This window comes from Natrix helvetica (genome assembly GCF_964273705.1).
Source record: "Natrix helvetica genome assembly, chromosome: 5".
Taxonomy (NCBI): Eukaryota; Metazoa; Chordata; class Lepidosauria; order Squamata; family Natricidae; genus Natrix; species Natrix helvetica.
This window is the reverse complement of record NC_138551.1, coordinates 25,887,879-26,032,057: the sequence shown is the minus strand read 5'-3', so window position 1 is coordinate 26,032,057 and position 144,179 is coordinate 25,887,879. Positions and strand designations below refer to the sequence as shown.

At 38.4% G+C, this 144,179-nt stretch overlaps 5 protein-coding genes across 13 annotated transcripts in view; 3 read left to right on the top strand and 2 right to left on the bottom strand.

Moving 5' to 3' along the window:
• RSRC1 (arginine and serine rich coiled-coil 1) overlaps positions 1-27,702 on the top strand; it is a 164,618-nt gene extending 136,916 nt beyond the window's left edge. For both annotated transcript variants that reach the window (XM_081955300.1, XM_081955299.1), the window contains 3 exons: positions 19,930-20,036; positions 20,830-20,976; positions 24,457-27,702. In XM_081955300.1, coding sequence (XP_081811426.1) covers positions 19,930-20,036; positions 20,830-20,976; positions 24,457-24,549 — 347 coding nt within the window. In that variant the 3' untranslated portion in view covers positions 24,550-27,702. The remainder of the gene's footprint in view (positions 1-19,929; positions 20,037-20,829; positions 20,977-24,456) is intronic.
• Positions 27,703-42,305: 14,603 nt separating this feature from the next.
• Positions 42,306-64,900, top strand: MLF1 (myeloid leukemia factor 1). 8 transcript variants are annotated; one of them, XM_081955597.1, is made up of 10 exons: positions 42,306-42,491; positions 48,458-48,608; positions 54,920-54,964; positions 55,093-55,137; positions 56,119-56,163; positions 59,191-59,277; positions 60,674-60,802; positions 61,732-61,891; positions 62,131-62,263; positions 63,246-64,900. In XM_081955597.1, exons 1-10 carry the CDS (start codon positions 42,448-42,450, stop codon positions 63,355-63,357), a joined length of 951 nt encoding a protein of 316 aa, XP_081811723.1. In that variant the 5' UTR covers positions 42,306-42,447; the 3' UTR covers positions 63,358-64,900. The 8 variants fall into 8 exon arrangements, with proteins under 8 accessions (XP_081811723.1, XP_081811722.1, XP_081811727.1 ...); XM_081955596.1 differs by having other exon boundaries at positions 59,188-59,277; XM_081955601.1 differs by lacking the exon at positions 54,920-54,964.
• A 4,545-nt stretch (positions 64,901-69,445) lies between these two features.
• On the top strand, positions 69,446-113,425 carry GFM1 (G elongation factor mitochondrial 1). The gene is made up of 18 exons (XM_081954245.1): positions 69,446-69,565; positions 71,888-72,040; positions 73,836-73,968; positions 75,368-75,572; positions 76,715-76,831; positions 77,552-77,702; positions 83,840-83,994; positions 85,843-85,927; positions 86,108-86,245; positions 87,852-87,953; positions 91,920-91,976; positions 93,027-93,161; positions 93,603-93,685; positions 107,767-107,929; positions 108,503-108,647; positions 110,085-110,245; positions 112,004-112,057; positions 113,087-113,425. Exons 1-18 carry the CDS (start codon positions 69,518-69,520, stop codon positions 113,216-113,218), a joined length of 2,217 nt encoding a protein of 738 aa, XP_081810371.1. The 5' UTR covers positions 69,446-69,517; the 3' UTR covers positions 113,219-113,425.
• LXN (latexin) lies at positions 93,809-105,099 on the bottom strand. Its single transcript, XM_081954246.1, has 6 exons — positions 104,415-105,099; positions 102,974-103,036; positions 101,040-101,217; positions 98,432-98,568; positions 97,288-97,350; positions 93,809-93,924 (listed from the first exon to the last, which is right to left on the bottom strand). Exons 1-6 carry the CDS (start codon positions 104,709-104,711, stop codon positions 93,841-93,843), a joined length of 822 nt encoding a protein of 273 aa, XP_081810372.1. The 5' UTR covers positions 104,712-105,099; the 3' UTR covers positions 93,809-93,840.
• Positions 113,426-117,898: 4,473 nt separating the features above from the next.
• Positions 117,899-134,740, bottom strand: LOC309393490 (ovocalyxin-32-like). The gene is made up of 6 exons (XM_081955773.1): positions 134,436-134,740; positions 125,840-125,902; positions 122,886-123,024; positions 120,267-120,388; positions 118,802-118,861; positions 117,899-118,455 (listed from the first exon to the last, which is right to left on the bottom strand). Exons 1-6 carry the CDS (start codon positions 134,655-134,657, stop codon positions 118,303-118,305), a joined length of 759 nt encoding a protein of 252 aa, XP_081811899.1. The 5' UTR covers positions 134,658-134,740; the 3' UTR covers positions 117,899-118,302.
• Between the last annotated feature and the right edge of the window lie 9,439 nt (positions 134,741-144,179).

Here is a 144,179-nt window from a genome sequence, read left to right as displayed (position 1 = left end):
AAAAGGTGAAGATGCAAGTTTCCATTTTGCTCTGGCTTCCGCCTGCCATTTTTTGAGTCATAACAGCCGTCGAGTGGACACGGAACAGGCTATGGCCTTGGAGGCGAAACGTGCTGCATCTAAAGAGGCATCCACAGAATTTCATCGCGGCCTTGAGTTTGTTTAGATCCTTGTGGGATCTTGTGTCAAAAGGAGGAAGTCTCTCTTGAAGTTGCTTCAGCCAACGCAAGGCTGCCCTGTTAAAGAAAGAAGCAGGAGAAGAAGCCCGCACCGCCCATGCAGAGGCCTGGTGCCCCTTGACCAAGGTCTGATGAAACCTTTTGTCCTCCGGGTAGAGGGCATCTTCAGCAGCCGCAGTGGCAGCGTTGGGAGCAGAAAAGGCCACCACTGGAGGGTCGATGGAAGGGACCTCCAGCAACTTGGATAACTCGGGACTCACGTTGTAAAGTTGTTTATCCAAGGCGGAAGGAAGAGCCCAGACCCTGGCGAACCACATTGATTCTGGACTAGCTCCAGAAAAAGCTTAGGTGAAGGGACCACCTCTTTTTCTACCGTAGGCCTGGAAAAAAGAGGATCAGTCGTGTCAGTCTTGTCCTGCTCTGTCGTGGAAGATGGCTTAAAGGCAGGGATGCCAGATACTTTCTTTGCCTTAAAAAGAAGGGAATGAAATAAGACCGGTTTAAACAGTCCTATCAAAGAGGAAGGGGCAGGTGTAAGATCCTCATCATCAGAGAGGTCAGAATCCCTGGATACTGGTTCATCAACTTCTAAAACAGAGGCCTGAGAAAGAGAATAAGTAGGCACCCCCTCTGCACTGGAAGGTTTTGCCTTCTTGTAGGATTTAAATGCCTTGGAGGTAGAAGCCACATCAGCGCAATGTTGTAGGCCAGCAGTAATGCCCCTTTCTATGGCAGCCGCTATAATGTCTGCCATGTCAGAAGGATAGCAAGGAACCCCCCTGGGCTAGGGGAATCAACACCTATGTCAGGGGTTAGATTTCTTTCCCCTTCAGACCCATCTTCCTCAGGGACAATCACCCCATCCTCAGGCTGCAATGGGGAGGCAGATGGGGAATTTTCCCCATTCTTCTTGGTGGATAGTTCCTCAGGAGGGCTTAGAGGCCTGGGTGCCGGAATCAATTGAACCTGTGTAGGCCCCTCACAATGGTGTGACTTGGCCTTGGCTTTACGTGGCCTGGAGGCCGGAGGACCTTCCTGTCCTTTGGGGGAACCTTCTCCTGAGCCGGAACTTTGGCAGGCTTGGGGGCAACGTCCCTTACAGTACCCACCCTTTTCCTGGATGTTGACTCCCTGGGCCCCGTAGATGGTATAGAGGGAGGTGGAGAATCCCGAGGCGAATCAGAAACCACAGTATCTGAGCCAATGGAAGCCATGCTACTCACGACCTCATGCGATGCTGTCAAAATGGCAGACGGATTTTTTTTTATGCCTCAAAATGGCCACCAGAACTTTTTCCTGCCAAAATTCTCATCCAAGATGGCCGCCTAGAACCTTCAACTCCTCTGAGGGACTGGAAATACGAACTGGCAATGCCGGCTAGTTCGCCACAACCTCCTGGTCATTTCAAGTCTGCAAATGGCTAATACGACAAACCAAGCAGCCCGAGCATGAAAGGATGATAAGGGAAGCAGCGGTTCCAAATAGTTATTCTGGTGTGATTCGGGCGGCCGCAAGGTGGAGGCAGCGGCAGTTGTCTGTAGGCGAAGGCTGCTGACAGGCAATTTTTCGGCTAAGAGCCCAGAAGCCACAAACGAGGCAGAAGCCCCGGCAATAGTAACGAAGCGCCCGAGGAACGGCGCGAGGCACACGAGCGGCAAGGAAGCGCCAGAGGGAAGAACCCGTGGGCCAAATCTCCTCAGAAAGCCACTAAGACCAGGGAAGAAATCCTGTCCTGCAAACCTCCGCACCAAACAGCAAATTTCACAATTTAGAATTTAGCCAATATATCAAATTAAGACAAATTTACCAATTTATCCAGCTTGCAATTAAAAAACTGCTGGAGAGATCACCAGACACAGCCAGTCCAAAGGAAACGAACTGAGTCTAAGCTGGGGAGGATAGCACGGAGGGCGGGACTTATCAATTGGTAGACCCAGTCCTATTGGACACTGGCTGGAATAACCCATGTCTGGATGATGTCTCCACCTACTGGGAGAATTGGAGGTTGTTCAATTTTAAATGTTTTTAATTACCATAGTCTCTCTAATCAGTAGAAGGATTCTCATTCTCCTTTCTCTTTTTGTATGTTGTTGGTTTGTAGCAGCTCTAATATAAGTTTGATAGAGTAATTGTATTTTCATTTTTACTGATCTAATTTAATTTGCTGCATGAAATCTATCGGTAAAAATGCAATATTTACAAAAATAGCTTCTATGATACAAATTATTTTAATTTATATCTAGCTGAAAACAGCATTAAGCTCTTATGCGATAGTATCAGATTTTATGACAGTTTTATTGGAAGTCCTGATTTTTTTTATAAAAAAAAACCTCAGATAGGTTAGTCAAATTCAAACTATATAATCATGATAGCAGTAATATAAGTAAGGTATGATATAAACACTGCTGAGGAGAACAATTTGTTTTTTGCATTCAGATTAAGTATTTTTGATTACTATTATGATATAAGTAAGCATTTTTAGTGTATGCTTCATAATGCAATTAAATGATATCTTGATTAAAACTGAATTGATCATGAAAAAATTCTGTTGAACTAGAAGATAATTAAAATACTTGACAGTTCTTTTTTGGTACCTGAAATGAATAGGTATATGAAAGTTATATAAGAATTTGGAATATAGAGTAAATGTACTTGTTAAAGTAATCTCACATCTCAAATATAAATAAATGACTTGTTCTTTTAAATTTAACAAAATAATACTTAAACGTATTTCCCAATGTTTTAATTTTTGAGCTTGCATTTTTGTTTTTCATATGTTGAATTGATTAGTTATGCTAGTTAGTAAGATGTAGAATATTTTATATACACTGGGGAAATAAATTTGGCAGAAAATCAGCATGAGTAAATTTAATTATTGCTCAGAGACCTTTTCCTTTCCTAGCTTAGTGATCCAAAAACTCCCCTTGTTTCACTGAAATCTGTGTGGATGCTAAGCTTCACTTCCCAATTTGTTTCTCCACACAATGATAAGCCAAGTAATTACTGCTTTATTGATTTTTCATCATGGCAAGTTTAAAGTTGATTTTGTTATGAAAAGGCAGGGGTGAGTAAATGTCTCCCCTCAGTTTAGTAGAAGAGAACTATCTGGCAAAATCTAATATTCTGAGGTCAACCTCTGAAAGGGATAATATGGTGTCTTGGCCACAAATTAAGAGAAGAAATCAAGGCTACAAATGTGATTGAGTACATATGAAGGCAGCTTAATTTATGCCATTTATATGAACAATTCACATAGCACATAGTTGGAGAACATTATATTGTATCAGCTTAAAATGAACCCCACATAAATGAGGGTGCGCAATGAGGATGAATTACCGGTAACTAAATTGTTCCTCAGAGGTGACAGTAGTTTTGTATTATTCTTTCACACTTGAAATAAAAATGTTTACTATAGAAACTTGAATATTAATATAAACATTATGAATTGTAATATATTTATCTTTTGTCTGGAGCATGTGGTGTTTCTAATAAATATCAGTATTCATGAACTTAGTATTTTATTTTTTTCTAAATTTTCTTCATGAAGTAGAATATTTTAGGTTCATTTTACAAATAAGATTTGGAGTTTAATTTGACTTGAATATAAAAGTGCAAGTTAGGATTCATAAACAATCTCATTCATAATACATAAATATTATTATTTTTTAAATCTCACAAGATTTTTGTATACTTACCAAGAAGAATAGTTCTAGCATAGTCTTCTTCCTGGTTTTCTATGCATACAGATTTAGATTAATGGATCTAATATGAAAATAAAGATCAAAAGAATTTCATCTTAAACAGAATAATTATTATTTCATTTAGTTATTTCTTTAAATGTAACTAAAACTATAAATCAAAAATCAGGTAATAGGAAATCAAATAGGAAATTATTATTTTTTAAACAAATTTTTTTATTGGTTTTACAAAATTTTTAGAAAGGGTAATGGGTAAAGGTACAAATTATGACAGCTACATTGTGCAGGAAATGGCACTCCCCCCGATTCTCATAACTTTCACTTGTTAATACATTAAGTATTCACTACTTAGCAATATTTTGACACCATATTTTTACCTTATATCTTCCAATATTTTCAATCTATTTTATATCCAACAGAAAAAAGTTCCCTGTATCAGCAATTGCATTATTTTTCTAACTCACTTTTGTGATCTAAGTTTTCTTGATGTTGCCTCTCCCCCCCCCCCCCCAGCAAGGCTCCGGCACCTCCCGTGTCTTGTGTAGTGTCATCAACTTTATCTAGGAGAGCTTTGTTTTTTTCCATGAAGGCCTCCACCTACATTGTTGTATTAATTCTGATTATATTGCCCTCCCAGAATACCAGCATGCCTTCTGGCAGCAGCCACCGGAACCAAACCCCTTTCTCGAATAGTTTCTTCACTAAACGAATATTTTTTTCTTTTATCTCTAACTTTCTTTGGGATTTGTTTCAGGATGACTATCTCTCTATCCTTGTATTTTAACATTTACCCCCTTTGTGCACTCAGAATCTCATCTCTTGTAGTCTTTCTAAGAAATTTAATATGAACCTCTCTTGGAACATTGTGTGTTCTAGCATAAGCTGAATTAACTCTATAGACCAGGTCAATATCCCATCCCAACTGCTGTCTGTCTTTTTTAATGTATTCAGCGAGTAAGTTTGTCATAATCTTCCTCAAATCTTCATCATCAGCCTCAATTACATTTTGAAATCTAAGGAAAAAAGATATCCTTTCAAATTCCATTTTTATCTGATGGTTCTCCAGTTCTTGGTTTCCTCTCTGGACCCCCCTCACCTGCCCCCTCATCTCAGCCGTCCCCTCCTCCAAAAGTTCCAGTCTTTGTGAGTTTTGAGCCGTTCGGCTTTGGATCTCTCTGAGCTGCTCATTCATTTCTTTCAGTTGATTTTTCAATTCCTCCTGCCCCTTTAAGATATTTTGAAGCAACTGCTGGGTTAGGTCGTCCTCAGGGGCTTTTTGTAGTAGAGATGTTAATGTCTGTTGTCCACTGGGGCTGGACGTTGAGGATGTTGGAGCCGAGCCAGCAAAGCCTGGTTTCCCAGGTGGGGGTCTTTTCGGTGCCATTTTAATAAAGAGAAGCTCAGAGGTGTCTGTGTCCATAAGATGAAATGGCAACTATGAACAGGGGATGGCCAAGAGAGATCACGAGGCAGGCAGTCCAGACAATAATAGAGACCTTTTCTATAGTTCAAATCCAGACAATAAAGTCCATTAGTCCAAGTCCAGGGTTCAGTATTTCAAGAGATATTTCTGGGTGTCACGGAGACAAAGACAAAATGCCAGCAATTTCTATAGGTGGGGTCAAATTTCAAAGTGCATAAAGACAACAGAAGTATGCCATCTTGCCTTGCCAGTACGGGATCAGAAGGCAACAAACCAAAATTGAAAACCAAAGTTTTCAAAAAGAAGAGATCATCACTTCTCTTTCACAATTGCAACAGGGTATTCATCTGCTTGCTTGCTATGAGTGTGATTTCATTCTAAAGCTCTCCCCCTTCTCCTCCAAGGGCAGAGAGCAGTCCAAAGCCGCTTATCCAAGGGGGGGGGAAATCCCCCTCCCTCCAATCGCACTTCCCAGGAACCGATTGAAAGTCTTTAAAAAGCTGTCAATCCTTCATTAAACAATCAAAGAGGGAGTCGGGGAGCGTTTCCATCTCACCACATCGCAGCTGCAGCCTTCAGATTGTCAAGTTCGTCCAGCAGCCTTGAAGCGAAAGCGCGCGGGAGCATAGAAGCTCCCCACGCACCCCCTTTCGCCTCCTGGCACCTAGGGCAATGCTAGGAGCCCCCCCTAGGGCCGCCACCGATACAGGGGACCCCCAGCTAGACGCCCCCTTGGCAGGGCGCCCCTACAAGGCTCCCTGTGCCCCCCCCGATCGAGGGGGGGCCACCAAGAACGCACAGGGCGAGCAAAACACGCCTGCCGCTCTCAGCAGCCGGAACCGGAAGTCGGAAATCAAATAGGAAATTCTGATGGATTTTCAAACATTCTAGGTATTAATTGTATAATGCTGGTTCCTGCCTTTAAAATAAATATAATACTTATGTCAAAGATGGGTAATCCTATAACCTGTTCTCTCAGGTTTAGTACTAAAACAGGTGATATCTAAGATAAGATCTTTTTCTGACAATGTCTCTCCTGGAGGAGAGACTGCAATAATGCTGAGACTTAAGTGTCTTTTTTAAGTGTCAGTTGAGAGCTGCTATAAAAGAATACAAAATCATTCATCTAGATTTCAGCTTTAAATACTCCTCCTATCAATCTTGCCTCCTATAAAGTCAAGACCAGAATGGAAAATCTTTAGACTTTGTAAACTACATTGATTTTTTTTCAATGGTATGAAGTGCTAAATCTCCAAGTGGGAAAGAAGCACCTTATGGCATGAGTAAGTCTGTTTTAATGTCAGGAAATTACATCATTCATAATTACTAAAATTAATTTCAGGAAATCATAAATATTTCTTTTCAATCAATCATATATCACTTACCAGAATAATAATGCTACTTCCCTAAAGGTAGAAATATGCCTCAGACCGGGAGATATTCTGCTATGGACTAATACTAATAGCTAATAGGACTATCCAATCATTTGGATTGGAAAGCCATTAGAATACCAAGGCTGTTAGATAGACTGGATGTACAGAAATATCCTATAAGAAAGCAATGACAAAACACTTCTGTACTGATATCAAGAAAACTATATGACAGGTCCTTGTAGCCATCAGAAGTGAACATAATCTGAAGATGACCTTTTAAAACATAATTGTTTGTGAGGTACATGCCAGTGTAAAAACAATTTAGCCTCTTGCATAATGCATACAAAGTTGATGAACTTTGATGGGCAATTAATTCCATCAATTGAGTACCAACAATGAAAAATCCCTCACTGATGTAGGGGTGGAAGACTGAGAAACTATTATTCAGATGTTCTTATAGTAACTAGTTTCCTATTGCTATGAAGAACTTGAAAATTATCTCCTTGAATTGTATATGGAAATAAACTGGCAATTGGTATAGATCTCTTAAAACTGGCAAGCTATCTTCCCACTGAGTCACCTAATTAAAATTTTGAGCGCTATATTTCTGAATACTCTTCCAAGGCAATTTCATATGATATGTTACAATAATCAAATCATAATGTTATTGCATGAAGAATGCTAAGCTACCTCTGTAGAGGAGTAAATGCAATTTGTTTGCTAAATTAGAAATGTTCTCTCCTGTACCTCAGATAACAGAATTAGACAAAGAAACATTGCCAATCTAAGACCCTGATCTTTGAGGAGGACTGCTACTTCTTCAAAACCATTTAATTCCCTTTTCTCCACTGAAGAACTACCCTCTCAGCAATGCATTACCAAGCGAGGTAGCCTCTGCCCTGAACTAATGCATTTGAGTTTTGTTTCCTAACTCTTTATACTTCTTTCTCTTAAATTTAATTATGTTACTTTCAGACCTTTTCACTAAATTATCAAGATGGTTTTGAATTTTTATTTCTGTCTGTCCTAGCTGTCCCACCTAATTTTGTATCGGCTACAAACCAGTTTGTCTTTTCATACAAAGCAGTGATAAAAAGAAGTGATCCTTGCAGGAACCTAGAGTAACTCTCTTTAAATTGATGAGGAAGTATTGCTGAATGCTCATTATGATTTTTGAGCCAACTATGTATCTACTTAATTATCATGACATCTATCTCCTGCTTAACTAACATGGCTTGCTACTGACAATGTCATGGGGTACTTTGTCAGATGTCTGCTGAATTTCCAGCTATATTATTACAGCATTCCAACAATCTGTTAGGGAAGGTATGTAACAAAAAATGAAATAAGGTAGTAGTGCAGTTTTTCAGATAAAGCAATTATATATGATAGAAAGGAAATGTTAGCATTGGTTACGTACCAATGCTACTTAGTAGATATCTATCATATCAACTGAATATACTTTGTTATTCTGATTATTTAATTATTAATTAATGTTTGTGCTTTTTATTTCTGTGGTTTATTATTTAATCAAAATGTTTTGGAAAAAATATAGCTAAGTAAAAATAGAGTGTCAGCCTCTGCTTCGCTTGCTTGCTATCGGCTGCCATAGAAACAGGGAGGGTGGGGGCATGGTATTTGGGATGGAAATTATATGGTACTAGAGGAGATATGGAAAAGGGAGTTTTCTTCTCACCAATTTCTGCGCATGCTGGTGGCCGGTGTTTGGGCTTGGTCAAGGCCAACCGTCTTGCATATCAACCTGATGGTGCCTTTTGCAGATGCAACCCACATGGCACCTTAGGGAGTTGCAGATTGGACACTGGGGTGGGGTTGTTGAAGGGAGGGGGCTGGGTAAACATTTGATATGTACTTGTTTGCGCCTTTCTGGCTCAGATCTTGCTTTTCTTTCGCTGCTATCTTTTCATAACTTTTCATAACAATGGAATTGAGAGTTTTCTTTCTTGGTGACTGATGGAGGTACGCCTGACATAGAGCTTTCTTCTTTTTTTCAGCACAGGTGATAAATATAGGATATAAGTTAGAGTGTATAAACCATGTCAATAAAAACTATTAATTTTACTTGCAATGGGCATGTATATAGCGGAAGGGATCTCTCTCTCTCTCCCTCCCTCCCTCCCCCTCCCTCCCTCCCCCTCCCTCCCTCCCCCTCCCTCCCTCCCCCTCTCTCCCTCCCTCCCTCCCAAAAGAGAGAGAGAGAGAGAGAAAATGAAAGAGAGACTGTGAGCCAGGAGTGATTTGAGTTTTAGCCATTTATCCTTTTGATTTTGCTATGAAGGTGGCACAGTTTGCAGTAGTAACTTCCATTTGTAAAGTGAATTGACGACTTTGACTTTTATACTAATTATGTCCTGCAATTTTATAAGATAAAGGTCATTGTTGGGCTTTATCCCCTTCTTGAAAATGAAGTAATCTTTTATTTTCACCAGAATAATTTCCTTGTTACCTAGAAAGGGCACATTTCTTAGGAAGTTCCAAATGAAGGTTTAAAGAGTTTCCATCTGTCAAATGCAGTATTCATTTATATTGAATAACTTTTAATCAGATGGATATGCTTGATTAAAGAATTCATATTATTTTATGTGCAGGAATTAGAAATGTCTTTATTTGACACAAACAACTTTTAAACTGCTGCCTATTTTAAGGTAATCTAACATTATACTCAAGAAAAGGAATATTGACAAGTCTTAATTTTATATATGTTCAGTTATACTGCAATGCCTAGTTAAATGTCTTATTCAAAATAGACAAGACTCAATTGTTTTACCTATAATCATTTCCTTATTTGTTCTGCCTGATATTTTCATTTCCATGTATTTTTGAAATAGCTTTTTTAAAATTAAAAATGATGATCCTTTATAACAGAATGCCAAAGTTTTAGCAAGGTTAGGTGTCATTTTATTTTACATTGGGTAGTTAAAGTTCACATTGTTTTCTAATTTAATTGACTGAGAGCAAGATAATACGGTACAGCAGAGTTCTAGTATATGAGGTCATGCCCAGATAGCCATAATATCTTAGAGTGCTGTACTCAATGTTAAGAAAATATATTTAAATGCCCTTAAGTTCATTAGGTATTGCAAAAGGTCACGCTTTATGTTCAGTTAGTTTTATTAAAGTTCATTGTTATGACAGTGATCTGAACTCTAACTGTGTGGCCTTTATCATATTAGAGTATATATACTGGGGGGAAAACTCCATTTGAATTTTAGATTCTTCGTGGTTTAATTATTGCTTTATTAAGGAGAATTAATTGTAAACACTGTTGTAAATATTAGTAACTAAAGCGCCTTCATTTTGAATTAAGAAAGCTTACATTTTGAGTAATAAAACATTCAGCAGAAAGTCTTGTAAGAAAGGGTATAAATTGGATGTACATAAAACTCCTTATATAAACTGTAGTATACTCAATTATTTTTTTGCAAATGTTCAAGCAATATTTAAGCATCTCCAACTATATATGCATTTCATGATTCTGGAATGTAAATGTTGTTTTATTAGCCTGAAATAACTACCCAGTGTTGAATTTCCAGACAATAGAGAATTTATAACATCTGGTATATACATTATCATTATGTATATTTTTACCATGATTTTATAATAGAAGTTAATATGATATAAGAGATTTAACATTTATATTATAGAAGTAACATAACAAAAAGCGGAGTATAATTTACTCAGTTTCATCATTGTAAAAATCATTGGTTTTTATATTATTATAAAATTGTAAAATTCATTGATTTTTTTATATTATTATTTATACTATTATTCCTCTTCTTAAATGATCATTTTTATAGCTTAGATGGTTTAAACAATGTCAGAGTTTATTCTTTTCCATTTGTTTCTTTTTCCTACTGTATGATCTTTTCTTACATGGAGAAGTCTAAAGTTATCAGCCAGTAATAATTAAGATTAAAACTGTATGTAGTTATTGCAAAAGCTGATAAAACAAAGCCAAATATTTTAATTTTAAATTACATTTAATAAAATACTAATAGAGCTTTTATAGCAGGGTATTCTGTTTCATCCTCTACCTCCTAATAACAATATTTGTCTTCAATTTTAATTTTAATCATCAAAACCATTCATTTTTCAAATATTTTTTCCAAAGCAAACTTTTAAAATATATACAGTTCAAACCAGCCAATTTCACAAAAACGATAGTGTAAAATATATAGAAATATAAAATAAATTAAAAATCCAGCAACTTAAAAACAGCCTGATTATTGCTTTTAACTAAAAGCAATTCAAAATAGACAAATGCTACAATGCATTTAAACATTTAACAGGAGAACATTAAACATTATCTTGGAATTTAACTAGTGGCCACGGCCAAGTAAACCCAAATTATTGGTCTACACCCAAGTAGATCCAACTATTTCATGCTGTTTCAGGTGCTGCTGGCTTTGAGCTTGTTCAAATCAGATTGCTTAAAACAAGGATTATGGTACGTTTTATTGAGATATTGTGGCCTATGTTAACAGTATATTGCAGCTCTGATTGTGTTTTTCATATTCTTCCCTCTCGTACCTCAGGAGGTCAGGAAGGAGTCAGCCTGAGTGTCATCCTAATATTCCCTTTGTTAAGACATGTTTCTGCACTTTATGTTTTTGTAACATTTCTGGTTATTTTCCCCAAGGTAATTTCCACAATCCTACACGTAGTCCCTGGTCAAATACATTTGATTTGTCATCAGCTTCCTGACCAAGGACAATGTAGGACAACAGCAAATTGTTCATCATTATGGCTGGCTGGTGTCTACTTGTCAATGGCACTCTCTCTCATGTTCTGTAACCTGAACATGAGTAACTAAATCATATCTACCACATCTAAACAATACCATAGTTTGAATTCTTGCATCACCTGAAGGAAAGTACTCCAGTGTGTGTAACAATACTGTGAAACTTAAGTTCATTTTAATGGAATGAATAATATCAGAATGGCAGTTTATTACAAAATTTCTGCTATTTGTTAAATGCTTTTTTCAGTTTAACAGTTATAAAAATGAGATGTGTCTTTAATATTGGGCCCTATTGATCAGAAAAGGTCAAGAGAATGCAGTATACTGCTTGTATGTCCCATTATTAAATAGAAGCTACTTACCAATTTCACTATTGTTCTTTTGCAGTGTATTTTAGAGAATGAATAGTTTTATTACATTTACACACTATTAGAATTTAATGCAAAAATGCTACTGCCGCACAAGAAGACATAATAATAAAGATAAAAATTGTATAGGAATTAAAAGAAAATTCTTATTTAATTGTATTGAAGATAAAAATTAGTTTGCCATCTGTTAGTAGTATGCATAATTTGTTAATCAGAAAAAAATCAAGGACTCCAGTGGCTCCTTCTGGTACACTTCCTTTTTTATAAAAGAAGAAATAATTAGTTATTTGGTTCCCTATATAAATTGAAATATAAAATAACATGGATATCAGATTCCATTTTTTCAATTTCTCAAGGAAAATGTTATTAATTAGATACTGTTAGCAAAGTAAAGGACAGCAGTGTATTAGAAACAGCTTTTGCAAATATAGTAGTTATTGCAAATGAGAAATTCGATTTGTGTTGATTCAAATGACAAAATTGCACATACTTTTTAAATCAAGGTTTATGATTATATAATTTTCAAATTTTGATTGTCAGGTTATATGTTATGGTAATCTTAGTGAGAAGGAAAATAATCATTTTTCTATCACAAAGAATGTAGAAAAATACATATATGTCACTCATTATTCTTAAATAAGTAACTTGTTTTATACTTGCCTGCTTTCCTTCTATTTGATGCTGTCTGTCTCCAAATGACTCTGGGCTTAAATTCGTCTTCCGCATTTAAATGAATAATATGCACAATTTATTACCAGTAATATTCTTTGGGCATTCTTTTATTATTTATTTATTTTATTTATTTTATTTATTATATTTATATGGCACCGATCTCTCAATTAGGCGACTCTGGGAAGCTTATAAAGAGTAAGTCATTATTATCAAAAACAATAATTCATTTCTCAGATAAAATTTATAATTTCCTAGAAATTGATTATTTTTAATAAAATAAAGATAAAGGTCTGGATACTAAGGAGTTTGGCTCATAGAATAGAGCTTCTTCCTATTTACATTTCCTGGCTCCATTTCCTCAGTTTTTGGACCTTAAATAAGCCTGTAAGTTTTTTTAAAAAATAATCTACCTATATCTATGATTATTTCCTAGATACCTGTGTGGAATATTGCATACTACAATCTGTCATAACTCTATATTGGGTTTGAGTTTCTGAGAGCAAGGCTTTAAACTTCCATTTATTTACACCATTTGGTCGATTGGGATTTTTATGTCAAACGTGTTAGCCTTGGGATATTAGTTATACAAATATCAGTGTGTAGCTTTAGCCTGTTAGCTATCAATTGGATTCAGAAAATCAATGATCTTAATAGTTCCTTATTACATAGTTGATGCATTTGCAATAGTGAGTTGACTTACTGTCAGTAAATAATCAATTCAGTTTTTTTTTTAAAAAAAAACCTATTGGCTGATCTTCACCAGAAACTGTTTTCTATAAATTCAGCACTACATTGGGCAAGTGCAACACTCTGTAGCATATTTGAAAGTTAAATAGGTACCCCAAACTAAGTGCAAAATACATTGTTTTTATTAAAAGGCCATCCTACAGTGAATATGCTTATCACTGAAAATAGTAGATTTTTTCTTTTCACCAAAAATAAATATTTCTGCATGGGGTGTAGACTCAATTGCAGGATTAAAATTAAAATAGCATTATACTCTGAAATATATTTAACAGAATAACAGAGTTGGGAGGGACTTGGAGTCTTCTAGTCTAATCCCCTGCACAAGCAGAAGACCTGATATTATTTCAAACAAATGATTGTCCAATCTCTTCTTTAAAACCTCCAGTGCTGGAGCTTAAAAACCTCCACAACTTCTGAAGGCAAGCTGTTCCACTGATTAATTGTTCTAACTGTCAGGAAATTTGTCCTTATTTCTAGGTTGGTTCTCTCCTTGATTAATTTCCATCCACTGCTTATTTGTCTTCTGGGACAACAGTTAGCTAACTTTCTTACATACAGATAGTCCTTAATTCATAACCACCATTGGGACTGGTATTTCATTCATTGAGTGAAGTGGTAGTTAAGTGAGACATCATGTGGCTACCCACATGATTGTTTTGCTCCACAACTGCATTCCCAGTCATTGCAGTCATTAAGTGTTGGTAGAGGTTGTTAAACAGAGTCCCAGGTAAGGAGTGCACTGAGGTGCAGGAAATCCAGGGAGGCTCTGCTCAGGAACTGAAAATCCTCCCTACTGAAATCCAAACAGGATTTTTAGCTCCTGAGCGAAGAAATATTAATGGATACACCCCAGATTTCTAACCTTACCTTCTGACTCTCTGCTCTTTGCTGTCAAAGGAGGTCATCACCCCTCCATGGCATGGAAGGGAACTCATTTGGCAGGACGCAGGAACAGAGCTGAAATCTTCAGTATTTTGGCTTTGTTTCGGTACCCTGCCAAAGGAATTCAGCTCCTCTTTGGGATGCAGCTCTTTCAGCCAACCTCCAGAGATGAGAGGGAGTCCTGTTGGTAGGTGGCAATAATTTCTGACTTTCACTGCTGTCATAGGGAAGTTGGCAAAGATTGCAAATGGTGACCACATGATCATGGGATGCTTGGCAACCTGCTGTATGTGTGAACAGGTTGCAAAGCTACCAGACCATAACATTTGTGGAGGTGCAACATTTTGCAATGCCTAGAAATGTTTTCCGGGCCATAAAGCAGCCTTTCTATCATAATTCTAGACCATCATTAAACAAAGGTTGTATGTGAAGAATTACCCATAGAGGTTGTGTAACTGGCCATCTCCACCATGAAATTTGTGAATATAGCTACCACATAATCTGTTTCAAATATGTGCCCTGTACAGAAAAGTTACTACCCCTGCAGTAGACCAATATTTGTGTTCATTGCCCACATTAACCTTTGAGTAATTTAAATTCTCATGGTAATACTTGGATGTCTGTCACAGCACTGTTTCTGTTTGAGGAAACACATTGGTTCAGTTTACAGGTGATTTGAGAATGAGTAGTCCTGCAGTCAATTACAAAGACAGATAAAGAGTTGGCTGTGTAGTAGCACACACAATCTAGAAATTACAGAGAAGCAATATCATTTTGTAAATGGCAAACAAAACACGACTTCAGGAGAAAATAGTCCACAACAGCCAAATACCAAAGAGGTTTAGTCAGCCAGTCAAGTCAGAGACCAGAGAGCCAAAGAAAAAAGTAGGAAGGGGTTTTTAAAGAAGAGATTAGACAGTCATTTATCTGAAATGGTATAGGATTCCTTCTTGAGCTGAGGGTTGGACTAGAAGACCTCTAAGGTTCCTTCCAACGCTGTTATTCTGTTAAGATCATGGGTTGGTGTGTTGCTTTCAATAGAGGGACTATCATTGGCAGCTGTTTTTAAATAAGCCAGCAACTGTGGTTATGACAAGAGTTGGAGAATGTATTTCTCGAGAAGCTGGGCAGATAGCACAGAAACCAATTAAATCCTTCAAAAACATATTAAGTAAGCCAAAAGACCTACTAGCTCAAGAAAAAGGCCATCTATATGCAGAGTAATGACCATAACAGTCACTATGTAGGACAGACACAGTCTTGCTTGTTTCTGAGAGATTTTTGAAGTATGGTAGTGTTATCCTTTTCATAGCTTGCTAAAAACAACTCACACTAATTAACTTCTTCATTACCAAAGTAAAAATCCCATCTCCACAAGGCAAACTATGTAACAATATTATTCAGATGAGCACCAATGCAGTAACAATAACCCAGAACATCAGAAAAAGGAAACTGACCATCTTTACAGCATCCTCCAACAAAATGGATACCCACACAACTTAACCAAAAAGTGCCTGATCACTCAACACCCCCTTACACAGGACCAACAGTACAAGCTATGAGAAGGATAACACTACATCAATGATAGAATCTGTGTTTGTGCCTGCTGTATATGTTATATTTATAAGCATATCTATGCTAGGTGACCTTACTATATAAAGTTTTTTTATTATATAGATATAAAAGATAGAGGTAGCTAGTAATTGCCTTTAAGAATAGAGCACAAAGCATTACCTTGGATTTTACAAGGCTAGCAAGCAACAAAAGAGCAGTAATTTATGAGCTCAGTGTAAAAGAATAGCATAATTACATTAAAAATTAATGCTAATGAACACTAAAATGGGGAAGGTGGTTATGATGAAAGTTTGTATTCATCTTCTCTGGTTTGAATGATGGCTAGTGGCTTGATTAATGGCTTAATTTCTATCAATTAGTGTGGGGGGGGAAATCTCCTACGAGACGGGTAAATTGAGCATTGAATTACATATCATGCTTTTGTGTGTTGAGAAAAAAACAGCTGAGTATATCTGATATAAGCCACAATGGCAAATGTGATGTGACCCACTATGTCTGCATTAGCTATCCTGGCAGGCTGGTTGTACGTGGTTATGGGGTGTTTGGAGATGGCTGGCAGACAACATTCACTGTCAAGTTCCTGAGAAATCTGCAGCTTTTCTTTCCGTAGAATTTTAATTAACATCAATTAGAACTCAACAATGGAAACCTAGCAGCAGTGGCAGAAGTTGTAAATTGATCATAGTGCTATGTAACTTTAGACTCTTTTTTTGGACAACAAATATCTTGCAATTTTAAGGACTTTATGATTCATAATAAGGATTCCTACTAGAGATGTTTCCTGAAAGGCAATAGGAGAACAAGAAAGGGATTTATCTTTGGCCAAATACTAAAAGTAGCTTTTTCATGCTCCAGAAGTGCCACGTTTCCCCTTTTCTTCCACATCATTTTGTGACCGTGAATAAGCTTGTAATTTGAATAAAGTTAACAAATCCATTACTTCCAATAGAAATGCAAAAGAGTGAGTCCTGAAAGAATACAGTCCTTCAAAATTGAGAAGTCCTTGCCGTTCTCTGAGTTTGGCTGTTTTTTTTCTAGACATTTCATTACCCAAACTGGATAACATCATCAGTGCTACCTAGTTTGGGTAACGAAATATCTGCAAGTGAACAACCAAGAGCAAAGATCTATCATTTCAACCCTGAACGTTCTCGTTTATTGGTACTTAAAATCGAAAGAATTGTGAAAATGTGTAATACAGGATGTCACTAATACTTCAAATGCTGTGATTGCAAAAATGACAACAACGTGATAGAGAATGATGGTGCTCTATATGTATCTGTGTATTCTTGACATTTGAAAGGCTTCAGTATAAAAGGGTGCAAGCAAATTTCTTTGAGATTGCCGCATGTCAAAAATCATTTCCCTTTCTTTGCATAGTAACTGCTTGTATATTACACAGGATCCAAGTCCACATTCTGCCTAAAATACAGATTTCCTTACCAATAGAATAGAATAAGATCTAAATTATATATTATATGATATTGCTCCTGTTATATCAGTTCTTTCTCTTTATGTGCTTCAGCTCCATCATCAGGATCATGCACATCTCTTTATATGTTGCACATATTTTAATGCTTAAGGCATTAGCTATTAACGTGATTTCATTAATAAACCCATAATATCAGCATATTCTGGTATAGAATTTTGTGTAATAGGTGCTAACTAAGAGTGTGTCATAAAATGCTCATTTCTTAGTTTTGTATTACATATAGAATATTGGGGGTTTAAACATATCCTTATACCTTTTATATTTTAATCATTGTTCAACCTCCCTGACGGTTTGAAATTCATTTAATTGCTTATTCCTGCCAAGTAGCCATTCAAAAGCTGAAAACCATGCCCATTAAACATTGTTATGACTTTTAGGTTTATGAAAACAAATCACATCAAGGCAAGTAAGGTGCATTTTTATCCAAAAAACAAGGGCCCTTAATCCCGTAGGATACATGTTCTCATTTAACTGGTTATATAGTGCCATCTGCTGCTTTCAAGAGCTTTCATCTACAGTACAGTAAGTGATGACCTACAGATATAAGCCATGTGGTTTGAAAACAGTGATTGAAATTAAAGACTCGGATCAAGGCATTACCAAAGTCATCACAAAATTATGTTGGATCTTTTTTTGTATATTCATGTTTTCCTATTTTATCCTATTTTTCCTATTTAGAAGCAAGCACAACTGTAATTCTTCTAGAATAAATGATTTATGTATGAAAAAATGGCATCAACACATCAGTCACCAATATAAATAGTTCTATATTTAAAGTCTGCCCAGAATGAAAGGACTTGCTGTCCAATGAGTTAGTATTGATTTTTTTTTCTGTATCCTCTTAGCTTTCTGACTCCATTATTTTTGATTTTACTATGAAATATATATCCTTTCTACTGACATCTGACAAACACTATATGGAAGTCATTTTATCTACCAATAATGTGTTTGTCAACAATATTGTAGACTAATGGATGCAACTTCCTTCCAGTCTGTTTTTATGCAGTTAATGTTGAAGTAATTCAGGAAAACATTCTCTGATTCTATTTCCCTTGAGGAACATGTCCCCAGATTATAATTGTCACTTGCATTAGAGCACAACAAATATCTGAGTCATGCCTTTATCTATTTATGGTTTCCTATTTTGAATTTATATTGTAAAATGTTGATAATATTTGATAGGCATACGAACTGCATAATTTCTTCCTTCACCGATTGTGATAAGTTCATGGGTATCAGAAAATCAACATGCATGAACATGGTTGAGAAAGAGTACTTGCGTATGTATGCTTTATTTTACTATAACTGTGATATGCAAACATATTTAAAAAGAAAGACCAGCATATGTTCTAAAGGACACTTTATTGAACATTGAAGATGATTTTCATGATCTAATGATTTCTTTTACAGTACATCCAACCTAATGAGGACTCTTTCCCAAACCTTTTCCACTGTTTTAGCAAAGGCAGTATTCAATGGGTGAACTTTAACAAATACTTAATGACGCTAAGTCATTTCTGTTGTGTTTCACATCATTTAATAGCTTAGAACTGTAGTGCCAAATATATTTTAGCTTTAGAATATGATAGCATGGGAAGAGGTTTGTTAATATTTCTTCCATTATTTGACAAAGTGCAGCTTTAAACTTTATATTCTGAAAAATTCAATCTACTTATCAACAAATTAGCATACATTGTTCACTCGAATCAATAATGAAATACCCTGGAAGGATTGAGTTGCTTAGCCCCATATCAACTGAACATATTAAGACGTATTTGGTGTTCTGATACTTTTTAACAAAAGTGCTTAAGAGATTACTAGATGATGAAACGTAGTTTCTTTCTCAACAACATGCCCTTTGGCTACGTACTGACCTTTCCTAATTCACCAACTATTTCTCATCCTTGAGTTCCCCTGTCATCTGAAGGAGCTTTCTCTCATAAAATAAGTTCTCTTTGGGATTCTCTATATTAGAGCACATGCTGTAAATGGAATTCCTATACTGTTTGGTGTAGAATTGGACTTGTTGGCCTAAATTGCCCCTTTCAACATTTTGATTCTATGAGTACATTCTAATGCAGCTTATTATTTCATTTCTATCTATACTGAACATATGTATGTCATGTATTCTACCCTGGAATTCTTGAAACGTTTCCTAATTGCAGAAATATTGGGGAAACTCATTTTAAAAGTTGCATAAGAATATTAAAATAATATATAGGAATACAGTATTAATATGGAAACTTTTAGACACAACAGGTAACAGCCAGTGACGGGTTGCCATTTTTTTTATTATTGGTTCGGGCACACTCGTGCGTGTGCTCATGTGTGCCCTCGACACTTTTGCGCATGTGCAGAAGCATCCGAGTGGGTGGGCGGAGCCTCCTGCCGCCGCTACTACAGATTCGCCCGATCCGGTCTGAACCAGGAACAACCCACCTCTAGTAACAGCAGATCCCCTACTTTGGCTTGGAAGATGGGTTTCCTTCCTTTTACAAACCAATTACTTTTGTTAGGAGGGGAGATGGCATTAAAACTATAATGAAATTTAATTGAGGGGGTCAGCAGGTCATCCTGCATGTGTTTTATGTAAAGGGTTGTTTTCTTCGTCACTTACAAATAGAATCTCATTGGTAGCACCATTTCTTATGTTCGACTTTTCTGTTTTCTTAGCAGAAGAAATACGTTAGGAATATATTACACAATGCTATATTCAAAGTAATGGTGAAAAATATTGACATTGTACCTTTTTCCATAGATCAAGCCAGTCTTGTCGAGCAAGTGAAACGAGTCAAAGAAATTGAAGCAATTGAAAGTGACTCTTTTATTCAACAGACATTCAGATCGAGCAAAGAAGTCAAAAAGGTAACTTTTCAATATTTTTTTCTTTGCATAGGATCCTTGTGAGTCCTGTGGTGAAATTATATATTCATGCAACTACCACTGACATTGACTCTTTATACCAGTATTACTAGTACTGTAGTAATCCTAATCCATGCACAGTTTAGGTCAAGTACAGATTCCATTTATTACATGACACTGTATTTAAATGTGAGAAACATACTTTATATTTTGCAATAAAATGTATTTTTCAGACAAACACAAGGTTAATTTTTGTGCAGAAGAGGGGGGTTTGATTTTCCTTTTCCAGCTGTGAAATATTCCAGGATTTTCCCCCAGTTCAGAACTATCTTAAGAGTAGAATTTCATATTAACCAAGTTAAAAGGGAAAAAAATCCTACTTTTTTTCACACATTATTTAGCACAGTTTTTTCAGATATAATGCAGTCCCTTTCTTTCTCACATCCTTTATTGAATTGTTTGGGTAAAACTCTAGATACATATATATATATGCTTGAAGTACTCCTATATATTATTTACTTTTATTTCAATTCTGGCAATCAACGGGATGACAGATAGCCAGATCCCCTTCACATCCACTGAACATCTTCAACTGTTAATCAATTATATTAAAAAAACAATATAAAGCCTTCCTGAGGGACAAAAACATCAAAGTCACAAAAGAGAAATGGCAACTGATGATTCAGCAGGTTAATTTTTTGAAAGTTCAGCAGGTCTGCTACAAATCAGAGGTATTCTCAAATGATTCAAAGCAGAATTAGTTTGCCTGTAAATATTGTTTTGTGAATACATTTAGGTCACAGAATCTGCTGATATCAAAAGTGAACTGGGAATTACAGAAGTGACAAACGTTGGTGTCACTGTTACTGAAAAAGAAGTAAAGTCTGGAATTATTCCTACTACTATCAAATACCAAGATGAAAACTCACTTGCCCATCCCAATGTAAGTTTGCTGATTATGGCAGTCTTTGATTAAAATAGTTTATAAGAAATGTAGGAGATGAGGTTATGTAATCTGTGTATCCATATGTGTATTTGTTTTCTTTTTTAAAAAAAAATACGCAAGAACTTCCAGAAAATACTGACTAAATTCGTAGCACGAGCAATACTATGAAGTTCAACTGCTATGTTCAGATATAAAGAAGATTATTTTTCAAAACTTTTTTAACTTTTTATTTTCAGATTAAATAACAGTATAGTCAATTTGATAAAACGCATTTAAATTCTGTCTGGATACTATAGGTAGACTCAAACATAGCTGCAAAATCACCAACGCTAAAACAATGATTTCAGACATTGCAATTTTAATATAATACTGACTATGAATGTTGACTGTATCTCCAGACTCAGTTTATAGAAGCTTAAACCTTGAAAGCTTTAAGTGATCTAAGATCAGATTCTTCTGGATTTATCTTCCCCCATGTGAATGTGCTGAAATTTGAAATTGATTACTGTATTTTTCAGAGTATAAGATGCACCTTTTTTCCTCAAAAAAGAGGCTGAAAATCTGGGTGCGTCTTATACATCGAATACAGCATTATTTTGCCTCCCGAAGCCCTGCCGTGCGTACCCTTATGGAAGCTTTCAGAATACTCCTGGGGGCTGGGGAGGGCAGAAATAAGCAAAAAATGGGCCTCCCCCCCCCCAGCACTCTATAAGCCTCCATAAAGGTATGCATGCAATTTTTTTGACAAAAAACGGGGGCGTTTTTTGCTTTCCCCCCCCCCAGGAGCACTCTGCAAGTCCCCCTCAAAGGCTATTCATGCCTTTTATTTGGAAAAAAAACAGGCCATTTTTCAGAGGTTTGCAGAATGCAAAAACTTTTTTTTTCCTTTTGGAAAGTTCTTTAGCTGATGAGAATTACATTGATCAAGTGCTGTGCCAGCAGAAACAAAGTCTTAAGGTTTGTCAGTGATTTCCTTCTCCAGCACATAGATAAATACACCTGGAAACATCTACCTACCTACCTACTCTCTCCTTACCTACCTACTGTATTTCTCTCTCTCTCTATATATATATATATACCTCTACCTACCTACCTACTCTCGCTCTCTCCCTACCTATCTACTGTATTTCTCTCTCTCTCCCTCTTTCTATTTCTCTCTCTCTATCCCTCTACCTACCTATCTACACACTCTCTCTCCCTACCTACCTACTGTATTTCTCTATTTCTCTCTCTCTCTATCCCTTTTCCTACCTACCTACCTACTCTCTCTACCTACCTACTTACTTTTTTTTAAATTCGCCTCTTCAAAACCTTGGTGCGTCTTATACTCCGAAAAATACAGTATATTTTCTGTCTTGCCATTATTAAAAGCTGGGATACATAATTTTGGGGGAATAAATGACTCACCAGTCTTTGCACATGAACGTTGTTGACTCCTAGTAAGCTTCTAGGTGCAATTCAAGGTTCTGGTTATCACTTTTAAAGTCCTACAGTACATGCCACATGGCCAGGTGACTTGCAGGACTGCCTATTTCCAATATTTTCTATCAATTCCATCAGATCTGCCATAGTAGGCTTGCCCCAGGTCTCTTAACACATGCATCCCACATGAATGAACAAGATGAAACAGTGTCATCTAGTTGACCACACGTGGATGCCTATTGTCTTCTCTATTGTGGTTCCTGTCCACTGTAACAGCAACACTCCCTTCACCTGACAAGTCCTGGCCTGGTTGGCTTTCTAGAAGGCATTGAAGACCTCATCCTTCTGTTCTGTGTTATGATTCAATTTTGCAAGGAATCACCTTTTTCAATTCTATGTTGCCTTATGACTTTTACATTGTGTTATTTATCCATGTGTTATTTTATCCAGACTTGCTGGATAAAATTTATTTATTTACAAAGTTAATAAATAAATTCTATGTCATTGTTCTTTCTACTCTGGAAAGACAAGTGATTGTTTCTAAGACCAAAAAATCCCTATTATTGATTTAATTTGAATTTAATTGAAAAAAGAAGATACGGTTTGTCATATATTTACTATTTGTCCATCAGTCTCGTTGCCTTATTTTAATGGTACTCAGGAGATCCTTTGGAAATTCAGGGATTGAAGTTGTGGATCACCAATTAGATGAAACAGTTGTTTTACAATTAACAATGATCTAAACTTTGTTTATGATAACAGGATCCAGTATGGCCTTATTGCATACTGATTCCCAGTAAGATCATTTGTACTTCTCTTTAATTTAAAAGTCACTGTTCCTGGCATGACATAATAGAGATATAGGTAATTCGTATAGAAAACTTTTTATTAAGGCACATGAAGGTCTCTAAGATTTTTAACAATGTACCTGTTCTCCTGAATAATTTCTCTGCTTAAAGTTCAGCTTCGTAGTCATCCTTTGCTTGTCATAGCAGAGTTATTTACAGCTTTTAGCGATACATGGTATAGATAATAATTGGAAAACAGAAATGTCAAATTTCTCTCAATGTTTAGGCAAAGAATTTGATTATTTAGTGCAGTTCAAGGCATTCTATGAATATATAGTGCATTCAGAAAGTATTCAGACCCCCTTCACTTTTGTCAATTGTGTTATGCTGCAGCCTAATTCTACAATTACAGAAAATCATTTTTTCCTCATTAATCTATACTCAGTACCCCATAATGACAAAGTGAAAACAGAATTTTAGAAATGTCTGTAAATTTATTGAAAAGAAAAATGTCAAAAGTGAAGAGGGTCTGAATACTTTCTGAATGCACTGTATATTCGAGTACTGATTTCTGGCATTAAAAATAGGCCTTGACCTATAGTCTGAGTCAGAAAACATCAGAAATCAATAGAAATTAAAATCACTTAAGTTTGTAATTGCACTGCAATGCATCATACATTCCTTGCTAATAATGCATTATAGGGATGAATTTAAAAGATTATTTCAGATATTCACAAATGTTAATGTTGTTGTTAATTGCGAAGTCATGTCCGACCCATCGTGATCCCATGGACAACGTTCCTTCAGGCCTTCCTGTCCTCTACCATCCTCTGGAGTCCATTGAAGCTCACGCTGACTGCTTCAGTGATTCCATCCAGCCACCTCCTTCTCTGTCATCCCCTTCTTCTTTTGCCCCCCATCGTTCCCAGCATGACGCTCTTCTCCAGGGAGTCCTTCTTCCTTCTCATTATATGGCCAAAGCATTTGAGTTTCCTCTTCAGGATCTGGCCTTCTAAAGAGCAGTCAGGTTTGATCTCCTCTAGGACTGATCGGTTTGATCGCCTTGCAGTCCAATGGACTCGCAGGAGTCTTCTCCAGCACCATAGTCCAAAGGCCTCAATTCTTTGGGGCTCAGCCTTTCTTATGGTCCAACTTTCACAGCCATACATTGCAACTGCATACATTTGCAAATTAATTGCAAAATTAATGTCCTTATTTATCTATTTAACTATACTGTATACTTATTTTCTTCTTCTTTTTCTTACAGTTATTTATTGACAAGGCAGAAGCAGAAGAAAGGTGGTTCCAAAGGCTGATGTCTCTTCGACAAGAGAGGCTCATGGGAAGTCCCGTGGCTTGAGTGAATTAAATAGCCAACATACTTTCGTTGTGTTCCATGGTATAAAATTTCATGACATTTCATGAATGAGTATATAAATATTGCCTAGAATGAAGGTGGGATGAAGGGAAGTATGAGAGGAAGTATATTTCTGGAATCAGCCAACAGGTTTATATCATATTAAAGGCATTAAGTGAAAGAATAATGACTATTATGTTGCAAAATAATTATTTGTAGAAATATTTTATGGTGTTAATTTTCTTAGTGTATTCCTGTTGTGGTTGAGATTCAAACTGCTCTGCATGTTATTTCATACCTGATGGGGCACTTCAGCTTCTTCCAAGGGCAGTTCCTCCCAAGTTCATGTATATTGGCAATTATGCATGAAAGACCTTAGCAATAAGAATGTATGAAGAGAAAGAAAGAAAGAAAAATATTATCTTCCCACCTAATAATGTTTTGTGATTGAAAGCTAGAACAACAACGAGCGGTTGAATGAGAAATCAGATTCTGACCGTATCATTTAATTATACAAATTACAATAGACATGTTTTAAATTAATGTTCAGTGGATATAATATGTAGTACACCACTAGATGTACTAGATTGCAAATGGGAGGAGCTTTAGTTGTTATCAAATTTTGCAAAATCAGTATTCAACTGAGGACATACACAAGAATTATAAATAATGAATTATAAAACAGAAAACAGAATAACAGAGTTGGAAGGGACCTTGGAGGTCTTCTAGTCCAACCTCCTGTTTAGGCAGGAAACCTTACACCACTTCAGACAAATGGTTATCCAATCTCTTCTTAAAGACTTCCAGTGTTGGAGCATTCACAACTTCTGGAGGCAAGTTGTTCCACTGATTAATTGTTCTAACTGTCAGGAAATTTCTCCTTAGTTCTAGGTTGCTTCTCTCCTTGATTAGTTTCCACCCATTGCTTCTTGTCCTACCGTCAGGTGCTTTGGAGAATAGCTTCACTACCTCTTCTTTGTGGCAGCCCCTGAGATATTGGAACACTGCTATTATGTCTCCCCTGGTCCTTCTTTCTCTTAAGCTAGACATACCCAGTTCCTGCAACCGTTCTTCATACGTTTTAGCCTCCAGTCCCCTAATCGTCTTTGTTGCTCTTCTCTGCACTCTTTCTAGAGTCTCCACATCTTTTTTACATTGTGGCGACCAAAACTGGATGCAGTATTCCAAGTGTGGCCTTACCAAGGCATTATAAAGTGGTATTAACACTTCACGTGATCTTGATTCTATCCCTCTGTTGATGCAGCCTAGAACTGTGTTGGCTTTTTTGACAGCTGCTGCACACTTCTGGCTTGTTTTTTTTTATGTCCATTGAACTAAAAATGAGAAAACCTGACTCTTTATCAGAAGATGCTACATGATTTCATGAAATGTTACATAGACATTTGGGGTGGGGTGGGGGGATGAATATATTGAAAACACACTTAGTATGGCAACTATGCTGGGAGCTGGGATCCAGAATGTGCAACTTCATCTTTCTAGACATCTAAATATTTGACTAAATGTGTCTTTTTATTTTCTCATGTATTGGTGAACATAAACTGCACTCATTTTCAAAGTATCACATTGCCACGCTTTATTTCACCACTTCAAGTATCTTCTTTCTTACATTAAACATGAGTAAAAAGCTACAAGAATAAGAAGAAAATTTGTGACACATCAGTGAATCGCCTGAATCATAAGTACTCTGTTTTTATATAGAGAGATATGTTGTTAAAAATACTTATAAGGAGAAGATTGCAGAAAGAAAACCTAGACAAAATTGGAAACAAACCTTCTTCCTCCTGGCCCAAGACTAAAAGGCCATGAGATTTTAACATCTGCAGCTGTCCATGATGGGTACGTGGCTTGGAAACTCTAAAATACCAATCAGTCAGAAAGGTAAGGTGGCTGAACGGTGGCTATAATATCCTCCGAAAAGCCATTGCTGAGAGTGCAGCCAAACACAGGACTAAGAGCGTAGGCCAGTCAAACCTGCCTGTAATAAAGTGAAAAAGAGGGAATGAAGTTTATGAAAACTCATGGAAACTGAAAATAAGATTCCTTGCAAGTAGATACATTGCATATATAGAAATAGGCACATCAGTAAGTCAGTGTCATAGAAGTTCTTTAACAAGAGTTGGAGTTTTTTAAAAAAAGAAGATCTTCCTTGCAAAAAAGACAAAGAATGTATATATAGACATACATACAGACATGCACATACACATACAACACAAATAATCCAGATTTTGTTTTTAAAAAATAATCACATTTTTAAAAAGTATGAAACAAGTAAGCAAGCAAAAGGAGAAAATCTAGAAAAATCTAGAATTTTGGAAGTGAATGTTTTTCTTAGTTTTTTTTTCAATAGAGTACATGACATCTATTTAAAGCAATCCAAGTATTGCTAAACTGAGGAATATATTATATTATGATGCAGCCTAAACAAAGATTGCTTTGGCATTTGAAGTGACTAATAAATTGATTAAATCAATAACAATAAATTTGTGAAGCACAGAGGCATCTTTCATTATTGTTGTATTATTATCAATGTAGATTTCGTAGAATCAGACTTTTGAAAGAAATTACAGTGCTCTCTCACAGTTTTTAACATGTTTAATATGCTTATTAACTTGATACTTAGTATTGTTTTACCTTAAAAATTCTTACAGAAGAAATAATGAATGTTTATTATTCAGCTTTAAGGAGCAACTGAAAAGTTCATGCAAAAATTTGATTCACGTTTATGCAACAGTATAATTTTTTTTCCTGAGAACTACATCATAGACTGCTGACCTCTGACACAATATAATTTGTTGTCATGACTGCAGTATATAAACATTATTTATTTACTGATACATTATTGATGATCTCTAATTCATGTGTGATAAATGGAAATGACTTGCAAATGGAATGTATCAAAAACCTGTAGAAATCAATAATGAGTCTAACTGTAGTTAGTTTCGTCTTATTTTCAGAAGTTGTCACATTTAGAAAAATGAAAGCAGGACAAAATTGATGCCACTCAATTGCATTCAGTTCACATCATTTCTGTAAAAGGTCAAACCTGTGGTAAAAAGAGAAATGTGGTTGTATCAATTTTAATAAAACACTGGTGGGTTTCAAAGATTAATAAAGAAGCTATGTGTATAAAGTCTGCACATGAATCATAATGCCTTTGTTAATAGGTAAATATGTATATTGGTAAAACCTTAATTTTCAGACTACCAATTTGCAAAATGACAAGCTTACCGCAACTATCACAAGAAACTGTGAAATTGGAATACAACAGGCAAAAGGTAGTGAAATTTGGGGATTCCTCTAGTTTTCAGTCTTTAATAAATCATAATCAGTTTTTGTTGAAAGCTTTATGAGGTTTCATACTGAATTTCTTGTCATTGTGTGGGGAAAGTAGATACATATCAACTTCTTACGCTATAAAAGATTTTTTTGTGATTTTCTCCTCAGATACTAGTAAAGACTGAATATAATTTTTGCATTCATAATATAGAACTCAGTCTTCAGAAACCTAGAAAGTAGTAATCGTTCATAAATATTTTGGTCATGTCATGTGGCGAAATTTACTGGAGAAAGTAATTATGTTTGGAAAAGTTAGCCGTAAAGGAAACCAGGCAGCCAAAGAAAACTATGGCTGGATACCATCAAAGCTGATGTCAAAGCGAGACCATAGAACAACTCAAAGAAGTAGTGCAAGATTGGAAGATGTGGAGAGATCTGACCCATAGATACACCAAGAGTCAGACACAATTGAATGGATAACATCAATTGTCTAGAACAAGTAAAGGTGTAAAAAAAAAAGTTATCTTCTAGGTAGCACTTGATTTTCCAAGAAAAAATGGTCCAGAGGGCAGGCATATTTTTGTTTCCCTCTTTTCAAGCTTTCTATTATGCATATAGTATAGTTGAATTCCACCTCCTGCTTGATTATTTTAATGCTTGCTAAGATAATTAACAAAATACATGTCACAATTCCTTGAAAAAAACAAGAGTATTTACTCTATCTTGGAGGAAGAGAGGAACTACTTTCTGTATTGTTTTAAACTCTGAGTATGTTGGGGCAATATTATGTCTTCTTTTTCCTTGTAGTAAAATAAGAATAGAGAAGATAAACTTGTTTAGTGATACGGGCTTTTGATACCATCACACTCACTTATTTATTTACCTGTCTTCTAGCAGGGTCCTAACATCATTCAGTATTCCATTCTCAGTGCGAAGGAGTTTGCATTTGGATTAAGAATGTCATTATTTCTTCTTGCAGAACTCTGTTATTTTTACAGAGTTAAAAATTACTCTTTGGAAATGTTTCTTACTTGCAATTTCTTTAGAAGTTTTGTTATCCTACATCAATTCCCAAAGTGAATGATTTTTTTTCTTTTGTTTTCTATATGCATTCTATCACCAATGCACAGCATTTACTTCTTAATAATAGCACAAGTGTGGCTTCATCTTTTTCTGTGCCCATTTAATTAAAAAAAACTTTGAACACTGTTAGCAGAATTGTTCATGTTTGATCACTTCACCTCAATTTATTATATGTTTTCCTCTCTGGCTATTCATATTCTCTCTCTGTCTCCCTCCCTCCCCCCCCCTCTCTCTCTTTCTCTCTGTCTTTCTGTCTCTCTCTCTCTCTCTCTCTCTCTCTCTCTCTCTCTCTCTCTCTCTCTCTCTCTCTCTCACACACACACACACACACACACACACACACACACACAAAATACTCTCAGGTGGCAGTAGGAAATAATTTATTATGGAGAAACCAAATACATTTAAGACAATTTCTTTTATGAAGGGTATTGTGAAACCAAATCATATAAACAGCTTAGACAATTTTATTGTAGATCTAAAACAAGACCTACAAGGAGCACAATGTATTGTTTGAATATTCCACAAACAAAAGACATTTTAAAATGCTCTATGCAAATATTTATTGCTAAAATGCTATAAATTCTAGAGGAGTCAAGCAATTATATTTTTCAAAGGCTAGGAGGTGTGAAGGGAATTAGAGTCTTGCACCCAAATGGGGCAAGAATAAGAACCAGAAAGTTACCCAGATCTTATATAAAACATTGATCAAAGACAACTTGACCATGCATATGCATACCTTAAAAGGAGACACCAAGATAATGTTGCTTTGCAGCTGATAAGGAAACAAGATACCCACAAAGAGACAAGTATTCTTCATGGTATTACTGACAAATAATTTGAAATGCAGCATAGCAGCTTTGATATATTAGAGGTGTCAAGATTTTAATTGTTATTCTAATAATCTCACCCTGTACTGTGGAAGGAGGGAGACAGATAAGGAAGCACCCATTACACAATGTTGAACTGATGTGTCTGCTAAAGCATACATTCTATAGGCATTTAATCACCTGGAAAGAAATCCATGTTTGTAGTATATTGTTGGTGGTTACAATTTCTTGGCATTATGATATCCTATAAGCAAATTAAATCTATTCAGAGCATCCTAGGCAAGCTCATATACCCAACAACAAAGATCACAAAAGAGGAATAATTTGTAACACAAGGAAAGGACAGTGAAAACCACTGTGTAGGACAAACTGATAGACAGGACACAACCAAGAACATCAATTGGCAGCTTAAAAAGGCATGATGAGAACTTTTAAATTTAACAACATCTTGGCAAGTTCAAACAAACTCACCTGGAAAAACAGTAGACATGGTCTAGTAATTGGGTTTCCATACTAGAAACTAGGAGCCCAACTTCTAGATCTGCACTAGACATGAAAGCTGGCTGGTGATTCTAGGCCAGTCAATATCTTTCAGCCCAAACTACCTCACAGGATTATTGTGAAGAAAATAGGAGGAGAAAAGTGTATTAGGTATGTATACTATCTTGAGTTATTTATAAAAATAATAAAGACAGGAGATAAATAATATGTGTATAATATGAATCATAAATCAAAATGAAGATTATAACAATTTCTGACTGATTAGGAATAGGGCCCTTATGCAAAGCAAGCAAAAACATAGATATTATATTAAGAAAAGCCTAAGTTTAGATATGGTAAGATAAAGGTTCCCCTCACACATATGTGCTAATTGTTCCCGACTCTAGGGGGCAGTCTTCATATCCGTTTCAAAGCCAAAGAGCCAAACGCCTCCGTGGTCATGTGGCTGCAATGACTAAATGCCAAAGCCACACAGAACACTGTTACCTTCCCACCAAAGGTGGTCCCTATTTTTCTGCTTGCATTTTTATGTGCTTTCAAACTGCTAGGTCGGCAGAAGTTGAGACAAGTAACAGGAGCTTACTCCATTACGTGGCGCTAGGGATTCAAACTGCTGACCTTTCTGATTGACAAGCCCAGTGTCTTAGCCACTGAGCCATCATGTCCCTTCAGATTTTTTTTTTTTAGATATGGTACAGGGCCACAAAAAATTATAATATATGGATAGTTTCCAAATTGGATTGAATACTGTATCTGATTTGTTTTCAAATATCAGATTTTTTAAAATCAGGACATATTCCTACAACTCTTCCTGCCATTCATGCTCTGAAAATCCAAATTTATTTGAATTCTTAGACTTTTGGACTCGACTGCCTATGTATAGCTCATTTCTAACCAATTAACTTTTTTTGGGATGTGGAACTAGGGAAACTTTATTATATCTTAAAGATCTTAAAGGCCTCAAAGGTCATTTGCCCAATTTGGTATAGCTATCAGACAGCTATTTCTGATGTTGGTATGAGTCCTGCTTGCTCTGTTAATTCTATCTTAAACCAGAAGATGGCATCCAGAAATACAATTTTAGAGTGTTTGCTTTTAACTCCTCAGAATGCATTAGACTATAATATGACATTGCTGGTATTTATTAATTATCTGCAGGATTTATCCTTGAAAAACAAAAACATCTAAAATCAATTCATAAGCAGTTACATCAGTGAAAACAGACATTAAGTTGTAAAAAGCATTTATAAAATAGCCTTGATTTCTAATTGGTAGTTTTCATAGTATATATGGAACTTTGCCTACTGAAACAGGTTTATGTGCATTCATTTTCTGTAAAAGAAAATCCTCTAAATCTTCAGAACTAATGAAACATCCTCCTTTCACAGAAATACAAAAAACACATAGTTTGTTGTTCTACAATGGATAGGTAGTGTTTTCTATGCTGCCTGGGAGAGTTTGGTTCATAAGGTAAAGGTTCCCCTTGCACATATGTGCTAGTCAATCCCAACTCTAGGGAGTGGTGCTCATCTCTGTTTCAAAGCCGAAGAGCCAGCGCTGTCTGAAGATGTCTCCATGGTCATGTGGCCGGCATGACTAAATGCCAAAGCCACACAGAACACTGTTACCTTCCCATCAAGGTGATTGACAAGCTCAGCATCTTAACCACTGAGCCACCGCATCCCAATTTGGTTCATATGTATGAAATAAATATTAGAAATGAATACATGAATGTAATTTAGTAAATATTAATGATTGATTATGTACCATCAAGTCAGTTAGTAACCAGAGGATGATTTTTTCACAACTTGGTTCTTCAGGTCTTCCAACTGAGTCTATCCATCTGGCATGCAAATATTAATTTATGGTAAATCATGTGGATTTTCTACTTCTAAAACCATCCCTTTGATTAAATTGGTATGAGCTACTTTTTTATGATTTCATCGTATTTGAATTAATTAGTGAATAGATTCAAAAATAAAACTAAGCCAAAACTGAATATACTATATACCTTAGCAAAATGCACAGAACTAACCAGTGTCTTTCATTTACTTTAGTGAAGTCAAGATTATTCATGCACTTTTAGGATTAAAAACATTTATATTATGGATATAAATATATGGATAAGACAGACAGTTGGCTAGTCCTATAATTATTTTTTAGGAGTGTTTGCTTACATCAATCCGATCTGAAGTGAATCAGTTGTGCTATGGCACATCCTATTAACTTAAAGACAGTTTGCACTAGAAATATTCCTAATGCATTTAACTTTTTGTTTTGAATTAAAAATGCATAATGATGATAGCCTCTAGATAATGCTTATGGAACTGAGCAATATTAAAGTAATGCAAACAATACATCAATACTGTAACATGTGTTTTTGTTCTTGATGAATGTGCTTAATGAGGCTGCCATATCTGAATCAGATTTAAATAGCCATATCATGGAAATGAATAAGAATTAAGAAGGTAAATTAATTCCTAAGGGGAATCATAGCAGAACTCATTAGTTCAGGAATAAAAATATCTCAAAACTTTTAATTAAAGATATTTACTGTGAATGAATACCATTTGGCAGGTTTCTTCAGACTATAATCTCATTTATAAAGAAGTATTCATCTATTACTGGCAACAACATTAATCTAATTTGAAATGCCCTCCAGACTGACAATCCTGTAACAGTATGGTGATTTCCTCCAAAATCCTTTTTATCTTTATAAAAAAAAACTCTAACTCAATCAGACAACAATCATAAAAAGGACAGAGCAATTAGAGACATCACTCTCCGAAATGAGCTTCTGACATTAGTATGCTAGTGAGCAGCTCATAATGAGCTGCTTTCTAAGCAGAGCTGTTCTTGCTATTAACATCTGCACAAATTAAGAGTTCCTAAACCTCTTCTTTCTTTATGCAACAGTAAATTTCCATATACTTTAATGAATTATGAAGGAGATTCAATTTTAATAGTTTGGTATTTTTTAAAGATGAAAAGTGTGGATAGTAATCTTATTTATAAATAAAGTTCCTAGTGAAAATATATTGAATGGCCTTCTGATGTCCACATATGCCCCGTGTTTCCTTGGCCATAGAGGACACCACAGTTTTTTAAGTAGACACGCATCCTTGCCTAAGAACAGTAAAATATACACACAGGGATGGATGGATGGATGGATGGATGGATGGATGGATGGATGGATGACATAACATTATATTGCATTGATACATATTCAAATACATTCTGTGTGATGCTTTGCCAGTCCAATGGGCTTGTACATATGCATATATGAAAATATATTTATGAACAATGAGCCATCCATATATGTTCTGTAACCTTTACATTAAAATAAAGTAAATTAATTTGCTGAGCTCAAAACTGGGTAGCTAGTTTTTCAAGAACTTGTATTGGCTCAACATATATTAGTTTTGAAGTTCAAGACAATTTATCATTTCTCGTGGATCAATTCATTTAGCTGTTGATGGGCTCCAAGAACATCACTACTTGGAACTTATAACAGTTTGGTTAATACTGGGATTTCACCCTCCCACCCTTATTTTGAGTGAACCCTGGAGCCACCACCACCACCCCAGCACTTTCAGGGCTGCCAACAATGGGATGAAAAAGTACTGTTTCATCCACCAATCTTGTGCCATCCTTAATATTCTTAGTGATATCCATAGCCACATTCAGGAAAGAAAAAGATTGCACTCTGGGGGAACTGAGTTGTAATGAAGGTTAGGATGCCTTTGGGTGGAAAAGAAAGGTAGACAATTGTCAAGAATTGTGAAGAAAATGGAAGGAATAGGGAAAGAATACATTTGGAAAGGAGAGTGGTGAGAACAAACATTAGGGTACAGAAAAAGTGACTATAGGAATCATTCAAAACATTAGAGGCAAGAAGAAGGCAAGTAGGAGAATACAGCATAGTTGGAGGAATTGCAAGAGGCTGTGTGGAGAAAGTTATATATGCAGATGAGGTTCAAATGGACAATATATGAGAGAATGGTAAATAAGATCAAAGAAGTAGAGAAAGCAAAACATGGATGAAAGAGATAAAGGGATAAGTGAAAAACAAACTTCTGCATCATCACCACTATTGAGAAAAGAAGGAGTGGTGCAACAGAAGGAAAGAAGGAGCTGTTATCCTTAATGGGGAGACAAAATAGATTTGTCACTGAATGGAAAGTACATTTGGCCTCTTCAAGAAGATCAAAGAGCAGTGCTGAGGAAAAATTCTCATTGAGGACAAGGGATATCGTGTTCTATTATGTTGGCTAGCAGAGCAACATTAAATGTATAGTTTATACCTACTTAACTATGGGTAAATGGATAGGGAATGCTAGGCTGGGGATATTTTTGACAAATGGAAGTGAAATAGTTATTGGAAAGTTATGAGAGTGGGAACACGAGAAGGGAGGATTATTCTCTAGGATACATTAACTGTTTCCAGAGAGCTCTGTTCTACAATTGATTTAAGTAGATGTAAGTGTTGATACCTGAGGCTGGAGGAACAAGTTACAAATTTTTCTGGTGTATCACCCATCATCTGTTCAGCAGCTTCTCCACCTCAGCATGTTGAGCTCATCTTCGAGCTGGTATTTGTCCACATGGCTATTGTTATATGAAACTTCAGTCTCCTTGAGATTAAAGTTGGCTAAAGTTGCTGGATTTCATAACAACCATAATAACTTTATCCATCTGATACTGGCTCTATGTGGGAATATGCCTGAATCTGATTTTCATCTTGTAACATTTAGAGTGAAGGCAGAAAACTTAACTATAATACAGAACAGGTTACCTACTGTTCAGCTTGAGGTTAGCCACTACCCTTGTTATCTGTAGGAGCGATACCTTTAGGATCTACTTTCCCAGTGTTATTTTCTACAATTGTTCCATTACACTGGTTAACCTCCAGAAAAGAAAGCTGCCTAGGATAAGGTATGGGATTATACATATGCAGTTTCTTCCTATCTTTCAGACCCACAACTTACTGAGATGGGGCAAGGCAGGGCAGGGAACAGAACTTCCTTTGGCAAGATAACAGATATACAAAAGATGTTGCTCATATAGTTGCTTACATTTCTCCAGAACTGGACACAACAGCCAAAATATCAAGAGATCACCAGAGGCAACATCTTGCTGGGATTCTTTTAGTCCTGTGGACCATTACGGATGCAAATAAAGTCCTTGACAGTTTGAATTGGATTCCTGTCTTCTTTCGGTGGTGAATGTGGGGTAATGAACAAAAAATTCACACCAGAATTTTTTCCTTGTGGCAAGTTCCCTTGGTAAAGAAATTACAGGGACTGTGGCTCTCAGTTCCAACCCTTTGCTGGATTTCCCTCCAGGCTTATATGACTACTAGCTGGATACCCATGCTCTGCTACAAAACTATGTGATTGGGCTTGATAAATCGACACAGCTTGAAAATTAATGAGTAGTTATGAGTCTCTCCTCTCCCCTTCTCTCCCTCAGACTTGCCCCACAGAAGCCTTTCCACTCCTCTCTCCCCTTCTCTCCTTGAGGTTGGCCCCATCGATCCTCTTCTATCCCCTTACCTCCCTCAGACGTGCCCCACAGAGACCTCTCCTATCTTATCCTCTTCTCTCCCTCAGGCTGGTCCCATTGATCCTCTCCTATCCCCTTATCTTCCTCAGGCTTGCCCCACAGAGGCCTCTCCTATCTTATTCCCTTGTCTCCCTCAGTCTAACTCCTTAGCATCAGAGCATTTTTTTCAGGTGGAGGGAGGAGTAAAATGTCTAAACTGCCACCCCACAGGCCAGATGAGTCACGCACTGGCCACGCCCACACAGCAGTTGGAATAGAGTTCTGTTTAGGTTGGGAGGGGGAGTAGAATGTCTAACTCCTTAGCATCAGAGTGTGTATAAGACTGTATAAGAAATACTGATGATCTGGTGATCATTTTGAAAAATCCTTTCTTAAGGACCACATAGAAGCCAAAAGGAACAAAAATGGCAAATTTTAAGTTTGTAGACTTTACAGTTCTGTAGATTTTGTGATGCTGCATGAGTGGTATTTCGCTTTTATATAGTTAGATAGATTAATCATTTATTCCCAAAATGAATTTATCACCTTCCCATATAGCCAAGAGTTCTGCAAAACTTTCATATACCATAAGAAAGAAAGGCTTAGATTAGATATGGGAAATGCTCTACATTTCCACTTTGATTTTATGATTTTCTAGTCTGCAACTGAGGAAAACATATAAAACAGTCATCTGAAATCAAACAATCCCTCTTTTTCAGATATGCCTTAATTTAGTCATTCTTGTTTACGTTCTAATTTGCCTCTTACTGAAATATATTTGAATAGTATTGCAAGGGGGAAAGGTGCATGGAATAAATATCTAAATATTAGTATTTATCTAATCAGTAAATAATCACTCCCATAGTAAACCAAAGGCCTCAAGTTCTACAGAGAAGTATGTTTATAGTAAACATCCAAGTGAAGCCCGTTTGTTCTACCCTGTTTGTTCTACTCTGATTTACTCTAAGTCTCCAGGTACTAAATACAAATGAACCTTCCATGCAATATTTATTCAACTGAGTGTAAGGGTCTATAGAAATGATGTAACTTGGCAGTAGCAAATATTCCACAAAAGCATTCCAACTGCAGGTAGCATATTTCTCAAACTGAACTAATTTGTTTGTTTCAAGAGGGGATGAAGGATAATTAATTAAAGATTACTGTAAATAATGCCATGAGAAGCACCATAAATTTAATTCTAATTAAAGTTTAATTTAATTCTAATATTTCTTTTCAAAGAAAACACTATTATCTCAAAAGCCATTTTTGATCCTCCTCAACTCAATTTAAAGGATGCTTGACATGGATGGATAGTTGACATATACTATTTTGGAAAATAGCATAAAGGAATGTCTATTTTATTAACTAAAAGTTATTATCCTGTCACCCAGGACATGTGGAAAGGTCCATGCTATTTCTGGTAACCCTTTTCTTGCATGGAACAATCTATTTTGCTGCACTCTTTTACAGGAGCTGAACTGCTAACTCTCCATGTTCTCAGTTGCAGGTAGATTCATACAAATGTTGGGAAGAATTTCACAGTTTTGAAGAATGTTGATGTTCCAAAGGTTTCTTTCATTGGAATTTGCTTTTCTAAATATGAATTTCCTTCAAACTGCCAAGGTTGAGACACACTGATCTGGATAATTCAGTTGCAGATCAGCTATCCTTTCTTTAGATTACTTTTGTTCTTTTGTCTGTTTAATCTTTCGGCTTTTTGTTACTCATTGGTCCAATTGTTTTCAATTTTTATGACACACAGATCATTTTTTCGCAACTGCCCTTCAAGTAACCACTTCTTTGATTTCTGCTTATGTCTTCAGTGATAATACTGTGTGCTGCTACCTTGTCTTCTATTGTTTTTTTTTTAAAAAAACCCTGCTTTCCCTTTTTCCAAGCATCAGGGTTTCCTCTAATGAGTGTTGCCCTCACATTGGTATTCAAAATATATAAATTGTAGCTTTATTATGATTGGTTCTAATGAGTAGTTTGCTTTGAGTTCATGTAGTACTGACTTATTGGTTCTCCTTGCTGTTCTCAATTTTTCTATTATTTTCTGGACTCCTGAACAAAATTCTTTTTCTCTACTTATTCTGATTAGAATTAGCATTCTGATTCAAGAGATCCATTTTCCATGTCCATGATTTTCTAACACCATGATTAAAATCAATAAAACAACAGACATTCCCCCACCAACCCATCCCATCTTTCTGCTTGAATACATTACCTTCTTTCCCACAAATGCCTTTAGAGACTGTTGTCGCTAATGGAGTTGAGAAGTGTTTGAACAGTGATGTTATTGCAACAATCTTGGCCAACTCTTCTGTTTACATTTCCAATTGACCTAATTGTGTGGAATAAACTACAAGTAAACATATATGAACCTAAAGAATGTTTCCAGATTTGAAACATACTAAGAGCTGTTTTATAGGCTTTAAACCAGGGACGGTAAATATTTTGGGCTTGGCATGTCAAACATTTGGAAAATGTCTGGTATGTCACCACCTCCAGCCCCCTAAAAAAACAGAAACAATTCTTTACATATTCATTTATTTAAAAAATACAATCCATTCATGTATGTGACCCCCCAGGATCTGCTACACACCACTGACCTTCAGGCGATGTTCAAGTGTTTGAATAAGTGATGAAACAGTGGCTTGTAATAAAATAGAGACTATAGTGAATAACCACATATTAATAAGTAAAAGGTAAAGGTTTCTCCTGTCCAGTTGTGTCTGACTGTAGGGGGCAGTGCTTATCTCAGTTTCTTAGCTGACAGAGCCAGCCTTGTCCAAAGACACTTCCGTGGTCATGTGGCCAGCATGACTGTATACCAAGCCATGTGGAATGCTGTTACCTTCCCACTGAAGTGGTACCTATTTATCTACGTGCATTTGCATGATTTTGAACTGCTAGGTTGGCAGAAACTGGGACAGGAACAGGAGTCACCCCATTGGGCAGTGCTTGGGTCCCAAACTGCCTACCTTCTGTTCAATAAGCCCAGCATCTTAACCACTATGCCATCACGCCCCCCACATAATGGTATCTTTCATTAACTATCACTTAGTTTTTAAACAGAACTGGATATCTAAACATAATTAACCCTGGGGATCACAGTCATAAGTTGTGGCAGTTGTTAAACTGTTTGCCATGTGACAATGCCCAATTTTACAAACTTTTTTGTAGTGGTCATAAAGCGAACATGGCAGGCATAAAGTGAAGGCAGCAGTTTGCAATGGACATTTTTGCCAGAAACTGGAAATAAGCTCTGGTTTCTAGCAAAAAAAATGTGATGAATTGTGGACACATGACCATGGGATGCTGCAAAGGTCCACAAGCAGTTGCCAAGTGCCTAAAATGTGATTATGTGACTGCAGGGGAGTGGGGATTTCCGTTGAAATACAAATCCAGGCCCTAGGTAGCTATGGGGAGGTCACTTAGCAAACAGTTCTAAGTCGAGGACCAGCTGTATCCTTACAATCAGATATCATTGTTATCTCTCCCAGTGCTGAGCCATACTGAATTATTTCTTACAAGACTCAGTTGCCCTGAATAATTAAACACATGAGGAAGGTAGCTTATAATTCTTACATGAAAAAAATTAATAACCATCCTATGCCTCAAAGTGCTTGCTTTTAGCCTAACTAACATATGAGGGAATCCATTAGAGTTTTCAAAATGTGCTTTTGACTTAGGGTAATGTTTATTTCAGTCGTTCTGGCTAATTTAAAAATTGTGGCTTAGCATGATCAGTGAATCCAACAAGCATAAATCAACAAGCATATATTGTCGAATTGAACTGATATCTCAATAGTATGAAATTTCATTTCATTTTTTAAATGATATCACTATTTCTCATGGTTGCCATGAAAAGCTTGGATGGGAAATCCAAAAGTTTCATGCAGAGGCCCAGCAGCTTACTCACTTCAGACAGAGCTACCAGATCTAGGCTCCAGAAATCTGGATGATTGTAAGATGGCAGAAATGAAATACAGAAAACTCTCGCTCTCTGCTGCCATTTATGGACCTCTAGATTTTGCAGCCCAGATCTGATAGCCTACTTCAGCCCCAGAATCTCCATGGAGTGGGCTAAAGTGGACATTTTGCATGAGCTGGGAATTTCAGAATACTCTACACCTAACCCCAAATATGACGGATGCTAAGGAACAATCCTTACATCTTAGCAATGATGAAATAACTTTGTCATTTAAACACTTCCAATGAAACATCAACAGTGCATGTACATGCTCAAACAAATAATGCTAAAAAAATATAACTCTGTCCATTCTTCTCTTATAGTTCAACTGCTTCTACTGTATGTTTCTTGCCCAACTGTTTAAGCTATTTAATAGAAATTAAAAGCTAATAAAATTAACTATTAAAAACAGTAAGGTAGTTCACAATAGAGTGTATTCAGATAGAACAGACTGGTTGCTTTTAAGAAGTCTGCTCTGAGCACGACTAAAACCCAACTAGATTACTGCATGGTGGAATAAAAAAATCATGGTAAACCAAGATATATAAAATCTGAGCTGCAAAATACCAGAGGACCACCAGATGGCCAGACAGAGACAGAAAATTGCAGCTCTGTGCTGCTTTGTAGTAATCCTTTAGCATTTTGTAGCCGAGACATGGCATGCCTAAAACGAACAGAGATACTGGTAGAATAATCATATCAATCACAATTAAATCTTTGAAGTATAGAATTTAAACATACTTGTTTTGCAGAACTTGATTGCATGTTTGTATTTTAATTTATTTAATGTGTATCTTTTGCATGATGGCCAGTTTGTAAATTCAGATCTGCTTTAATAAAAAAGATCTGTTCGGGAAGGTCAAAAAAAATGCCTGCATCAGCTAAGCCCTAAGAATGGACAGTCCTTTATCATGATGTCATTTATAGCAGAATAGCTGAGTTCATCTAATGAATCAGATCATGTTTCTGCTGCTATTATGGGAACTCAATATTTAACTTTCACCAGGTTAAGGGGAGGGGGAATTGTGTAACATGTCTTAGTTACAAAATCTGAGAATAAATAGAAAACTGATAATCAGAACTAGTTCTCTTTTCCAACAAATTTCATTCTACTGCCATATTGTCCAGAAATATAACCTTTAGTATACTATTAGACATTTTGTTCCACTGAAAACAATATGAAGCAATTGAAGAGGGCTGCCAGCTAGGATATGAAGCAGATAGGAACCTGTCCTTTCTCTTAGACACAATTGTCCACTCTTTTGAAGTAAATACATATGTGTTTCAATTATGTAGCTATGCTTAGAATAAATATTTTTTTAAAAAAGTGATACAAGGCAAGAGAAAAATGGAAAAGAACAGCATTCAGAAATTAGAATAGATTTTCTGTAAAGAAGGGGAAATAATTGGTTTTTTTCTGTATATTAACAGCATACTAAGAATACTTTAGACAAAACTGTCTGATGGAGGAATATAATGAAATATGAAGATTTTGATTGTACTTTGGAGTATTAAACTGCCAAAGTGGTATAGCAATACATTGTCAAAATTTAACTTATAAGTTATCAAACAAATTTAAAATGGACATTGAAACAACTTTCACTGATATAATTTATTAAAACTCAGGGTTAAAAACAATAACAACGAAAATCAGAGTGAATAAACTTTACTTTTTCTTCTGTTGGTTCATGTTGACAAGTTCAAAGTTTCTGGACAAGGTTTTTGTTACCAATATTATATGTTACAAATGTTTGATTTTCACTATTGATTTTAAACACCTGAGAATTGCTTTGAGTGCTGTAATTGGAGAGAGAAAAGCCATACAGAAGTCCTTTGAATAAAAATATATAGATTTTTAGGTGGGATCCCCCTAGCACAACTATCAAATCACAGATCATGGTGCTAAAACATGGATTCCAGACACGAATTTGTCTTGATTTTTACATTTTTATTCCAGGATGTCAGCACTATAATTGTTATAACAGACTCTACAGTACACAGCCGAATTGGAGCCCACCTCTCAGTTTCAGATGCTTGTTTTTGTGCCACAGATCATTGCCTTTATATTCACTGCGATTTAGTATCTTAATCATAGTCTTAAATAGAGCTCGCCAAATATCAAAATCAAATTAAAACGTTTCCTGCTTTTCAGAGAGACATGAGCGCCTCAACCACTCCAATGCATTTCATTGCGCATTTGCTGTTTCTAACGCGGCTGAGGATTTTCTAGGCGCAATTGGTATCTTTCTTTAGCGATTGTGCAGTATGGCTTTTTTTGGGCGGGAAATAAAGGATAAAAAAAATAAGGAATAATAAAGGGAGAGCAGTATCGGGAGCAATGCGGTCCCGAAGCAAGTGTCCCCGCGCAAGCCGACCTTCCCCTTGTCAAAAAAGCTCATCCAGGCCGGAGGTATTGCCTTGGAGCCAGTTGCCATGGTAGCAGCAGCTCTGTTCTATTATCGTCCGTCGCCATACTGCTTGCCCCACCGGAGCCAATGGGAAAGGAGAGGCGGGGATTCCAAGGATAAGGGGGCGGGGCCAGAGCGGGCAGGAGGTTTGTTTCCAGAGCCGGTCGTCGGGCGGCCCCAACGGAAAGATCTGGCGTTCAAGCGGCGCTGAAGGCGGAAAGAGGAGGAGGAGAAGGGCAGAGGCATCTCCCGAGCAGAAATCATGTTCGGGCTCTCCAGGGTCTTCGAAGACGATCCCTTCTTTCGGTGAGCAGGCGCTTCTTTCGGTTGAGCTGCGGTGGGGCTGAGCTGGGAAGGTGAGCGGCGGGTTTCAGCGGAGGGGCAGCCGCTGGGTGGACGAAGAGGCCGGGAGGGGGGGAGGGGGCTTCGAAGTCGACCGCGCCTGCCTTCGTGGCTTTTTGAGAGCCAGGCGCATCGACGAGTGTATCCGTGTATACCGAAGATGTGGCGTGCGGAGGATGGGCTTCCAGGGGGCCATGGAGGAGGAGGAGCGACCGCCTTGCTCAATGCGTCGGCGGAGATGCAGCAGCTTTGCCCCCGCTGCCCCATCTCCAGTCCCCCAAAGTTAATAACGCTATGCCTGCATGTTCATGCTAGTAGGATGTGAATGAAGTACAATAAAGCTGGAAGGGACCTTGGAGGTCTTCTAGTCCAGCCCCCTGCAGGAGACCCGATACCATTTCAGACAAGTGACTGTCCAGTCTCTTCTTAAAAGCCTCCAGTGATGAAGCACCCACAACGTCTGAAGGCAAACAGTCCCACTGGTTAATTGTCCTCACTGTCAGGGACTTTCTCCTTAATTCCAGGTTGGTTCTCTCCTTAAGTAGTTTCCAACCATTGTTTCTTATCTTGCCTTCTGGTGCCTTGGAGAATAATTTGATCCGCCTCTTCTTTGTGGCAGTCTCTCAAATACTGGAATACTACTGTCATGTCACCCTTCTTTTACGTCAGTGGTTCCAAACCTTTTTTTGGACATGCCACTTAAGCATCTCTAAAATCCTGATGCCCCCCCCTCCCCCGTGACGTATAATTCTTACTTTATTCAAAAAGTGAATTCTACTCACACAGAGGAAGCCTAAGAGGTCATTAACTGGTTTAAACAAGGTTCAAATTGCTGCCATTAGAAATCGAATTGCCCCCCTGTTGGGTGTGGGCCCACTTTGGGAACCAAAGGTACAATCCCCCCCCCTCCCCGTGTGCACACCCCTTCACTTGGTGGGCCTTTCCTTCACTTGGTGACTTTTGGGGCTTCAGAGTGCATGCCTATGTATTTGTGCATGTGCTTGCATCAGATGAAGGTATACTAGCAAAAGGCAGACTTGGTCTACAGGCCAACTCCCAAAATGGAGAGGATTAGAATTCAAAGTGGTTTTCGTTGTCTTTCCCACCATCGGAACTGACGAAGCTTCTTGGATGAGAAGCAAAACATTATCGTCTTCTTCCTCAAGGAAAAAAAACCACTCTAGTTGCCTTTTGAAAAAAAAAAACACCTTTGAGACAACTATGACCTGAATGACAAAGAATCTCCACAGGCATTTTTGCTCTGTTCTGAAGGGTGCTGGAATTTACATAGGCTGAAATGGGCATTTGAAGCCCCTGTGTTTAAGGTAGACATTTTGAGTCTTAAAAATCCAGCTACTGACCCTCCCAAGGCAAGCAAAACTCTAGGCCAAATTCCTCAGGATCCCACGAGGCTGCAAATTGAATGATGGTAGGCCAAATGCAAACCATACATTTTGCACCTTTGGTGGAAGTCAGAAAGGGCTTTAGGCAATGAAGAGTCTGCTAACTTTTTAAAGGCCTCTTCATGTCTGCTTTAAAGTAAGCGTCTCCGAGGTACATAGTGCTTATTTGCATATAATTTTGTGTAGAATGTAACTGGGTTTGCTCTTCTGCAACCTTCCCAGCATTATGAAACTGCCATTGACCTTCTTCTATGGAATGAGAGAAAGCTGCTCTTGCTGCAGCATTTTGGAGTTCCCTTGCAGATGTTTTACTCTCACGTTTAGGTTTCTAGCTTATATTTTGGTGAGCAATGTTCTGAAACACCACCAAAATAAAAGGTGTTCATGTTCTGAAGGTGAAAATGGCATTTTTATAGACAGGTGCTTACATTTTCTTTCAAGATTTCGGTTTCATTCATGTTAACGCTGTTTGAGAATATTGATAGACAAATACTGATATAAACATATGGGGTTTTTAAAGAAAAACTCCCTGTGGCTTAGATTTTGATTAATACATTCTGAAAATTCAAAGATAAAACTGAATTCTCATATGTTGTGCAAAAAGAGAGGCAAGGTTTTTGTCATATGTTAAGAATAATTGCTTTTAATAAAACATTTCATTAATTTTGCTAAAAGTACCGGTATTTGGAATTCTCAAAGTTTTTGCTGTTTTTTCATCTATGTTGAATTATCTGTTTTTAAAGGTCTGTTTTAGCTCAAGAGCTGTTTTGCCCTGTAACAATCACTGCCTCTTAATAGCCATTGTGAGTGTTTATTAAGTTCTGCAATGTTATATTCTACTAAATTCTCACTATATACAGACATACTGTAAGTATGTATCCTATTAGAAACTTCAGTGAGGCTTTGTTTAGTATCACATTGTAAAAGTAATATTTTAACATCTCAACTGCATTTAAATCTGTTTAAAACTAGATTCCAATAATTTATATTCATGTAAGCTTTCTGCTTCCACAACAAATCATACCGGCAATGAAAATCCATTGTCGTGTTTCTGAGTATGGGTTACTAATTGTTTACAAATATTCTTAAATTGGATATTTATAAACAGTCCTGAAGACTTTTACCATACTTGGAATTGTATGGTGATGAAGCTTTTTATCTATGTGGTCTGCTTTAGCCAAAGATAATTTTCAGATGCCATTTTTGATTTAGCATTTGAGTACTCAGTCAGAAAATAGTTTGTAGTTATTTGAGAAACTGCTTGTCCACTGTAGTTTCCTGCAGTTGTCCTGCTCTGAGTCCCATTGATCAGTGTCATTTGTGGAACTCAAGAATTGGGCCTTCTCGTCCTAATACCTCCTTTTGGGAACAACATTCCCCTGAAATTCTTATTAGCCCCCCCCCCCCCCCGCCTATTCATCATGCCCTCAAGACTAGCTATTCCCCTTGGATTAGAGTTGATGCTGACTTTTAAGTGGTTTGGTTTTAGTTTGACTAGTTTCTCCAGTCTTTTAGGTTTTATACCATTGTATATTTCATTGTTCTTTTGTAAGCTGCCAAAAGTTATGATAAATTTGGTTGTTGTGTATACTGAAGAAGTAATACACACACACACACACACACACACACTAAATTTTGTGGATTAATTTAATATCTATACCCAAATCAGGGTTATATATTAATCTGGTTCATTTCTAACTTTTTCCTAGGAGCAATATGTTTGGCTATTAATTTTGCAGTACTGTAATTTCTCTGCTTAAGGTACAATTGTACGTTAGTTACAGATTATATGTAAGCTACAATTACACAGTAGTTATACAACTTTTGAAATCAGAGGACAGTTTTACTCAATGTCAGCAGCTGTTTTGGTGGCTCTGACAGGGTGTTAAGACTTTATGTCAGTTTTGTTGCCAACTTCTAATGTAATAAAATCAATGGCATTAATCCAGAGACTTGCATGCTCAGACAGGCTGTTTCCTTGGCGTTTAGTCTTCCTTTTAAAACAAAAATTTGTTTAGTCAATGCATAGAAGTCAGAAAGTAACTTGATTCTTTCTTTAAAAAGATTAGTAGACTGAAAATGAGCAAAGGCATATGTGACTCCATATTAAAAAAATGCAGGTTGTTGACTTAATCCACAGTGCTGATCAAATCACTTTTGCAAGTGATATTGAAAAGGAGGACAATTTCCTGTCATTCTTGCTGTTGCCCATGCTCCTTAAAGCTGTGCTCTAAAAGTTGGAGAAGCCACTAAAGTCAGTTCCAAGAGGCCATGGAAAACGTATAAAGGAGAAGAAAGAGAAATTCCACTGGACACAAGGATGTCCTCATACAGAATATTGAATTAAGCCTGGTATTCAGCAGGTTCTGACCAGTTCTGGAGAACCGGTAGCGGAAATTTTGAGTAGTTCGGACAACTGGTAAATACCACCTCTGACTGGCCCCGCCCCCATCTATTCTCTGCCTCCTGCGTCCCAGCTGATTGGGAAGAAATGGGGATTTTGCAGTAACCTTGCCCTGGAGTAGGGTGGGAATGAAGATTTTACAGAATCCTTCCCCTGCCGTGCCCACCAAGCCATGCCATGCCCATCAAGCTAGGTCCACAGAACTGGTAGTAAAAAAAAAAAGAATCCTTCCACTGCTACTAATGTGGATTCATTGTGAATAAGGAGCATGACAACGCTGAGAAGAACCATTCTTATTGGAATTATCATTGTGTGCCTCCTTTAAAAGAAATAGGGACCCCAAACAATGGAGAAGCAAATGTTTTCATAAAGGTTTGAGGTTTGAAATCCTCGGAAACTGATTTGCTATTCAGTTTGGGCTAACTAGGCAGGTCCTTGTCGGTATACTTGGGATGAGTTAAATTGTTACATAAAATGATCTTTCAGAAGAGCAGCATCTCTTGAAGACGAAGGTGAATTCTTAAGGATGGAGCTGGTTGGGTAGCCTATATAATTCCCTTACATAGGCTACCCTGGTGAGGAGACAGGGAAGTTTATCTGGGGGCAGGGAGGTTCAATTTGGGTCTGATGGGATTAGGCAGCAATAAACTGAGTTTGACCCTGATCTCATCTAAAGAACAGGAAGGAAAAGGGCACAACCTTCATTTTGTTTGATAGGTTTATTTTCTCTACCACACTACAATAGCCCTTCTGGATTGTGTCCCCAAAGTTCTAAACCTCTCATTATACTACATCTGGTTTCCTTGTAGTATAATTATCATTCCATTCTTCTCCTTATTTACTTTGAGTTTAAAAATGCATAGCAAGCACTCCCTTGAGCATTTTGGCAAAAATATAAGCATGGCATGGAGAAGCAAAGCAGGTGCTTATGTTCCTATAAATGAATATGCTGGCAATTTGGTTAAATGTAACCAAGATTTAGATATTGTTATAATAGGTAGTAGTGAGTATACTTTTAAAAAAATATATAGTGGGGTTTGCACGACATTAGTCATAAAGACTGTCAGTTTTCTTGCTTTTGAAAGTGGGGGGGCATAGCACCTCGCGGGGGGGTTGGGGGGGCATAGCATCTGTATGAGATTTACATTGTATGGCGGGGGGGTGAAAGGGGGGAAAATTTGTTTGTATAAAACTCTTTTAATAAAAAAAAAGTGTTTAAAGTATAATCTAAATACTTATCCTCATTTTTGAGAAATGCTATTTTGCATTCTGTAGATCATGCAAATTGCTAGCACTACTTCACTGTGGGAGTAACTTCTAAAATGGTAAACTAGTATAAAAGCTTCCTCTGCCTCACAAGGAGAGGATTGGAATTGACAGTCCAGAAATACTGTCTAGGATAAAATTGGTTTTGTAAATGTCTCCCTGATTACACAGCTGTTCCTGGGAAGCTTTACTAGATCTCAGACTGTTTTCTGGTCCTGCCAACTTTTTTCCTGAATAGTATAGACAGGTGCAGAAGCAATTTCCCTTCTGCAAAAGGCTGCCCTGTGAAACTATTTTTGTATAGTTCACTACTGGGACAGTATGTTGTACCAAATCAATGTTCTAATAATTTTTTTAATAGAAATACTATAACATAAAACTAAAATAGCAAAATGGCAGCTTTCTAATATACGTATAAGCACCACCAGTGAAAACAATGTTCTACATCATTTCAATTATATTTAAGTAATGTATTGGAATACACCGGTGTAACTTTTATGGTATTAGTACATTGCAAGGAAAATATACTCAGTTATACCTTTCATTCTGTTGACTTTGAGAATTAAATCAAATCTTCTGTCTTTGTGATTGATTGATTGATTGATTGATTGATTGATTGAACTTCAGTGGATACTCAGATCATGCACAGTCCCTGTTTTACTGATTTTCTTGTTTTAAATGTTCTGTCTTTTAATCTTTCTTGGGTATCATAATGTAAAATGCACCAGTTAACTCTGAAAAACAATGTGATCAGTGAAAACTATGTAAACTCTTTGTAAATAGTGGCTTTTGTTATATGTTTGCATGTTCTCTAATGCAGAGATAGATTTTCTCTAGCTATCCTATTTTATTTTCAGGGATACATTTACTGCCCATAATGAACATGTACGACATTTATTTTCTGAACCTTTTGGGCGAGATCCATTTCTTTCAATTGAAGACCGACAAGGGGGTCTACATCACAGAGGACATCCCAATTCTCAGATGGCCTTGAGAGACAATGACAAGGTATCTCTTTTAGATAATGTCAATTTCAACTTTACAGTTACCGGGGGGGGGGGGGGATCATGTTTTGATGGAGAATATGGAGATTACAAAACTCTTACTTGAGTATTAGATCTGAAGGACTACATTTATTTAAACCATTATTTTAATGCTGATTTTTTTCTTCTTCTAAAGTGGATCTTTTGAATTTATGTCCTAGTTTAATACTACAGGGGTTGAAGGACAGTGCCAAGTTCTGTATTCTATGCACTGGAAACTGATATAGCTTACAGCAGCAGAAACTGTCACTTGCAAGTCAGAAGGGTAACTGCCAGATTTTTTTTTTATTCTTATATTTGTACTCAGGGACATCCTTTGAAATAGAAATAGCCCATCTGCCTTCTAGGCTAGAGTTACTCCTTTTTTTCCTAGATATAGAAAGATCACTCTGCCTTTGGCCTTTTGCTGTTTTGTTCTAATTATAATTATGGGATTGTGTACCTGTAAGAAAAGTACCGGTAAATACAAATACATGTGATCTTTCTCCAACTTTGTTTTTTTTATATTATATTAAATAAATATTTGTTTAATTCCAGAAAACACTATAAAGTGATACATAAATGTATCCAGAACAATACGTGCACTTTGTCTGGCTCTTAATTGTCATTAAATGACAATAACGAAAATCCAAATACGTTTGCTGGCATGCACTTAGATAATATTATTACATGTGCATCACTCTCCAGGGAATGAATGAAACAAATTATTTAGCAGTGAAGTTCACCTTTTCAAAAGGTGTATCAGAAATGTTGGAGCATTCTAATCTGACTAAGTTGGGAAGGACAATACAACAATAACATCCATTTTGAATTGCTCTTAGTATGAATAGATTTAGTAACTCAGTTGCTAGGAGCACATTGCTTCTATGAGTTATTTCTGATTAATCCTTTCTGCTGACAGATTGACTTTGATCAGTTTAGCAGAGAGGCCATTTCACTCCTTCCTGAAACCATGTGCTCATCTTCAAAGGTCTATTCCAGAGGGAAGCCCCAACCTCTGGAGGAGATTTGAGAAATGGACAAAGGGGCAAAGAAACAAGAGGGGTACATTGAGTCAAAGCCCATGATGTGGATGAGTATTAACGCTACCAAATAGGGTTTTTTTTAAAGCATCCAAAAAGAAAAATCTCTCAGATCTTTAATTGAGATAGAATATTGTCAGTACATGTTATCATTGTAACATTTTTTACCTGTCTTTTCAGTTGGAAATTACCCAAATTTACTTTATATGTTTTCAAAGTCAACTCGGTTTCCTCTATAATTAAACTTAATTTGGTAAGGCTTAAAAAAAAGTGTACATCAATTATTATTACATCAGCTCAAAGCAGTGGTGGGATTCAGCCAGTTCGCACCTATTCGGGAGAACCAGTTGTTAATTTTTTAAACAGTTCGGAGAACCGGTTGTTGGAAGAACTCCTTTTGTTTTTTCCCATTTTACAGGGCTAATCCTGTAAGGAAGGCAGGAAGGAAACTCTGGTGTTGTTTCTAGCCTAATCTTTATTGCCCTGCTTACAGAAACTGCCTCTCCGGTTAACCCTTATTACATTGTAACTGCTAAGGCGAAGCGCCCATTGACGTGAGTGACGTTGAGTTGGCCATGCCCATCCAGTCACATGACCACTGAACCACAGCCACCCAGCTGGTCATTAGGGTAGAGAACCGGTTGTTAAATTATTTGAATCCCACCACTGGCTCAAAGCATTTTATAGTCAAAGTCTTGATAACATGTTCCTATAACCTTTATGTTAGTTTAAGATTTGGAGGAATTGGCAAAAAAGGTGAAACTGTCACCAGCATGGAACAGGCAGTTTTGGACAGTCTTGCCGAACATGTAACATACATGTTTTATCTGGACTGAGACCCAAAATATACATGTTCTGGGCACAGGTGTTCCAAGGTGGGAAGAGTAAGAAAAATAATTTAATGCTCCCAGGCAAATGCATTAATTTTTGTGATTGGGCTATTTTGTGTTATGGTAAGGGCACTGAAGAGCATCTCAAACTTTCATAAAATTATGACAGAATTCAAACATGAATGTGGCTATATTAAGAATGCTATTCTTTCTCAGGAACTGGGGGAGGGGGTGCAATCTCCTGTTGTTTGATGTATGTTTACAGCCATTCAGAAGCTGAATGATAGATAGCATTATGCAGCCAAAAAGCTATCTGTTATAGGAAGTAGAATTCTTCTAGTGGTGGTAGGCTCTAAATCTACTGTTCTTCTTAAATTTGCAGTCTTTGTATTACTGCATTCATTTCCCTAGAAAATTACTGTGTTCTAGTTGCTATACAATTAATTCTTTGCTTTCCTTCATTTTTGAACAAAGGAAGCCTGCACCGTTTCCAAGGATTATGGTGCTTTTGTGCATTATTTGGTTTGCTACATTTCTTTTCCTTAAATCAGCTCAACATTTTCACACACCCACACCGCTGCCACCACGCTGGGCTCCGAGCCCAGTGTAGATGCCGATCTGCGCCAGGCTTGAAGCTGCCTCTGATGCTGCTGATCCAAGTGACCATCCATGCCAGGCTCTGAGCCACTGGTGGCATGACAAGAGGTGTGAAAATGGGAAGCCCCCAGCAGCCCTCCCTGACGCACTCTGCACTCTGCCCACCCTCTTGCTTGCCCACCCACTTGGCTCTCCCTCTGGCCAGCCATGGAGCAAGTTGGCCATGTGGATTTGTCCTGTGGCAACTTGGCACCTGTGAGTTGGTACAGGCATTTTGGCGGTAGTGACCTGTCAGTAGTGAGCTAACCACAGTGAGTTATCCTAGACCTAGACCCATGAATAATCCTTTCCTCATATATGTTATAGTAATATTCTCATTGGGCTTAATCACAATAGTGTTTAAAATACCCTTTCATTAAGAAATTAGATATTAATATTCTCCCAAAAAGTATACATTGGAGTTGGCAATTTGAACTAGTCTGGAGTTATGCCTAGGTCTCAGTATATGTACCATGTAAATTCTCCAGTTTGATTGTGTGTAAGGAAAAATTTTCAGTCATATGATTAAAATTCGTATTTGCTTCAGATTTTAATTGTAGAAGTCAGTTATGCTGAGTAAAATGAGATTTTTAAAAAATATGGGATGAGAAGAATATAACATGAAACTAGAAAGGAGTAGAGGTAAGAAATGTAGGCTTTGCAAGGGAATAGGCATAGATAAATGACTCATGAAATCGAAAGAATAAGCTATAAATTAGTAGAATTGTTGAGTAATGCTACTTGTAAACAGTGTTCTGTAAGTGCATTGTATATGAAGTACTGTGAATTTGCTGAAAACATGCAGAATGACTAGTATAAACACATTTTTCATGTGATGCTTTAGTATAACTATATCCTTCACCCATATTTCTGGACATTCTGGTGTACTTCTAATTTATTTTTTTAAGGGCTTGTAGACTTCAGTTGCAAAACTCTTAAGTGGCATACAGCATTCTCCTTACATAATATATGTTGCTTCAAACAAACAGAAGCTTGGCTACCTCTATCCAACTTTCCACAACTCCTACTAATTTCTTCTGAAGCCTCAGGTTCTGTAGTCATTTAGTCTGACTGATAGTTTTTCCATCCAGTCATAGTTTAGATTGTTCTCTGTGTTATGAAAGTACCTGCATTCAGTAGTATTTATAGGCTAATCTTTTTATACCTGTACTGGCAAGTAACTTATTTGTAGTGAATTTATACACTACAATATGCTGTATATTGTAAGAGATTTACTCAATATGTCTTTTCAATGACCTTTGAATCTGCTGACATTGTTAGAATTCCATGACTATTTTTGTATTTTACATGATCTTTGATCTTACAACATAATTTGTTTGCCTGCAGACTATTTCCCATATTTATTTTAATTGTTGTGATCTGCAATTTTTCTCAGCTCGCTATAATTTATTAATTAAAATTTGTGTCTTGAAGAGGAGAAAGTATATTGATATATTCAAAGTTTCTTTTTGAACTGGCTAGTTTCCACTGAATCTACATGGAATTGAATATTTGGAAACATTAGTCATGTTTAAAGTGCTTAACTTAATACTTCAAAGCTAGTTAGAAGTTTTTTTTAAAAGATAGATATAAAAGCTTAAAGTATAATCATTCATTAAGCATGTCTATTTCAGTTTCAAATGAAGCAGAAGCTGCAATGTTTGTTCATACCAGGTGAAAGTGTAGTGCAAGTTGTAACTATAGTTTGAAAAGAAGCACATTGAGAAGAGGTGATAACGTTCCCTTCCTTCACACCTGGCACGTAACAGACTGCCTTCATGAATGCCTCAGGTGTTGTTTTGTCCCAGAGTATCTGAATTCAGATGAAAACAAAAATGAAACTCAGCTCCTGGATTATAAGAAGCCTGGAGATCTGTTTGTTTGTTCAATTTCTATGGCTGCCCATCTTAGTCAATGACTTTACAATTCAAACATATATGTTACTGTTAAAAATATTTAAAAACACTTTAAATAATAAAACCAATTAAAAACACTGAAAAGATCCAAATTAAATACACATAGGAACAAGATACTTGGTCTATTAGCAGTATAGCCAGTAAACAGGGTCCTTGACACATTTCAACGGCCAGACCTGGGAACATAACCAGGTTTTTAGGACCTTACAAAAGAGTAAGAGGGTTGGGACCATTCTGATCTTCAAAGTGAAAATGTTCCATAGAACTTGGGCTACTGCAGAAAAAGCTCATCATCTATCTCCACCAGCCAATATTCTTTGGCTGACAGAATAAGCAGCATATCCATTCTACTCAACTTGGTTGAATGGATAGAGACTCTTGAAAAAAAAGTGATTCCATCAACTGCCCTGGACACAAGCCTTATAGGGCTTCCAGCATCTTGAATTGCATCCAAAAACACATCAATAATCAGTGCAACTCACATAGCAATTGTGTTATGTGTGCCATGTATCTGGCACCATCCACACAGTTGCATTCTGCAGCAGTTGAAGTTTCCAAACGGTCTTCAAGGACAGCCCCATGTAAAGTGTGTTGCTGTAATCTAACTTGGAGGTTACAAGAGCGTGAGTTATTGTAAGTAGGGTCTCCCAGTCCAGGTATGGGCGCAACTGATGCACATGAAGGTGTGCAAAAGCCCTGCTAGCAACTTCTCCATCTGTTCTTCAAGTAGGAGTCACAAGTCCAGGAGGACATCTAGATTGCACACTAGGTCTGTCTGGGATAGCTCAACCCCATCCAGAACCACAGATGGAATAACCTTGTTGCAGTGGTGGGTTCCAGATCCCGTTGCAACCAGTACGGTGCAATGGAGCCAGGCGCTCACCACATGCATGCACACAGCACACACGCAGCACACGCATGCGTACCCACCGCCCGCAACACTCCAGCTGCTCAGCGGAGCATCGCGCAGATGCCATACACACTGTGCACATGCGCAAATGCCCCAATCGGCTCAAATAGCGGTAAGGAGAGTGGGGGTGGGTGGGGGGACCCTCCGGAGCACTGTGCCGGAACGGGGCGTACCGGTGATATCTCACCACTGCCTTGTTGGTGATGGTGTTCCAAATACTCGCAGCCTCTATGTCTTGCTAGGATTGTCCCATCCAGTCCCCCAAAGCCTCCAGACACTGATATAGTATGTCCACAGCATCACTCACAAGGCGTGGGATAGAGATATAAAGTTGGGTGTCATCTGCATACTGATGATATCTCACCTGAAACCAATGGATCACTCACTTAGCAGCCTCATATAAATGTTATATAGAAGAGGAGAAAGAGCTCTGAGGCAACCCACAAAATATGAGCAGTGACTGGAACAGACCCTGGAGAAAGGAGACCCAGCACAGAAATTGCCCACCCTCAATTCCCTAAGATGGCCCAGAAGGATTCCATGATCAATGGTATTGAATGTTACTGAGAGGTTAAGAAGAACCAGGATGGATGCACTGCCTCCATCCCGCTCCCGCCAGAGGTCATCCATGAGCAAAATCAATGCTATCTCAGTCCAAAACCCTGATCTGAACTCCAAGTGAAAAGGGGCCAAATAATTATCCTCATCCAGGGTTCTCTAAAGCTATCATGTGATCCTATACCATGAAACAGTAATAGATTCATGATTTTCCTATCCCAGTTGTTAGACTGTTTCTTATCGCCCCTTTTATTTAGAGAGGTTGCATGGATGATCTATTTGCCCTCGGGTTTTTCATGTTTAAGATTGAGTTGGAGAATTTCTTGATTTTAATCTATGAAATGTGTAGCCTTCTCCAACAAAAATATTGCAGCAATTTACATAAGTTGATGTTTTTCTTACAGGCGATGAGCTGTTCCCTTATGCCTTTTAACAGTTTTGGTGGCATGGTTAGTATACAACTACAACACAAATTTAATCTGAGCATGCCTATGTTCCACTTGAATTTTTGAAGCCATAACTATTTCTAAACCATACTAGTGCAACAATTTTGAATGAACTGGTGCTTCTCTTTCAGGGACCAAGTTTTCCATTTATACCTTTTGGCACTTTTGGTGGCATGGTCAGTATACTAATGACAAAGATTACTAAGATTTGGTGGTATGGGCATTGGGCATTCGTACTCTTGTTACTTTTCATTTTAGTTTTTTTTCTTTTTGTCCATAAATAAGCCTCAAATTTATCATTTTTTTTCTTACTTATGTATTTTCTTCTCTTTGCTGAATGAATCTTTTTTAAAAAAATGCTATATTATTATTATTATTATTATTATTATTATTATTATTATTATTATTTCATTAAACATGGAACTCAGTCAACTGAACATTTAAAAATGAATCACAAATATCATTGTCTGTGATGGTTGATACGGGTTGCTGCCGTATTATTATTATTATTATTATTATTATTATTATTATTATTATTATTATTATTATTATTACTACTACTACTACTACTACTACTACTACTACTACTACTACTACTACTACTACAACTACTACTACAACAACTACTACTACAACAACAACTACTACTACTACTATTATTGCTATTATTAGTATTAAAAATAGGATAGGATTGTTCCAGTTGTAGTATTGTTCTCTTTTTTTCCCAAGGGATTTTAAGAAAACTTTATGGAGTGCATTGGGATTATGAAGTAGTAAACATAATTTAAATTTAGTTTATACTAAAATATATCTGTAGGTGGAAATTTATGAATGTTTGAAGTGAATAGGTTTTTTTAAAAAAGGAGGTGTGAATAGGAACATTAAGGTTTTAGTTAAAAAAAAGATGCAGGAGTATAGAAATGGGAATTGCATGATTCTTAGCTAGCTTAATAATACAAAACTTTTGCTTTTTTATGTGGTGAAAATGTTGAAGGTAATAATAAGAAGTAAACTTGATGATAGAAAATGTGCAGGCTTCTTTCTTATTTTAATAGCAGATTTCAAGAAAGTTGAGTCCAGATGCACTCACATTCAGTCGTATTTAAAGGCCATAATATTAATTCTGCAATTTATATGATCTACAATTTTTCTTTTAGGCCATGAGTTTTCCGCTTATGCCTTTTGGCTGTTTTGGTGGCATGGTTAGTATATTACACATACATACTCAATTTTTGCGGGGGGTGGGGGGGGTGATGTGGACATGTCTATTTCATTTTTTCTAAAACTAAGCATCTTGTATTTTGCTTTATAAGTGCATTTTTGTATGCTTGTTTCATTTTGTGAAACTGTTTTTGTGTCTTTTTTTCTTTTCTTTTTGGGGAAATCATTGTTAAATACCTATTTAGTGTATGTGGAGATTAAAATGATGCTACAATTTCCAAAGGCTTCTATTATCTTTTATTTCCCTTTTATATATAATAAAGCTATGACAGGAATAAAAACTCAACTTCCAATGACTTTCTTCGTATTAATCTATATTATATAGTGAGACTACATATATTATTAATATATTCATAATATACAGTAGTTATTTGTGTCATTCAACCATATCTTCCTAAATCATTTCAACAAATGTAAAACAAACAATATATATACTGAGCAGGTAGCAGTTAAAGCTGGGGTCAGTTAGATATTCAGGTCATGGGCTCTTTGAACATATTTTGGTTATTTTGTCACAGAACAATTCAAGCAAGCATATTTGCTGCAGGGAAAATATGATTTTATTTGTCCTTTTTGAATCAAAGTAAGACCCAGCCTTTTCTTTTCAAGGCCATTATAAGGAATGTGTGACTGATGCTGTACCAGGATGGTATCTGAAATACATTAATTGATGAGAAAGATCTCTTTGCTTCTTTCTTTTGGGCCTGCTCAACGGCTTTTAGCATGGAGTTCAATATAGGAGGACTTATATTGTTTGAAAAAAAGCAGTGAAGATTTTGCAAAGTTCTCTTGCATTTCCTATTACAATACTCTAATTTCTGTGAACATTTCTGGTACATATATTACTGTAGTTTCTTTCTAAAATACTTTCTAAAAATGCAGCACATTAGTCTGTTTTTTCCTCCGTAGCAGAATATCAAAATATTAATTTACTCTTCCATAATCAACTGTATGCAGTGTATATTGGCCTATACTTTTTAATGAAGACTGGAGGAAATCTAACTTAATATGGCCAAGATATCGTTTGAATATCTCTGTAGGCCTTTTGCTTCCATTTTTAATTCTTAAATTCTTTTTCCAATTTCTTCAGTTTCTCTCAATGTTTTTTTCTTGGGCATATTATTCATATATAAATGATTATATGATCTTTATGTAGCATCTTATGAGGCTTGTTAATTGGTAATACAAGAAATATAGCACTTAGCCACAACCAACAGTATGAAAGAATGAATGCCTTGTTCATTAATTGGATTTTCCCTCTAACTGTACTAAAGGTTCTCAAATTTCAGAGCAGGTTTAGGAGAAGGAATCTGTCGTCATCAAAACCATTCTGTCAGAGAAACATTATTAGATGTAATTCCATCAATGGATTCCTAAATATTGCTTGACTTTCATAATTGCAGATGATAATTTAAAAGATAGAGACTTTATTACCTAATGAAAGTTGGGAAGTCAAGTTATAAATCAAAATTACTATTTATGATTTTTGTATTTTTACTGTCAGAGAAAAAGGAGTTAACATTTCTTCCGAGGTCCTGAAAGAATAACTTATATACCTGTATTAGGAATGGGAGACATCATTTTTGTTCTAATCAAAATTTTAAAAAAATGCCACAACTGCTATAGTCCTGTTTTTTATTTTCAACTATTTGTTCCCTTCTCCTATTTCCTCTCATCCAACTTTCCAAATTCTATGACACTCCAGTACTGGAAAATATAGAAAGAGAAAGAGGATGAGAGAAAGAGAGAAAGATTAAGAGTGCACATGCCAGTTATTTCAATGAGTTGGATGCTCTTTGGTTTCATTCAGGTTTCTCCATTCGTGCTTTCTTGCTTGTTTCGTTTTGTATGTGAGCCATACATTTACATGCTAATGTTTTCAGTGAGTTTACTGGGATTCCTATAACATTTTCCCTGCTTTTGCAGCCTTCCCTGTGGTCTGTAAAGGTGTTAATGCTTTGGCTGGACTGTTAGTAACATGTGATAGCAGTGTAAACAGAAGTCATGGTTACCGCATTCCGTTTTAGACGATGGAACTGAGTCAACAGTGTGCCATACAAATGTTGTGCTCTTGTCATTAGTCTGTATCTTCTTTCACGTATAATTGTATTCCTAAATTGCATATGCTAAATCACAGAAGAGAATCTGGTTTATGGAGCTCTTAAATTGATCCAGGTGTAGGCAGCTATTCAAGTAATCTACACAAAAAAAGAATCATTTTTTTTTCCTGCACATGGCTAACTATAGTAAGATTTCATTTTGTGTTCTTTAGTAAGATGCATAATCAGCAGTGATAAAACAGAAACAAGACTTTGGCACTGTATTCTAAATTTTGTTTCTTGTAAGACAGATTACAGTGATATTTCAATTCACCTAATGGTATAAACTTGTTTTTCGTATGTTTGTGAAGTAGTTATTGTTGTCGTAACTTGTTACTTCATTGAGAACTTAATGGCTGGGAAATGAGTTTAAAAATCTATGAAATCGTATTTGGATTCAATTTTACTTAACGTTAATAAGGAAAGCCTTTCTGATACTTCTATTGACATGCATTTGTATGCCTGACCCAACAATTTTCTCTAGGAACATATTTGACTAAGGGCCAAACTAGATATGATGTTGACTGTCCCACAGTTTGAAATTTCACCTACTGACAAAACTTGGAAGTGACACTTTAGAAGATATGGCTTAACATATTCTAGCAGTCTATTCTTACACACTACTTTGTATTAGCTTAGAGAAATTTCCGGCAGTTCGTCTTGTGTGACTACAGTTTGAATTGAGAAGAGTATAATAGCAAAAGCGGAGTGTTTCATAAAAGACCAAGCATCACTCATGTTTTGTTTTATTTTTTTAACCGTTGTTCCTCATAATTGCTATACCTTTGCCCTGTCTTCTGATGTCTGCAAAAGTAAGCTTCTCCCCACCTGTACATGAATGAATTGTAATAAAATATCTGAGTTTTGAAGCATTTTATTGTTTCTATTTCTTCCTCTCTGTTGAAGCAGAACATGAATTTTAGAAATCCATTCTTTGCAATGGACAGAATGATGTCAAACATGAGAACTGGTATGATGGACTTGCAAAGAAATTTTGTAAGTTGTTAAGTTTTTATGTTCACTTTGTCATGAATATTATTCATTAAAATAATAGGAAAAAATAGATTTCCTTAGAGCAGGAGTCCTCAAACCCCGGTCCGTGGCCTGGTGCGGGGCTGTAGCTCATTCTGAACCAGGCGTGGAAGTGGTGAGAGCGCACATGCACAGCACAACCATCCCCTCTCCTCCTCCCTCCTCCCACTGCCACTGGTCTGAAAACACTGCCTTAGAGAAAGAGGTTAGCAGTGCATTATTATCAATCGTTAGTTTTTAATTTCACTCTAGTGTGCTCTCTAATGAAGGAACTGTAGAGCTTATCTATATTTCCTGTTAGAATCATTTTCACAATGCAATGTGGTTCTCTCTTCAGTTTCATCCCCCCCTCCCCCCAATGCTGGCCTTAGATATATCTAATTGATACATTAAAAATGGATAGAAATGCCTATCCAGCCATGCATAGTTGTATTAGTTTTTGACTGTTTGCCAGAAAGAAAGAAATTAGTTCTGAAAAACTTTCTTTCAAACTATACTAGAGTAAACTCATTTCCAGCATCTGACAGTTCCAAAATCAGCTCTATTAAATTAAACTTGTTTGCCAAGTGAATGGGCAGTTTGTATAATACAATACAATACAATAGCAGAGTTGGAAGGGACCTTGGAGGTCTTCTTGTCCAACCCCCTGCCTAGGCAGGAAACCCTATACTGTTTCAGACGAATGGCTATCCAACATCTTCTTAAAGACTTCCAGTGTTGGGGCATTCACAACTTCTGGAGGCAAGCTGTTCCACTGATTAATTGTTCTAACTGTCAGGAAATTTCTCCTCAGTTCTAAGTTGCTTCTCTCCTTGATTAGTTTCCACCAATTGCTTCTTCTCCTGCCCTCAGGTGCCTTGGAGAATAGTTTGACTCCCTCTTCTTTGTGGCAACCCCTGAGATATTGGAACACTGCTATCATGTCTCCCCTAGTCCTTCTATTAAACTAGACATACCCAGTTCCTGCAACCGTTCTTCATATGTTTTAGTCTCCAGTCCCCTAATCATCTTCGTTGCTCTTCAGAACATTTTGCAGGCCTGGGATATTAAGTCAGTTCTGTCGATGTGGGTTGCCACAGTATTCTTACAGGATTTCTCTCCCCCTCCCCTTCAGCCAGAAGTGGTTTGCACCTGTTTCGGGCCGGATCAGGCAAACAGATAGTGGCAATGTTGGGAGGCTCCACCTACCCGCCCGGATGCTTCTGCGCATAAGCAAAAGCGCTGAGCGCACACAAACCGGTAGTAAATCCAATGTGATCTATAGCTTTGTGATAGAGGATTGCAAATATCCATTAAATGTTAGCTTCCATTCTGTACTCTTAATTGTAGTTTTTACTTGTTTTCAAATTACTTTCTTCAGGATAAAATGGCAGTTGATCCAAATGCTCACTCATACAGTTCTTCCTCAGTGATGACCTATTCTAAGAAGGGTGATGAACCGCCAAAAGTTTTCCAAGCTTCAGCCCAGACACGGACTGCTCCAGGAGGGGTACGATAATATTTTGGGAATCCTCTCCTAACTAATAATAGTACTACTCTAATTTGGCATGTGCTTCTAACTCAGTAGGCAGAAATGTATTATTATGCAAGAGGACAAAACATTGGAGAATTAGTATAAAGATTTGAAATGAAAACGGAAGTGATGGTGTCATGTTTAAAAAGCCCCTTCATTGCCTTGCTCGTCGGTGTTGCCATCTAATTTGGCTAAGACATTTGAATTTGAACCTTAACAGTCAAGTTCATGAAATATAGCATGCAAGCAAGATAAAACTGTTGAAAATAGCCCACAGTAAATCTCTTCAGAGCTCAACCAGTACTTCTTTATCAAAAAGCTTCTAATAATATACTTACGGGCATGCTGATAAGTAGTAGCCAAGATTGTCGAGATAGTTAGTGTTCCTTTCATGTGGCAAATAGCAGAACACTCTTTATCTCTGTAGCTGAAAATTTCCATTCACTGGCTATATTTAGGTGAGGTTATGATAGTTTTTGAACCATTCTCATGAAACAATGTTGAAACATTAAAAGACTGGAATTTGTACCTAGTTTCTCTATATGTGAATCAACATGCATGCTAAGGCCATAATTCAGAGACATGATTGTGCATGCAATTGAATTGTTTTACGTGTGGTTTTTGCTGCTGGAGCTGCTCTCTTCCACCTCCACCCTCAAGTATAACTTCCGCAGCATAGTGAGTGAAGTTTTATATATGTGCTCATGGTGTATGTACTTCTGCACTTGACATGTTTATTTTGTGATTAATTTAGGCTTCATAAATTAATTTGTGATTGATTTAGGCTTCCTATATATGTTTCCATGATTTGTAAAAAGTTTACTTGAAATAAGAAATCCAGAAGGCTAATTAGGATGTATTCTTCTTATTACATTTCTTACTTGTTTGTTTCTGCCTTAATTCAGATTAAAGAAATCAGAAAAGCTTGTAGAGATTCTGAAAGTGGGTTGGAAAAAATGGCCATTGGTCATCACATTCACGATCGTGGTCATGTAGTTCAGAAGGCAAAGAACAACAAAACTGGTGATGAAGAATTGAATCAGGAATTCATTAATTTAGATGAAGGTAATTAGCCATGGTGCTGGACTCCTCCTCCCTCCCCTCTCTCTCATACGATCACCTGTCAATGCTGTTTAGAAGGCGCCATAAGCATATACCTGCATAACTATAAAAATGGTGTATTGCGCATTCTGTAGATAATGATGTGTTTCTTATTAGTGCAAAATATTGAGAGATATACATACAAATATATGCACACTTTTGAATGAAGAACTTTATAATTTAAAATTGCAATTGTTTGCCAGGAGAAGCTCATGCATTTGATGAACAATGGCAAAAGGAGATTCTGAAGTTTAAGCCCTCTGGAGGAAGACACAATATAGATTCCCCAAAACATAGAAGTATTCATCACGTAAGCAAGGAGGATGCTCCAAGGAGGTATACAATGTATTCTTTCTTGTTTTGCCTTACACTGTTTTAAGAGAGAGAGTCAGAATTCTTTAAGATGCCATATGTGTATAAGGATTCTGTTAGGTAATTGATATGCTTATTTTGCAGGAACACATTCAACTATTGTGTACCTTAAGCATCCTAATATAAAAATATTGGCACTAATTGTCTCCTGGTTAGTTCAATTAAAACCTACACAAAATATCAAAATAGAAAATCTGTGGGAAAACAGTATTGCCCAATAAGGATAAGGAACATGTCCTACAAACGTTGATTAATTACAGCCCTGGGTATCCCTCACTATTTAATTGCTAAGACATTAGCAGCATCTTGTGTACCACAAATTCTCCACTCCTTTATTAGTGCAGGCCTGGTCCCCTGCATTTTTGTTTCCCCCAGATGTGAATGACTCCATCTTCATTGGATTACAGGTGACACAAATTGAGTTGGAACATTGCAAGCTTTGCAAGCCATCTGAAAATCTGAGAAACTGTGACTAAATACAACAGTTGTTTCTTTAATGCATAATTAAAGATTTTTCTCAATATATTCTTTGCTTAGCTGATGTTAAAAGTAAAGGTAAAGGTTCCCCTTGCACATACATGCTAGTTGTTCCCGACTCTAGGGGGCAGGGCTCATCTCTGTTTCAAAGCCGAACAGCCAGTGCTGTCTGAAGACGTCTCTGTGGTTATGTGGCCGGCATCACTAAATGTCGAAGGCACACGGAATGTTGTTACCTTCCCACCAACGGTGGTTCCTATTTTTCTACTTGCATCTACTTGCATTTTTGAATTGCTAGGTTGGCAGAAGCTGGGACAAGTAATGCGATGCTAAGGATTCAAACCGCCGAACTGCCAACCTTTCTGATTGACAAGCTCAGCGTCTTAGCCACTGAGCCACCATGTCCCTGATGTTACAATGTAAAAAATAAACATCAAGTATTCCCTTTTTGTTATCTTTCTTTTTTCAGGGAGAAGATGTCCCCAAGAACAGCAATAGAGGGACCGAGGAGACCCGTATCTTCTCTTGAAAAACTCAGTGTCAAGGGATCACATGTTCCTCTCAAACCCAGCAAAAAATAATTGTGTTGCTTTTCATGTTAATATTGATGTCTTGGGAGAGGACACAATAATTCTGGATCAACAAATAAGACCAAGCTCTCTGTTCCTAGCATTAGTGACTCTTTTTTTTTTCCTTTTGACTACTGAATGTTTATGTCAGTTGCAGCTCTTTGGTAACACTTGGCTCTGAACAGTAAATGAAAAACACTTGAGACTGAAAAGTACTTCATGACTTTTAAAAAGAAAATGTGAAATGTTACAGCTATTTTCATTAACACCAACTGCTTTAACGAATATGGGGACAAAGTTAGCATTACAAAGATAGTACCAGGTTTCAAGGACTTTAAATAAATGCATTGTTTGTAACTCAAGAAGCAATACTAGTATGCTTTTGGCAAAAGGCCAGTTTTTTGAAGCCTAGACTACTGTTGAACTGCAAAGTCATTAGCCATTACATAATAAACATAATGTCTATTTTCTTACTATCACTGAAGTCTACCCAGAATTAGTTTTCCAATATATTACATAAACAGAATCAGCACCTGAGTTACGTTTTGGGTAGACAAAAATAATATAAAAACAACAACAACCCATCTAAACTAAAGCATTTCACTAAGGGGAATTCTGCCATCTTTGAATAAAATATTTAACCCATTTTGGTTTCTTCAGATTTGTAAAAAGCAAAATATATTTATTCTGCTTTGATTGAAAGTTTTGTTTCAAATTATTGATTTCCACATTCTAATTATTATTTTGATAGGAAAAAGTACTAATTTTTACAAACAATCATTTATAATTAGAAACATTGTATTTTTTTAGGATTGGGTCAGATGAAAAGCAATGTAACAGTCATAGGGCAAACAGGAATTCAGCAGAGAAAGTGGTAACTGAAACTCATTTCCATTTTCATATTCCGTACTACAGCAAAAAGGTGCACAGCTGACATCAGGTGATGGAGAATTTCTGAATTATCAATCCATTTTAAGACTGTTTTTAGTGCCACTCTCCTCCTTTCTCTTGAAGATATTTTCCTCTTGTTCATAATTATTTTGTTCATTTACTGATTAATTAGTTCATTTTCATGATTGAAGCTAGAGATGTAAGTTTTGCAGTAGGAAAAATATAAAAATATAGGATTACTGAATGTAGTTGTCAACATGACGATTTAAGCAATTCAAATTGATAAAGCATCTTTTAATGCAAAGTCATATTAAAACATGAATATTTGGATTCTTTGATTATCAAGGCTTGTTGGTATAGATATTGCTGCTCTGTAGGGATAACTGGGAAACATTATAGTTTTGATATCTAATCTTCTGTGTTAAAAGTTCTAATATTGTGATATCTTATTAAACATTTACTAAGTAAAATATATGTACCTCTGCTCTTTCAAGGTATGTAACTTAGATATGTATATGTATGCCATTCTTCATACTGAATAAACACTATGCTATATTGGATTGACAATTTTATTGTCAAATTTCAAGAAATCAATATTTCAAATTTCAAAGAGAGTTCTTCATTAACATGCACTTTTTTGATAATAAAGAGCTATTCAACAAAATGTGCGTGTGTGTTTTGCAGAAAAACGGAACAATGCAGTACTGAAATTATAGTCTATAGCCTACTTTCTTCACTTAACCAGCATTTATAAGCTTGTTAACCCTTTCTATTCTCAAAGATCTCTGGCCAGAGTACAAAATATAAAAGAACAAAATAGTGTAAACATATTAATAAATTATTTAAGATTCTTTAGCTTTTCAGATTTAATAGCTGTTATTGAAAACATAAGTCTTTTCCATGGTTGGGGAATATTAAATATTGCAGTACAGGTTTATTCACTTCTGGCTTTAAGATTATGTACAAGTAGTCCTTAAAGCCAGTTTGTTTAGTGATGATTCGAAGTTACAACAGCACTAAAGATTTATGACAGTTTTTCAGACTTACAACTGCTGCAGCAGCCCCATGATCACACAATCAAAATTCAGATGCTTGGCAATTGGCTCATATTTATGATGCTTACAGTGTCCTGATGTTGTATGATCGTCACCTGCATTCTTCAAAGTCAGTAGTAAAGCCAGATTCAGTTAACAACGGGATTACTAACTTCAAACAACTTCACTGATTCGCTTAACAACTATGGCAAAAAAGGTAGTAAAATAGAGCAAAACTCACTTAACAGATGGTTTCACTTAGCAACAGAAATTTTGGGCTCAATTGTGGTGGTAAGTCGAGAACTACTTTATATCCTGGGGGGGTGGGTGGGATGTCATGTGGAGCCATTTGTTCAGGACACGCGAGGAGTTGCCCTGTCAGCTGGCCAGCACGCATGAGTGTTCTGGCAAGCTGTCTTTAGGCTTTTTTGAGGCCATTTTTCACCCTCCTCAGGCTCCGGAGGCTGTATAGGAGCCTGGGGAGGGCGAAAACAGCCCCCCCGCCCTCCAAGAGGCCTTCCGGAGGCTTCAGGAGCTTCCTTGAAGCCTCCAGAATGCAAAAAACTGGCCTTATGGGCAAACCGGAAGTTTGGGAGCTGACTTCCAGTTTGCTCGTAGAGCTGGTTTACGCCCTCCGGAGCCTTCAGGGGCCTTCCGGAGGCGTCCCTGAAGGCTCCGGAGGACAAAAAAGGACCCTACAAGCAAACTGGAAGTCACTTCCAGTTTGTCCGTAAGGCCGTTTTTAGTCCTCCGGAGCCTTCAGGGACCTTCTGGAGGCCTTCCAGGGGGCTGTTTTCGCCCTCCCCAGGCTCCTCTAACACCTCTGGAGCCTGGGGAGGGTGAAAAAAGCATACAAAAAATGGGGAGCACCTGTCATGTGCACATGCACGCTGGGGTGGTCGTGCATTGCATTATGGGTGTGGCACACCCGTGCATGATCCCCTTGCGCTCCCCACTCTTGGCACGTGAGCCAAAAAAGGTTCGCCATCACTGCCTTACTCCATACTTCCCCGCTGTTAGTATGGAACTAAGTAAAGCATATTTGTAGAACAGATGTTCTACATTTGTTTCACTTTTGTGATTCTGCATGTCAGAAAAGTACCAATTCATTTTACAAAGTGTATCTTAACTAGTTTCTTTAAAGCGATTAGATGAATAGTACGATACCAATATTAGGAGTGCTTGCCAGATATTTCTACGGTCATTGGAGGGGGAGGGGGGATGTTTCAAATTGTCTGTCTTGAGAAATATTCTAATGTGTAGCAGCGAGTAAACTGTTGGCAAAGTTTTAGATACATTTCTGGTTCTTTGGCAGCAGTTAAATATGAAAGATGCTCAAAAGCTCCAACAGTTATGTGTGTGCTGGTGGCATTCCACTTTCTCAGTTTAGAAGTTCCAAACATAGACTGGTGTCGCTGATGCTTCTCTGCCTGAAAAAAAAATATTTGGCTCCTGTTGCCTAGCTACACTGTTCTGAGTTAAAAAAAAGAATTCAAATATGGACAAAGTCGAAATACAACCCTTTCTTCATTTCGAAGTCAACAGATACAACATAGTCTACATTTACATGGCTCTAAATCACATTGTGTCTTTGTCATTGTAAAGAAGAAGAAAAATCTATCTTGCAATAAAATTAGATTCTTAGTTCAATACAGTATGTTCTCATGATTTCTTTTATGGTGGAGTTCTTGATGGGAAGTCTTTGGAAAATTTCATTAAAAGTTATATGACCTTTCAATTCATCATCAAGTACGACTGCTGAGTCAATCCTATTTTCTGAATCTACAATGTCTCTGACTCATTTGCAGTGTATGGCTAGTTGCACCTGGATGACTAAAGTGGGCTAATCACTCACTTTGAACTTTCATTACATACATATGGCTGTTGGATAGATAAAACAGGATCTTTGGACTTTTAGTAGTGATTTGATATGTAAGTAAGGACTGGCTCAACTCAAATTCAGTTCCTGTGAGTGAGGATGTGGTCTAGTAGTTTTCCTACCAGTGGTATAATTTCCCATCACTTTTTTTTCCAAGACTCACTTGTTTTTATACATACAGGTAGTCCTTGACTTACAACAGTTCATTTAGTGACTGATGTTACAACATCACTGAAAAAAGGGACTTATTACCATTTTTCACACTTAGCATTCCCCATGGCCATATGTTTTATACTGGGTGTTTGACAACTGATTCACATTTATGACAGTTGCAGTGTCCCAGAGTTACGTGATTGCCTTCTGCGACCTGACAAGCAAAGTCAGTGAGGAAACTAGATTCACTTAAGAACCGTGTTACTAGTTTAACAGCTTCAGGGTTCATTAACAAATGTGGCAAGAAAAGTCATAAAATGGGGCAAAACTCATTTAACAAATTTCTCAACATACATTTTGGGCTCAATTGTGGCCGTAAGTTGAGGACTACCTATATTTGCCACCTATCTTAAATATGGGTTTTTCTAAAATGGGCTTTAACCCTGAGATTACTTGGAGGTATCACAATCAGGGTCTAATCAGGTCTGCCCCTGCTCAACTTGTTTCTAGACCAGCCAAAATTACTGGGGCATAAGTCACATCGAGTGGTTACATTTTCCAGCATCTCAAGATTTCGAGTCTATTTATGGCTCTATTCCAAGAGGACCTCTAGTAAGGGAGGCGTGTAAGGAAACTTCCTCAACTCAACCGATGCATCTGTCAGGCAGGATTCTCTGGATACTGAAAACAGATTTTGGGATTAAAACAAGAAAATCAGCCCCATGCTCTCTCTTTTAGAAGCGCTCCCAAGATCACAAATGGTCTTTTCTTCCATGCAACCTGCTGTTGGGAATAGCAGAAATGACCAACCACACCTTTAGAAATCGTGTTTTAGTTCAGTACAGATTCAGTCCTCAACCATTCGTTTAGTGACATCTCTGATTTAGTGACGTCAGTTACAGCGTCACTGAAAAAGGTGTCTTATGACCATTCTCACACTTATGACCGTTGCTCCATGGCCACCTGATCAAAATTCAAACATTTGGCAACTGGCATGTATTTATGACTGTTGCAGTGTCCCGGGGGTCATGTAATCTCCCTTTGGCGATCTTCTGACTGGCGGGAACAATGCAGAAGGCAGATTCATTTAATAACTGTTGCTGGCATGGCAACTGCAGCAATTCACTTGGGGGCTGGGGCAGGAAGGGTCATGGGGTGGGGCAAGACTCACTTAGCTCTCTTGCTTGGCAGTAGAAATTTTGGGCTCAATTGTGATCGTAAGTCAAGGATGGTCACTGGGGGATTTTAAGAAGAGCCTGGACAGCCACTTAGAATAGAATAGAATAAAATTCTTTATTGGCCAAGTGTGATTGGACACACAAGGAATTTGCTTTTGGTGCATATGCTCTCAATGTACATAAAAAGACAAGATACATTCATCAAGAATCATAAGGTACAACATTTAATGATAGTCATTGGGTACAAATAATCAGGAAACCATCAATATAAATTGTAAGAATACAAGCAACAAAGTTACAATCCTGCAATCATAAGTGGGATGAGAATGGGTGATAGGAACGATGAGAAGACTAATAATAATAGTAATGCAGACTTAGTGAATAGTTTAACAGTGGTGAGGGAATCATTTGTTTAGCAGAGTGATGGCGTTCAGGAAAAAACTGTTCTTGTGTCTAGTTGTCTTGGTGTGCAGTGTTCTATAGTGTCATTTTGAGGGTAGGAGTTGAAACTATTTATGTCCAGGATGCGAGGGGTCTCTAAATATTTTCACGGCCCTCTTTTTGACTCGTGCAGTGTACAGGTCCTTAATGGAAGGCAGGTTGGTAGTAATTGTTTTTTCTGCAGTTCTGATTATCCTCTGAAGTCTCTGTCTATCTTGTTGGGTTGCAGAACCAAACCAGACAGTTATAGAGGTGCAGATGATAATTCCTCTGTAAAAGTGTATCAGCAGCTCCTTGGGCAGTTTGAGCTCAAACTTGTCTGAAATGGCATAGTTTCTCCTGCTTGAGCAGGGGGCTAGACTAGAAGACGTCTAAGGTCCCTTACAGCTCGAGTCCGATTCTGATCAGCTCTTCGAAGCGCTTTTTTCCTCCCAGGTGTTTGGGGGCGCTCCAGAAGCTGGCTTCCGGGATGGGGAGGTGACTCTATGATCCCCACCATATGCTCCGGAAGCATTTATCCGGCTCAGACCGGAAATGGAGTTATAAGAGTCGTGCCCGGCGTGACTTCTGGAAGCGGTGGCAGCGGCGCTTTCACGATGTTGAGGTGTCGGCGACTCTTAGGTTTGACGTTACCTCGGCAACAGGTAGGAGCGGCGGCGGGGGGGCGGTCAGTCAGAGCAGCCTCAACCATGCTGCAGGTTGAGTGGGAAGAAGTGCCTACATTTCTGCGCCTGGTTTGGCGGCGGGGGGGAGGGATGTTTAAAAGGCTCCGCGGGGAGACTTGATTTAGTCATTAAATGCAGAATCTCTTTGCTACGAGGAAGCTATTCCATAGATTAAAAACCCGACAGGTGAATAACTCACAGTAATGCTCAGCCTGCTGTACGCCTCTTAGAACCAGAATCAGAATCGAGCTGGAAGGGACCTTGGAGGTCATCTAGTCCAGCCCCCTGGTCAAGCAGGAGAAACTAAACCACTTGAGATGGGTTATTGGAGACAAAGTGAATCAGATTGGATTGATATTAAATCTTTTTCACCTGGGGGGAGGATTAAAATGTGCAAGTGATCCTGCGAGTTGAGTTGAAAGATCTTAGCTTCTAACAAACTTTAGGTAATCTTAAAGAAGGCTACGCTAACTTGTTTCTTTCTGAAAAGAGAGTTATAGATTCTGAATGGTAATGTGAATATTATGTTTAATTTCAAATCCTACGAAGTCCAGCCAACAGTTGTGCAAATTCAGAGTGCTAAAAACTCATGATGAACTTCGGTAAGATAACTGAGCAAATTATAGCTAAGTTCTATCATTTTAGGAATCTTCAAGAAAAAAAAATATTATGAAGGCAAACAAAGAGTAAGCACAAATATTCAGAAACATTCTTTCATAGATTTTGTAACTCTTCTGGCATTTAAGCTGGCATTTATTTGTGGCAAATGAAGTAAATAGCATGAGAATGTTTATGAAATATGCCATTAATTCCTACAAGACTAAATACACTACAGTATAGAAAATATAATTTGTTGCTGAAGCCCAAAATTGCAGTTAATGTTGATGATCATTTCTTACAGTTATCATTCAAAATTATATATTTACTACATTTGATAAGCCATTCCAATCAAGGAGTCTCTCACTGGCTTACACAGCTGATACAAAGAACAGTTAAAATACAATAAAATCTTGTCCCTACAAAAATATATCATAGTATCGAAAGTCTTCCATCTCATCCCTAAATGCTTTTTGGAAGAGCCATGTTTTAAAAGTTCTTTGAAAGCATAATTAAGGAAGAGACCGTTTGAGTATCTGAAGGTAAGATATTCCAGATATATTATTTAAAAGTATTCAAACATGTCAGGAACATTGTTGTATAACAGATAAGACATACTGCCTAATTGAGTGATTAAAACAAGAAAAAACAGGAATGGGACAATATATACAGGTGAAACTCGAAAAATTAGAATATTGTGCAAAAGTTCATTTATTTCAGTAATGCAACTTAAAAGGTGAAACTAATATATGAGATAAGACTCATTACATGCAAAGCAAGATAGTTCAAGCTGTGATTTGTCATAATTGTGATGATTATGGCATACCCCAAATAAAAACCCCAAATCCACCATCTCAGAAAATTAGAATATTTCATGCAATCAATAAAACAAGGATTGTACATAGAACAATATCGGACCTCTGAAAAGTATAAGCATGCATATGTACTTAGTACTTGGTTTGGGCTCCTTTTGCAGCAATTACTGCTTCAATGCGGCGTGGCATGGAAGCTATCAGCCTGTGGCACTGCTGAGGTGTTATGGAAGACCAAGATGCCTTCAGCTCTTCTGCATCGTTCAGTCTCATGTCTCTCATCTTGCTCTTGGCAATGCCCCCTAGATTCTCTATGGGGTTCAGGTCAGGCGAGTTTGCTGGCCAATCAAGCACAGTAATCCCATGGTCATTGAACCAGGTTTTGGTGCTTTTGGCAAAAGTTGCTATCATCAGAAAAGAGGACTTTGGACCACTGAACAATAGGACTTTGGACCACTGTGCTTCATTAAGACCAGGGTCAACACAGCCGTCTACCAGGAGATTTTGGAGCACTTCATGCTTCCTTCCGCAGACGAGATTTATGGGGATGCTGACTTCATTTTCCAGCTGCCCACACTGCCACACTGCTCTTCATTCTTCCTCCATACTCTGAGTCCTTGGTTTCTAAATGAGATACAAAAGTTGATGCAGAGTCATTGACTGAGATGGACAGCTATAGAAATTGATTGATTGATTGAATGAATGAATGATAGAATATTAATTTCTTGCCCAACCCTAGCCCCAATGAAACTATTAGTTTTATTCATTGTAATAGTGGGAGCTGTCATACCAGAACCACTGAATAGACTATTATATTGAAAATGTATATGAATCCTATTTTGTATTTAATATATATTACATTATTGCTCAGGCTCATGCTTTTTTTCCCCAGCTCATGCTATACAGCTGCAGATGGTGTTCTTCAGGAATTTTTCCCAATGAAAAAATTCGGAACATAGGCATTTCTGCGCATATTGATTCAGGAAAGACTACATTAACGGAACGTATTCTATTTTACACAGGAAAGATAGCAGAAATGCATGAGGTATTTATCAATACATTGGTACCAATGGGGAGGATTGGCATTATTCTGTAATTTCATTGTTTCTGTTTTATTGTCAACTTTCAGGAACACTGTGTAAAATGTAAGATGACATGCATGCAGGGGGCATGAAATAAACAGAACATATAGGAATGTTGGAGGCAATAGTTGACTCTATATTGTTAAAAATATAACAAAAGGTGGATAATAATGTCTTAAACTCTGGGACTCTATTAATTGAGTCAGGGCTATAGTCTTAAATGGAGAAGATTATGAACAAGAATGAATCTTTCCAAGCATGGTTGCCTATCGGAATCATTATAGGGATATAATATGAGGCTATCCAAGAAGTCAGAACCCCACAGCAATATCCACGGGTCTTTGTCCCCTTGGCTATAATCAGTATTTATGGCTCCATCTTCTAAAATTCCTGCGTGAAAATAACACCTATGTGAAAATCATTGTTTATGAAGTTTGATGCTTATTATGTGGCTCTCTAGAGTGCTGGAGAACATTTTCTTTGGACAAATGAATCAGAAGTAGAATTTGAGAGAAGAGAAGCTGCATGGGATATGTTTAAATCTGGTAGAAACCAAACATTGCATTCATGATCTCTTTCAAGTGTCAAATATGAAGACAGAGTTAATATGATATTGGGCAGCTGTGCTGCTTCAGTGGGTGACTATTAGCCCATTTGTGGACCAGTTAAAACTGAAGCGTATATGGTACATTTATAGGAAAATGGATGAAAAAATTACAAATTCTATTTTGTTTTTCAAAAGGCCCAGATCATAATTGCATAGATGTGTAGCAGCACTTCAACACATTTTGTATTTTGTGTTAGAAATTTTTTAGTTGCTATTGAATTGAAGCAGTGCAACAAGGGGAACAGACAGTGTTGGGATAGGCTGCTCACTGAATGTAGAGGGGTGATTTGCAGATTACATTTTGGGTGGCTGCTTATGAAATAAATGAAACGGGCATCAAATTTTGATCCTGTGATTCACATAGATTCATTCCATATGTCTGTGGAACCCACATAAAGCTTTGAATTCAATGATAGGCAAACATTCTAAAAATCCAAAGAGTTGTATACTGTAATAGAAAAGTTGTTACTATCTGAAAATACGAGAATGGAGTGCATTTAATTGTCTCTGGGTATTCTTTTTTCATTTAAATTGAAATTGATACCCAACTTCAAGAATGAGCTGAAAAGATTGGCTTTGCAGGAAAAAAAATGTTTTGAGGGCATCTGAACTTCAGGCAAGACTATCCAAGCTGCCTAGAAATTGTAACACTAATGACCTGTTTACTTGCAAGACCAATTCAGTCTATAAAATCTTATGTGGCTTGAGTTATACTTCCATTTCCCATTAATAATCTGGCCATTATGAATAAATGTATGAAAGTTTCAAGCTTAATTGGCTTATTCCCCATTTAGACATAGAGGTATTTTTGGAATGTATCAAAGCTGATATAATCCTTGTACCACAGTTTCTTGTTAGCTGAAAATCAGGCATGAACTCTTCATTAATTTGTGTCATTTTAAATAATCATTTAAAAACTTTTATGATTTTTTTAAAAACCTCCCTCTCTCCCTTTCCCTTGTGTTTAGTATTAGATTTTGATCTGAAAAATAAAAGTAGGGCTAAAGTAAGTGACTTTCAACAGCTTTATTCTATATCAGGGGTGTCCAAACTTGGGAACTTTAAGACTTGTGGACTTCAACTCCCAGAATTCTATATAAAAGGATAGCTGTGTATATGCCGATATATTGATTTGCTTTCTTTCCTATTAGGTAAAGGGGAAAGATGGGGTCGGTGCGGTGATGGATTCCATGGAATTGGAACGACAGAGAGGGATCACTATTCAGTCTGCTGCTACATATACCATGTGGAAAGACACAAATATTAACATAATTGATACCCCAGGTAGCGTTGTCATTTCATACCATATTTAGTTTTCCACGTTTCATTTCTATTTGCTGTAAAAAAGAATACCTATTTGAGAGCTTGCAAATCTAGTTTGTGATCTTTTTTTTTTACAACTGATTAGCAAATAGGATTGGCAGTATGAAACTTCACGCTATACTTGTTTTTAAAGCAGAATTCTTCTAAATATATAAAGTAGAAATTGGATTAGCCATGTTCATATTCATTTCAGTTTTGTATTGCCTGTATTGTCACAGAAAGCCTGATTGTGATAGATTTATATGGCCATCATGTCATCAGCAACCTCTCCCACTCTGATGTCCTCTAAACTGCCGGCTGAGAATTTAAGAGTTGTGGTCTAGGCAATGAGATATAATGATTAAGGCATTGTTTAGGAGCAGACAGGGCCAGGTTCTAGTCCATTCTTAGACCCAGAGGTCACTAGGTGACTTAGGGCCAGTCAGACACTCTCAGTCCAACCACCCACAGAGTTACTGTGGGAAAAATAAGAGGAAAAAATACTATACATGTTTTCTTGGACTCTCAAATGCAAGGTGGAATAGAAGTCTAATAAATACATTCTTATGTTTAAAGCGCATCAGTTTGTAGTAATTGTAGTGTAAGATAATTCTGAAAGGAATTTTGAACGTATTCTTCTTGAGTGAATATGAATGAACACATGCTGGCATGCAATATATGTTTAGATTTGGGTTGTTCTCAGTTTTACTCAGCATATCTATGCTCCCCTTTCCCAGCAACACTAATAAGACAGTTACTACATTGAAAATTAGATATCAGAATTCATTGGTAGCATACACACAATACTTCCTATAGAAATCTATTATTATGGTGGGTTGCATAGCCATCCAGGTGTTTAGATAGGGGTTTGGTATTTTTATATCCACCCATTAAGGACCCGGGATAGGCAGATTTGATGGTGTTGAAGGTGAGGGGTACTTGGTGCTGTCTGAGCTTAGATGCTAGGGCTGATGACGTTGCTTGTCTGGTAAAATGAAACATCTGCAAGAAAACAACCAAGTTCAGAAAGCACCAAAGACCTCTCATTTCCCTCCTGTGGTACAAATATTCTCCATCAGTGTTAAAGGTACAATTGCAGGATATAATCTATTCCAAGAAAAGCTGTCTTGGCATTTGATTGATGGTTTTGTCAATTTGCTGATGGTATTCAAGTCTCTCAGCCAGTTGAGAGATCAAAATCTGCTGTTAAATAAAGTATGTAAGTTTCTGGAGAGTCATTCAGTGACATGCTCAATTAAATGTTGGTTTAGTTGCTTGCCATTTCTGAAAACCATTCAAAAAATCATGTGGCGTGAATTCAGTAACAGCAGTGAATCTTAAGGTGGTTTGAAATTTTTATATACAATTATTTCATTTATAGGGCATGTTGATTTCACAATTGAAGTGGAAAGATCACTCAGAGTTCTTGACGGGGCCATTCTCGTGCTGTGTGCTGTTGGAGGGGTTCAGTGCCAGACAATGACAGTCAACAAACAAATGAAGCGATACAATGTTCCGTTCTTGACCTTTATCAATAAATTGGATCGCATGGGCGCCAATCCAAACAGAGCCATACAACAATTAAGGTAGGAACTTCTCAACTTGTCACCTAACTTGTGAGCTGCCTTCTCAAAACGCTAGTAGATAAAATGATTAGAAATCACTGCCAATTCATATCAAGGCTATTGTAAGTTGATACAGAAATGATTTCCTCGTTATTGTATACAAATAATTTCACTATAAAATATGAAAAGACCCTTAAAGCCAGCTTCTTAATTTCACTCTAAATCTTGTAATTAGATAATCATTCTGAATTAATGATTACCAAATGCAGTCATTTATTCCTTTTATGAAGTCAGCTGGACAAAATTGTGTCTCTGAGACCAGAACTTGCCTATATTCATATTCACATTTATATTTGCCTGAATATAAATATACAATTTCTCTAGTTTTGCCAAGACTGTAAGATTGCTGATGATCGCCTGATATAAATACCATAAAATCATAAGGAAAACATTCTAAATTTCTCAGCCATGATTTGACCTGTGATGGTTGCATTGTTTGAAACTTGTTGAGAATTGGGCAGTGTACAAATTTAATAGTAATAGTAGAATTTGCTCACCTGACTGTTAACAATTCCACTAACAGGCAATTATGTTTTTCTGAATAAAATAGGTAAACATTTAGAATGTTCTATCAGTCAAGAATTTTGCAGATATTTACACTAAAGTATGTAAATTGAAGAATGTAAATATATCTTGTTTCAGTTTTAAAATAAAAGCCTATTATCATTTGTGCATGTCTCTTCCTAGATTTGTGCATGTCTCTTCCTCAACACTGGAAGTCTTTAAGAAGATGTTGGATAGCCATTTGTCTGAAACGGTATAGGGTTTCCTGCCTAGGCAGGGGGTTGGACTAGAAGATCTCCAAGGTCCCTTCCAACTCTGCTATTGTATTGTATTGTATATATCACAGATTCTTAATTCATGTCAAATATACAGAATTTGTACCAAAGAGATTGCTCAGCTGCAGTCAAAAGCTAGAGAACAAGTCATGGTGGAGAGCTCAGAGATTATCTCTAGTGTTTTCATTTTCAACTTTATTATTTTTACAGAAATCCACAATCATTCTTCCAGGCTAAATGGTCTTATAAGGGGAGAAATAGACTTCGTGACTATTTATCGTTGCGGTTTGTATAGAAATTGTATATATTTTTTAATTTTTGCAGAACCAAGCTGAAGCAGAATGCTGCTTTTATTCAGATTCCCATGGGACTGGAAGGACAACTCAAAGGAGTTATTGATTTAATTGAAGAAAAGGCTATATACTTCGATGGTGACTTTGGGTAAGGTGCTAACATTTCCTAGTGTAAGGGACATGTTTCATGTCCTTCAGGTAGAGTTTTACTTCTAGAAGTAAACTTCAGTAATTAAAGATCTCAACAATGCAGTAAGCCTTGTTTAGCAAAAACAAATAATTCCAGATTCTTCATTCTTAAAAGAGGGATATTGACCTAGTCATGGCTCATTATGTAGCTTGATGCTTTTTAATCTAAGCCTTAATCCATTTACCTTTGGAAAAGTGAGAAATTGGAGGAAAAAGTAGTTTATCCCATGTTCTAGATGTTTTAATTATAATAGATTGGTGCATTGCATCCACATTGGCTTCACGATCTGCGATGTCTTACTGATTAAATACTGGATTTGGGTACTCAATAATGATTTCTTTTTACTGGCTAACAAAAAAGCTGCAGGAAACCAGAAGAGCAGAGCAGCTGGAGTATGCAGAAATTAGTTTGTAGATCTAAAGCTTCCTATTCATTTCCTTTAGATAAAATCACCAAAGGTTGCATAGCTGTAGATTTGAAAAGTTGGAAATTTATAAAATCACTTTCATACGGCTGGGGTTTCTTAAACTGGAAAAATTAAATGAAGGTGAACATTAAAACTTATCAGTATGTGTGCTGCTAGAGACCACAAATCTTTTCAAGCCAGCTGTCCAAAATACCAGATTGTATAGTTGAAGCTGAATATTGATGACCTTTTTATTTTTCCTGTTTCTGCAGCCAGATTGTTAAATACGATGATATCCCTCCTGAGTTCAGAGCAGAGTCCTCAGATCGCCGCCAGGAACTGATTGAATGTGTCGCAAACAGTGATGAAAAACTTGGAGAGCTTTTTCTTGAAGAGAAAATCCCAACAGTGTCTGATTTGAAAGTAAGATAATTTAATCGTTCTTTTCTTTTTCAAAAACTTAGTAAAGGCCTTTGGAGTATTTCTACTATTAGTGTAGAGCAGCCTTATGCATAGACAGAAGCAAAACAAAATAGGTACTTTCTAGGAATCATCAAAGAATAAGGCTAAAAATTATTTCATACTCTACAATTTACTTAAATTTAATGCTTTCTAAAACACTGATAACATAGAGCGATTTGAGTATTTGAAGTATTTGTTATTTTCTTCGCCTCAATAATATTGCTCAAGCAGCAAGAGAAAGCATGACTGGATTGACGTTTGAATGTTAAGTTTTCCAAGTTTAACACTTTTCTTGCAGGTTAAGTAAGTAAGGGGATATATATGAGAAGTTTTAAAATTCTGGAAAATTTTAGCAGAAAGTTATGACTACTGACTTTTAATACTGCAGTAAATTACAGAACAGAATAACAGAGTTGGAAGGAACCTTGGAGGTTTTCTAGTCCAATCCCCTGTTCAGGCAGGAAGACCTGTACCATTTCAGACAAATGGTTATCCAATCTCTTCTTAAAAACTTTCAATGTTGGACCATTTGCAACTTCTGGAGGCAAATTGTTCCACTGATTAATTGTTTTGACTGTCAGGAAATTTCTTCTTAGTTGTAAGTTGCTTCTCTCCTTGATTAGTTTCCACCCATTGCTTCTTATCCTGCTCCCAGGTGCTTTGGAGAATAATTTGACTCCCTCTTCTTTGTGGCAACCCCTGAGATATTGGAACACTGCTATCATGTCACCCCTAGTCCTTATTTTCATTAAACTAGACATACCCAGTTCCTACAACCGTTCTTCATATGTTTTAGCCTCCAGTCTCCTAATCCTCTGTGTTGCTCTTCCCTGCACTCTTTCTAGAGTCTCCACATCTTTTTTACATTGTGGTGACCAAAACTGGATGCAGTACTCCAAGACTAGTTTTATCAAAGCATTATAAAATGGTATTAACACTTCACAAGATACTCTAGGAGGTTGATGCAGCCAGCATTCATTTTTTACTACTTCGAATGTAGAAGTATTGTATTTTATTATTTTTAAGAGCTGAACTAAATTGCAACATTAGAAAGTATATGTGTCTGCAATATCTTTCTCATGACCCTTTCCTGCTATCCGTGGAAGCATTAAGCTTTTGCAACCAGTCATTAATAGCTGCCAATGACTGGAGGGTAAGGAAGCTGCCTAAAGGAAACCAGCTGTTTAGTGTGATAGACAAGGTTGTGACAGAACTTAGAGGTCAACATTTCCAGTCTTGCTTTCCTGTCTAATGAGTAGAGGTATGATACTGGGAGTTAACTATTGATAGTTGTTTCCCAGAAAATGCACACTGTTCTGCTGAAAGACTATTTTATTGCAGATTTATGGACAGTTTACTTTTAATTGCTTCCTCTAATGTATAAATTGAGTAGTGTAAATGGAAACTGTGTCACCACAGCTGAACTCACTCAGTTTAGGACTGATTTGGCTTGAAGACTTGATGAGCCTGGAAAATACAGGCTCTGGTATTTAGAAGTCATCTCCTGTTATCCTTCTTAGAATTTGATGACTTATAGTTTGGGAAACTGCTGCATGCTGTTGGTTATTCCGTTTGCTTCTTGATCCTGTCTCTTACATGACAATTAAAAGGTTAAGATCCATGTTAAGTGTTCTTACATAATCATTTGGTCCCAAGGTCGTATTATACTCCAGGAGTTCGGTTGGAGAATTAATTTGGAATCTCCACCTCAGTTGAGATTTACTAAACTTCTTTGAGTACTTCAATATTTGAATACTTTGAAAATCCGGCAGAAATATGTACAGGCTGATCTTAAATATTTTAGTGTTAAAGTAACTACTTAAATTCAGTAACATCTTCAATGGACTGAAGTCTTTCATCTTAATTTGGAAACTGTCCACATGTTGACCCCACTCACTAAATTACTTACGCCTTTTCATCTATGCAAAACTAAAACTAGGATGAATTATCTTTAGCCTATTTCAATTTTAAACATATTTTGGTTCTTCACATAATGCACAACTAGCTTATAGAATTCATAACAAATTGATGTTTTGCTTAGGTTACATTAAAAAGAGTTTAAATGATTTTATGGAGACTTAGAAGGAAAATGGGTTCACTCAAATATCAGTTTTTCTGCAAACTCAGGCCATTTTGTAAATTCACAGGATTATATAAATTTGTGAATTACATCATTTCAGTTCTAAGCAGGGGATCAGTAAATGCCTGTCAACTTTCACATTGCAAAGAACGTTGAACTGCCAGTTAAGAATGAAATAAATAAATAGGAAAGCACCAAGAAGATGCAAGAGTGAGGAAAAAATTGAAATTGTCCAGTATTGGTATAAAATAAGTTGTTCTACTATTCTTCAGCATGTAGGCATTTTTCAGAAGGAAAGTAAGTAAAAAGGATACCATTTTCTGCTTCCTACTTTCCAGCATTTCCATTGCAGATTTGGTGGTGGTAACCATAAACTTGAAACTTGACATTATGTAATTAAAACTTCTATCTGGTCTTATTTTCAGCTCTGACTAGTAATTGCTCTTCTTTATTTAAATACAGCCTTTTCATCACCTGATCCTTGCTACTTTTAGCATAGCTATGGCCTGAATAGAACCAAATGTCTCATCTTCCATTCCAGATGAAACCTTTAGCAGGATTGTTCCTCTTGGCAGCTAGAGATAACAAACATTTTGCTATGGCTTCATGCTGTTTGTGTCTACTCGTGTTACCTGGGTGCTGTAATAAGACTTCCACATTCACACGTCTTACAATGCTTGCAACAAAATCAAAGCAAAATTATTTGTGCTGTATTTATAAATAGCAGCATCATAGAACTGTAGGATATAGAAAAGTAACTTAAGACTGTTGTTCAGAACAGGAGCTTTTCCAGTAGAATCGAGGGAGGGCTTACGCATGGGTTTTGTCACAGCCTGCTTGGTCCATGGACTGAGGGAAATTTCTATAATATTCCTCCATTTCCCATTGGCTCCCAGTTTCCTCTCAGTCTTTTGGTCCAAGCACTGCTTTGGCTCCTAGCTACTGCTTAGGCTCCTTCAAATTGTCAGCGTTCCAAATAACATGCAGAATTAAATCAGAGTCCAAGGCAGAGCTATCCTTAAAGTTCCAATTTAATAAAACAGACATGTTGGCACATCTGTGGAATCCCAAATCTAAAAGCTTCCTGGGATTCCACCCAGTTGAAAGTTCATGATATTATCCCCACACCCATAAATCCATCACATGGTCCAATCTTCTTCGGCCACGCTGGCATCTCCACCCAGCTGGTTCCGGTCAGGTGCAGAGGTACGGAGACAAAAGATGACCTTGGGCTTCTAGAAAGGAATGACAACAACACATTCCACAATTCTACTCATAACTAGATAAAGTAGAAGAATGTGGGTTAGACAGCATCACCATCAGATGGATTCGTAACTGGCTGACCAACCGCATTCAACGTGTAGTCCTCAATGGAACGGCATCTTGTATTATTGTATTACTCCTTTCTATTCCCCCTCCCAATTACTACACTACTGAAACAGCATAATGAAATAATAGAGTGTGTGGCAGGCCAAAGATCCTAAAAAGGAATATGACTGCAGGCCTGACACAAATATTGTAAATCTTGCTAAAATTCATTGATTTCATTGGATTATTTGGATATCTAAATTACTAAATTTATTTCAGCTGCGGCCCCTAGGGACAGTCGTTTATTTCTTTCAGGTCAGTTTATTAAAATTAAAGTGTACATTATTTTAGCCTGAATTTTGAAGTATTATAGTTATCTATGTTTACATTGTTTAATAGATTTGAGAAAGACCAAAGATTGGGCTTCTTTGAGCTAATTTGTTCACAGTGATTAATGTTTACACTGTGGCAGCCAGCCAGGTGATCTAGATTATTTTTATGGGGAAACTTGCTGGAAGTTTATTTTTAGCAAGCCTCACAGGAGGTGGCAGCACTAAAACAATTTTGGCTGATCTAAAAAAGCTGAGCAAGAATTTTCAGGGCTATAGACCAAATTTGGAAAATAAAAAAAATATGAGATCATATGAAGAAGTAGTAGAAAGAATTCGGCATTACTGCTTGGAAAGTAACATGGCCACTTAGTCCTCAAGAATCAAGCTCTCCTTGTTTATTAAATGCCAAACAATTAAATTGCTGGCTTTGTGTTCATATTATATAATTTGTTCCTGAAATGAAAGTCTGGCTATTGTGCCACACCCTGACAAGGAAGGTAACAAAAGTAATTTGTCAAAGTATAAGGACAAGGATGGGAAGTTGAAACTGATGGAACAGAAACAGATTTTTCTAGTTGGGAGAACTGTCTCTGTCGTAGATATTCTACGCAAGGGGCAAAAAGAGGTTTGAAATTTTAGAATTTATCCTGGACAGTTAGGTCTCCTGGTAAGAGGAAAACAAGTGATATCTGATATATCTGTTATCGGAACAAGAGACAGGTGAAAAATCAGGCCTCCTATTTGAAAGAGAGGCCTACAATGTTTATGCAGGAGAGAGATGCAAGAATCTTAACATTGATTTCACCATAAATAGGTCTTGAATTTGATATACTGGAGTCGTCGGAATTTTTTTTGTAATAACTTCTTAGCCTTTCAACAAAATGAAATACCTACCAAAAACCTCCTAATTTCTTGTGTTCCTGTTTAATTGGTTCCCACCAAGCTGTCAGGAGAAGCTTGACAAGGCTTTATAGTTTGAGGCCTTTAAAATGCTCACTTTAGTAAACTAACAGGCATTCAGAATCTTCATTCTCCAACTTCGGATATGAATCATTGGCTCCCAATGATTACAGTATCAAATTGGAGGACTGAGCAAGCCTAGATTCAGTGGGTAGGACCTTGAATTTCTGAATTGACTCTTGCTTCATTTCAGCCTCCTTTATTTCATAGGCCATTAAGAGAGGATATCTTGCTCTAAAACCCACATCCCCTCATACATTCATGGCTCCTACAATGTCCTGAGCTGAAGCTGAGCTCATTCTTCAATTTTTATTCTCCTCTCGGTCCTCTGTTCAACTTATTGAAGCCCAGAACTCCCGTACAGAACTTCTTTTTGTTTACTATGCTTTTTTATTCCTTCACCCCATCTTTAATCAGATTTTCCTATCACAGGTAGTCCTCGACTTATGACCACAATTGAGCCCAACATTTACGTTGTTAAGTGAACCATTTGCCCCATTTTATGACCTTTCTTGCCACAGTTGTTAAGCGAATCACGGCAGCCGATAAGTGAATAACACAGTTGTTAAGTGAATCGGGCATCCCCATTGACTTTGCTTGTCAAAGGGTTGCAACAAGGGATCACGTGATCTTGGGACACAGCAACGGTCATAAGTATAAGTCAAGTGCCAAACATTTAAATTTTGATCACAGGATCAGGGAGATGCTACAAAGGTCATAAGTGTGAAAAATGGTCAAAAGTCACTTTTTTCCAGTGCCATCGTAACTTTGAATGGTCACTAAATGAACTGTTGTAAGTTGAGGACTAACTGTACTACCCAAAGGCAATTCCATCAAGAAGAAGAAAAGGATAGTAAGTGTATTCTGAACAGACCAGTGGTGGGTTGCAGGCGGTACGTCCCGGTACGGGTATACCAGACCCAGCCCAGAGCACCGGGTACTGTTTCGGTTCGGGGCTCCGGAGGGCCCGCCCGCCCGCGCTCCTTACCGGTGTTTAAAGGCTTCTGCGCTTCCGTGCAGGCACGTGGCGCGTACAGTGCTTGCGTGATGCTCCGCGGAGCAGCTGGAGCATTGCGGAGCATTACGGAGGCGCTAAGTTGCCTGCACGTGCTGCCCGCATCCATGAGGACGCTGCTGGCCCCTTTCCAACCGTACCGGTTGGAACAGGATTTGCAACCCACCATTGGAATAGACGTAGCTACATCTTGAGAAATGGCCGGAGGTGGGAGGGGAAACACCTCAGGGAAGGTTTTTTTTAATGAACATATGCCCATTTTAAAAGATAAATAACTTATTGCCAATCATAGCAACATTTGTGCTATATTTTTCATATGCCAACATTCAGATTTTTGATTTGGTAGGAAAGTAGATGCAAACAATTGTTAATAACGAAGTATAAATGTTGTGATACTTCCTAGCTTGCAGTAAGAAGAGCAACACTCAGTAAGACCTTCACACCTGTGCTGCTTGGAAGTGCGCTGAAGAATAAAGGGGTACAACCACTATTGGATGCTGTTCTGGCCTATCTCCCAAATCCATCAGAAGTGCAGAATTATGCATTATTGAACCAGGAGTAAGTACTCAGAATGAATGGATATATATACTTGTAATTCTAGCTCATCTGGGAGAGCACCAGATTATGGAAAGCTTATCTAATTTTTACAGACCTTTTCCTAAACAAACAAACATCATCTCCAATGACTATATACCACTGCACTTTGGAGATTAGAAACTACATAACACAGTTTGCTTTCGTCCAGGATTAGGACTATTAATATTGCTGAAACTAAAATATATCATGCCAGTTATCATTGATATTCATACATAAAACTATTTTCCTACTCAAATTTTGGGGAAAGCTGCATTAAATTTCAAGTCGGTGTTAGGACATTTGATGAATAAGGAAATAAACCATTTTCCTGATAATGAAGAAATGCACAGATGTTTGGAGCTAGTAATGTTTTATAAAACATTGTCTATTTTCTCAGATTCTAGGAAATCCATGGCATAGAATCGCTTCTTGCAATTCTTTGTTTCACAAAATCATTTTCCTTGGCATAGAGACATGGTCATTTTATGATATCCCAGGCATCTTTATAGAACATCCTTCCCTGAGAAATGCCTACAAATTGAAAGCAGGGCATGATCTTGACTCTACCAGCTGCTCAAAGACTAAGAAAAAAAGTTAAGAGTCTGAAATTCCATTCAGTACAGTAGTACCTATAGTTCTCTCTCTTTCTATTGGACATAAAACACGAGAGATATCCTTACATCTGTAGTACTGCAAAATTTATTGCCTCTAGATATGGGATGACTTGGATTATTTAGCAGGTAATAAGGAGAGGCTAAATTTGTCACCATGGTTTTTTAAAAAAAGTAAATTTGAGATCCACTAACATTGTGGCAGATCCAGATTTAAAGCATGCTGTTGAATGAAACTTCAAAGTGGCCCCAGAATGTGTGGGAAGATAAACGCAACACCACTCTGATTCATTAAAGCAACACATTGTGACTACTGAAGCCATACCAATGGTGGGTTACGACTGATACGCCCTGGTACGGCATACCGGTGCCTGCCGGGAGCACCAGGTACTGTTCCCGCCTGTGCTCCTTACGGTATTTGAAGTTTTTGGGGCTTCCGCGCAGGCACATGGTACCTGCGTGACGCTCCGCCGAGCAGCTGGAGCATCGCGTAGTGTTGTGGAGGCGTTGCAGGTGGTAAGTACGCATGTGCGTGCTTGCTGCGCACGTTCATTTGGTGGGCGCCCAGCCCCGTTGCACCGTACTGATTGCAAAGGGATCCGGAACCCATCACTGAGCCTTGCCCTCCTGGAAACAGATGCCACTGCTTTAAGGAGTGACAGGCAGGTGCTGTATTTATATTCCTGTATGATTTGAAACAGCCCTTCTGAATCAAATCAAAAGCATTGCACAACCCAGTCATATCATCTGCTGTTGCAATGGTAGCTAGTATAGATGAAGCATTTTATAATAGTTCATCATTGGCCAAGAGTAGATTACATCAAACCTCCTGTGTTGATATACTTTCTATGAGTTACAACGTAAAGCGCTTGTAGATGTGCATAAAATGAAGACATTGTTTTGGGAAGAACACTGGCTTTATAGTTTTTCACAGTTCTTTCAAATGCACAATCTGTCAGACACCAGAGTAACTGATGTCTGCTGACAATGCTTTTTCCATTCCATCTCCAGCTCTCTTACGCTACTATTGTCCAACTCCACAGAACCTGATAAGCCAAGCTACATACTGCTCAAATGCTAATTCTTTATCTTACACAGGTCTTCATAGCTTGTGATAATGTGCATTAAGTTACTATGTACGTTAAAGCTTCACAACAATAGCAGATTGATAAATACTTTTAAAATATTGGCATTTAAACCGAATTTTATTTTGCTGAAGGGATAAGGCGGAAAAATCCAGGATTTTGCTAGGTTATTCCAGAGATGATTCCCTGCCATTTTTGGGCCTGGCATTTAAACTTGAGGTAAGTTTATATTTTAATTTAATAAAATAAAATATGCAATTATCAGAAAGGTATCTCCTCTATGAAAATCAGTGTGGCTGTTAGACTTAGTAGATGTTGAAGAATACATTACATTGTTTTGAACGAAAGTCTTACACTTTTTTTTAACCTTCTGAGCTTTTTGGTTTTTGCTACTTCCAGGCTGGGCGTTTTGGGCAGCTGACATATGTTCGTGTTTATCAAGGGATGCTAAAGAAAGGTAGCTATATCTATAACACCAGGACTCAGAAGAAAACACGGGTACAAAGATTCGCCCGTATGCATGCAGACAAGCTGGAGGTGAGTGAGGTGCCATTTCCAATTTATGCAGCCCTTTTTTTCAGCAAGTGAACTCTCCTCCTTAATAAGCAGAAGTAACTCACGATGCTGTTGCATTGAGTCTGTATCAAAGCAAGGATATTGAAGAGACGAGTCCCTTATCTGCACAGTGGGGTCTCAACTTACGTTTTCTTTTCTAACTATGTGGAATATTCTGTTCTCAGTCTCTCCTCTGGTCACTTCTATCATAGAGTAATGAACAGCAAGTGCCCTGAAGGATGAGAACAACTTGGCTTTCCCTTGGTTGTCTCCTCCACCTTTGTTTTGGTTCTGATCAAAAGGAAGAACACCTCTTTCTAAGCTATTTCCCAGTGTAAATAATATTTTACATATATTGTGTAGGCAAAAGAGAGTCCAAAATGTGAAAACACAAAGGAAGCTGTATACTATGTACATTGTGTGGGGTGTAAAATTCTTTTACTCTAATTTGCATACTTGCCTTTTTATGCCTCAGTTGTTTTCCATGGAGAGGAATGATTCAGATACACTTTATTTCTCAGCTGAATAGAGGAGGAGGAAGAGGAGATGATTCATCAGAGAGTTGGCAAGAGCTTTGAGTTTTATTTATTTAACATAGCTTCCTGCTGCTCTAGAAAGTCAGTTGATGCTTCAACAGTGATCGTCCTCTTTTTTTCAAGGGGAGTTCCTCACTCTCCAAGAGAGTCTGTTCCACTGTCCAGTCTCCAAAATATGGAGAAGTTGCGTATCTAAGAATGTGACCCCTTGAAGAATTATCATCTGGCTCGTTCTGTTGTGTCCTATGCTTTCCCCAACCCTAATCTGTGCCAATGCACTCTCTCCATTCTCTTCTTGGTGACTACCATTCTCTTTGCACATCAAATAAACGGAACAGCTTTCAAGAAATAGCAAATATCTGTTAGAATGCAAGACCATTTTCATTTAAATTGCTGGGCCTTTACAAGGAAAAGAAGAAAAGAGGAACAACATTTATGTGGATAGAGAAGTGTAAACGTAAATTTAAGAAGAATCTTATACTTTTAGAAGTACAAATATAACCCTTAATATGTTACAGAGTAGGAGTCTCTCTTAACTTAGTTTATCTTGAAGACTTTGTATCATGAATTCGGGATGGTAATTAACCTTTCCTTGAAATTGTTTTCCTTGTGTAAACAATTATTTTTTCACCTTGTTGGGAGCTGCTTGCCATTTTTTCAATCTTCCCAGATTTTCTGCTGATAAACAGCTAATTTATGATTGGCTGAGGATACATGGCCGCCAGTTTGTGATCAGGCCACCATCTCCCCATGTCAAATGCTTTCTAAGATGGCCCATAACAGGGTTTCAAAATGCATAATGTACCCACTAGCATAGATTCTCCGATATAGCAGTACACTGTTTCATTGTTCTTGAGAAACAATGCACTTACCTATGTAAATGAATTTGAAATTCTGAAATTTTATTTCATGTTGAATTATGTAAGTTTATATATGTGCACTAAAATTAGTGCATATATATAATCTGTTTATTAATGTTATACTTTGCCAACACCATTTCATGCCACATGCCAACTATAATAAGTATCTAAAGCATTGTTTTATTTTACTAGGATGTGGACGAGGTTTACGCAGGGGATATCTGTGCGGTTTTTGGCATTGATTGTGCTAGTGGAGATACATTCACAGAGAAAGACAATGTTAACTTTTCTATGGTAAGTTGTTAGCCGGAGTGTTGCAGAATTTTTTTGTTTAAGTCTTAAAAATTTGATCCCAATTTTCCTCTATCTATAAATGTAAATTTTTCAAAAGAGATTTTGAACATTTCAAATTGTGTGTGTGGCGGATGTGTGTCTTCCCTTCCTTAGTCCAAAACATACACACATTTGTGTATGTGCATTTATCTATCAATATATTAGCCTGCTATATGCAAGTTTTTAAAAACACAAGGCATAAATATATTAAACATAGAAAAAGTAGTTCTGCACTCTGGTCAAGTAGGAATAAGAAGAAACAAATCATACAGTGACTCTTTCTTGTGCCTTTGTCTTAAAACAGTCATAATAGTGTACAGATATTAAAGTATTTAATTAGGATGAAAGAGACCTACATTCAAATCCACTTTCACTCAAGGAAACTCACTGGATGTCTATGGATTAACCACTCATAGAGTTGTTATAAGAGAAGGAGGAAGTTCCTTATTGCAGGAGTGTCCAACCCTCAGTCTGTGGACCGGCACTGGGCCATGGCATGCCAGAAACCAGGCCACACAAACAAGCGAAGCCCCACCCACAGGATGCAGGCAGCACCCAAAACTATGCCCGCTCCGGTCCGCGGAAATACCTCTTTCCATGGAATCAGTCCCTGGTGCCCACAAAGTTGGGGGTTACTGCCTTATTGAGTTCCCGGGAGGAAAAGTAGGATATAACTCAATAGGGTAAATATATAGATGAATGTAAACCGTGTTTATATATAGGGTAATATGACTTTCTCTAAAAGGAAAGTGTTTGGATAGGCTGTTTCAGAAAACACTCCCAAGATTCGGAAAGAGGCTCAAGAATTTTCTCTGATCTTCTTGTGAAAGTGGGAGTGAGTAAACAAGGGAAATCTCAAATTATTCTGCTTATTCTATTATTCTTAGCCTTGTTTTTAGCTTTCCCTGTACAATGAAGGAAGTTGGGAAGTAAAATCCTGGAGTATGCTCCCAGTGTCTCATTTCTCCCAAGCCTTAACTAAATCCCAAGCCTTAATATCACTGACACAGGCACTGAAGAGGTTAATCCATATCTGATAACAATTGAATGCTCTTAAACCAGTTAGGTTTCCCCTGTTATCAGCATGTTCAGTTAATCCCAACTCTCTCAATAGTATAAAAACAAACATTTCCAATGAGTTGTTTAATTCCCAGTGATTTCGTGACTACAGTATGTCCATGTAACTTTCATAGCAACAAGAGTGGTTTGCTATTGTCTTCTTCCACTAATTTTTTTAACCTTCAGGTCTCCCTTGTAGCCTTGGGATTTTTTTTCTTAACAATCTGATGTCCAAATATGACCATGTCCAATCTTGCTCAGCTTCTCTTTACATACTGTGACAGCCAAATTGGCCAGATGATGCCATCCCACTGAGCCTAATAAACACAACTTAATTATATACCATATACATATACATATATATATACATACATATATATATTTGTTTTCGTAGATTTTCACGGGTGTAGGTATGCTGGTTTTGTTGTATTCGGGTCTTTTCCCGTGTAAGGTTGAGATTGTCTTTGCAACGTTTCGGCAGGATCACACCTGCCATCTTCACCAGCTTGAATATACACACACACACACACACACACACACACACACATATATATGTTGTATTTGTGCTGATAAAATAAAGGGAGACTAGTATAGATCCATTTCGAGCTATTTAGCTCTCATCAGCTAGCCATACCCTTACTGGGATTCGAACCTGGGCATATTTAGGCATACCAGGGATTCGAACCTGGGCATATTTAGGCATATCAGGGGTTGTAACACAAACACACACACACACACACACACACACACACATACACACACACACACACACACACACACACACATTTAGGCAACAAATCTACATTTAGGCAACAAAAACGGAATGCACAGGTACAGTATAGGTGATACCTTACTCAGTAGTAGTAACTGTGAAAGGGATCTTGGAGTCCTAGTGGACAACCATTTAAATATGAGCCAGCAGTGTGCAGCAGCTGCCAAAAAAGCCAACACAGTTCTAGGCTGCATCAACAGAGGGATAGAATCAAGATCACGTGAAGTGTTAATACCACTTTATAATGCCTTGGTAAGGCCACACTTGGAATACTGCATTCAGTTCTGGTCGCCACGATGTAAAAAAGATGTGGAGACTCTAGAAAGAGTGCAGAGAAGAGCAACAAAGATGATTAGGGGACTGGAGACTAAAACATATGAAGAACGGTTGCAGGAACTGGGTATGTTTAGCTTAAGAGAAAGAAGGACTAGGGGAGACATGATAGCATTATTCCAATATCTCAGAGGTTGCCACAAAGAAGAGGGAGTCAAACTATTCTCCAAAGCACCTGAGGGTAGAACAAGAAGCAATGGGTGGAAACTAATTAAGGAGAGAAGCAACTTAGAACTGAGGAGAAATTTCCTGACAGTGAGAACAATTAATCAGTGGAACAGCTTGCCTCCAGAAGTTGTGAATGCCCCAACACTGGAAGTCTTTAAGAAGATGTTGGATAGCTATTTGTCTGAAACGGTATAGGGTTTCCTGCCTAGGCAGGGGGTTGGACTAGAAGACCTCCAAGGTCCCTTCCAACTCTACTATTGTATTATTGTATTGTACATACATGTTTCTCTCAGGTCTAATATTTCTATCATATGTCTCAAAATGTGGTACATGAAGTTCTTGTGTTTCAGCTTTCATTTGAAGAGGTTGTCCTGCCTATTAAACATTGTGTTCAATTAATTGCAATTATAGAATAATATGAAAGGTGTGGCATGCTGCAGATATACTTTTATACGGTGGAAAAATTGAAGTCTTGTCAACTTTTAGATACATGATTTATTTTATACATTTTAATTGAGGCAGGATTGTATGAAAAAGATTCAGTGACAGCTTTTTCATTGACAGGTAGTAGCAAAGCTAACCAATAAATTGCACAGCTGTAATTACAACAGAAGGTGGAGGCAAAAGGATGAATTTCGTTTTCTAGCTGCAAGCATTGTTCTATAGTTCTTGAAAATATATATATAACAGTAATTTCATCATTAACTAATATATGCTATTGATTTGCAACAAAATGGATGGTTAGTCACGAATGTCCCACATTCTGCAAATTTCCATGCCCTATTTAATTCCCCAATGACTGCCACAGACTTGTTTTAAGATACAACTTTTGTCCTTGTTAATAAACAGTCCTGAAATAATTTTTTGGCTACTTTTAAATTTAGTTGGTTGCTGGTGAATACAAGCTGCAAGCAAGCTTCAAATGTTAGTAGCAGCCAGTGGATAGGCACATTGGAGACATAGAGAAGACAGTAAGTGTGTTCAGACACATTCATGGCCAACGAGTAGCCTAAAATCATCCAGTCCCTTCATGCATGTCATAATTGACAGCTTTTGGTGTCTATTCAATTAGTTTTTCCCATTTCCCCCTCCCCGAAGTCTTCAGATTTGATCCGGTAATGCAAGTGGAGTAGAACCTCAAAGCACATCCACCAAAATAGTTGAATTTCAGCATCATGATTTCATGTTTTAAGGAGTGATATAATATTTGGAGTTGGAGAAGTTTGTATCTTAGAAACCTTACACCTTAACTTCCCCAAAGCATGATGCAAATAATTAGCCCTATTGTTTCTGATAACAATATAGAATCATCAAGTGGGGCCCAACTTTTCAAACATTACATAGTCCTGCAATAATAAGGATCTTAACACTGGGCATTTTGAATTATAGGAAATGCAGGAAGACAGTACAGTGATATTCTAAAGGTGTAGCCTACTAGTACAATATAATGGGTATGAAATATATTCAAGAAAATGCATGTTTATCTTATAAAGTCTTTTAATTTGTTTTTAATATTTGAAAAGACTTGTCTAACAGCAGTGATGACTTCTAGAAAAACTATATTAAGAAATTGTTTCTGTGGATTCTCTTTATAGGAACCTATTCATGTACCTGATCCTGTTGTTTCCGTAACAATGAAACCAGTCAACAAGGTAAGGATCGGAAGTAAAAAACAAAACAAAATTAGTGGAATAAATTATGTGTGATCTTATTGGGGCTTTTTGACAGTAGTAAGCAAGAGTATGTTGGAACTTCTGTATTAAAATGTAGCGTATTTCTCGGAGTATGAGACGCACCTTAGTTTTCGGGGAGGAAAACGGGGAAAAATTCTGCCTACCAGGTATTCATCTGACTAGTGTCCTTAGTGTGGTCACTTTCAGCACATAAGTTTGCTGATTCTGAGTGCACATGCGCTTTTTATCCCCTGGTTTGGGATAAAAAACAGCTTTTAAAGCACAGCTGATCGTTGGAGGGAGCAGCAATGAGAAAAGCAGGCAAAGCACACTTCACTTGTTAGCGCCTCATTAGGCTGAAAAATAGCTTCAAAATTTTTACATTCATGCACCCAAATTTTCAGCCTCTTTTGTGTGTGTGTGTGTGTGGGGGTACGTCTTATACTCGTCTTATATTCCGAAAAATACGGTAATTGAAACATCTCAGCCTGGAAGCTCTTTTTCTGCTACCGATTGTCCTTGCTTAACGATGGTAACTGTAAGTGGAATTTCTATCACCAAGCAGTGAAGTCATAAAGCACAACATTATGTGATCACATTGCATAGCAACATCAATCCTGGCAGTCCCTATTGCTGTCATTATGGGAGGAACAGTTCCTTAAGTGAGGACCTCATGTGACTAGGACAAACAATGGGGAAGCCAGCAGGAAGCTGCAAATCCTGGTCACAAGTCCCAAAGGTACTTTTTTCGGGAGGCAACTGGACCTAAATTTGGAACAGCATTCCCTGTGAGGTTTGTTTAGCTCTCACCCTGATGACCTTCAGAAAAGCATGATCGGTTTTAATATTTTCTCAGCAGGGCAATTTGTGAAACACCTGTGTTATTTCTTGCTTGACTTTTGTTGTGCTACTGTTAGTTAATTTGGTTGTGGGACTTTTTAAACCATGTTTTTAATCTACTGTATAGCACTTTGAGTCGCTTTGGTAAGGTAACCATATAAATTGAATAGATATTCTCTCTCCTTTTAGAACGATGACAGGTTTGCAAAAGGCATTAATCGTTTTGTAAGAGAAGATCCCACTTTCCGAGTCTATTTTGACACAGAGAGCAAAGAGACAATTGTTTCAGGAATGGGAGAACTACACCTGGAAATCTATGCTCAGGTGAGTATTAAGTTTACACTGGGACTGGTGCTATTGTATTGTCACTTGACAAAAACATTTATTTAATTTGGCCCGTTGGAACCTAGTACAGTTACAGGTTCCATATCACCATACCAAATAAATCATTCAGCTAGCAGTTTCTTGTATTACAATATCTGATGTTCAGGTTTTCATTTTTGAAGCATTTGGAGCAAGGCATTTTTACTAAAGAAAAAACGTACACATTAGAAGGCAATGCTGCATCTGTTACATATGATATTCTATTTGGGGAGAAATCCAAAAAGTATCTTTTGCTTCCCCAATTTTGGCTTGCATTTGTTTCAGTGATAGCATTGTTGGGATTCTAATGCTTTAATAGCATTAAATTAGGCTGTTTAGTCAAAATGTATGTATTTGGCAGTGCGTTTAAATCAATAAAAACTTTGTGTCCTTTGTGTTTAGAGAATGGAAAGAGAATACGGTTGTCCTTGTGTGACTGGAAAGCCTAAAGTAGCATTCAGAGAGAGCATTGAGGCCACTGTACCGTAAGTATTCAGTTCTAATAAGTAAGAGCTGCCAAACCAGAGTCAAGGATATTTGAATTGGAAGGGTATCTAAAACCTCCAAGTAGTATTTTTATCAGCTGCTATGTAGTTGCTTTCACCTCATCAATTGAAGAACATGTAAGATTTAATTAATATCACTGTGACTGGCGATTATTCTGTGCTACTTTCACTCCATGCTGTGGATGCCATAGAACTTGCATGTGCCAAGGAATAATTTCCTGCAAATAAAAAAGACGAAATGTTAGAAATATTCAAGTTTTAGGGAAATCTGGGAAGTATATTTTATTTCTGAGTATTGTATCAAGACAAGGTTCTGCCCCCTTTTTTTTGGTACTTTATGCCACATTCCATTTCTTTCTTTTTTTCCTATCTCTTTTTCCTATTAATAAAGGTTATTGAGCTATAGACCAGGCAATTCAAAATGTGGATCACAAAAAAAAAACATCCTAAAACATTGTCTGATGTACTTTGATTTGAAAGCTAGATTTTCAGATCTGTAATGCAAATGTGCTCTAGGCTTTTGAATTGTGAAACAGAAAGTTTGCAAGGCTGCTGTAGTTGCTTCCAGGGTGGAAATAGAGAGGAACCTCACAGCCCTAGTAAGTTGAATTTTGCAGATCATGAACTTGGAGTGAGAATGTGCACCTGTGTTTGTGTGTGTATCTCCAACCTTGTCCTTTGTACTTCTGCTACTTCAGTTCCCCCACTGCCTTTTCTGAATGATATGCGGTACCACCACTGAGTCTCCCCATAGCTCAGATTTGCATGAAAGTGGGCTCCCTGGCTAGCATTATCTTGTAGTGCTATGGTGTTTTTAGAAAAAGCGTAGGAGGTAGACTTTGCTGTACCCTTGCAATTAACTTACATCTGACAAAAGGACTCCGCCTGCATATGGCAGTAAAACGGAGTGAGCAGCTAAAGCTTTAGAGAGCAAAGCCACATTTCAAAATGTCCTTGACAGACTTGAACATTAGGCTAAATCCAGCTGGATGATTGATTATTCTGGCTTATGTGCCAGTCCAATATGTTCAAGTTTGAACAGCAGTACTCATTCTATGGTTCAGTTTTTCAGAAAAATGCTAGGGCCAAATGATCAAATTTATAAGCATATCCAGCTGGGGGGATTGTAACTAACACAACCCAGCCACAACCTGTTGCTACATCTTGAGCAGTCAGTCAAGTACAGGCAGTCTTCAACTTACAACAGTTTGTTTAGTGACCGACCAAAGTTACAACAGCACTGAAAAAAGTGAATTATGACCAGTTTTCACACTTACAACCGTTGTAGCATCCCCATGGTCATGTGATCAAAATTCAGATACTTGGCAATTGACTCATATTTATGACCGTTGCAGTGGTCCCAGAGTCAGGGGGCAAACTCACTTTAAAATGTTTCACTTAGCAACATAAATGTTTGGCTCAATTGTGGTTGTTAAGTCAATCACATCTTAAAGGCCCTTCAAAATAACCAGGTATTGTAATCTACGAGAATTCTAATAGAGAAGAGACCACACTTTTCTGTTCATTGTACCAGGGAGATGGTCTGACACTGGGAATATTCAACAGTGAATTCCTGTTTCTAGATAGGAGAGGGAAACCCTCAGGTGGGCAAATATATAGCATTTCTGGTTTCTGAGATTCAATTCAGGAAAATAAACAATATTCATCCTTGGTTAAATTTTGGTCCTCAACTCAGAGGTCAGTCCTAAAGCTTAGGATAGTATTGTGACCCCTATTTTCTTAAAAATATGTATATGTAGCCCTTGATTTACAATAAATTACGTAATGACCATTTGAAGTTACAACAAACTTTGTTGTACAATGCACTGAAAAAAAGTGACTTATGACCATTTGTTTTTAAACTTATGACTATCGCAGCATCCCCATGGTCATGTGACCAAGATTTGGATGCTTGGCAATTGGTTCGCACTTATGACGGTTGCAGTGTCCCCAGATCATGCAAACACCCTTTGCAATTTTCTGAGAAGCAAAGTTAATGAGGAAGCCAGATGCACTTAACCGGATTATTAACTTACCGTTGATTTACTTAACAACTGTGGCAAGAAAAGTCATAAAATGGGCCAAAACCCGCTTAACAGATGTTTCACTTAGCATGATAAAATTTGGGCTCAATTATGGTCATCAGTCAAGGACTACTTGGATATCCAAAGTTGCTAACTAGATTTTTAAAAAAGGAGCATCTAGATCAAAGGAAATGATAATTCCCTTTCCACTGCCTTTAGTAAGAACTACTGTATGCTTAGAAATCAGCAATGGCCACCTGTAAAGTCTTCTTCATTTCTTTCAATACTAAATGCTGTTGTAAAAGAACAACCGTAACTGATAGTTTGAACAATGGTACCCTTGCAGGCATTTAAGATTCCCTACCAAGAAGTCTTTGATCAGTGTAGCCTGAATTTTGAAACTGATGTTAATATTTTCAGTTTGACTGTTGTCTGGGCTTGGGCATCTTATTCAATCCCTACTGCTCTTCCCAATAATGACTATGAGTTCCCTTTCAAATTTAGATTTGCTACCATAGAGCTCACGGTTCTGGTCTTTTGGGGTTTCATTTTGATAACACAGGTGGTTTAGAAGCCAAAATATTCCATGCTTTTTTTTTTGCCCTCCCATTGAATTATAAGCATTAAGCAGCATTCCCATTCTGGAAACAAAAGCTGGGATCTGCTCACGACTAAGTAAGAGTGTTATCTTGTTCTTCGGGATATCTTGTTCTTATGTTTTGCTGGACATGAATCAGATCAGGCTGCACTTATAGAGTGCAGGTTACAGGTAGTTCTTGACTTACGGCCATTCAAAGTTACAACAGCACTGAAAACGTGACTAATGAGCGATCCTCGCTTACTACCATTGCAGCATTCTCCACAGTCACATGATCAAAATTTGGGTGCTTGGCAACTGGTGTGTGTTTTCTATGTTACAGTATCCTAGGGTCCTATGGTCACTATTTGGGACCTTTCCAATCGACTTCCAACAAGCAAAAGTCAATGGGGGAAGCTGGATTTGCTTAACAACTGTGTGAGTCTCTTGATAACAGCAGTGATTCACTCAGCAACCATGGCAACAGGTCTTAAAACTGGGCATGACTTACTTAACAACCACCTTGCTTAACAGCAGAAATTCTGCTTCCAGTTGTTGTTGTAGGAATCGTGGTAGCGCAGTGGTTAAAATCCAGTATTGCAGACTAACTCACTCTTCACTGCCAGGAATTCGAGTTCGATTGTGACCTGCTCAAGGTTTACTCAGCCTTCCATCCTTTCGAGGTTGGTAAAATGAGGACCCAGATTGCTGGGAGCTATAGGCTGACTTTGTAAACCACTTAGGGAGGGCTGCAAAGTGCTGTGAAGTGGTATATAAGTCTAAGTCTATTGCTATTGTAAGTTGAGTAGTGCCTGTATAACACTGCTCCCTATTTTGGAACAATTTCTTATATATCCAGTTTAGTGTCCTTGACTGTTGCCTGGACAGTCCAATATTGTTGTTATATGAAAATAAGATGCATAACTTTCGCTGTGCCTTTAAAAAAAAAAAAGCAAACACGTTTTCAAAATGTTACTTACCTGGGAGGCAATATCATGGAATAAAACCTCATAGGAAAATTCAAGATAGTCATCCTTTCTTTTCTGAAACCATAAAAGGGAAAACCAGTTCAGCAGCTACAGTCCTTAGTTAAGTACAGCATTAATTTTATATAATATACAGAATGTATATTTGAGAACAGAATAAAAAGAAGAGATTTAGTTTTCCTTTCTTTTAATCACATAAGCTTAGGTGCAAAGCCCCCAAGTTTAAAAAAAGTTCTATTGGCTCAAGCAACTATAGTTCGAAACTTTTCTCTTTTAAAAAACCCAGAGGGTTATATTCTCTCTTAAGGAGAAATAATACTTGTCTTATCCCAGAAAATTGTTTACTCATTTTTTGCTTATTATTTTATGACACTTTGCTTATTTTCTCATAATATTAAACCATTAGGGAGTGACTCCTTGGCTTATTGCAGTTTCATGACCTCGTATTCCTTATAATTTCAGGGTAAAACAGAATAGAAAGGGTTTAAAAAAAAGGCAGCATATTGCAGGAACTAATCTATACTGTGCTATAATCTCATGTTTGTTTTTGGTATTATCCCCAACCTCAAATAACGTGTTATCAAATTGTAAGGGAAAAATAGTACAACCATCGGTCCAGAAAAATTGTTCAGCCGTATTATAAAAGAACAAAACAAAATTAAAAATAAAATGCAGCAAAGTACTCAGAAGTGTTCTTTTTAAGCTGGGATAGGAAATGTCTGGCCTATGATCTGAATCAAGATTCCACGTAACTAACCTGTAAAATGACCTCTCTTCCCCCTTTTAACCTTTCCATCTCTGGCATTTGTGTTAGTCTTTCCTGAGCTGGTGGGTCTTGTAATTTGTGAATCCCAGATTTCTCAAGAGGGGAATGCCAAATAGCATGACTTCTGTTATTATTTGGGCTCTGTAGTTCTTTAATGTTTATTTTATTAAATTTATTATGCTGCCCATCTCACTGTCAAGTAGCTGGACAGCTGCATTATTTTTGCTCTGGGGAAACGAGTTAGTGATTTTTGAGTCATAAATAGTGAGGTTGATGTTCTTAAAACAGTCATAACGTAGAAGTGGGAAGCGGTCTTTTGGAGGAGGGGTCGGAAAGAAACTCTAATTGAAGTCAGTTAAGACTTTGACTTACCACTTGTTTGACTTTTTTAATTTGAATCATATTGTACCAGGTGTTTTCTGTCGAATTCTGCCATGCTATATATCCAGAGGCAACCTTGGCTAAGTTGAAAATAGGCTTCATTTCTGCTGGTATATTTCCATGATTATCTGGAAATATAAGTAAAAGTTGTAATGAAATAAATTTTGAGACAGAGAAAATGCAGGGCTAAACGCAATATTGTGAATAGGCGTGCTTTAGCAAAATTTATCTGGATATGCAACATGCATTCTTTCTTGTGTATCTGGAACTTGGATTTTGATCTAGTAGCCGTGTAGTTGAAATAACTATTGAAAAAAGAAGAAAAAGCTTAAGTTTGGGTGGACAACACTATGTGGGCAACATTGGGCATGTATTACTCTTAAGATCCATATTGGAGGTAATTATAATTCTAATAGCTACAGACATCCTATAACCAAATATGATTGTTGTTTGGCACCATTGTTGGGACCATAAATAATTTCTGTTTATTTGTTTTGAAATTTTATATGGTTACCCGTCTTCAATATATGACTCTGGGTATTGAGCATAGTACTAAAAATCAAATTTAAGGTTTTTTTTAAAAAAATCCAGTGGAGAGAAAAATATATCCAAAGACTTCATAATAGCAATTTCACAAACAAAGATATATTATGGGCACACACCACACATCCTGGCCCAATGCATGAGGAAAAAAACCAGGCCTTCTCAGCCTTCTGAAAGACTGAGAGGGTCAGGGCTCCCCAGATCTCAAGGGTAATGTTGTTCTATTGGGCAGCAATCATGACAAAGAAGCCTCTGTAAGATGATAATGTTCTATAGAAGGGATTTCGATCATTGTCATTCTGTTGGATCTGAAACAGCCAGAAACCTTAAGAGACCAGGTGGTCCAGCAAGTAACCTGGTCCCATGTCAGGTGTGACTTCAAGGGCAGCACGACAGAGAGCACAGTGCAGTAATCCAATTGGGAAATGATTAAGGCAGGAAGGACAGTGAGCAGAGCCCACCCCACCCTGGTCCAGGAAGTGGATTTAACTTGCACACAAGACAAATTCTTGCAAAGGCCCCTCTGGCCAGGGTTGCCATTTTCTTTTAGAGAAATGGGCCCCCAGATAGTGCACCAACTTAGTCTCGGGAAGTGCTTCAGGCAATATAGTGTGCACCCATGTTAATCTGATATTTTTAAAACAATCTGGTATTTTATACTAAAGTAATAGATATATCATGAGATAAGTACGCATAGACCAGGATTCACTTTTTAAGACTCCTGGTTTGTTATCATAACGTGTTTCCAAGAAAAAAAATAAAAACACTGTAAACAGAAATGCAAGTAATGCATTTATATATCGTTGCTTATTTATGGATTTTAAGAAAAGGGTGAGATAGGATGTCACCGTGCAAACCTTACTTTTTTTGTATTTCCAATCACGATGACTCTGACTGGTTCAAATAAAAGTCAGATCTCCTTATTCAGATAGTGAATAACAGAAATGAAATAAAACAGAATGTTTTTTTAAAGGAGAAGTACATGCAAAGATCTCGTAAAAATATTTAAAATAGGTATGTGCCTGCAAGAAATGGTCACACATCCTAATGAATAGGAATATGGTCAGGCCTCTAGACCAGTGATGGCGAACCTATGGCACGCATGCCACAAGTGGCACGCGGAGCCATTCGTCAGGGCACGCGAGGCGCTGCCCTGTCAGCTGGCCAGTGTGCATGCGCGCGCTGGCCAGCTTAGTTCACCTTTTTAAAAGCTATTTTTCGCCTTCCCCAGGCTCCAGAGGCTTTATAGGAGCCTGGGGAGGGCGAAAAGAGCCTCCCCCGCCCCTCCAGAGGCTTCAGGAACCGTCCCTGATGCCTTCGGAACGCTTAAAACGACCCTCCGAGCAAACCGGAAGTGACTTCCAGTTTGCTCGGAGGGTGGTTTTAAGCGCTCCGAAGGCTTCAGGGAAGCCTCGGACGGTCCCTGAAGCCTTCGGAATGCTCAGTGACTTCTGGTTTGCTCGGAGGGTGGTTTTAAGTGCTCCGAAGGCTTCAGGGAAGCCTCGGACGGTCCCTGATGCCTTTGGAACGCTTAAAACCACCCTCCGAGCAACCCAGAAGTCACTTCCGGTTTGCTCGGAGGGTGGTTTTAAGCGCTCCGAAGACTTCGGGGAAGCCTCCGGACAGTCCCTGAAGCCTCCGGAGGGCCTCCGGGGGAGCGGGGGAGGCTCTTTTCGCCCTCCCCAGGCTCCTATAAAGCCCCTGGAGCCTGGGGAGGGCGAAAAAAACATGTAAAAATGGGGGGGTTCGCGCGTTGCATTATGGGTGCGGCACGCCCGCACACAATCCCCCTGCGCTCCCCCCACTTGTGGCACGCGAGCCAAAAAAGGTTCGCCATCACTGCTCTAGACCTTTGTATGTTGGAATAAAAAAATGCAAAACCTGCCATTAAGAGGAAGGGAAGATTTCTGGAGCTTCCTATCAGTTTTTAGATAGGAATATATACTGTAATAGTTTACGTTTAGGGTCTCCTGTCACTGGTTATTTGAAAACACAAATAAATAGATGTTATTTAACTTCAGAATGCAACACTTTAAATGGCAACATTGAGTATTACCTGGTATATTTTTGGCCTCTAATGGCTCGGTCAGGTGCTGAATTCTGTTGTAGAATAGGTTGTCTGCTTCTTTTGAATGTGTCTCAAACTCCCCTTCCACAGTATAATGTATTTCAGGAGGGGCAGGTGTGTCACCATGATGATAAAGTATCTCGGCTGTGCAATTCAGGTAGCTGCCCTGTTGCAGAAATAATTGGACCAGTTTAAAAGTTCTGTAGGTATTGCTAGCAGCATGGAGTTATCATTTGGCTTCATTTTAATTCACAGTAAACCTGATGCCATCCGAATGAGCTAGATCAAGTCTTGCTTTGCAGCAACGTTGCTCAGCTTCGGCAGCTTTAAGGTTTGTGGGTAATAATGATGAATGGTTTACAACTCCATTCGATGATGGATTCTGTTATCGTGTCACCAGGACCATTTATGTAGAAAAGATAAGATGTCATTTCATATTTATCCTCCACATTGTATGGTGGGATAATTCAGTAGCAAGAACTTGATGGTATGTAAGGTCCCCCCATTAAAAAAAAATTGAGATCATATCACAATAAGTCCTTGTTTTTTAAAGGGGTTTTGTATTTTGTTTAAAACTTTTTTGAGTCTGTACACTGTGCTCTTCTTAGGTAGCCCATATATATGTGTGTGTATCAGTGGTGGGTTTCAAATTTTTTTAGAACCTCTTCTGTAGGTGTGACCTGCTTTGTGGTAGTGGCTTACCGGCCATGTGTCCGGGTGGGAGTGGCTTGGCAGTCATGTGACTGGGTGGGCATGGCCAACTTGTAAAATGTGGTGAAACTTAACAACACTCTTGCTTAGCAACCAAAAGGTTGGCTCAGAAACTCTGGCATTTGAAGCATGCAGGTCTTAAAGCTGTCAAGTTACAAGACCCTTGCACCCTAACCCTTTAGAAAAAAAAACCCAGGGGTGTTCAAACCTGACAGCTTTAAGACTTGTGGACTTCAACTCCCAGAATTCCTCCTCCAGTCATGTTGTCTCAGGAACTCTGGCATTGAAGTGTGCAAGTCTTAAAGCTGTCAAGTTACAAGACCCTTGCACCCCTAACCCTTTAGGAAAAAACCCCCAGGGATGTTCAAACTTGACAGCTTTAAGGTTTAGATAGGACTCTTAGAGGCGGGCGGGGCGATTGGTGAGTCAGCCAATCAGTTAGCGGTGGGCGGGGCAAGCGTCGTACGGGTGGGCAGGGGGAGAGAGCTGAAACTGGTTCTAAATGGCACAGTAGATTTGTGGAACCTCTTCTATAGAAGGGGTTAGAACTGGCAGAAATCCACCCCGTGTGTGTGTGTGTGTGTGCGCGCGTGCATGCGAGCGCGCGCGCACACACACACACATCAAATGTGTGCTAGATGGAATAGAGATTTGAGGAGGGTGGAGTGGCTTTAAGCCTTGACTTCTGGATTGCGAAGAACAATGTGCTTTTGTTTTAATTGCCATTACATAATAAACCACAGTTGCTGGGATCATAGTGAGTTTAAGCCATAAAACATGACTAATAATTTACAATAGCTTTGAATTTGCTTTCTGTCTCTTGCAAACAATTTTTCATCACCATTATTGCTATCGGCAACCATGAGAGGGTGGATGATCTGAGGATTCCTGCTCTAGACAGATAGTTGGATTAAAAGACACCTCTAACCTATGATTATGAGGAAGTTTGGCTTAGAAAAGAGGAAAGGTTTTAACCTCAGCCCCTACAGACATGCATCCATAAACACACATCCCAGCAGCCTTCCCTTTGCCTTTCTCAAAACAGCTTCCCTCATTCCTAATAGTAGCCTCAAAATAGTGATTTGAGGCAGAGCTGCCCACATTACGTATGTTTATTTAGGGTGGGGATGCAGATTAGGGCCTCCAACATCTGTGTCAGTCCCTAAACGTCATTCATCTTATACTAAAGAAAATACAAGACCCAAACTTACATTCTCAATGCTTTCTTTCACTTCAAACTTAAGACGGTATTTATGCCCAGAACCTGGAATGTTCTAAAATAAAAAGAGAATTATTACATTGCTTGCCTTGAATATTTTGGTAGAGGTTTCTATTCTTTATCTGTATGGGTTTATTAGTGAAAACAGGAAGGGAAAGGCGTAAAGCCTTTAATTTAAGCTGTTTGCTGAAAATCAAAGTGAACTGTCATAAAGTGATTCTTTAAAATTCTGATGTGTTTGTGAAATTCATAGCATGGCAACCTTGCAAAGGTAAACATGTGGTACATTTATTCCATCTTTTCCAGCTTGTGTTGAGGTGTTTTGAGGACTACAAGTCCCATAACCCCAGTATATATGATCATGGCTGTGAGGGTATAGTCCCAACATTTTCAGTGATTTTCAATTGCTATTTTGCCCAGATCAGTATTGTTATTTAGGGAATGCAAATCACTAACAATCTTTAAAAAAAAAAAAAAGGTTTCCCATTGATATTTTCACTTTTAAGTGCCCTGGTGTAGCAATGGTTAGAATGCGATATTGCAGACTAACTGTGGTTGCCAGCAGATGGGCAGTTTGAGTCTCACACGCTCAAGGTTGGCTCAGCCTTCCAGCCTGCCAAGGTCGGTAAAATGAGGCTCCAGATTGTTGGGGGCAATAGGCTGACTCTGTAAATCGCTTAGAGAGGGCTGTAAAGCTGCATGTAAATGCTATATAAATATAAGTACTATTGCTATTGAAAGGGATGCAGTGGCTCAGTGGCTAAGACGCTGAGCTTGTCAATCAGAAAGGTTGGCAGTTTGGCGGTTCAAATCTATAGCGCTGCGTAACGGAGTGAGCTCCCATTACTTGTCCCAGCTTCTACCAACCTAGCAGTTCGAAAGCATGTAAGAATGCAAGTAGAAAAATAGGGACCACCTTTGGTGGGAAGGTAAACAGCGTTCCGTGCGCCTTTGGCGTTTAGTCATGCCGACCATATGACCAAGGAGACATCTCCGGACAGTACTGGCTCTTCGGCTTTGTAACGGAGATGAGCACCGCCCCCTAGAGTCGGGAATGACTAGCACATATGTGTAGGGAGGGGGGAGGGACCTTTACCTATTACTATTGCCCGGGTCTGGGAAATGCAATGATGGATAGCTTGGGAAAGCCCACGAAGGGATGACAATCCTGAGTTGAAGGGGCTTAAAAGTTGCAGGTGCGATTCGTACCGTGGGCGAGGAGACAAGTTTGGACGGGGGAAGTTGTGTTTTGTTTTTAAGCAGGAAGGGAGGCGCCTCGGGATCAAAATTCAATACCCCCCCCTTGCTCGCCTCCAGGACTCTTCCCCCCCCCCCCCCCCCTCTGCTCTTGGCAGGTCTGTAAGCTCTGGCGGGAGGTAGCCGGGCGGGAGGCGCCTTTCCTTCCTTCTTCCCTCCTTCCCTCCGGGGCTCACCTCCAGGCTGGCTTGCTTCACTGGCCCCATTTCGAACAGCCTGTGCGGGCTCCCGCGCTGATAGGTGAGGTAGTGGAGCACCACGCCGGCGGCTCTGTTGGCCGCGGAATGGGACGGCGGGATCTCCATCGCGCCGGGGGAGAGTTGCGGGCCGCCGAAAGGAAGCTCCCCGAGGAGCGGCTGGGCGGAGCCGGTTGCGGCTCGCGGAGGCCTCTCCGGGACCGCCAGCACCAGGGAAGCCGGAAGCAGCAGCTGGAAGAGCCGAGCGAGGGCTCCTGGGCCGCCGAGGGTCCGCATCTCCGCGGGGCTGCAAGGAAGGGGCCCTGATCCGAGCGCGGCTTCGATTGCAGGAGCCCGAATCCGACCTCAGCTTCGGAAAGCGGCTGAGAAACGATTGGAAACCGTCCTTGAAGTCAAGTTCCCTCCTTCAAACTATTGGGCGTGACGGCTCCCGCAAGGAAAAAAACAAGGCGATCCGGGGATTAATTGGTTCTTGGGGATTAATTGGCCATGAAAGAGCCTCCAAGGGGATTGCGGTCAGAGGGCAAAGGAGAAGGTCCCATCCCGAAGAATGTTTGTTTTTAGAGAGCAGAGTTCGCTGGCAATTCAGAGAAAGGGTTGGACGGTGCTTCCTCCTCCCTCCCTCCTTCCCTCTTCTTCTCCCCCCCCCCCCCCCACGACCTGGGGCTAAATTCAGTTATTTGCCGAGTGGAGCAAGCCAACCTTATGCCACCAGACTTGAAATTTTGGGCTTAGACCAGGGGTGTCCAAACTTGGGAACTTTAAGACTTGTGGACTTCAATTCCCAGAATTCCCCAGCCAGCCATGCTGGCTGGGGAATTCTGGGAATTGAAGTCCACAAGTCTTAAAGTTCCCAAGCTTGGACACCCCTGATATAGAATAAAGCTGTTGAAAGTCACTTACTTTAGCCCTACTTTGATTTTTCAGATCAAAATCTAATACTAAACACAAGAGAAAGGGAGAGAGGGAGGTTTTAAAAAAAAATCATAAAGGTTTTTAAATGATTATTTAAAATGACACAAATTAATGAAGAGTTCATGTCTGATTTTCAGCTAACAAGAAACTGTGGTACAATGATTAAATCAGCTTTGATACATTCCAAAAATACCTCTATGTCTAAATGGGGAATAAGCCAATTAAGCTTGAAACTTTCATACATTTATTCATAATGGCCAGATTATTAATGGGAAATGGAAGTATAACTCAAGCCACATAAGATTTTATAGACTGAATTGGTCTTGCAAGTAAACAGGTCATTAGTGTTACAATTTCTAGACAGCCTGGAAAGTCTTGCCTGAAGTTCAGATGCCCACAAAACGTTTTTTTTTTCCTGCAAAGGCAATCTTTTCAGCTCATTCTTGAAGTTGGGTATCAACTTCAATTTAAATGAAAAAAGAATACCCAGAGACAATTAAATGCACTCCATTCTCGTATTTTCAGATAGTAACAACTTTTCTATTACAGTATACAACTCTTTGGATTTTTAGAATGTTTGCCTGTCATTGAATTCAAAGCTTTATGTGGGTTCCACAGACATATGGAATGAATCTATGTGAATCACAGGATCAAAATTTGATGCCCGTTTCATTTATTTCATAAGCAGCCACCCAAAATGTAATCTGCAAATCTGGGGAATTCTGGGAATTGAAGTCCACAAGTCTTAAAGTTCCCAAGTTTGGACACCCCTGGCTTAGACAATCGGACCTAATGCATAAAATGATCTGCTACAATGTCCTACCTGTCAATGACTACTTCAGCTTCAACCGCAACAATACAGGAGCTCACAATAGACGCAAACTTAACGTAAACCGCTCCAAACTCGATTGCAGAAAAGACGACTCCAGCAACAGAATTGTCGATGCCTGGAATGCCCTACCTGACACGGTGGTCTCTTCCCCAAACCCCCCACAACTTTAACCTTAGACCGTCTACTGTCGACCTCACCCCATTCCTAAGAGGCCTTTAAGGGACGTGCATAAGCGCACCAGCGTGCCTACTGTCCCTGTCCTAATATCCCCTTGTATGTGTATTCATTTCATGTATTCATAATCATGTTTATACTTCTATCTGTTATCTAATTCATGCTTGACGAAATAAAAATTTAAAAACCTTATCCAGGGGCTTTGGGACGGGCTCCCTCTTAGCCTGACCCACATCACAGAGCTGTCATGGGAAGTCAAGAGCGGAGCAGGAGGACTGTGTGCTCTGCCTTGAGAAAAGCAAATAGATTAGATTAGATTAACAGAGTTAGAAGGCACTTTGTGGGTCATCTAGTCCAACCCCCAGCCCAAGCAGGAGACCCTCCACCATTTCTGACAAATGGCAGTCAGATCTCTTCTTGAAAGCCTCCAGTGATGAAGCTCCCACAACTTCCGAAAGCAAGCTATTCCATTGGTTGATTGCTCTCATTGTCAGAAAATTTCTCCTTATTTCTAGGTTGAATCTCTCCTTGGTCAGTTTCCATCCATTATTCCTTGTATGGCCTTCAGGTGCTTTGGAAAATAGCTTGACACCCTTCTCTCTGTGGCATCCCTTCAAATATTGGAAGACTGCTATCGTGTCTCCCCTGGTCCTTCTCTTCACTAGACTAGCCATGCCCAGTTCCTGTAACTGTTCTTCATATGTTTTAATCTCTAGTCCCCCAATCATCCTGGTTGCTCTTCTCTGCACTTTTCTAGCATCTCAACATCTTTTTTTATAGTGTGGTGACAAAACTGGATGCAGTACTCTAGGTGTGGTCTTACTAAGGCTTTATGGAGTGGTATTCGTACCTCACTTGATCTTGATTGTATCCTTCTCTTAATGCAATTTAAGATTGGGTTGATTTGCCTTGTTCCTTGAAGCATCTGGACATAGGATTTGCTCTTCTCCGAAGCTTCCCCAGAAAATCATTGCAGATTGCAGTCACAGTTTCAACACATTCATTTAATTATCCTTCCGTTCAATTCTACTTTGTGTGCAAAGAGAGAAATTCTGCTCAATTCCCTATTACCCTTAATTCCGTCACACAAGCCAAAGGCATTGTAAAGCGATTGTGTAGTTATTTAAAAGTTATAATAACCTATATATAAAAATACCTTCCTGATGGCCCCCTAAAACAATGTTTTTAAAATGAAATGTCTTAATAATAAAAATACACAAATACTAGTTTGTATTTGAAATTAGCCTGCAGGTTTGAAGATCAATGTTGATCACACAGATTGATCACAAAGCCGCTTGTATCATAACCATAACACACAGTAATGTGTATCACTTTACATTACATTATATTACATTAAACAACAGGAACAGATGTGATTTGCTTGTACCATAATGTTTTCATTTTTTGCAGGTTTGATTATACTCACAAAAAGCAGTCTGGTGGGGCAGGCCAGTACGGAAAAGTAATAGGGTATCTGGAGCCTCTAGAACCAGAGAATTATACCAAAGTGGAATTTCTTGACAAAACAGTTGGGACAAATATTCCAAAGCAGTTTATTCCGGCTATTAAAAAGGTAATATATATATTTATTTTAGTTTTATTACATTAAATATAAACCAAACATAATTGCAGACAGGCCCCTGCACTGTTATAATTTTACTTTTAGAGCATAATTACTTTGAGTTACAATTCTAGTAGTGAGATTTCTTTTCAAGATGGTGAGATTTCTTTTCAGAGTGATGAATTAGAACTCAAATTTTAAGCAAACACCAGCAGTTTTTTAGATATATGGGGAGATCACTACAGGGCTTGAGTTCATCCCTCACTTCTTAGGATTTTAAAACCATGCAAGGGGATCTTCAAATATCTCATTTCTTTTTTGCAATAACCTAATTTTACAATATTTATGTGATCTCTAAGAGTCAGCAACAACTTGAGGGCACATAGTTATTTAATTTACAGTATGTCACTCTCTCTTAAGGTTTCGTTTTATTTTCAATGCTGAACATGCCTAATTATGTCCTGATTGCAAATCATTGCTTTGAATCGTATTTTCTGTATGTATATTTTCAGTAACTTTCTGCCTGTTAAAGTCTACAGTATCATTTGGGTCCGAAATCACTAATGGCCAAGTCATGTTTTATAGGGATTCCATGATGCGTGTGAGAAAGGCCCATTGATAGGTCACAAGATTTCAGGAATCCGGTTTGTCTTGGAGGATGGAGCTTCTCACATGGTGGATTCTAATGAAATCTCTTTCATCCGAGCTGCTGAAGGTGCCATGAGGCAAGGTACTAAGAAGTTTTTTTTTTTCAAATGCTTTTTCTCTTGCTTTCTCATTTATCCATAATACTAATACAGGTAGTCTTCAATTTATGACCGTCATGAAATGATTGATTGAAGTTACAAGGGTGCTGAAAAAAACATCTGGTCCTTGCACTTATGACCATCACAACATCTCCACCATCATGTGATCAAATTTGGGCGCTTGGCAACTGGCATATATTTACAATGGTTGTAGCATCTTAGAGTTGCATGATGGCCATTTACAACTTCTCAGGTGACTTCCAACAAGCAAAGCCAATGGAGGAAGCAGGATTTTCTTAATGACTGTATGAGTCATTTAATGACCATGGTGTTTTGCTTAGTGACTGTGAAAAATTAGATGTGACTTATTTAACAACCCCATTGCTCAGCAACAACAGTTTCGGTCCCAATTTATATCTTTATATCAATATTTAAAAACACGGATAGTTCTTTATATCCAACTAACCAACCCACACATCAAGTGCCTAGTTCTTTCATTCTTATTGCTATCCATCACTTATGACTTTAGACTTGTCTTTATGTTCTGAAGAATTTCATTTCTTTCCTATTTATATCTCTTTATCATGATTTGGTTAGCCTGGTTGGGCTAATTGGTTGGTCTGGCTAGGTGGCTCAGTGGCTAAGACTTCTGTCGATTAGAAGGGTCGGGAGTTCGGCAGTTTGAATCCCTAGTATTGGTCTTCTGCGTTAGCAGGAGATTGGACTAGATGACCTCCAGGGTCCCTTCCAACGCTGTTACTATTAAGTTAAGATTTTCCCCATCTTGTTTTTGCAAACATATTTGGGCTTTATATTAATAAGTGGATGTAACATTCATAAAATAATTAAATGTATCAATGATTGAATGTGTTAGAAAAGTTTGTAAATCATCTAGTGCAGCCCTCTGGAGAAACAGGAATCCACTAAGCCAAAAATGTCAAACTCGTCGTGTCCAATGATGTTTCGCAACATGTTTCCCATTGTGGAGCTGGACTGGGTGTGGCCTGGGCATGACACATCCAGCCAATGGACCGCTATTTGACACTTCTGCAATAAGCAGTGTTTATCAAGTTGTCACTTGATGCTCATTTCAAAATTTTCAGCAAGGAAAATCCCTCTTGATTCTAGATGGGTGGTTTACTGTTTCCTCCAAATTGCATGGCCATAAAACTGCCTGTCTTGGGGTATATCATGCAACTTGTTTTTTACAAATGACGTTTTCTTATTATTACTCAACTTGATGTGAAAACAAGTCTTTACTCACTGCACATATATATAGATAGTCATTCATTCATTTATATTAAGTTTATTTGCCACCCATCTTACTACAAGTTGACTCTCTGTGGTGATGTGTGTTAAATAGTAAATATAAAAGGGCATTTGACTGTATAGGTATTGTATCATCTCTTCCTTTAACCCAGCTCTGAAAGAAGCAAGAACATGTATTCTTGAGCCCATTATGGATGTGGAAGTCCTAGCACCAGTTGAATTCCAAGGACCAGTCATGGCTGGAATTAATCGCCGTCATGGTGTTATCACTGGGCAAGAGGCAGCTGAAGACTATTTTATTCTTACTGCTGAGGTATGTGTGTACTACTGTCATCTAAAGTTGTTGTTAGTTGCGAAGTCGTGTCCAACCCATCGCAACCCCATGGACAACGTTCCCCCAGGCCTTCCTGTCCTCTACCTATACCATCTAAAGTTACTGTTCAAATAATGATTTTATTCATATCTATTTACCAAAACACTAATACTAATAATTAATATCTCAGAATGGTTGCAGATTTCAATGAATTTCTTTTAGAAGATGGTGGGAAAAAAATCAAACTTTTATTTGACATAGACATTAAAGAGTTTGAAGCTGTGGAAGACAACAAAATTAAGGGTAACAAAATGTGAATTCAAAAGACAATTAAAAAAAAACTTGGATGATGCCTCTTTACTTATTTTTCAAAGTAAGCTCATAAAAGCTGTGAAAATTCCACTTGAATACTAAAGATTGATGAAAGATCAAATCTTGTAATGCCAACGGAATGATTTAAGAACAAAAGGAAGGAATATAAAGTTGCATTATTTAATCAGAGATATATTATTTGTTTTATGTTTCTGGTAATTCCTAGTGGGGTTTTTTTTCTGAATCAAGACTAAAAAGATGATTTCTGGGTTTCATATAGGTAAAAATTAGGGTTCTTTTTTATTTGTAACTTTAAAGGAGGGTGAAAAAGTGTTAGCTTATGTTCATTATAATGAAGGTTGAAAATCATATATTTATTATTGCGGAGGTTGCCTTTTTCTTTCCTATTTTTTTTCTTTTACTTTTTTCTGCACCTTGTAAATTTTTATTTTTCCTTCTTGTCAGTTTATATTAGTTTTTACTGTGCTTATTAAAAACTTTATTAAAATGGGTGTGGTGGCTCTGTGGTTGGAGCTGAGGCTTGACGATCAGCAGGCCTGAATTTAAGACCTAGGTAACTAAGTAGCGGGGTGAGCTCCAGCCACCTTGTCTAGCTCTTGTCCACCTAGCACAGTGGTTCTCAACCTGTGGGTCGGGATTTCTTTGAGGGTCAAACAACCCTTTCACAGGGGTCGCCTAAGACCATCAGAAAACACATATTTTCAAAAAAATACAGAAAACATGAAATAATTTTATGGTTGGGGGTCACCACAACATGAGGAACAGTATTAAAGAGTCGCGGCATTAGGAAAGTTGAGACCCACTGACCTAGCAGTTTGGAAGCATGAAAAATGGGAGTAGATAAATAGTTACCATTTTGGTGGGAACCTGGGCATAGATGGAAGAGGGGAGCACCCATTGGATATCCCTTGAGCAATGGTGATTCACTGGCTAATTGGTCTCAATCAGGAAGTAACTTGGCTTCCTTTAACATTGCCATATGCTAAACTTCAATAAAATTAGACATTAACTGTTCATTTTGGCACTTTTATTATTTAAAGTTTATTTGCTAATGCTTTCAGATCAGGGTTGTATTTTTATGAAAATTCAGAAAATCCAGATTTCCAGGATTGGTTCACACACCAATCTGAATCTGAATCCTTGGAGGAGGAAACCATGGAATTGCAACTGTATCTTACAGTTCATACAGCAGGACATATAAATAATTCGATGTTTCAGGTGTCATGAGATATTCTTTGTTATTAATTAAGTTACAAAAAGGGAATGAAGGAACTGCATATCATGCCATGAATTCATCCTAGGAAGCTAAATTTTACTGTGCAGTTAGCGGTAGATGCGTCAGTCATTTGTAAACCCCGATTTGTAATTTTGTGGATGCACCTTAAGAGAAACAATTATTACCAATTCTTATCACTTTTTCCTTAGGTGGCGTTGAACAGTATGTTTGGATATGCTACAGAACTAAGGTCATGTACAGAGGTAAATGAGCAGATACTTTCTGAATTTGTTAAAGCAATGTTACAGTTTTCCAGCATTCATCATTATCTCAATTCAGGCCATTTTTAGTGCAGGACATGTCATTTTTTTTCCAGTGTTGATATAGATGCAGCTTCTGAAAATGAATAATTAATCTTATTTAAAGTAACAAAGTAGAAAGAGAACCTGAAGGAAGGAGAGAGGGGAGGAGAGATCCAGAGAGTAACCTAGCAAAAAAAGAAGGAATATCTAGGAAATGAGATTGAATAATTTATAGAAGAGATGATGAGTCTTTACCCTAAATTCTGGCCACCTGAGATTTTCATCTGGTCTGTAAAGCAAACCCATATGACTAACACTGCTTCACATTGCTGCCGCCGTTAGACACTCCAAGCATATTTTTCCTTTGGCTCTTGCTTCCCTTTCAAGGGTGAAATATGGATTTGTGCAAAAATAGCATAAACAGATTTTGTATTCATGCAGAAGCTCTTTCCTTGGCTACACTTATTTTTGCCTTTTGTGTTGACTCCCGTTGAAGAACAGCATGAGTTGGATGGTTCTGGTTGGTTCATTTAAAAACAGCTATCTGTGTCAGATGACGCACTAGGGCAGATAAATGTTTGTAAGCCACGCAAGGTGGCCTCTAGACAAGATGGGGCAGCACATAAATGCATAAATATATAAATAATTAGATTCTGCCATTGGTTTAAATATTTTATTTATCGCCCTTAGTTGAATGAGAAGAGAAAGTGAAGGAAAAGGAGTGCAGAGACAAATATGTGACTAGAGAAAGGTTGGAAGCTGATTTGAAAATCTAGGTTTTTATCTCTAAGAGTGTATGTATTTCAAAGAATTGCAGTGCCTTTTCAAATTGTAAACTCAGTTGCTAGTCCAGTTATCAGCTACTTACTGTGTAAACCTATGCTTGTATATTTCTCTTCCACCATGCAATGCATGTAAACTAGCACTTTACCATTTGACAATTGATAAATTGTTTGAATTATTCATAATATGAGAACATTTTCTCTTCAGGGAAAAGGAGAATACACAATGGAATACACTAAATACCAAGTCTGTTCATTCAGTACACAGGAAGAATTAATTAACCAATACCTTGAAGCAACAGGTCAACTTCCTGGGAAAAAGGGCAAGGCCAAAGGTTAAGACACCTTCAGATCAGTCCTATACAAGAAACTGCCCACAAGCTGTATTTGTTGCAAGACTCACAATTGAACGAATGAAGAAAATTCAGAGCAATTTCATCCTGAATCAAAGTTTTGACTTTATTAAAAGTCATGAAAAGACTGTTGTTTGTACAGAAATTCCATGAATGAATCACCATCTTAATTTATAATAAAATGTTTTATTTTAGAGGCTTGATATTAAATGAAGCTGATGTTCTTTTCATCTTTCTGTCTCCTTCGACCTCATCATAATGCTCTCTCTATACCTCTTTCCAATTTTTGAAGCCTCAGAGAATCCAATGCAGGAGAATTAGCAGATCTCTACCTGAGTTTTTTGATAATTACTACCGAGTCTGAACTGGAAGACTACATAACCTTTCCCTGAACATGAGTACACAAGGCAGGCCTGTAATGTAACATGAACATTTGTAGGATATGTAATAAGTTTAATTTTCTAATAATAACATGAAGGTAGATTGTGAGACAGAGTGATTTTTCCCCCTTTCCCTTCTTCTAAACGACATGCAGCAAAGAATATATTGTATTGTTATTGACTATTTTTCCAGACCTTGGAATTCACTTGCAATAAGAATCCCACTTATTTTGAGCAAAATTTGAGAAATTATTCTAGAGCCAGACACATGTTATTGCATGAAATGAGCTCAACTTTTAGTTGCCGTAAATTGGATATTGCTAAAATGTCAATTGCCTACGAAGAAATATGTCGGATTTCTCAGAGGAACAGCCCTCCAAAAAATTCAGCCTACTTGTACAAAGGGAATTTTGTCCTTCCCCAATACCTCCCATATGAAGAGAGCCATGCAATTTCTACATCTACTTACGCATTCAATTAGGAATGGTGGACTGTACAGTCCTGCAGGGCTATCTGAATAAAACTAAGTGCTCAGAATGAATAATTTTGGCTTCATATGTGACCCGGGGGCCATAAGGAGATGTCTATATCATTTCCTGGTAATAGTAGAGAAGTGACTTGCCAGTGCTATCTTCTAGGATCTGATTTCAGTTTTACCATGGTACCTCACAGGGTGGTGGTTGTAGGGAAAATAGGACGAAGGTCTATTGGATATGTTTGCTGCTTTGAGTTATTTGTGAAAAAAGTCTGCAGAGAGCCCCGATTGATGGAAAACCAATCTTCCATATGCTACAAGAACCAAGTACAGTTCTGGGTTTTGGTTTTTGCCACCGTAGCAATAGATTTTGAGCTGATTGTCCTTCCTTATTGAATTTTTTTTTTCCTTTTGAATTTTCCCTATTCTCTCAGCTGTTAAAAGCAGTGATGTGCAGTCAGGTGAGGCAGGGGAGGCACAGCCTCACCACTGTCGTCATGAAAAGAAAATAAATGTAAAAGGAAAAAGGCGAGAGCTGAGGTCAGGCTGAGCTAGTTGCTGCCTCACCGTGGATGACTCTGCTTAACTGTTTAAAAAAGCCTCTAAAAAAGCGCCCTCTACTATGAGGCAGGAGAACTGCATGCCTCACCTAGTCTGACTTTAGGCGTTTTATGATCACTTGAGCAGAGTTAAGCAAGGGTTAAACGCCTAAAAATTCCTGACGTTGGTGAGGCACGCAGTTCTCCTGCCTCATAGTAGAGGGCGCTCGTTTGGGCGGGGCTTCTTCAGAGGACCCGAGGGAAGAGCAGAATTGAAATCCTCTCTGAAACAGCTGGAAAAGGTACCTGTGGGTCGGAGAGAGGGGGAGGAATTCAAGCTTCATCCTCCTGGTGCCGGGCTTTGGGCAAAGGCTGGAGGGAAGGACTCTGGCTCACTTGTGTTCTCCCTGAAGTGTAGTTTGATCGCAGGCAGAGCCACGTTGCCTTTTCAAACCTATAATCAGTGAAGCTGGGCTGGATCCTTCCGGGGCTGGGGGAAGCTGTGTGTGCTCCAGTATGGCTCTTTGACTGGCTTCCTGCCTCCTGTGGTCTCGCTGGTGCTCTTCCCTCCAATGCAACTGTGTGTGTGTGTGTGTGTGTGTGTGTGTGTTTGTTTGAGAGAGAGTGAGTGAGAGGGAAGGGGGTAGGAGAGATAGTCCAATCCAACTTCTCTCTCTCTGTGTGTGTGTGTTTGAGAGACAGAGGAGGGAGGGAGAGGGAGGAGGAAGGAGGGGAAGGGAGAAGAAAAAGAAAAAGAAGGAAACTTCTTTCTCAAAGGAGAAAAACAAATGCTGTCGCTTTAAATCGGAACTGAGCATGCCTGGCTGTGGAATTCTGGGAGTTGAAGTCCACAAGTCTAAAAAAATTTGAAACCCACCACTGTGTCAGTGCCTCACCAGCCATAAACCTCACCGCACATCACTGGTTAAAAGTAAAGCAAAACTCCCCCCCCCGCCAAATCAATAGGATTGTCTAGGACAATGGTGGCTAGCCTTTTTGTCATCCATAATGCAATGTGCGTGCCCCTGTGCTACCCATGCATGCGTGTGAAACCTGTGTGTGCCCTGTCCCCTGCATGCACACGACCCCCCCATGCATGCATGTGGGGGGGGGCTGCGCTCCCTGTGCCCTGGTGCACGTGTGCCACATGCACGTCCCACGCATGCATCCACGATCCCCACACATCTGCTGCATGAGCCCACTCCCCCCACGGGTTCTGTGTACCACCTGGTCTAGGATATGAACTTGGGACACCTTTGATTTAGATCTTCTTTGGGTAATCTTGTGAGCTGTGAGTGTCTGGATTAAGGAAATGGTCAAAAAGAATTTTATACCACTTGCCTGTCTGGAAGAAAGTGGTAGCACACCCTTTCTTAAGAAGTGTTCTCTGAAACCAACTGTTTTTGACCATTTTCCCAGTCTATTTCTGGGGAATATTGATGAAAAGATTCTAGGAGTGGTGCGGTGGCCTAGAGGTGGAGATCTTGCCTCACAATCAGGAGGCTGTGAGTTCAATCCTAGATAGAGGCAGATATTTCTCTGGGAACACTGAGAATATATCTGCTGAACAAAACTCTGCATTGGCGTCAGGAAGGGCATCTGGCCAGTAAACACTCTGCTAGCTCCACTCAGTTGCCCAGACTCCACCCCGCAAGGGATTATGGGATTGTTAAACTATGGTATCCAAGTATAAGAATTGTATCAAAAATGGATTATCTGTATCCCTAACGCAGGGGTGTCCAAGCTTGGGAACTTTAAGACTTGTGGACTTCAACTCCCAGAATTCCCCAGCCAGCATGGCTGGCTGGGGAATTCTGGGAGTTGAAGTCCACAAGTCTTAAAGTTCCCAAGTTTGGACACCCCTGCCCTAACGGATTCATATCCCCGTATCCCTTGTTTGGAACTGTTAATGAGATGCAAATGGAACTGATCTCTTCGGTGGTTTACTGCCCGTATCTAGATTCGATTCCAATGACCATGATAAATTGCAAAAACTGGAAGTCAGGGGTAGGGTTCTGCTTCTACCTGAGAGTGTGGTTTCCAATCAAGGAAAAACAGCGGTCAAGTATTATTCCAGGGTAGGTTTAATGGAAATTAAAGTGTTAAAATCAGCTGTTTGTTCCGATCTAAGAAACGAATTGTATACAAACTCCCATTGCAATTAAGGGGATGAGTTAGGTTGCTTTCAGTCCAAGTAGGAATGCAGTTTGTGCAACAAACAAATGTGTGGTTTTTAAAAAAATTAACCAGCCTCAGACCTAAGGATTCAAATTGTAATGTTTGTGTTTCAATGATCTCTACACCTTTTGTTCCAATGGAACTAAGGCTGTGCAAAACTGCAGTTTGCATTTGAAGCAAGTGCCACTTTCAATCAGAGACACCTTACTTCTAAATGCACGTAGATGCAGAAGATTAGAGTTGGGCTGTGAGACTGTGTGAAAACTCTTTATTGCTTACACAAAGATTCAGATGTAATTTGTCTTTCAAAAAACAATATATTATGTACCATATTTTTCGGAGTATAAGACGCACCTTTCCCCCTCAAAATAGAGGGTGAAAATCTGGGTGCGTTTTATACACTGAATATAACATTTTTGGCCTCCAAGCCTCCTAAAGGCTATGCATGCCCTTTTTATGACAAAAAACGGGCCCATTTTTGTGAAAAATGAGCCTTTGGGGGGAGGTCTGCAGAGTGCAAAAACTTTTTTTTTTAAATTTGGCTCTTCAAAATCTTGGTGCGACATATACTCCGAAAAATACGGTAGTTGATACCGACATTTTATTTATTAGCTTCCCTCCTCCCCCCACCATCATCTAGGCAAGACACTCAGCTCTGCAAAATTTACTCATAAATTCTTTTTCCTCTACGCTTCAAAATAATAATTAGAGATGAATTTATGATAAATTTTAGTTCAATTAGGTGAAGAATGTATAGTCAATTTTAGTTTAACCCCCCTAAAATTACATACATAGAAGGCTGCTGGCAGAGGTTTGCTTTGGGCTTGTATATCTCAGAAAAACCTGAAGTAATCAGGCTCCATTTTCTACCCTGTTTAAACATCATTATATAAAGCAGGGGTGTCCAAGCTTGGCAACTTTAAGACTTGTGGACTTCAACTCCCAGAATTCCCCAGCCAGCAGAGAATTCTGGGAGTTGAAGTCCACAAGTCTTAAAGTTGCCAACTTTGGACACCCCTGATATAAAGCATCGAAAAGAAATTTTGAAATATTGTAGCTCAGGTGATACAACATGAAGTGACACCGACAAATATATATTTTTGTCCTTTTATTGAAGATAAGTTAAATCTAAGCATCAAATATTTTCCAAAATTTAAAAATATTTTATCAAATACTTAAAATGGCAGTTTTAAAATTTTCAAAGACCTTTGTTCATATATATTTAAAAATGCCTTATAAGGAGTTACTTCTAATGCCAGAAACTCAGTGACACATCAGCAGTTTTTCCATATAATAGAAAAAATGAATATTTCTATGAAAGTAACCAACAAAGAGATATTTATGATAGATCAGAAGTGACAAGTGCAAAGCTTCCAGGCAGATTGCATTGATTTAGATAGAAGATTCTCAATACTGAATTTGGAATATTAACAAAAGATGTGCTACCCCTTTGCAAAAATGTTTACAACTGCATCAAACGGAAGGATTTTCCTCCCGACTTAAAAATTAGTTTCAAAGGAATATTCATAGGAACCTGACTCTTCCCCAGAGCCATCTGCGGATTCTGCAGAACTGTCTTCTGTAAAACACTCATATTTCACTTTTATTGGCAGCTCCAGGTTCCAGGTAATACGCATATGACAGGAAAGATCCTGTAAAAATAATCATTGACAGGAGTAAGTCTACTTGGAGGAAAGCCATTGATTTCAGTAATATTTCAGAGTATCTATCTGTTGGCTGCAATCCTAAACTTAATTCCTTGGGCATAAACCTTACTGCATTTAGCAGGATTTACTTTGGAATGAGCATGCATAGAATTGTCTAATAAACTATTTTTATACATTTCTTCCCTGATCGTAATGGCCTTGCAAAATAGTTTGGAATGATTATTATATAGTCACTGGACTTAATTCATTTAATAAAACAATACTGCTAAAATAAAATAAAAGGCTCAGTATTTTATAAAAACAAAACTGTTGAGCACTGAAGCGTCCATACCGTTGAGACATCACTGCCCATCAAAACGGTGCAGTCAAATTCAAATGTGTCACCATGTTCCTGGGCAGGAAGGAATAAAAAAAGGTTGGAATAAAGAAAGCTGGACAAGATAATGATATTTTAAAGAGCATCTTTTTAGGATTCACGCACTATGTGCCTGCTGAGATAAGTGGTTTTTTTGAGTGTGCAGAATGCCTTATACCCATGATGGTGAATCTATGGCACGTGTGCCAAAGGTGTCACGCAGTGCCCTCTCTGATGGCACGCGAATCTTCTCCCCCATTCAGCTCCGCTGCGCATGCACATGTGCCTCCCACTGGCCAGCTGGTCTTCGGGTCTCTGCCACACATGCGCTGAGGGGCACATGCGGCAGGGGGGGTCATGCACATGCACATAGGAGGGATGGGTGCGTGGGGAGGTAGTGCACGCATTGCATTTTGGGGGATTCGGGTGCATGCGCTTACGCATGCACTAGTGCACTCAGTTCAGAAAAGGTTAGCCATCACTAGCTTATGCTCGTTGGATGTTTCCTGACATTTTAGTAAAACCATCTTTTCTTTACAATGTCCCATACTACAGAAGTTGTACTCCAGAGATTCTGCCAAATCATCTCGAGTGGGCTATGGGTTTGGCAGTACTTGAACCCTGGATCATTTTGGTTTTTCCAGGTATGGGCCAGAACAAAACCCAGAGCGTCTTAAGGAGCAAGTAGGGTTGGTACCTTCCCTCTTTTTCCACAGATTCTGAGTTTGCACCATCATTCTCTTCAGGACTTTCTAGCTTTGTCTCTCTCTTAATGTTCTGCTTCAAGCTAAAAACATTGGCAGCTAAGGAAGGCTGCCCTAGAGAGCTTGAGGGAGAAGGAGAAGAGTCGGTGAGTATGCTATGTTATGCATGAAGCCAAGGACATTAACAGTAGCTATCTAACTGGCCCATCACCAACTCATAAACCTTCCCAGCATCTTCTTTTCCTTACCTTACCCCTCCTCTTCACTGTCAGTATCTTTCGCTTTTTCAAAATATGTGTTTCAAGGAACATAGGATCATAGGGCTGGAAGGGCAATTGAAGGCCTTCTGGTCCAACCCCCTAGTCAAGGTAGGAGACCTTATACCGTCCTGGTCAATCAGTTGTCCAATCTAGTCTTGAAAACCTTGGTATTAAATCTGAACCAGGCCAGAGATTAAAATTATGAAGCCTTTGTACTTAATAAGCCACCAATGTCTTAGAAAATGAATTTCTAATCTCTGATTAGTTCTTAGTCATACAAATAATTATTCTACATTTTTCATTTCGGTGTTTATTTAACAGGAGTTTTTTTCCTGGAACACATTGAACCACAAACCTAACACACAGGTTCACCTTAAACATGGTAGGCTAAAATGTGATTGTTGTTCAGTGTTAACTACTGATTAATTTGGCCGGTGGTTCTTAAGTATAGCTTTTCATGTCACAACAAAAACTTACGGTTCTCTTTGCATCTTTGATTTCCTTCATGACGTAACCCACATATTCACTTGATTGCTTCCATGCAATGTAACTGCTGCCAATGTTGGCGAAATATTTTAATTCATCTGCTGAGGCTGTGACTGCAGGGGTGAAGGAGGAAACAAAAGAGAGAGAAACTAATAAAGGAGGCAATATTTCTATAAATAAGCTCACCTTATTAGGAGTTGAGCTAGATTTGAGGGGGTTGTTTCCTGTTTTATGCAGGCTCAAGGTTTTCTCATGCAGAGTCAAAAGATAATTTTTATCAGCAAACATTAATACGTTTTATTAAGAGGCAGACGTGCTACATCTGATTTGCAAACACCCACTCATCCCTTTGATGAAGTTGGAGATACATCTTGATTAGCATTTATATCATCTCCAATTAGTGTCATCTTTGCAAAACTCCAATGGAAAAGTGAATTTTTTTAAAAAAAAAATCAGAACTCTTCATTCTTACAATACAATACAATAGTAGAGTTGGAAGGGACCTTGGAGGTCTTCTAGTCCAACCGCCTGCCTAGGCAGGAAACCCTATACCGTTTCAGACAGATGACTATCCAACATCTTCTTAAAGACTTCCAGTGTTGGGGCATTCACAACTTCTGGAGGCAAACTATTCCACTGATTAATTGTTCTAACTGTCAGGATATTTCTCCTCAGTTCTAAGTTGCTTCTCTCCTTGATTAGTTTCCACCCATTGCTTCTTGTTCTACCCTCAGGTGCCTTGGAGAATAGTTTGACTCCCTCTTCTTTGTGGCAACCCCTGAGATATTGGAACACTGCTATCATGTCTCCCCTAGTCCTTCTTTCTCTTAAACTAAACATACCCAGTTCCTGCAACCGTTCTTCATATGTTTTGGTCTCCAGTCCCCTAATCATCTTTGTTGCTCTTCTCTGCACTCGTTCTAGAGTCTCTTTTGTAGTATTCAAAGTACTACACACATAGATTTGGTTGCATCCCTATATGTGTGTTGTTTTTAAAAGGCTAGACTGCTAATCAAATTAATAACAAAGGACAGGCAGTCCTTGACTTAAAACCAGTCACTTAGCAACTGTTCAATCTTAAATAGAGCCTCTCCAAAGCTATTTACGACCCAATCCCAAAGTTACGTTCATTACAGAATCCTGTGGTTGTTCACCATTACAACTGACTGCATAGATGCAGCAACCTCCCCCCACCATATTCCATGACCCCATCCTGGCGTGGCAGGTCCCCAAAGGCATTGGGCCTGTTTCGCTACCCCGTTCGTGCTGCTCCCCATCCTCCATCACTGATCACTCACCTTTTTGAAGATCTCCAGAGCTGAGGGAAGGACAGGCCATTCCATTGCTGGCCACGTGGCCGGCTAAGTGGCCGGCTTTTTCTGAGTGAGGCTCGCAAGGTTAAGGCTAGCGTTAGTGAAGAAAACCAAGAGCGTCAGGCCTGCAGCCATATTCCTCTTGGATCTTTGGCCTGCCACACTTTCTATTATTCCACTATGCCTTTTTCTATTGTGGGAAAATGGGAGGGGGGATTGTATGGAGTTACTCAATGTGTAACCAAAACAAAATTCCTTCTAGAAAGCCAAGGTAATCCTTTGTCTCTGCACTTCTGCACCTGACCGGAACTGGATGGGTGGGACTGCCAGCATGGCAGTGGGAGATTGGACCATATGATGGACTTGTGGGCGTGGGGGCAAGATCTTCAACTAGGTGGGGAAAACCTGGAAGCTTTCAGATTCAGGTTTTCCCAAATGTGCCAACATGGATCTCTAAATAAATTGGAACTTTGAGCAATACTTTGCCTTGGAGTCTGATTTACTTTTGGATGCTATTTGGAATCCTGACAAAGACTTTTGCCGGCATTATTTTTCACTCAGAAAAAAAGTATTGCTTGTGGGATTGTGCCACATGGCCCAGGAACAGACTGGCCTGTCCTCCTTCCCCAGCTCAATCTTCTCCCCTCTGGAGATCTTCAAAAGATAGCTGAACAATTGATGACAGAGGATGGGGAGGAGGAGGAGCAAATGGTTGTAGGGACCCTGAGGGATGGGAAATGGAGCATTGGTTATATCAAAGGGTAGGGAAAGGCCTTGGGAGACCACAGGTGGGTTGGCTTGTGCCAGCACTAGTCTTCTCAGGGCCCCCCCACCCGAGGCACCCCAGGCCTTAATACACTCATATTTATTTAACAAATACACTGGGGGAAACGAGGATTGGGGTCATTAAGTGAGACCGTTTACTTAATGGCCCTCCTGACTCCTGACCATAATGGGCAGGTTCCATTATAGTCATAGCTCAAACGCTACCTGTATTCAGCTTTTGGATATTTACATTTGCCAAACCAACACTGAAAGGAAGGGAGCATCGTAAATCTAGAACCTGTTGCCTGGTTTTACACAACACAAGTAAGTTAAAGATATAACATGCTAAATTTGGTTAGTTTTAATGTTGCCTCAATTCCCCCCACCCACCCCAGCTTTGTGCCTTCTGCAAAACCAGATCATTGGGTAAGTTCATTGCTCAATGTATTGTGCGAATCTAAAAATTGGTTAATTAGGAGAGAGGCATGTAGCCCTGGGCGGTTATGAAAAAGATTCCCCGTCCAGGATGTACCTTTAAGCTTTGTAAATAGGTTGTAGTCGTCCTTCTTGATTTGGTCTGCATCTCTGTTGTCTGTGCAACTGATTTCAATCATTGGCTTAGACGTTTTCTTCTGGTAGAGTACAATTGCACTGCATTTTCCTAGGTTTTGCTTTAAAACAAAAGAAAATAACATATGGGGTTGTTTTCTTCCAAACCTCCTTGCTATATTATCCTTACCTAGCTCTAGCAGCAGACTATGAAAACGAAAAAAACTGTTTATGGAATGGGCAATGCCACTTCTAAGGCGGAAAACCACTTGAGGTGCAATGGAAGCGAATGTTGCAAATGTTGCAGGGAGAAAAAAAGCATCAGTATTTATATTATCACTGCTCTGACTCAGAAGTCCTTTTCACTGCTATTTTCTAAAACACACCTGGGATAAATATTCCTCTGCTGTAGGCATAGAAGCTATTGCCAGGGGCAACCAGGAGGTCTATTTACACTTTATCTCTTCCAAAAAGATCCCAAAGATAAGGGAAATTCAAGCATGATGCAGTGAGAAAAATGTAACTTGATCAGAGATAGATACAATGAAAGGAAGGTAAGCTTTCATGGAATTAAATCCTACAACTTCTCCACTTGCAATCCCTTATTTCAGGGAATCAAACATTGCTCTAGCAGTACTCCCATAGGCATTGAATGGAGGCATCTAAGTAGGTGTAAATCACTGCTGCTTGGTACTGCACTACTTTGACCAGCAGTGACACAGAATGTGGGTAGACATGCCTTCTGCCCCTTGGATTGGGAGTGAGGGGCAATGCAAAGTCTTTATTTATCCCACAACTCCCAGTTTTCTGGGTGTCTCAGGACCCAATGGAGTGCTAATGATACCCAGCATCACATCTCTACCCTTGGCTTGACCAAATGATTCATTGGAGGGCCTCCTTAGTGGTTAGAGGCTATGGGAATCTGGATGGGGAGGGGCAGGTTCTTCTCCATCCTAGCAAGACTGTGGCAATGCATATTAAGGTCCCATGTAGTCAAGGATTTGCCATCTCTTGTTCTGGATGAGGTTCCACTGCCTGAAAGAGAACTGATTGCACTTTCTGAGTATCCTCCTAAACTGGCAGCTCCTGCTTAAGGAATAGCTGCCATCCAGCCAGGAAGGTTCTTGCACAACTTCATCTGATTTATCCTTTCTTAGCCCCAGAGTTTCTGCTCCAAATCACCTCTCAAATGGATGACTTCAATGCACTCCATGCAGCGCTGCTGCAGTTGGTGCAGATGTTGCAATATAGACAGCTATGCCTATGTATGAACCTGTTAAAGCTCTGCTCCGTGAGCTACAGTGCTTGCCAATGTGCTTCTAGTTACACATGTGCTGGTTGTCATGAACAGAACCTTCCAGGGGTACAGAGTTAGGTTATTTGTGGGAACACTTCTCCCCCACTTGTGTCTTCTCACCCTATTCGATCCAATAGAAGAGGCATTCTGTAGGTCCTGTCATTGAAAAATGTTATCTTTGGAGAAGACCATTCCTCCCAAGATTAGATTTTTCTCAACCTTGTCAGGTTTTCATGTGGCCCTTAAGACATGGTTGTATTCTCAAACATGGGATTGGAGTGGGGCAGTGGTGGGATTCATTTTTTTTACTGTGGATGTGGCTTGGTGGGCATGGCAGGGGAAGGATACTATAAAATCTCCATTCCCTCTCCCCTCTAGGGGAAGATTACCGCAAAATTCCCATTCCCTACCGATCAGCTGGGACTCGGGAGGCAGAGAATAGAAGGGGGTGATGCCAGTCAGAAGTGGTATTTACCAGTTCTCTGAACTACTCAAACTTTCCGCTACTGGTTCTCCAGAACTGGTCAGAACCTGCTGAATACCACCTGTGAAGTGGGGGTGAAAACCTGGATTGCACTACACGGTGTACATTGATTTAGTTTCTCAGCTGCTGCTTGTATTGTTGTGCTTTATTTATTTATCAAGCTTGTATGTCTCCCATCACCCCAGAGGCAGAGGTGAAATTCGAATTTTTTACTACCGACTCTATGGGTGTGGCTTGGTGGGTGTGGCAGGGGAAAGATAATGCAATATCCCCATTCCCTGCCCACTCCTGGGGGAAGGATATTGCAAAATCTCCATTCCCTCCCCACTCTGGGGCCAGCCAGAGGTGGTATTTGCCGGTTCTCCAAACTACTCAAAATTTCCACTACCGGTTCTCCAGAACCTGTCAGAACCTGCTGAATTTCACCCCCGCCCAGAGGCAACTCTAGGAGGCTTACAGCCATTGGATAAAATGGAGAATAAAACAATAAATAAAGATCTTAAATTTAAAAAATTGAATGAAAATAAAACTAAGCAGGATGGAGAGCTAGGGCACAGATAGGAGAAGGGGTGTTTTCTACTCCATTAGCCTCCTCCAAAATGTCACATTCCCATTAGGGCCACAGGCCAGCTGGTAGATCCAGGTTTGTCAAGCTCATTTGGAAGGCCAAAAGGGCGGGAGCGGATCTTACCCAGGAGGCAAGACGTTCCAAAAGGCGGAAGCCACAGCAGAAAAGACTCTTCTTCTGCATCCTGCCAGCTGAAATGCCTCAGCTGATGGCATCCACAGGCTGCTCCTTCTGCTGGCATGAATGGGGTAGGCTAACCTCATTGGGGTGAATAGATTTCTCAGATAGCCTGAACCCATGCCATGAAGGCTTTTTAAAAAAAATATCATGTGTTTTGCATTGTTTTTACATAGTGTGAGCTGCCCAGAGTTGCTATATGAGATGTGTGGCTATATAAATGGAATGAATGGATGGATGGATTTTGCTCAGCCATACAATGAGGAACTCACTCTATCTAAGCACTCTACAGAATTTGTTAGATAGGATGCTGAAGAAGGCAGATATCACGGTTCGTTTCCGGTGAATTGATGCCAGGAAAAAAAACTTGTTACTGAAATTGTTCTACAGAAAGTAGAACAATCCACTTACCCCAGTTTGAATGTGTTTTGTATAAAACCGCACGGAGTACTCATGTCCAACTCCTGGAATATTCTGCAAGACATATAAGCCCTATGTTAGACTTTAACAATATATATGGCACACACCACACAAACATCTTTTAAAGCGGCAGATCATTAAAACACTATATAGCATTTATGCAGTAGTCCTGTTTCTGTCGTTTCAGGAATGTTAGCAAAACTGTATGTGGTTGGGATACAACAAGTCTTTTCTGCTTTGTGCCTATCATCCTAAAAAAAAAGTTATTTCAGGATTCTCAAACAAGTCCCGCATTAATTTTATAATGAAGTTCAAATGATGAATATTCAACATAAGCACTTACTGCCATCTAATGAATAGCCATCGTGCATTTGTTCCCTACTAGCTTTCCCTTCTGACAAATTCCTGGAACTTTGTACTCAAAGAAGTGATCTCATTTTTACAGACTAATATACTGTAATATTTAGGGTTGCTTAAGCATTAGAGTACAGATAGTCCTTGACGTATAACTGCAATTGGACCTGATTTCTGTCCAGAAGTCATTATTACGGTAACTCATGCACCCATGTAACCAGATCTGATTTTATGTCATTTTTATAGCAGTTGTTAAGTGAATGATTGCAGGCATACATTTGCATGAATGGAGATTTTTTTGCCAGAAGCCAGGAAAAAACATAGCAAATTGGAGTCACGTGGTTGTGAGATGCTGCAACCGGTTGTAAAAATGAGCCAGTTGCCATGTATCCAAATACAATCATGCATATTTGGGCACTTGGGGGGGGGGCATTTGTGTGGCATGACAGGATGGCCAGAAGTGCTTTAGTACCATAAAGCTCCCATTCCAGGCCTGTTGCAATTTTGAGCAGTTGTTTATATTAACCAACCAGTTGTAAGTAGATGACTACCTGTATTGCCAAATGCAGCCAAGAGCTGTTAATTTTTTGCAAGAGTTAGTAACAGGGATTAGCAGCTAACTCTGCCCATAGCCTGGAGTTCGATCCTGATGGGTTCAAGATTGACCCATCCTTCCCAGGTCAGTAAAATGAGGACCCAGATTATTGGGGGCAATATGCTGACATTGTAAACTGCCTAGAGAGTGCTGTAAAGTACTATGGGGTGGTATATAAGTGCTATTGCTATCTTGGAAACATACATCTGGAAGAAAGTAGTCAAGTGACTGAATCTAGCTGTTTTGCTTAGTGCAGGAAAGCCAGAGTGATGACTGTCTAGCATTCTTGAGGATATCTGTAGAAGGGAAGTCTATGATGATCTCAATCCCACTGTCATATTGCTCTGTCAGAAAGTTTTTGCTAAGATCGCATCAGACTGTGCTTTTCTATAACTCAAAATCATTGCACAATTCCAGATGTGCTCTAAAACTGAAGAAAAGGTCTTAGCCGTCTAAGGATCAGCCTTTCAAATATTTGAGTATAATCCTCCCTCCTTTATGCTGAATTGCAACAAGTGTCGATCTCAGAACAGGCTTCTTCAGCGGGAGCCCCATTTTGGAATACAATCTCCAGCAAAGTATTCTCAGTACTGTCCTTACTATGTTTTCTGGAGCCAGCTGTGTTTATTCTCCTCGGCCTTTTAACAACGTTCATCTGCCTGTGATCTTAAAACATTTTATTGCTGCTTTTATTTTCTGTTATAGTTCAATATGCTGATTTTATTTGGGATGGTACATTTGATTTTTTTTTGAACATTTTAATAAATGCTAATTGTTTTAACCTATTGTTTTAAACCATAAATGTAACTTTTATTTAAATAGTTTATTTAAACTTTCTTTAAACAGAAAGTGTATATAAATATTTTAAATAAACAGTCCTCCCTCAATTATCCTTTCTCCAGGCTAAACCATTTCTTCAATCTCTGTTCAGGGAGGGTTATATTTTTGTCGCCTAATAATCTTCCATACTCTTTTCCTAATCTGATCCAAATTTCTCTGAATTCTTCCTAAAGTGCAGTACTAGATCTGGGTGCGATATTTCACATATCATGATGACCAAAGCAGAATGGTTACTTTTCATTATTAAACTCTAGTTGATGGTTGAAATAGAAAATACTGAGGAGTGAATTCAGGATTGATCACTGCAGCAATTGTTTGAAATGAAAATGGTGTTTGTAAAATATTCAGTCCTGCCTTTTCATATAACTAATAAAAACTTTAGGATTCTCACCCCTGCTTCATGTGACAGTCCTGTTGTGTATATTCTAAACAGTACACACAAGTGGAAGAGTTGCTTTTGAAAATTAAAAATGTAAATGTCAGGCCTGGAAGCTATCTTGGGCATTGGATCTTCCCACATTTAGTGTTGTGGGAAACTGGGAGGGGGAGATTGTATGGAGCTGGGGAGAGATATATAGTCATAATAACATTCCTTTCTCCCAGAGTCAAGGACAATCCACCCTGCACTTGGAGGGGTGTGACTGGGTGGCATCTCCAGTTGGGACAGTGCTTTGATTGGACCATGTGATGGGCATGTAGCTTGTCCTTTCTTTTGGGTGGGGAAAATCTGGAAGCTTTCAGATTTGGGTTTTCCCAAATGTGCCAATATGACATCTCTAATAAAATGGAACTTTGAGGAATGTCAAGCCTCGGAGTCTTCTTTTGTTATGAGTGTTACGTGGAACCCTGACACTCTCAAGTCAAGTTTGTGTCTTGGTGACCCGATCACGAAAGTTTTCTTTCGTTTTTTTCAACTTGTCAATCTCATCTAAACCCTGGAACTTCTATATGGTTTCCTATCTACGTATACCCACATACTGTATGTATCTGCTTAACTTCCAGAGAAAAGTGAAGGAAACTGTTAATGGCAGTTCAGTGGGTTCGGCTTCCGCAATCGGATTTCCTCACAGTGGAAACAATTGAGGGAAACCCTGCCCAGATTAGATAGAAGCAGCCTGTTGCAACAAAATCGGTCCAAAGCCTTGAGTCAACTTAATAGCAATAGCACTTAGACTTATATACCGCTTTACAGTGCTTTGCAACCTTCTCTAGGTGGTTGACAGAGTCAGCCTATTCCCCCAACAATCCGGGTCCTCGTTTTACCGACCTCGGAAGGATGGAAGGCTGAGTCAACCTTCAGCCTGGTGAGATTCGAACTGCCAAATTGCAGTCAGCTGGCAGTCAGCAGTCTAACCACTGGACCACCATGGCTCTTAAACATTAATACAGAGCTATCCAATTTTTTGGCTTGCCTGGGTTGCGCTGAATGAAGAGGGCTTGTCTTGGGCAGCATATAAAATAGATAATGTATATAAATGTTGCTAGAAATCACATAATGATGCTGGAAGTTTATGGTCTTGTGGAGGCTGCATTACTAGCTGTTCAGTGCCATAGGTTGGAAATGCCTAAGTCAGCGATGGCGAACCTTTCTTTGTACCTACGTGCCACTCTGCGTGCTGGAAATGGCATGCAAAACCATCCCGCAAGGAACGTGCAGCCTGGCTGGCCTTTGCGTGTGCTGGAGCGCTGAAACCCAGAAGAGCGTTCCATCGCGCTTGCATGTGGTGGAACCCAAATTTCTGGTTTCTGGCATGGGCCTGACAGACAGCTGTCCATTGTGCATGCACGCAACGGAAACTTGGAAGTTTGGGTGCTCGTGTGCGCATGCGTGCCGGAATGCTGCTCTTCCAGATTTTGGCACTCTCCCCTGCACGAAGGCCAGCGTGTGCACAGGAATCTGAAGAGGAGCCAGCGAGGCTGCGTGGGATGGCACTGCATGCCATAGGTTCACCACCACGGGCCTCTGTTAACACTTTTGTTATTATGACATGAGGTTTTTGATGTTGCTTACATCACACTCATGTTGGAAGCACGGAGCCAGGCTGAAAGGATAAGCCACGGACATCATCGTTGCTTGGGCGACACCTAGTTGGGGGCTCCTTTCATGTACCCTGCAGAAGCTGGAACGAAGGATAGGAGCTCACCCTGCCCCATGACAGGACTCGGGTCTCGAACAAACCCTCGCTACTTGTCAACCCAGTGTCCTAACCACAAAGCCACTGGGCTCCTTGTTTTAAGTCAGTAAATGCACCAAAATAAATCCCAGTAAGTAGTAACCAACAATAACTTTTTTAAACACATGAAATGAGCTGAATAGTATTGTGAATAATTGTTTGGGCAAATCCTTTCCTGGTCAGCCAAGAAACATAAATTAAAGCAAGGCTCAGCAAACAGACATCCACCAAGTTTTTCTATGCCAAGCATATATAAAGGATACAGAACTTTTATAGTTCCCAACAATTTATGCAGAACGTGCATCAAAGAAGCAGTCAAAACTCAACAAGTATTTTGAACCCATAAACTGTAGTGCGTTTACTTTTTGTTTGAAATCAAGGAATAGCATTTTCCTCAGAAGAATAACTTCACTGCACATTGCATTCAAAAGCACACATTTTATATAAAGGAAATTTTAACTAAGATTCTCTTTTAGTTTTGGCCAGCCAGTTGGTTTGTTTTGTAAAACATTTCAGAGATTGCTTACTTTTATCTTTTGTTCTTCTATCAACATAAAAGGTAAAAAGAAAATACCTCAAGGTCTTTGCTGCCTGCTTCAAAAATGTTTCTACAGAGAGTTTATATAATATTATGTAGGTTATTGCAAAATAAGAAAAGATACACAGGCAGAGATTACAACCTGACAGTGATTTTAAATGCAGCATTTCTTTCTTAGCCACCTGCATAAGGTTGGCACTCAGACTTCGATACTTCCATGAAGCTTGATATGAAGGATGAGGAGATACGACTAAAATTCACCACTATTTTTCTGGTTATGGTCATACTGCATTAACCCATAACGAAGTCTGCTTGGTTTGGGGTTGGTATATTTTTTAATCCTAGCAGTAGCGGTTTAAACCATGATTAAACAAACCACAGCTCAACACAATGTGTGAACTTATCTTTCCGCCCTCTGACTTTCAAATGACGTTTTTGGAAGAAACACTAGAGACAATCTGCTCTCTGTCGACATCACAATATTGCTTTACTATAGTTTGTTGAATAAACACAATGTGTTAAATCTAGACAGTTTTATATGTGGTACAGACTTGCTGTCTCTTATTGTTAGGGATATATGTTTATGGAATCCTAAGAAGATAGAGTGCTGATTTATTCTGCTTTTAGGAAAACCTTTTTTTTCCTGGCAGAATGGAGACAGAATAATTATATTAATTACATTCCCACAAACCAAGTTTAATGCTTTAAAGTTTAATTTTTTTCACATGTTCCAAATATTGTCTAATCATCAATTAATCAGCAAAGAAAAAAATGTGACTAACTGGCTGAAAGGCTAGTCACTATTCAGTCTTCTAATTAGTCACTTTCTCAACCTCAGCAATTTTAAGATGTGTGGACTTTAACTCTCAAAATTCCCTAGCCAGCATTTCTGTTAGAATGTGTTAGGCCAACTGTATTAATTAGATTATAACTCCCTTTGGCCAGGGTAGCTGGGAATTCTGAAGTTATAATGGATGGGAAGAGTTGAAATAGTGTGGCCAACCAGGAATGAACTCAGATTTAAGAACATGGTGATCTAGCTTTTAATAAGCTGTGGGAACTGGTCGCAAAGTGGCTTGTCTAGAGCTTGTGGTCACTCACCTAAAAACCTACGGTAAAGCCCACCCATTTAGGATTAAAATAATACGGCCAGAAGGATCTTTTAAATAGGTCAGTAGTATTACCAATGCTTAGTAAGAGTAGAGTTCATAGAGATGAAGCTCAGAATGAGGGAAATGCCATCAGATTGTGTTTATTGCTTCTGGACCAAAGAGAGCAAACCTTCTCTGAACTCATGAAGGCTTATCCATTGGGCAGCAGTAAAGGATGCAGCTGATTTCGAAAAGTCTTAAGATTTTATCTGAGTCTCCAGATTGTTTGGTGGAAAGTCAGCAAGAAACAATCACCCTATCTGCCTTCTTATCTCTAATCTGCTGAAAGCAAAATAGGACTAAGATTTGAAGATTAAATACCTTCAAGAAAAACACCCTTCTCTTTTCCAGTTAAATGAGGGATAGTTATTTGTAAGAGTATCAGTGTAATTATTTTATTTAAATTTATTGGTTACCTAACTCCAGTGGATTGTGGGCAGGTTACAAAACTAGGAAAAACATTAAAAAAACAATGTAGTTTTTAATATCACTGCACATGTTGATGGTAATTTATGCAGTATTTTTTTTGCAAACTGCTGTTAGCATATTTATTCTATTTTGATGCTGTTTTCTTAGCAATATTAGCCACTTAAAAGCTAAACGCGGGACTCAGATTTAAGCATGATTTTCATCAAGTCTCTAAATCTCACGAAGTACTCTTTTTTGCCTTAGCCACATTCATTTCCAAGGATGTTGTTTGCAAAAGGAAGTTTAATGAAAGGACATCACAATGTTCTTTATGTAAGAACTCAATTATTTCAATAAGCAGATGTGCTACTCTCTCCCCATCATCCATGCCTACTCTCTACTTACAGAACCCTTAACACAACACTTACAGTGTTGTTTATAAGACTTGCAAATGAAAAGTCAAACAAAGGCATTTAAGCCCCCCACTGATGAATGGATACAATTCTTATCAAGGGCACTTGAATATTCTCAGTAGTGGATTCAACAAGGCAATCATCAACCCCATGGTTATCTTACATACTAAGGTAAACTAGATGGTAGAAGATAAACATAGTTTTAAAACTGAAGGAAGAAACAACCTGGCTGTGATATGTTGAAGAGACTGCCTGGATAGCTGCAAAGGATCTCAAGCTCTAGTAATAAAAGTCAAGGAGCACAGTAAAAATGTGGGACTGAAATGAACGTTAAAGAATTCAAAGTTAATGGCAACAGATAGAACAACCAGCTTTAGAACTGAAATGGAGATACCAAAATGGTTGATAACTTCTGCTTTTTAGGATCAACCATCAAAGAACATCAACAGAGCTGAAGAAGCCTTTTGGAAGAGAAGTGAAACTTCTGCAAAGAAAATCCAGAAAATCCAGTTGCCTCTTGAAAAAGCATCTTTGGGACAACTATGACCTGGATGACTGAGAATCTCCATAGACATCAAAAGAAAAGAACAAGAAACATTGTCAAGAAATATGCCATGGATATGCCATTTGGTAGACCAGCCATGAAGCCTTGGAAAAGATATTTAAGATGTGCCAAAATTTTACCTACAAAAATCAGAATCATGCAAGTGATGGTATTTTCTGCGACACTCACAGATGCAAATAGAAGTCCGCGTGGAAGCAAAAATTGGACTTTGAAGAAGCCGGATAAGATGAGTATTGGCCATTTTGAACTTTGGTGTTGGAGAAAATTCTTGAGAATACTTGGACAGCTAATAAAACAAATGGATTCTCAGCCCAGAGTTATCAGTAGAGGCATCAAGGACCAGGCTCAAATTATCCTACTTAAGACACACTATGTGAAGATCTCCTTCTCTAGGAAAGGATTTAATGTTTTGAAGAGTGAAAGGAAAGATTATTACATCCAGCAACAATACTATTGAAAAACCTGAAAGACCAAGTTAGGGTCAGATCATCAGGGAGAAAATCCATCTACATGGCAACTAAGAGTCAACACCAACTTGACCTCACATAACCAATCGCAATCTCTAACTGGAAAACTCTTCTTTAACAACAAGCTCCCTCAAGGAGCCAAGAATGAAGTCATTCTTCCTTTGTATTGGGTTGGGGTTGGTGGGATTTGCTGTCACTAGTTCAGCCTCAGCCATACCCCCCCAAAGTGATCTGTCCCCTCCCAATCCTGTGTGTGGGACTCTCATAGTTCCTCAGGGCATCAGGTTGTCAGATTTGCCTTCCCCAAAGAGACATTGAGGCCAGGCTAGTCAGATGCGGCTTGTCTTTTTCATGCAGGCAAACTTTACAAAGACATTTTTACCAAGGAACAAAATTATAAGTTTGAAGGGCTTTGGGAGAACGAGGAAGAGGGAGAGGTGTAAAGAGACAACTTTTTCCTAAGGATGACAGTCTAACTCAGTGGTCAACAACCAGTGGTGTGAAAATTTTGATGGTCTGCAGAAAAATTATTTGCCTTTTTTATATTGCACTAAATACTATTTATCTTTTTTTAAAAAAAAAAATCATATTAGTGGTCCCTGGGATTTAAAATTATGAATTTAGTGTCCCTGAGGTCCAAAACGTTGGTGACCCCTGGTCTAACTAGTTTGTACGCTGCCTCATATGCAGCAATTGTTGAAGCAGCTTTGTTTTCCTTGCAAATTCCTCGAAGAGAATCCAGAACATCAAGAGTTGGAAGAGACCTCAGAGGTCTTCTAGTCCAACCCCCTGCCGAAGCAGGAGAACTGATACCGTTCCTGACAACACGCAGTCTTAGTAAGTAAGTAAGTAAGTAAGTAAGTAAGTAAGTAAGTAAGTAAGTAAGTAAGTAAGTAAGTAATCTCTTAGTAAGAGATACTAAGGCCCCTTTCGCAGCCTCCTCTTGCAATTGTGGTCGGGGGAAAGGGCTGTGGGTAAAGAAGCTGGATAGGGCCAGTGGGAAATACCGTGCCGGGAGGATTTCCTTCCCGCAACCATTAGATCCAAGGCGGGAACTTGGACTCTTTTTTCCCCTTACCTACCCTGACCGAGGTCTTCGCGAGGTGCACGACTCTCCGGAGATAACTGGGCGAGCCCTGCTGGTAGTTGAGATACTGGACGGCCGTCTGGGCGACCCGCAAGAATTGCAACTGGGAGGCATCGAGTCTGCCCTGCGAAAGAGGCAGCAGCAGCCCGGCGCTCGGTCGAGCCGAGCAGAGGGCGGGCAACAGCAGCAGGAGAACGACCGGCGCCATCCGAGGCATCCTAGCGACGAGACAGGGTGACGGGCGGACGCGGAGTTGGACAGGCGCCGACGCCACCCGGATTCAAGTAGCGCCCCAGAGGGTCGGCCCCTCCTTGGCCAGCCTCCAGTCCCGGCGAGGAGGCGCCCTTCTGGGTAGCGCCCACTCCTTCCTCTGGCCCTTTCGCTGCTGCTCCTATCCCGAGCCAAACCGAGGTCGGCTCTCCACCCACGGGAGATCATCCCCATTTCCCATTCCCCCCCCCTACACACACGCACCAGGAATGGAGAAGATCGGCTGAGGCAGTGAGCTTTAATTTGCTCAGCTGACTTCCCCAGCCAGTTGTTGTCCAGATGTGTGAAATTTGTACCGCCGGGGGTACATCACATGGTAACTATCAACTACCATAATCACGCATTGATATTAGCTAATTGGCTAATGAACTGTCTGCAAGAAAACCACCAAGCTCACAGTATAGAATGGCCTTTATTGTCATTGTACAAAATAAATGCAATGGAATTGGTTAATTGAGTATACCAAGGATCCCACAATTCAATCCTGAACTCCCGAGTCCCTTTGGGGAGAGGGGGCGGTCTATAAATTCAATAAAATTAATTAATTAATTACAGAGAATCTGCTCCATAAATGCATAAATGATACCTGTAAAAATATAGTAAAAATTGGAGCCTAATTATGGGCCACACATAATTGCATAACTGCCTGGTTCTAGTGTCCATCTTTTCATTCCCCCCTCCCCCCTCCCCAGGAAAACTTTACAACTTCAAATAGGCCTTCATTTTCTCTCCTCTTTTCTGTTTTCCTCCAGGTTGATTACAGGAAGCCCTCGAGTTACGACCACAATTGAGCCCAAAGTTTAGGTGGCTCAAACATTTGGTTAAGTGAGTATGCCCCAGTTTTATCAGTTTTCTTGCCCCAGTTGTTAAGCGAATCGTTGCATTTGTTAAGTTAGTAAGACGGCTGTTAAGTGAATCTGGCTTCCGCATTGATTTTTGCTTGTGGGAAGGTCGCAAAAGCTGATCGCACGATCCCAGGATACTGCAACAGTCATAAATATGAACCGGTTGCCAAGCATCTGGATTTTGATCACATGATCAGGGGATGCTACAAAGGTCCTAAGTGTGGAAAATGGTCATAAGTCACTTTTTTCAGACCCATTGTGACTTTGAACGGTCACTAAATGAACTGTTGTAAGTTGAGGACCACCTGTATTAGGATTTGTATCACGCAGGCAAATCACCTGTTCAGACTAGATTTGGCATTTTTATCCACTTATTCAGTCCTTCCCAAGGATGATGACAAATGATGATGATTTAAAATCCAGTTTCAAATAAAACCCAGCTGAGGTTCTCTAGTGTATCTAATGTATTATAGATTTATGCAAGATTACTGGTTGTGCAGTTGATTTTCAGTTGATTTCCTAATGACCTTTTTCAACTGATTATATATAATTGGACCAGATAGTCTGATAGTGTATTGTATACAGTGTGTTGTATTTGTTGTATCAAAAGCTGTTTTCTGTTTGGCAAAAAATCATAACCATTTTATCCTCAAAGTGCCTCACAGTCTCATCACAGCTGGTCTTTGAAGACTTCAACAATTACTTTTCTGGAGCAGTTTGACTATAAGTTTCCTTCATTCTCAGAAAAATACTCAACAATATTATGACAAGCAGTTTATCCCATAATGGCTAGCACATGTTTTTCTTATTCTGCAGAAATTACTTGGTTAAAATCCAACATTTTCATACTTTCTTCATCATTTCGTAACTGGATTCTGCGGAATAATGTTTTTTCAATGTCTTCTTCCTTGCTTTTAAAGTCATTCATAACTTCTTTCCAAGATGCCTGTTTTTCTTTCTACTGATTACCAACAGAATCAAAATTTTCTTCTAATTTGCTAAAGAACAGACATTAATCCATCTTTGAAGGATAGCTTACATATTTTTAAACATAAAATATGTTATAACTAAAGAGACCTTTCATTTTCAAAACGACTACACTTTTGAATAACAAATGCTGGAAATAAAGAACAGAGCAATGGTGTTAAATATAGTAGTGTGTTTGTGGACATTCCAACTATATTTCATTGTTACATTTAAAAAGAAAGACTTCGAGAAGAATGGAATGGAATGGAACGGAATGGAATAGAATAAATAGAAAATAGAATTTACTTACTCATGCTGTTCTTCAAATGTTCCTCAAATGATCATGTAAACAGCCAGTTTTTATGAGACAACTTGTACAAATTCCGGTCCAAGAACAACAATATTTCTGAATTTAGTGTCATTTTAATGATGCAACACTTCAACTGCTTATGTGGATTATAAGAACATCCATTCTAAGACTGAAAAATATATTGGCGTCTACATGCAAAAGGATTCATAAAACAGGCAGAAGGATCTTGGGGACAAGGAGAGCCCCAGCATTTATTAGAACATCACATTGATCAGATAGCACATATTAAAAAAAAGATTACTCAGAGTTCCAGGAAGATCTCTTTAAACTGGATGAATCAGCTTTCAAATAGCATTTACTATTCTAAGTAATGTATCTTACATGAAAACTCTGGATGATTTATTCAATGATCTCAATGATTTGTTTTCCACAGTATTCTTAGGAATGTCATCCAACTATCTTCTTCTAAATTCACATTTTGCTTCCGTAGTGAGTAACAGAGAATATTTTGAAAACATTTTTAACAGGGAGCTTTTATTTAGCTGAGTGTGGGCAACGTCCCTTTGCAAACTGCACTTACTTATCTAAAATTACACACATTCCATATACATCATTGGAGCAGACACATATTGAAGATTGTATAATGTTGAGCCATAGGAGTTTAAAGAACATCTGTTAGCCCCACCCCACTTTTTAATATTGTCATTGCATAATTTAATAAATTTAAAAAAAGAAAAGAAAACCAAGTTCTCACTTCAGGATGCCTCATTAAGATTTTGAAATCACTAAAAAAAGGTTCCAGTAGAAAGAAGATAAGAGGAAACTAAGGGAAAGGGGAAGGACCAGGGGATCTTTTAACCCACATGGTTTAAGATCAGTGAGAGACAGGAACTCACAAAGATTATCCTCTTTACTACAGAGATCAAATGAACTAGACTTTCAGAAGTACAAAAAATTCTGTTGTGTCAAGATTCTTTCAAATTCAGCACCGGAAGAATCAGGAAAAGTTAGTTGTGTGTACATAACATCTGTGCAATACAATTAACTGATAAGTTATCCTTATCGGAGAGCACTTGGTGATTGCGAGTCAGTGTTGACTCTTGACTCTTGGCAATTGTCTTGACAAGTCCCTGCAGTTTTCTTGACAAGATTACGAAAGTGGTTTTCCATATTGTAAGGCTAAAGAGAGAATGACTGTTCCAAGCTCACCAGCTGGGTTTATGCCTAAAATGGAACTAGAACTCACGGTCTTCTGGTTCTAGGCTGATACCTTAACGACAACACCAAACTGGGTGTCTCTGTTCCCCTTGTGTAAGCAATAGAGAAGGATGGAACTACTGTAACAGACAATAAAGCTCACTTTGCCCCCTCCTTTACTTGACGTTTGTCTTGCCTGAATTTCAGTAGCAAAGGAGCTTCCCCTGTGATTTTTTTCTCAAGCTGGTATGAAGACTTTCCTTTTAACTGCCTAGTTTGTTAAATATGAACTTTTTTTTGTGAACATCCCACTTGGCATGGGACAATCTAGCCCCAAAACACCTACCTACCTCCAACCGAGCCTTTCATCTCATTCTCAACTCATAATGAGATTGGTTTATGTTCCTAATAGGTTTTAAATAAGGTAAAAGGTAATTGTTCCCCTTTGAGAGATGAGACACAGTAGTGAAACAATGGAAGTTTCCTTCTCAGCCTCCTGTTATAGAGAAGATGCTGAATAAAAAAAAAAGAATTGTTAGACTGCTGTGATTGTGTTCTTTTTGATGTTAGGTAAAGGTAAAGGTTCCCCTTTCACATATGTGCTAATCGTTCCTGACCCTAGATGGTAATACTCATCTCCGTTTCAAAGCCGAAGAGTCAGTGCTGTCCGAAGACATCTCTGTGGTCATGTGGCCAGCATGACTAAACACCGAAGATGCATGGAACGCTGTTACCTACCCACCAAAGGTGGTTCCTATTTTTCTACTTGCATTTTTTATGTGCTTTCGAACTGCTAGGTTGGCAAAATCTGGGACAAGTAACGGGAGCTCATTCTGTTACGCAGCACTAGGGATTTGAACCACCAAACTGCCAACCTTTCTGATCGACAAGCTCAGTGTCTTAGCACTGAGCCACCACATCCCTAAGTTTTAAATAGTTTACACTAAATGTTGCATTTCCTGCTTAATTTTGACTCAGATGACCATTTGGATGGTCAGAGATGATGTTGACATAGTCTTTCCTTCTCCTCACTAATAATTGCCCTTCAATATAGTCATTCCTCTGTCAGCTTTTGTCCTCTCCATCAGCAGTTTGTTTCATGAGTTTTGTACCCATCACATATTTTTATTCTTTTAGAGACCAAGGAAGAGGAGAAAGCAGCAGAGCTCCACTCTTTTATTTGAGAAAGAAAAGAGATGCACTTGTGCTTATTTGCTAATTTCCTTGTATTCATCATTTTCAATCAGGTTCTGTTCCTTAAGTAAGAGTGGTGGTTGATTGCTTAGCAGATGGTCAGTTTCAGTTCTCCCTTTGTACAACTTCACTGGTTGCACAATCAAGGCGGATCTGTGTCTTCTTTCTCCAGCTATTTTTGCCCTGGTGTCTCTCCACACACTTCCTTATTTCACAGAATTTGAACTTGGGAGGTCAGTCAAAAAAACTCAGAGAACATCTAGAAACAAATAAAATTATAACTAGTAGCCAGCATGAGTTTGTTAAAAAACAGATCATGCCAAAGCAATCTTATTTCATTCTTTGACAAAGTGACTAAATTGGTAGACCAGCGAAATGCTGTGCGCATAGTATATTTAGACTTCATCAAAATAGACAAAGTAGACATTTCACAAAGTAGTCCACAACCTACTTTTTGGTAAGCTAGAAAAATGTAGGATAGACAGCATCACCACCAAAAAAAATTGTAATTGGCTGACAAACTATACTCAATGAGATGGCACTACATCTACATGTAGGGAAGTAAACAGGGGTTACCACAAGGTTCTCCCTTAGGCCCAGTACACTGCAATATCTTCATAAATGACTTGGATGATGAAATAGAAGGGGAATTTATCAAATTTGCAGATGACACTAAACTGGCAGGAATAGCCAACACCCCAGAAGACAAACTCAGGATCCAAAAGGTTCTAGACAGATTTAAGTAATGGGTCCTAGCCAACAACCTGAAATTTAATATGGAGAAAATCAACTTTTTTTACCTAGGCAGGGAAAACCAAGGTACAAATACAGAGTAGGTGAAACCTGGCTCAAAAATAGTAACTGTGAGAAGGACCTTGGAGTCTTCGTGCATGATCACTTAAACATGAATTAGCAATGTGCAGCCGCTGCCAAAAAAGCTAATACAATCCTTGCTTGTATAATCAGAGGCATAGAATCAAAATCATGTGAAGTATTAGTACTGCTTTATAAAGTAAGACCACACCTGGAATACGGCATCCAGTTTTGGTCACCATATTACGAAAAAGATGTTGAGACTTTGGGGGAAAATATGCAGAGAAGAGCAACTAGAATGATTAAAGGTCTGAAGACTAAAACATATGAAGAACAGCGGCAGGATTTGAGTATGACTACTCTAGAGAAAAGAAGGACTAGTGGGGACATGATAGCAGTATTCCAGTATTTGAGGGGTTGCCACAATTTATTTTCCAAAGCACCAGAGGGCAGGACAAGAAACAATGGGTGGAAACAAATCAAGGAAAGAAGCAACCTGGAATTAAGGAGAAACTTCCTAACAATGAGAACAATTAACCAGTGTAAAAGTTTCCCTTCAGGGGTTGTGTGTGGGTGTGGGAGTAAGACAAACAAAATGGCTTAGAGAAGGCCATTTCAGATTCTGAAACAGATTCATCCCATTTGTCCTGCAGTGCCCTGATTGATGAATGTTTTCCCTCCTGATAGCGACAGAATGAAAGGGGATAGCAGAGGAGAAAGCCAACGATCTACTTGTTATATTTGACACGGTGTTAGAGATTTGCAATAGAGATAGCAAATTTTATGCCAGCATTATTTTGTACTGACTCAAAAGACAACACATGATATTTTAACTCTATAGTTAACAGTCATTATCTAAGAATTGTTTGGATAAGAAAGGTCAGGGTACAAAGGAAAATAGAATTTAGTGAGTACTGACTGGGGAATTTTGGGAGTTGATATCCATACATCTTTAAGTGAACAATTTGAGAAACAGAGACCTACGTGGTGTTTAAGATTTATGTCTTCGCTCTGAAATTATTGAAGACATTTACAAGAGTAACCCAAAGGCGCTTTTGAAAAGGCAACAGGAGTTCCTTAGTTTTTTTTTTCTTGAAAAAGTTTCACTTCTTTTTTGAAGAAGCTTCTTGGATGAGAAGTGAAACATATTCAAGAACAAAACAAAGGAAGTCTAGTTGCGTTTTGAAAAAGGACAATATGACTTGGATGATTTCTTTTGTAACTTGGCTCAAGGTTCATAAGTTAATTAGGGCATCTTTCGGAAACATGAGAATCTCCATAGACATTTACAAGAATAACAGAATTTTCCTCAGGAAACATGTTTTTTTAATAGAAATAACATGTACAATCCAGTAATGGATTTTTTTTATTTGTTTTATTTATTTATTGAATTTTTGTTCTGATATCTCCCCTGTAGGGGTGTCAGGACAATTTAAGACAAAGAGGCATGAAGTCCGTCTGCGGGTAAAGAAATTTACATGTAAAACTTATTTACAGTTGCAGATATAACAGACTCTTACATATATTAATTTGGTATTTGGGAAGTAGTGTATTTTACAGGAGGGTTTACATTTATGTTTGAATGTGCAAAATCCAAACTTAGCCATAAATCTAAAACTGTGGTATTTTTGGAGTAATAAAATGCCTCTAACTCACAGGGTTATGATAAGAAAAAAAAAACCTCCCCACCCTACAGTTACAGTTTGGATATATATAGTGGAACACAATTGTATTTTTTTTTAAAAAGTGTTCTTTATCTTATTTCAAATCAGTTGTCTATGCTGTACGAAGGTTCTTGGAATCCAGCATAATTGAGGGAGATTATACATCTTATTGCACTAAAATATTGATTTAATGGACAATTCTACAGAACAGTTTTTGGATGCCACAAATAACATTTGAAGCTAGGTATCCTCTGCAAATAAAAGACAAGTTTTTTTCTGGAAAAGGCTGAGAAGATTGGGGAGTCATCAGATCAACAAAAAGATTGTCAGGAAAAATCTAGGAGTATCACCCTAGGCATGCTGGTGGCAATATTGGGGTGAAAAGGATCTCCTTAGAGAGTGGGGCTTGGAGATAGAGGCTGCATATTTTTACAGATGTGCAAAATGGAAAACTTTTTTTAATGCAAGTTCAAAAGATTCTTTCCAATTTAATGACATCCTGATTTAAATAGATGACTCTTCTTTCCCTCTCTTCTCCTCCCAATATCTGTTTCATCTTACTGTACTTTATCATCCTTTCTTTCCTTTTTATTATAGTTTTTGGTTACTCAGTTTTAGTTACTTTGGTATAAGCTATCACAATTCCTTTCTCAATAGTTGCTTATTTCACACAATTGCAAAGCCATGCAGTGATGAGCTGTGAGCTTCCTTGTCTATTCTCAATCCAAAATTGTTTAATAATTAAGTTGCTGACTTTCTTCTTTATCTATCACTGTAGATAGATGATAGAGATAGATAGATATAGATGATAGATAGATGATAGATAGATAGATAGATAGATGATAGATAGATAGATAGATAGAACATACTGTGTTTCCCTGAAAATAAGAAAAGGATCTTATTTTCTTTTGGCCCCCGAAATATGCACTTGGCCTTATTTTCGGGGAGGTTTTATTATTTTTGAGGTGCAGGAGGCCCTTTAACCTTGGCCAGCGGTCCGGGGATCAGCTGATCCAGAGAGGGCCGGAATTTCTATATCTGTTTCTGGCATACTCTTGCCTGCCCTAGCATCGCTGGGCCTGCCGCTCCTTTTGCAGCCGCCACTAAGAGAAGGGGTGCGGGAGCTAGGGTTTGTGGAAGTGGCCTCCATGAGGCCATTCCACGTGGATGGCAGGTGTGGGAGGAATGTTTCCCCCCTCCCCCCCTCCCCAGGAAATGCCGGGGATCGGTTGCGCTTGTGGTTAGATATTTTAGAGGAGGGTTTATTTTTGGGGGAGGGCTTATTTTAGTGGATGCGCTCAAAAGCCCGATTGGGCTTATTATCTGGGGATGTCTTATTTTCAGGGAAACAGGATAGATAGATAGATAGATAGATGATAGATAGATAGATAGATAGATAGATGATAGATAGATAGATAGATAGATAGATGATAGATAGATAGATAGATATAACAACAATGCTTAGACCTATATGCCTCTTCATTGTGCTTTATAGCACTCTCTAAACAGTTTACAGAGCCAGCATATTTCCCCCAACAGCCTTGGTCCTCATTTTACCAACCTTGGAAGGCTGGAAGGCTGAGTCAATTTTGAGTTGGTGAGGATAAAACCCCTGGCAGTGAACTGAATTAGCCTGCAACACTGCATTCTAATCATTGAGCTCCATGGCTGAGATAGAAAGATAGAGAATTTCAGTTATCTTACTGGATCAAATTATTCCCACTATCTCTTATTATTATTTCTAGAATACTGGAATGATCTTGAGACAGGCATAGACAATCAGCCTAACCTACCTGGCAGAATTAAGGCACAATTAAAAGAACTAAGCTGGATATGTGCTACTTAGAGGAAGGATAAGAGTCTACGGCTACTTTTTCCAACTTGATGTCCTTTAGATGTGTTAGACTTTAAACTCATGATCCCCAACCAGCAGGGGTAAAGCCAAAGTCTTTGGTGCATGGGGAAACTGGACTCATCTGAGACACAGTAGTGGAACAACGGAAGTTTCCTTCTCAGCCTCTGGTTATAGAGAAGATGCTGAATAAAAAAATAAGAATTGTTAGACTGCTGTGATTATGTTCTTTTTGATATTACGTAACGGTAAAGGTTTCCCTCGCACATATGTGGTAGTCGTTCCCGACTCTAGTGGGCAGTGCTCATCTCAGTTTCAAAGCCGAAGAGCCAGTGCTGTCCATGGTCATGTGGCCAGCATGACTAAATGCCGAAGTTGCACAGAACGCTGTTACCTTCCCACCAAAGTGGTCCTATTTTTTTACTTGCATTTTTACATACTTTCGAACTGCTAGGTTGGCAGAAGCTAAGACAAGTAATGGGAGCTCACTCTGTTATACGGTGCTAGGGTTTCGAACTGCCGAACTGCCAACCTTTCTGATCTGTAATTTTTATATGACAGATACTTTAAAAAAACCTTTGCACGATTAAAGCTTATTTCCACCAACACAGAAAAGAAGCAGGAAGGG

Bases quoted from the DNA above. Each gene is read 5' to 3' on its own strand.
- MLF1 (XM_081955596.1), top strand. From the start codon at position 42,448: ATGTTCGGGCTCTCCAGGGTCTTCGAAGACGATCCCTTCTTTCG. The intron at 55,138-56,118 runs GTCAGTATACTA...TTTTTCTTTTAG, and splicing joins TTGGCACTTTTGGTGGCATG to GCCATGAGTTTTCCGCTTAT. The intron at 59,278-60,673 runs GTAAGTTGTTAA...TACTTTCTTCAG, and splicing joins TGGACTTGCAAAGAAATTTT to GATAAAATGGCAGTTGATCC.
- GFM1 (XM_081954245.1), top strand. From the start codon at position 69,518: ATGTTGAGGTGTCGGCGACTCTTAGGTTTGACGTTACCTCGGCAACAG. The intron at 73,969-75,367 runs GTAGCGTTGTCA...TTTCATTTATAG, and splicing joins TAACATAATTGATACCCCAG to GGCATGTTGATTTCACAATT. The intron at 86,246-87,851 runs GTGAGTGAGGTG...TTATTTTACTAG, and splicing joins TGCATGCAGACAAGCTGGAG to GATGTGGACGAGGTTTACGC.
- LXN (XM_081954246.1), bottom strand. From the start codon at position 104,711: ATGCGGACCCTCGGCGGCCCAGGAGCCCTCGCTCGGCTCTTCCAGCTG. The intron at 103,037-104,414 runs GTGAGCCCCGGA...TTTTTATTTTAG, and splicing joins TGAAGCAAGCCAGCCTGGAG to AACATTCCAGGTTCTGGGCA. The intron at 101,218-102,973 runs GTAAGTTTGGGT...TTTCTGCAACAG, and splicing joins TGAAAGAAAGCATTGAGAAT to GGCAGCTACCTGAATTGCAC.
- LOC309393490 (XM_081955773.1), bottom strand. From the start codon at position 134,657: ATGCCTCGGATGGCGCCGGTCGTTCTCCTGCTGCTGTTGCCCGCCCTC. The intron at 125,903-134,435 runs GTAGGTAAGGGG...TATGTCTTGCAG, and splicing joins TCGCGAAGACCTCGGTCAGG to AATATTCCAGGAGTTGGACA. The intron at 123,025-125,839 runs GTAAGTGGATTG...TTTGTTTTAAAG, and splicing joins CAAAACACATTCAAACTGGG to CAAAACCTAGGAAAATGCAG.